This window comes from Lissotriton vulgaris, chromosome 4_1 (assembly GCF_964263255.1).
Source record: "Lissotriton vulgaris chromosome 4_1, aLisVul1.2, whole genome shotgun sequence".
NCBI classification, from domain to species: Eukaryota; Metazoa; Chordata; class Amphibia; order Caudata; family Salamandridae; genus Lissotriton; species Lissotriton vulgaris.
The window spans coordinates 1,576,889,316-1,577,033,494 of NC_141691.1; positions in this window are offsets into that span (position 1 = coordinate 1,576,889,316).

The window sequence follows — 144,179 nt, forward strand, 5'->3', positions numbered from 1 at the left end:
TACCATCATAGGACAGCTCGGTGGGTTTTCGATGTAGCTCTCTGTTAGGAAATCTTGCGCCGCTGCGAATATATTCCAATGACCCAGAACTCCTTGTATCGCTGCAAAGGCCATAAACCCTCCGTTGTAACAAAGCTGTTCATGATCAAGTAACGGATTCATGAGATGATTGTAATTCGGTTCAGGAGGTACCAAATTGCAGAGACATAAATCCAGGGCCCATGTGAAATCACAGCTCAGGCAATGAAATACAGGCTGCACACAGGTGAAATACGAATATCGAAATGATAATCGATATGAAGTATTCAAAGTTGAGAGTGGTAAGGTGCCGTAGTACAGAAGCATTCTCTGTCGAAATAGTTCTAAGTAGTCCGGCTCGTTTGCAAAGGCAGGAGGGACATCCATTTTGAATTTCCCAAGATGGTACAGGAAACGGCGCTGCACTGCCGGTTGTATAGCAACTCCACAGAATTAGGTCGCCGGCTATGCAGTGGAGAGGAGCAGAATGACTTGATACATTTTTTAGGAGTCTAGTCACTTATATATTGCTTAGTAGTTATCAAAAAAGTAGCTTTTCTTGAAGTGGAGGATGCGTTAAAAAATAAGGGAGTTATTTGACCAAGTTGTAAAGCAAGGTCAATTTTTTTTTACATCAATGCTGTTTTCTGTGAATGTTAGCTAAGTGAAAGATATGTGTGTGAGCAGATGCAACGTTCAGTTTTAAATGTGACAATGGAGGTCTTGTTCATGTCTTCCGATTCAAGGTCGGTATTCGCTGCCAAATACAAAGATCAAGAAACGCATGCGTGGGGTAGATAGTCTGCATTCTTAAAGGAAAGGAAATGAAGGGTTATTTTTACCGCGTTAGCATTGTCGTTTAAAAAGTTACAGTGATTTTCATTATATGTTAAGAAAGTGTCACTGATGAAGACTGAAAATAAATCCTTATAAATAATAGGGACTGGTGTATTTTAGAAAAGGTGTGTAACATTACATGAATTGTAAAAAAAAAAATAATGTAACTGAAAGTGTATGGTTTGAAAATGAAAAGTAGAGGTTTATAGTTCACGTTTTGAAAGCGGTTCTAGAGGGTCAGATGCATGATAGATTTATAAAAAATAGAACATATTTTTCAATAGTATTATGGAAAAAATATGTGCCTTTATGTACTATTTAGATTATCTGCCTGTTGCCTATTCTTAGATTTTGAGTAATCCTGTGTCTTATAAGTTTTCCAGGGGCGGTTTGAGGTTCATGGTGGGTTTGGGCAGGGAGGGTAGGTTGGGGGTTTGTAATAGGGGGTCCGGGTGGGGTGGAGTGTGGAGTTTAGTGAAGAGTGAGGGGGGCGGGGGTTAGGGTGTTTGGTAATGAAGCAGAGTCAGAGGACGCCAAATTTCTTTTATGGGGTGCCACGGAAATATGTATTTATTCTCAGAGGTTTATTATATTAAGGATATATATTAACATGGTGGCTCTTGTGGTTTTGTGGTTCTGTGCATGTGTATAATGCTGGCCCTGTAGTTTTTATCTATGGACCCCATTACGACACAGGGGAGCCACGTTGCACAGTGTGAGATCAGAGACTTAGGAAATAAAACTTTATAATTGTAAGGGCTCTAATCGATACAAATCGCCTGTTCTCGGTGTAAAAAATATCACCGCTATTGGTGGTATTTTCTACGGTGTTAGTGCTCGAAGGAGAATAGTAACATATATGTGAAATAAAATTATGTAACAGGCTCAGCATTTCACATTATCGCGTGAAAACAAAAGTTGTTCTCACATAGCAATAAGTCTCTTATAATTAAGGGACGGAGTGTATATAGTGCTATTTACAACTCTGCTATGTGAACGATGTCGAATATTTCATAAGAGGAGTTTTAAAAGGTTTTCGATAAACTGGTTTTCCAGGGAAGTGGGTGGAGTGTTCCGTGTAAATTGCAGAATAGAAACTAGTAAGAACCAATTGGAAGTGTTGTTTTAAAGTCACATGACTTTACATGCGTGTCTCGACGCCTGTACGCGATAGGTGGGTGCGCGCACCCGGTCGCGCACTAAATGTAAGCGGTGAAAAAACATCCTATAATATGCTCTTGGAGCACGTTTTGGTAGAAAGAGTTAGTTCTGAAAAGAACTTTTTTTATTTTTTTTTTATTTTTTTGGGAAACAAGTGTTATGATGCTTTTGATTTCTTAAAGTTGCTACGACATTTTTCAGTATGTCATACTATCCAAATAAAGTGAAGAAATGTAACTTTTCTTGGAGCATTTATGACTCTCAATTTTGTGTTTAATTAGAGTAAAGCTTTGCTCTCCGTATACAAGAAGTTTTCCACAGTTCGTGCATTTCATGTGCACGTTCGCCAGATATGGTTTCAAGTCCATTTCAGCACTCAATGGAGATACAGGTCGTCCACCGGAAGATGTGCTGATTACTTCTGATGGTAATAGCGTGGCCTCCGTTTTTCTTGTCAAAGGTGGTCGCTCATTTCCTTCAGATTCGGAAGATGAATGCGGAACGGTAGCCATTGCAGGGAAGTCTTCGGGAAGATGTTCAACGTTGTTCTCTCTTGAGAGTAGAAAAGAAAGTGATGGAAGTGGGTGGAGTGCTGCGTGTAAATTCCAGAATAGAAACTACCAAGAACCAATTAGAAGTGTTGTTTTGAAGTCACATGACTTCACATGCAAGTGTCAGGTCCTGTACGCGATAGGAGGGTGCGCGCACCCGGTCTCGCACTAAAATAAAGCGGCAAAAAAACATGTCATAATATGCTCTTGGAGCACGTTTTGGTAGAAAGAGGTAGTTCTGAAAAGAACTTTTTTTTTTTTTTTTTTGGGAAACAAGTGTTATGATGCTTTTGATTTCTTAAAGTTGCTACGACATTTTTCAGTATGTCATACTATCCATATAAAGTGAAGAAATGTAACTTTTCTAGGAGCATTTATGACTCTCAATTTTGTGTTTAATTAGAGTAAAGCTTTGCTCTCCGTATACAAGAAGTTTTCCACAGTTCGTGCATTTCATGTGCACGTTCGCCAGATATGGTTTCAAGTCCATTTCAGCACTCGATGGAGATACAGGTCGTCCACCGGAAGATGTGCTGATTACTTCTGATGGTAATAGCGTGGCCTCCGTTTTTCTTGTCAAAGGTGGTCGCTCATTTCCTTCAGATTCGGAAGATGAATGCGGAACGGTAGCCATTGCAGCGAAGTCTTCGGGAAGATGTTCAACGTTGTTCTCTCTTGAGAGTAGAAAAGAAAGTGATGGAAGTGGGTGGAGTGCTGCGTGTAAATTGCAGAATAGAAACTACCAAGAACCAATTAGAAGTGTTGTTTTGAAGTCACATGACTTCACATGCAAGCGTCAGGTCCTGTACGCGATAGGAGGGTGCGCGCACCCGGTCTCGCACTAAAATAAAGCGGCGAAAAAACATCTCATAATATGCTCTTGGAGCACGTTTTGGTAGAAAGAGGTAGTTCTGAAAAGAACTTTTTTATTTTTTTTTATTTTTTTGGAAACAAGTGTTATGATGCTTTCGATTTTTTAAAGTTGCTACTACATTTTTCAGTATGTAATACTATGAAAATGAAGTAAAGAAATTTATCTTTTCTTGGGGCATTTATGACTTTCAATTTTGAGTTGAATAAGAACGAGGCTCTGCTCTCCGTACAAAAGAATTTCTCCACACTCGTTGCATTTCATGTGCACCTTCGCAAGATATGGTCTCAAGTCCATCTCAGCACTCGATGGAGATACAGGTCGTCCACCAGAAGATGTGCTGGCCACCTCTGATGGTAATAGCGTGGCCAGGGCTCTTGTCGATGCTTTTGCATAATGCTCAGGGTGCCTTTGTTTAACATGCCGCAGCATGGTGTGTATAGAAAAGGAATATTTTCTATTTGGATTTCCCCTTGAGAGCTCCGAATTGCATATCGTGCAGGTTACTTTTGGCGCATTCACTTTCTTTTGATCTTCAGGATAAGTAAAAAATTGCCAAATGAAAGATTCCTTTTTTCTTCTTAACGGTGGTCGCTCATTTCCTTCAGATTCGGAAGATGAATGCGAAAGGGCAGCTATTTCAGAAAAGTTTTCCGGAAGATGCTCGACGTTGTTGTCTCTTGAGAGTAGAAAAGATTGTGAGGAAAGTGGGTGGAGTGCTTCGTGTAAATTCCAGAACAGAAACTACTAAGAACCAATTGGAAGTCTTGTTTTCAAGTCACATGACTTTACATGCGCTTCTCAGGACGTGTAGGCGGTGACACTATCTAGTTACGAACGTGATTTCATACTTAGGAACTAGCATTCAAAAAAACTATGAAATTCACTGAAAAAACCATAGGTTTTACACACGTTATAGTTAGGAAATAGCATTTGAAAAACCTATGAAATTCACTGAAAAAACCATAGGTTTGACACCAGTTATAGTTAGCTGGAAATTTTACTGACATAAAACCAATGAAATTCCACGTTATAGTTAGTTGGACTAATTATAACTTGCGCGTGTAATGCACTGCTGATGACATTACATATTACATCACTCATGACATGGTCAGTGACATCACTAATGACACCATCCAGTGAATGTGTGTCTTTCTAAAAAATAAATATGTTTTATATATGTATATGTAAAGGTCGAGGGAAGAATAAATGTTTAAATTATTGTCTTAATGAATGTTTTTTTTAAAAAGAAATGATTGGATAACTGGCTTATTAAGTGTATCTTAGTGAATACATATATTAGCGAGTAAAGTTTAAATATTTAAATATATGTATCAGTGTTTCACTTTGTGAATAAGTGGCTGCATGGGTTGATGAGTACCTACATGTGTGTGTATATGGGTTATTAGATGTTTTTTAGTATCAGTATGAGTGTCTCTATGGTTTGGTGGGGGTGTTACTTATCATATAGATCCATCAATGACTGACTCACTGTTTCTATGTTTTTTGAAGACAGCATATGTGCAGGACTGTATGGGTGGATGAGTGTGTATATGTGTGTGTTAGTGAGTGAATGCCTGCCTCACTAGTGTCTTTATCAGTAACGAGATATGTTTTAATTTAGTATATGTGAGTATTGATATATATATAAGTCAGTATATGTGAGACTAAGAGATAGAAAGAGTTCCTGTTTAAATAAGTATGTGTTTCTATAAGTGATTGTTTAAGAGAGTAAGTATGTATAAGTTTCCTTAGAAGTAACGTGGTAGTGTGTGTATAGTTGTATATGCAAATAAATGGATGTTCAATAGTTTATTTGCATGTGTGAGTATGTGTGTGAGTAACTTTTGGATGATTGTCGGTGAATAACAGGATGTATAGGTGTATCACTACATATGATGAGTGAGTATATGTATGAGTGACTATATAGAACTGTTGGTGAATGAGAGAATGTGTATATAGATGGTAGAATTACTGAATTGGTTGTTGTAACTAGTATGGGTATCTCCATTTTTTTGAAAATGTTAATTTATATTTTCCAATATGTGTTTTAAGGGTTACATTACACTTAAAGGAGGTCTGTCATCAGTGATGTCATGAGTGATGTCACTGACCATGTCATGAGTGATGTAATATGTAATGTCATCAGCAGTGCATTGCACGCGCAAGTTATAGTGAGTCCAACTAACTATAACGTGGAATTTCATTGGTTTTATGTCAGTAAAATTTCCAGCTAACTATAACTGGTGTCAAACCTATGGTTTTTTCAGTGAATTTCATAGGTTTTTCAAATGCTATTTCCTAACTATAACGTGTGTAAAACCTATGGTTTTTTCAGTGAATATGTATATATATATATATATATATATATATATATATATATATATATATATATATATATATATATATATACATATATATATATATATATATATATATATATATATTTGGGTGGTAAAATCTCCCGCAAACCCATGCTCACATATAGAAGGGCTTGCTCAATGAGACAAGAATTGGTAAACAGCAGCCCTGAGATAATGGAGATTGGGAGTTGGCTTAAAGCCAATCCAGGCTTCACCAAATGCCTAAAATGTAAAGCTTGCAGGCATGGGAGAAATATGAAAGAAGTAAAGTTGCCCCTTATTGAAAAACCGTGGAAGCTTCGACTTTTCCTAAACTGTAAGAGTGACCATGTGGTCTATGTGTTGCAATGTACTTGCCCTCTAATATACGTGGGATGCACAGTCCACATGGCACATATTAGAATTTTGCATTATCTAAGGGCAGTAAAGAACAAAGGTCAAATATACCCTGTTCCAAGGCATATAAATGAGACCCATGGGGCAAAGTGGAAGACTTGATATTTTATCTAGTAGATTCGGTCCCGAGAAGAAGAAGAGGTGGGAACAGAAAAGTGAATTTAAGGAAACTAGAATCGAGTTATATCTTGATGTTTGACTGTAAAACCCCAAATGGGCATAACAGTGGAGAAGAGATTAATGTTTACTTGACTTAAAGAATTGTAAAAATAAAAGTGCCCAAATATGTAAATCCGCTTAAGATCTTAATCATTTCTCCAAGGAAGTTTTTCAGTGTAAGATAGACGACCAGGATGAAGTATGAACTCTAGGCAGGCCAGTTGACATATTTTTATACATAATAATATTATTTTAATATATTTATTAGTGCCGCAAATCATATATTCGGACCATCCTATTAAGTGAATGGATCCAAGGGGTGCAACCTATATTGAAGATGACAAGTCAGGTATTGACAGTACCTAAATGGAGAATGTTAAATGGATGTGTTGTCAAAAGACTGAAAATCAGCGAATAGATGAAAGGAATAAATCTGCTGACATAATAAGCACTTTCATTTTAGTATACATTGGAAAACATTTGCACAGTTTGCACAAGCAATATAGGGATATCTGTACAAGAAACTTTATCCCAAGAGGGAACTACTGTATACTCTATAGCACATGCACTTTAGACAGCAAAAAATGTTGTGCTCAATTTGCACATCACTGTGAAATCAGATCATACTGCTATGATACTTAGGTGCACTGGGACTTTATTCTTTCTGCATACATTTGCGCAGATACATTTGAGCGGAAGACTAATATCAGCAGGATTGGTAACAGCATTCCTGTTATGTCCCACCACTAAAGGTGTATATTGAGATTCTGTATGGGGTAAGAAAATTGTAACATGCTGATATCTTGGGAAGTTGTGATTTAGTGCACTTGCACTTTATTCTCAAATAGATTTGCACAAAGCACTTGCACTTTATAAACCAACCTATATTGTGATCTTATAATTGTAGGCGGATGGAGTCATTACAAAACAACATAAGTTGGGAGTATGTGTTGGTACAGCTATGCAATGCCTGATATTCCCATACAGAACAACTAAATGCAGGAATGAACACATCATGGTAAGTATTATTCCAATCAGTGAGACCCTGGTGGCAGCTGGGGATTACATAGTCCACACATAACCAAGTGCCTTTATGACACAGAAAGAGATCCATTCCCGACACATGTTAAGAATATTATGGTACAATAAAGCTATTTGAATTGTATGTAAAAAATAGTCAACAGCCATTCTGACGCAAGTAAAGGACGAAAAAGAAAAAATTGGAAAAAACAAAATGAAAAAATATTCATGTGTGTATGAACCATAAGAGCAGTCGCAAAATAAGGACATTGAAAATAATATATTGTATAAAAAAACTGGAAAAAAGAGAAAAAAAAGACTCACATACAGTCTATTGTTGGTTTCAATGAACATGTGATGTCAGAAGAAAAAAAGAGTTTAAATTGTGGTAATGAAATGGTGCTCGATGTGTGAGCAAGGCAGGGGATCCTGGCGAAACGTGTAGCATCTTTTCAAGCAAAATAAAACGTTTGGAACCCTACCTTCGATTTGCGGTGTCGTCTTTCTGGTGAAGCAGTGGTAACCGGAAGTGGTGAAGGATATCTTCTAAAATATTTTCCAGTAACTGACCTTCCTCACTGTAATCTTGGTCCACAATCTCCAAATCCTCTACTCCTGTGGATGTTTCCTGGCTGGCAGATGCAGGGCCAGACAACCTATAGGAGCGGGAAACATGAGGACTATGAAGGGTAGCAGGGAAAACAGAAAGGGAAGGCCACTTGGGGACGTAACAACAGTTGTGTGGGTGGGTTGGGCCAACACAGACAATAGGGCTGCACCCAAAGAAGTGATAAAGGAAGTGAGGCTATCAAAATGTTTCTGCTGTGCCTCTCATAGCATCTGGATCTCCTCCTTCAGCTCTGGGAAGCCCAGACAGACCACAGTCCTGGCACCTTCACTTTGCTCCATCACTTCCCTTCTTAATATGCATCCACAGGAGATACAGCAGACAGAAGTGTGTGGGATGAACATGAGAGGTGTGGGATGTTGGGGGCAGATGCCTCCCTAAGCTCTATTGGGCAGGCACTTGGAGGGGGATAGTGGCAGGGGGTGCAGCTGGAGGCCCCAGTGGACTTGGGGCCTCAAGAGGTAATGAGGGGTCAGTGACAGGTACAGATGGTGTAGGGACACCATTGCAATGTCCACTTCTTGTGGGCCGTGAGGAGACCCACTTTTATCTTCCAACTGGCTGGTGACATCCCTCTCATCACCTCCCGTTTAGTCTCCTCAGCCTCTAGCCTGGTGGGTGATGTTGCTGCTGGTGGCTCAGTCCAGGTGGGCACACTCCCCCTGCCTGCTTTATGGTCTCCCTTTGCCTCCTCGCTGGTGGTGTCTAGAGGAGGTGCCCACCAATGAGCCAAGGATCTACTGGTCTGCCCCAGGTACTGTCCAGGTATACCTTGGCCATCCTGGTCCACTGACAATGAAGACAAAAAATTATGTAGTTGGTGTACAATTTATGATAAGGGTTGAGACTACATGAAGCAAGTGCTGACTTTGTAATTTTTCAATCTCACTAACCAATTATATGTTGGTAGGATCCAAAAGTTTGTGCACTGTTACTGTAATGTCCAGAAATTACTTACACTTTGACATTGTTCTTAATTTTGGTCAGTATACTCTTTAGTATTTACTAACTCTCACCTTCAGCATTAGTGCAATGTGAGGTACCTGACATTTACAAAGTTACCTTCCAATGTAAACTTACAAGTGGACAAAACACACAGTTCCCATGGTATGCCTCCAAGGGGCAAAGAAATGTAACACAATGATTTGCACTAAGTTGTGTTAATCCTGATTTATCAAGCAACTCAAGGCCCAGCATTTTGGGTGTTTGTCACACATGTACCACATTGCATGGTACAAACGCAACACAAACTCTGATAAATAGGGCCCATGGTGCCTACTGAATTAATTCAATTTAAATATAGTCATCCTTTCAATACACAACATGTTCCTCATCACAAAAGTAACAATCAACTGGGTCTCTTCCTCATTAAAGTTATTGTTCCTCCTTATATTTAGCATGCCGGTGGCAATGCAACACATGGAGCAGGTAGGTGAAGTGTGGGTGTGAAAAGCACAGAGCCTTGGATGTGTTCTGCTTGCATGTGGTTTGTAGTGCAGGGGTTGCAGGCAGGTGGCAATAATAGTCTGCCGGTATTTGAAATTACACTTACTCTGCCCTGTGTGTGGAGATTCCACTCCGAGTGTGATGATTTCCGCCCTAGGTACGTAACGTCCTCCTCAAGTGTAGAACCTCCACTCCGAGTGCAGAACCTCTGCAGTCGTAAAGATACTGTTTGTAAGTCTTTTTGCAAATACTGAAAAATAGTAAAGTTAAACTTTTGGTCTAAACTTACCTTCGTTAATTTGAGGCTGAGATTCTTTCATGAAGCTGCAATTCTGCTAGTGATTACTGGCTGTCCCTTACAAGTCAAATGCAAAAACATTGATATTCTTACAGGATGCCTCGGTTTCACTTGTTCTTAATAGAGGTCCCACTCAAGTCAGATGCAACTCCTTAAAAAGACCTGCACCAAGCTGAGGGGGTGTGGCTTTAATATATACATTTAAATACACACATTTGCTATTTTAATCACTTGTGCTTGTTTTCCATTAGTTTAATTATTCCCCAACATTGATTCATAATAATGAGTCAAAAGAACAGATTTCAATGCATTTCATGTTTTCTATCACAGAAAGCGATTACAATTTACTAAATGACTTTGAAGGTACATTTTTTGATCTGATCTTTTTGACAGTGCTTCGACAGCAGCAACATTTGCTTTTCTGATGGTGTCAAGGACTGGGTCTAAAAAGCTTTATTTCACCTGAGTACAACTAATAAGTGATTACCATGGAGTGTGAAGTAGATGCAAAAGTCATTCACTGCCCCCTTAAAAAGCAAAAGTATAAAGAAAACCCTTCTGTGGGCTGCAGACTATTCAGCCTCCATACCACAGAGACACCAAGCACGCCCATTTAAGTTTGCAGCACTTCAGGTCCAAATAGCAATATGCAGGCACCACAGCAGAGCATCCACCTGACATATCTAGGGGCTGGCGCTAGCCAAGATAATTTAGTTTTACCTTAGATGATATTCTTAATATATTTAGCTATATGGTCTTCTTCATCCATTATTCTGTTCTTGCATCATTCACATTTTTTCAGCCCTCTCCAGCATACTGTATGTGGCAATGAGTCAATCACTTCAGCCACTGAATTACTTCACCATGAGTGACAGTATTCTGCTCTTTCCCAAGGAGCATATCTGCACTTTTTGAAACAAAAAAATGTATTTGTTTTTTTGAAATGTTTTTTATATGTATATATTGGTGAGGGCCCCACTTCTCCCCCAACAATAGTTTTACATGAAAAAAGGAAACAAGCATTGACAAAGTCAAAAGGCTAACAGGCAGCTCCAGCTCTAATTATTGGCTTCGCCATGGCTTGTTTTCTAGAGCACTGACTGACCCCGGAACTTGGAACACTTTGCATTACCAAAAGAGAACACTATTTTGCAATGGGAGAGGAGAAAATTGGAAATTTAGTGAGGGGGTGAGGGGAATGAGACTGAAATTAAAGAGCAGATAACGTCACAGTGCGGCTTAATGGGGAGAAAGTGGGTGGGATTGACGAAAAAATAACATTTTAAGCATGTTTCTCACTGGAAAAGTTCAGGAGACAGATAGCTACAACTTGGGATGCCTGCTAGGAATGCTCGTGATGAGGGTTTGGCTTTCTTGCTGGAAAGGCAGAGTTAACTGGTAGCCTATGTGTATAGACTTCAGCCAACATAAAACAGTGGGGGAGAGGTTTTCCAAAATGTCACATTTCTAAAGCCTTGTTTTTGCTCTCTCGCGTGATGTAATGCTATCTTTTCCTTCATGCTCTTTTACATTTTCATTAGTTACTAGGTTAGGTGTATTTTTAAATACAATCTTAAACGGACACATCTATGCAATTTAGAGTTACACTTAATATTGCCTAGTCTAGGGTATGACAATCATTATAAAAAAACAGTCATAATTATGGGAGGGATATCTTATCGCCTTGCATGGTTCTAGGATATACTAATATTGCATTTAGTTCTCATTCTGAAGAACACCTGTGCATTTTCTTAATTGACTGTGCAGGTTGGAAGAGAGATGCTGAGACATAACTCATTCTTACAGCCTATTGAACACAAAGAAACTACGCTTACTTTGTATCAGTATCAGAAACAAGTATTGGCATCGCCAATTCAAAAGATTTGGCCTTTAAATGAAAAAAAAAATATGAATTGTATGTATGTCTGGATGGGAGAGTAGATGAGAATGAGAATGATTCAATGGTTGGATTAATGGATATATGAATGAGTGCACTGATGAAAAGATGAATGAGTGGGTGATTGAATATCTTGATGGAAGAGTTCAATTATAAATGGATGGCTCAATGAAACGTTGCTCACATGAAAGTATAAAGGGATAAGGAATGATTAGGGTGGTCACACTATGGTGGTGAGGACGGACATGAAGAAAGGGCAGTGGATGGTATAGGGGAGTGAATGGGCAGTTAATTAACTGCATAGAGTGTAGTGTGTGCATGAATATGTGGTTGGATGGGTGAGTGAGTTCATGGATGTATGGCTAGATTAAGGGGTGTGTGCATGAATGAATGAAGGGTGCAAGGTTAGTGTTTGAGAAAGCTGTGTGGAAGAAGGATCAGTGTGTGGGAGCAAAGCAGTGAATAGGAGAGAGTGTATGGGTAAAAAAAGTGACTGTGTGGCACTCACTCTTATCCGTGGAATTGATGACAGTGAGTGCATGGCAAGGGCAATGTTTCCTCATACCCTCTAGACTTATCTCTGTGTGAGCACGTGGTATTAATTTAACACAAATGCAAAAGTTTGCAGTAACATAAAAATGGGTCATATGAAAGTCTATGAAAACATCAAATGCAAAATAATACATGTTCTATTGTAACTTGGTAAGTTGCCATTGCTAAGTACAACAACGTGTGTAACTCAGCCATTGCTGCTGGAACACAACTAAGGGAAGGGTGATGAAGTCACAGCCTCAGCAAAAGCGTGCGTTTAGATTTTTATCACCAAGATCTCTAATGCATGTTCACATTTTTACTTCACTCTGTCATTAATAATGCGTGCTCATATTTACTCAGTCACTCTCAACCCGGTTTGTATGGGACATTTCTGGTTACTGTAACAAGCTACTTACATATGTGCTTTTTCATCTACAAACAGCAGTCCATTTACTGTGACCAAAGGGGCGTGACTAGCTGACAATTTACATAGTAGCAGGAGAGGGACGGCGCTTAGTGGTAACAGAAGTTGTGCACTGACCTCTGCTAGCGCCTGGTTCAACTACTTTCCCATCACCTTCTCCAATGTCTGAGCACCTGTTGGTCATAAAGGGCTCATGCAGATTACAGGACTGGTATTAACTTCCAGATGCCTGCACACGTTGAGCCTCATTACGATGTTCGGCGTCCGCCTGACACCGTCTCGGTCCTGGAACCGACCGACCTCCAGTCGGCGGTCCCGGCTGGATAATTACAATGTGACCAAACACTGTTCAGTCGCATACTCCCATTTCTCAATGGGAGCTTGTGTTACTGCTGTAAACAGGCCGTAACACAAGCTCCCTTTGAGAAATGGGAAGTGTTGTTCATCCCTGCACACAGTGGCAGCCACCTCAAGGTGCCTGCCACAAGATGCAGAGATCAACAGGGACGCCACCATAGGGGCCTGGCCAGCCCCAAACCCGGCAGGGTCCTGCTGGGGTCCCCAAGCACTCTTTCCCACATAGTGTCCATGTCAGATAGGCCAGCATGGAAACCATGTCAGATACCATGCATCGTAATCCCAAGGGCCGAAAGGCCCACCCTTTGGGATTATGAGCCGACTCTGACTGGCCAACGGGCTACTTGAACCCGTCGTAAGCCAGCCGGGATGACCAGCAGGTTTACTTTCCAACCACCAGCATTGTAATGCAGCGATCAGAAAGTAGACTGAGCGGCCGATTATGATGTGGCCAAGAAGGCTGAGACCGTCGGTCGGAGCCTTTATGGCCCGCATCGTAATTGGCCCCTATGTATCTGGAAAAGGCATTAATCCTGGAAATCCACTGTGCAAGGGCTGGCAAAATAAGAACTGTAACTCGATCAGCTTGTGGCTGGGAAGAATTAGTAAAGTAAAGAAAACAAGGTCATTTTATGTGGTCCTGGTGGGCATGTCTTTGCTTTACATAAACACATGACCTAAAGTAGGAGATGATTTCAGCTAAATAAAATAGCAGTGTCCCCGGAGCACTAGGGGTGTCATTGTTGTGTTTTCCTCCTTAAGACAGACAAGCGTTGCATGACAGCTACAAAGTGGTAACAAATAATTTAACATTCCTATCCTAAAACAGACTTTGACACAGTTAAGCCTGTGGTCCTTAGGAGGCTGAGGTACCACCAAAGAGCTTCTTACGAAGAAGAAAGATGAGGCTCTAATGTCAAACAAGCATTAGCAAAGCCAATACGTCTGGCGTTGGCCACCAACCTCCTGGAAATTCTTGGATTTTTTTATTATGGTTTTTGTAGAATGTTACTGTTTGGGAATATGCTGTAACCTCATCGATATAAAAAAATATATTTGCTACAGGCAGGAAAGTCTTTTTGTCTCACAACAGCCACACATTACTATAGTACGATCTAGCACTGAAGGGACCTATTTTGTGTGCATGTGTTATTTATGAATGGGCAACATGTCATAACTTGTAGTGAAGTCAACCAATAAATAACTAGGCTGATACTTTGCCCAATAAAATATGCCGGACTGGGTGGAAAAAAAATTTGAATGGCACCAATCACTGAATAATGGATGAAGTCCAGCTGAAACAATTTACTATGTTATACACGTCATTTAAGTAAAATCAAAAGGTCTTGGCTAACACAGACACAAAAAAGTCAATCAGACTTGCATTGGCTGGACTCCGCTTGCATTATTATTATTAATATTATGTTTCTTATATAGCGCCTGAATCGACCCCCGAAGGGGTATCTCCGCGCTTGCCTTGGGAACCCGTCCTGGCTTTTCCCTGTGAGATAGCCCCTACAGGGCATCCCCAAGGTGAAAGCCAGGCATCCCGCCGCGGGGGGGGGGGGCGTTGTGGAGATTAAGCAAGCTTAATGCCCAGAGTTGCAGAGTGTGAACCCATGATTAGGTCAGGCACCTAAGCGAGAATTATCGAGTCCGTTGACATTTGAGCTCAACACCCTGCCGCATCGGGAATTGAACCCTGGTCCCGTGTCTGACCTCTGCTTCAGGGTCTGCCTGCTCTAACCAGTGAGCCACACTTCTGTGAGAGAGAGTGTGAGAGAGAAAAAAGTGAGAAAGAAATAAAGATAGAAGGAAAGAAAGAGAAAGAAAAGAGTGAGTAGAAAAAAGAATGTAAGAAAGGGAAAAAGAGTAAGAAAGAGAGAAAGCACAAAGAATGAAAGAAGGAAAATAAAGAGAGTAGGAAAGCAAAAGAAGGAAAGAAATAAATAAATAGAAAGATAGAAGAAAAAAAATTATGATAGAAAGATGGAAAGAAAGAAGAAGAGATAGAAAAAAGAAAAATATGACAACTTACTACAGAACATTTTCAATGGACACAAATAGCAGCTATTTCACAACGTGCAAAATCAGATTGTGTCCATTTGAAAAGCAGAACACTCCAAAATTTACAACAGGATTGGCAGGAAATGGGACGTGGTAAAGATGGAATTTGCAACAATTCTGGCCATCAAATCAGAATCACAAAGGCAACAAAAACAAAAACACTACACCGAAGGGAACTAGCCAGTGTGCAGATGTGCTCCTTTTGAGGGAGCAAAATGCTGTTACTCTAAGTGAAGCTAACCAGTGGTTTAAGTAGGCTGACTTACTCCCCCAATATATATGCCATTGTCGGCAAAAGCGAAATGTGAATGACACAACAACAAACCAATGGATAAAGAGAGGTGGCTAAACGCCACTATATGTAATTGTATTATACTTACTTAAGTAAAATCATATGGTCTTCACTTACACTAGACCTAATACCAAGCAGTTACTTCTGCCTATTTTGCACTCCTGTCTCATTCTACCAGACTCTAAGGAGACTAGTCACAAATGTAAATACACAGAGTATATTTACTCATGGCTTTGTTTACAACTATTTTGGTGCAAGTCTACATCCTTTGCTATTCACCATTTCAGTGGCTAGATTGACACCTAGGCATAGACTTACATGTATTCTCCCACTGGAATCAGGGAAGTCGCCTTCAATAAAATTTGCAAATGTGAATTTATTACTAGTAACTGTACGTATGCAGGTGGATATTGCCGCCACTGTGGCAAAGATCTTCCTCTGGAAGAGTACAGGGAATATTAGAAACGTTTATTATTCTTCATAAAATAATAAAACATATATTGACAAAACATTTACATATAAATTAATTTAAAAATTTATTATCAATCTTAATATAATAAAATATTTTTTTACTGCGCATTAAATTTAATGTGTATTAATTAATTCATTTGAATAGTTAATTTCATTTAGGAATTATTTATAAACAATAACTTCAAAAAGTCCCACCCTCACTGACATTTTTCTATTTAATTAACGTGTCGCAAATTTTGTTAAAAAAGTATGTGTTAAATTGCTTTTAGCAAGTTTTAATATTTTTATAACAGTTAAAACGTGTATTTATTTATTACGTTTATTATTACATTTGAAAATATTAACATAATAAAATAATTTTAGTTTATCTTTAACATCATGAAAATACATACCTATGTAATTTAAATGTTGAAATAATTGAATTAATGTAATAATAGTTCCAATGCCTCTGCCTCTATTGTTTTCAATGGGTATGGATTAAAGTACCTATGGTGCTTGTTTTACTCCAAAGCTGAGCTAAAGGACATTTCAGCCTATATTAACACCATTAGGGCTATAGTACCCTTGGATGTGGAGTCATGAATGATGATGGTCTTACCCTTATGTGGGTGTATTTGTATTAAATTGTCCCTGCCAAAAACTATCCTTGAATTTCCCTAAACTCTTCTCATTTAGTAGTAAGTATGCTGCATTTTCCAGCAACTCCCCTTATCTCATCCAGATTTACTACAAAAACATATACTACAGATGGGGAAACCTTTACAATCTTGTTAGAGATCTCCGAACAGAAAGAATTAGTGAGCCAGAGGTCTCCAGCCGAAGGTCTGTGAATTGCATTATGTAGCATTATTTTATGTGCCTCAAAATGCAGTTCAGAATAGGTCCCTAAGTTTTACATCTTGTGTTCTAAGTTTGTTTAATGGATCTTCCTAAAGAAATATGAAAATAATGAATATATGATGTTACAACGCATAGAATTATAACGCATACTTTTACACTGCGGATTTTACAACGCAACTACCTTTACAACGCAAGCCATTACAACGCATGTTCATAGAGATGCATAAAAAGTGCAGTTAAACCGCCAACTATTACAACGTATACCAATACAATGAATACCATTACATCGCATGTTAATAGAGATGCATAAAAAGTGCCATTACACTGCTAACTATTACAACGCATACCAGTACAACAAATACCATTACAACACATAATAATTAAAATATGATAGATGTGCACAAAAAGTATATGTGAAAACACTAAAAAAATAAAACAATAATACTTCCTAAATGGAAGGTTTCCAAAGATTAATTGCTGCATTTGAGGATTACATTTTAGCTAATGGGTTGGATATGAATGTTAAGAAAGCTAAAATTATGGAAATTGGTCCAGTGAAGTTTAAGGCTAGATCCTTGAGAGTGAGAGGTGGGCCATTCGAACCTTTGAAGACAAATCAATATTTGGGCATTTTATTTGATAATAAAATCTCGCTTAAAAGCCATTTTAATGTTTTAAGGCATCATCTTTAATCTATGCTTTTACATCTCTGCATAAATCATTGAGAGATCAATAGTACAAACACCTTCTTAAAGTCCTGAGAGCCAAGCTACACCAACCATTGCATTCCCTTGGAGTGTGTCCACGGCCTACGAAATCCGCTCGGAATCTGGGCGTGATGATTGACACCTCGCTTGTTATGGCTCAGCAGGTAAATAGAACGGTCTCCACCTGCTGGGGCGTTATTAAGACCTTGAGGAAAATTACACACTATCTTTCCCTGAAAGCCCGTAAACAGACCGTGGTGGCCTTAGTTACATCCCGGTTAGTCTACTGCAATGCGCTCTACTCGGGCATCAACATAGGCCTGGTACAACGTTTGCAATTTGTTCAAAACGCGGCAGCTAGGTTTATCCTTGATGTTCCCAACCGCTCGTCTGCTGCTTTAGCCAGGAAGAGTTTGCACTGGCTCCCGATTCAGGCCAGGATCTCTTTTAAGATCCTGTGCCTTGTCTACGGGGCACTATTTGGAGAAAACTCTGAAGGTATACGATCTCTGCTGGTTCCATACACTCCCAGCAGAAACCTACGCTCCTCCAGCAAGAATCTCCTGACTGTTCCTCGGGTCCGTAGAGTCAGGTGGGGAGGAAGGGCCTTCTCTGTTCTGGCCCATAAGTTGTGGAACACCCGCCCCCCGGAATTAAAAGCACAACCCTCTATCGGACCCTTCAGGAAGGCATTAAAAACCTGGCTTTTTGCAGAGGCGTATCTGTAAGCTGGCTCTCGGCTCCCATATCATGTTTTCATTTCTGTTAGGCGCCTTGATGCCCAAGGGCTAAGTCTGCGCAATATAAGACTGCCTTCATTCATTCATTCATTCATTCATTCATTCATTCATATGGCTCGGCTCGCCCACTACCAGGGGAAAAGATGCTAAATTATGGATTTATTAGTGATTAAGGCTTGTAAATGTGTTTCCCCTTTAAACACAAAGGGAAAAAATGACTAAATGGGCATAATGAAAAAAACATGGTAATATTACAACTGGTATGATGGGAACGATGGAGAAAAACAAAACACCCTGATACAGGAAGAATTCCCAATAAAGGAAATAGGAGGCGTGTCTTTTAAGGAAATACATTATTGTCCTAAGAACTCACACAACCTTACTCTCTAAAACTTAAAGGAACTCTCCTAGTTCTGGTACTGCGCCTTAAAGACTCTTCACAATTTCATCCATCCACTCCTCCACCAGTCTCATCAGCATTCACATCACTACCATACTCAGCTTTTACTTTAACTAGCTTGCTGCTATTCCAATTCCACCAATGATTTCCTTCCACTCTATAACACTATTTCCTTTGACTTCTAAAAGCCTGATGGGCGGACCAAACATGGATCCTCCCTTTTTCACTTGTGCGGATTTCCTTACACATACCCCCTCTTCTACTTAAACAAGAAATCTCTTAACATTATTCCTTACATCAAAATATCTTTTTTTGTTTTTACTTGTGTAACTTCTACACGTTTCCTAATGGACCCTTTTGACCATTTACCACATCTTACCCATCTGCTCATCCAACTTGGACAAAAGCTCGTAGTTGCTCGGCGACCTTGTAACAATTCAAAAGGTGACGCCCCAGTGGATGAATGCGGTATAGTTCAGTAAAAATAACAACATGGCTTTGACAGCATTGGCAACTACACAGTTGCTAGCAACAGCTCACTGTATACACTCCCCCAACATCCTGTTCATTCTCTTGACTAAACCATTTGTCTGGGGATGATACAGTGAGCTTTTTAAATGTTTGACCAGTTATTTAAAAAAAATTCTCCACTTCTCTGGAGACAAACTGAGTCCCACTGTCAGACACCAGAGTGGCTGAGAATCCTTCTCTTAAAAACACATCTTTGAGGAAGCCAACCACTCCACTAGAAGTGACCTCGCTAACAAATTTCTCCTCCGGCGACTTGGTGTGATAGTCCATTCTGACTAAAGCAAACCTGAAGGATTGTGCCAAAGCATTAAACAGTCCTACAATGTCAATGCCTAAATGTTCCCATGGTGCAGAAGGGTGCTCTATAGGGCACAAAGGAGGTGTGCGCAACCTCATGGACTTATGACACCTGGAACAGATCACACACTCTTTTACTACCTCATCAATTTCTCTGTCCAAAGAGGGCCATCAGAATGACAACCTCACCTGTTATTTTGTCATTGTTGCTCCTAAATGTCCTTTGTGTGCACAAATGGTAATGGCATTTCTTAAAGTAACAGGTGGTACCAATTTATTAGCCCTTAACAACAATCCATCCTCAACTGACAATTCCTCCGCCACCTTTACATATTTCTTACATTCGAAGCTGAGATTTCTCTCTCTCTGCCCCCCTGTTTCTATATAACTCATGACCGTCAGCTTAGAGGGGTCATTCTCCACAGCTTCCCGAAATTCTGGTTCAGAAATTGCACACAAATGTGGTAAGTCCACAGCTACTACAATATATTCTTCTTTATCCCCATCACGCCCTTCATTGCTTGTCTCAATGCAATGCATTCCGAGGAGCGTGACAGAAAGTCCGCAAAACCATTCTTCCTACCGGGATGCATTCTGGCTCAAAGTCAAACTGCAGCAACTTAGATGACAACTGTGCAATGCGTGGTGTAAAGAGGTTTGTGATCTGTTTGAATCCTGAACTTCCTCCCACAGATGATATTTCTGAACTTCATAACTGCCCACTAGCACACTAACAGTTCCTCTTCAATAACAGAATGCTGCTTTTCTGCTCCCATTATAAGTCTTGACACATACCCAATAGTCCTCATCTCACCATCAACTTCTTGACTCAAAACTGCTTCTAATCCAACATTGCTGGCATCTACAGTCAGAACACACTGCAATTCAGGATCATTGTGCCTCAATATCTTTGGTGAAATCAGTTGTTCATTCACCCATTCAAATGCTTCTGGGCATTCGGCATCCCACGCAAAGCTGCCACCTTTCATGAGCATTCTAGTCAAAGGTCTAAATTTTAAAGTAAAATTTTGTATAAACTGTAAATAAATTTCACACAGTCCCCAGAACGACTTTAAAGCAGCCTTATCTACAGGTGGTTTAGTCTGAGTAATACTTTTTTCTTAGCTCATTTTGGATGTAATGCCTTTGTTGGTAACTTGGTGACCTAAATACTCTACATAGTCAGAGAGGAAAACACACTTATCCCTGCACAACACCACACATTTGGACTGCAATCTACATAACCCTTTCTCCAGAATCGCATCATGTGTTTGTATATCTGGTGCATGAATTAGTACATCATCTTGGAACACAGATATTTAATCCCTTGTGTGCTACATATACCTTCCCCGCTATCCTACGACCTGTAAACTCCAAAATATCTTCAATGTACCCACACAAATTAATGTCCCTTCCTTCATACGACACTGCTTTATGGTCTGGTGGTATAAGGGGTCTGGTGGGCCACACACTTTCGTATAACTCTTGTGTGATCATCGCAATGCTCGCACTAGAGTCCACTAACAATTTCAACTCTTTGTCACCCACCTTGATTCCCACATATTGATCCACACACAATTCAGGGTTCCCTGTTATTATCTCATCAGACTGGACAACCAGTACCATTTCCTTGAGATCTCTAGTGATGCTTAGGTCTTCCTCTTCTTGAAACCACTATCCGTGATACATTTAACTGATGTCAGTCTGTTGACTTTGCTCGATTGACACACCTTCGCAAAATGTCCCTGTCTGTTGCATAACCTACAAGAAACATATTTTGCAGGACATGGTCAACCCCCTTTGCCATGTGCTTTATAACCACACCTAAAACAGACACCCTTTTGGGAAACAAAATGGTTAATTTTGTCAACATAGGCAGAACCTGATTTACCACTGTCTCTAATGTCCTTCCGTCTTTTCCTCCTCTCCCTTTTACTGCTGCTATAGGTTCATCATTTCTCACTTCCAGTTCCTTCGCGGAAACTAGTGGCATCTCAATGCTCTTAAGCACTACATTCTGCTTCCAACAAACTTGCATTGCAGTATCCAGACTGTATTCAGATGTCAATGGAAGCTGGTCTGAGATGGCCATCTTTGAGATCTCCACTGTGGAGTGGCTTTCATGCCCTCAGACTAACAGCACAGGCAGCAGTAAGCTGCAGTGGCTACAGTTACTGCCCTGTGAGGGCAAAGTGGCTGTACCTCTCATCCGGCATTTCACCTGAGGGCAAAGCTTTTGGTGGCTAGTTTTTAAAGTCTCAGGGCTGCTGCTTCTGTCACTTTATTGCAGCAGGAGGCATAAGCAAAGAACGTGCGGGGAGACACAAGTGAGGAAGAAGCGAGATCGGAAAAGGAGAAAGAAAAGAGAGGGAAAGAAGGAGAAAGAAAATGAATCAATGGAAACAGAGACAGTGGAGAAGATTTGAGGGGGTCTGGTTTGAAGCTTTTGCCAGTGATGCTTTGGGTTCCCAGTCTGCCCTGATTGCTGCGGATGATGCTACCCATACCGTGTCCTCTGTCAACCTGCTTCCCACTAGCAATATTCATGCTTCCTCTTTATTCGGGTACATGAGGCCTCCTTTGCCCTTCAGGGACTGGTAGTGTAGGACTCCCTGGTTCAGGAAGCACCGACTGGCATGAGTAATAGTGAGTGGCATGCATTTACAGCAGTGGAAACACGGTTGCAGAGCACCATCCGGTGCCCATACCTTCATTCTGACACTTCCACCTTTAATTACCCTTAAAAAATATATATTTGGAATTTCATCAGACACTGTGAATGTGCAATATCTGTCTACGCTCCTACAGCACCAATTTAATTATTTTATAAATTCCACAGTAAGCTTAAAACAATACGTGGATCATATCGTAAATTAACAATCTGTTGTTTACATGGGCTTGCATTACTATAGACAACAATCACCAAGTGAGTCACAAACTTAGTCCCAAGGTGAGTGTCATAATCACTCAGAAGTAACAATCCTCATTACTATGAATGAGGGAGCTGCAGAGCAGAGCTTCTGTAACCTTTGCACACAAAATGTCTGGCTTTTTCAGGACAGGTGAAACCAATCACTGTAATCAGAGACGTTCTAATTAAACCGTCATGTGTTATCAATCATCATTAATTATTCATTAATCACATCTAATGAGACGTTCTTATAGAACATTCCGTTTAAACAGTGTCCTTGTCATTTAGCACACAAGGCCTGCAATTTGCGTTCCATTTTACATTCATAAAACATTTGTATGTCCATGTATACGTCCATAGCTAAAGGTTCAGATTTGTCTTCAAGATGATTATTACATTTTATAGTACAAAAACAACTGAAGCAGATTGCTTTTACATCATTTGAAAAATTACCCCAAAACAATAATTTTGAATATCTTAAATTGCGTAAAGTCCAAACTATCAGTACCTCAGATGATTAAACCTCTCGAAGGGGTTTCAATCATAGAATATTATGTTTTTTTTATCTAAGAAGTTTAAAATATTTCTAAACAAATAAACAGGATACCTTTCACTCAATGTGTGTTAGTAGAAAAATAAACTTTATGAGACATATGACAAATACATCCACCATCTGCAAAATGAAATCTGTCAAGTATGTTCATCTGTTATCAATGCATATATAATTTCTACAAATCTTGGCATGACCTGTTACATGTAGACAATGTTAGGCATCGTTACTATATTGCGGATTTATCTGTGCAACACTACTTATTTATTATCGGGCTACCGAACTGTATATTTCTTCGTTTTCTTTTCTTGTTTTATGAGGTCACAAGTATAAGAAATTAGAGCATAAGAAAATAATGAAAACTGTAGGCGTAGAAAAATGTGCGAAAGTAGGGGAAGAGAAGATTCTGTGGCGCAAAGAGAAACGTAATTTGTGAAATATTAGGGAAAAGTAAAAGTTATAAATTGAAGTGACAACAGGGAAAGAAGTGGGTGGGGCAAATAATTTCAAAGGAGAAAATTGTGATTTTTAGGTTAGAGTGATAAGGAAATGTCCAGAAAGGGAGGAGACAATGGCAAAAAGAAATGCAAGGAATACTTTAAATAAACAGGGATCTCAAGCTGGGGATGCACCATGTGTCCGCAAGTGAAACCTCAGCAAGCTTCGCTGGCAGAAACCCTCGTGTCAGAAAGGGGGGATCTTAATATGGGTAGGGGATACAATTACCAGTTTAATAAACATATCCTGATTGTGTCTCAACGCAGTCCTTGAAGAACTCTGCTCAACCACTGGTAGCAAACGCCCAAGCAGCAATCAATGCCCCAGAGAAATATGTGTGTTTGCAACACTAACAATAAAAAAAATACAAAAAGTAGCACACGAAATTTCCCAAACAAAAATAGGAAGATAGAGTGAAAAGTATTTTTTTTTAAAGATACAAAAGTCATCATAATTGGATGAAGGAGCCCGGAAATATGAGTTGTTACAACTTTCGGAGAAAAGTATGTAGAAAAAGTAAAGTGCTTATCACAGAATCATATTGAAGTTGTTCAGTACCTAGGCATGGATTCAAGTTGACTGTGGTGGAGCAAAGGTTGGATTTATCAAGCTAGTCGCCCTTGTCAAAGTTATACCTTGGGATTTATTGTACTTTTTTGGTGGGCAAAATCTTCCGTCAAGACATAGTCTGGGGATTAAGCTGGAGAGGGTCCTTCGTAGCTGTATATGTCACCTTTGAACAAATGCAAAAGCCATTGGTTTGCAGCAAAAAGATCAGAGCAAGACACAAGTTGCATAGAATTTCTGTCTTTACTCAGTCCAAAAACAGGGCAAAGCTGTGAGCTGTAGCCAGGAAGGGATCTTCAGGACTAGATACATTTACCTCAAGATCCTGCGAACCCAGTTTCAGCACAGCAAATTGTTCACAGCGGGACAGGTATGATTTTCTTGCCCACCTATAGTGTGCCATCCCCGGAGAAGCCTCTGCACCTTGTCACAGTTCTCCTGAAGTGGAAAAAATGACTCAGTCCCACTTTCTCTAACCGCTCTTGGAGTTCCTCCTGGTCACTCTTGTGGCCCTCATGTCCTTAGGGCAGGCTTCTAAGCACTAGGAGTCTCTCAGTGTGCAGCTGTGCTTCCACAGTTTCTATTCCTGGAGTAGGCAAACCGGAGGCCAATCACTTGACCCTTGGAGAGATATTTTAGTGTACAAATGCCAGCTGGAGTCAGGAGTCCTTGAGTTTTATTTCTCCCAGCTTTCAGGCAAAGTCTTATTCTTGCAAGATGTTTTCTTCCCATGTCCTGGATCGTTCAGAGTAGGCACTTGGCACTTGCTGGTCTTATCTTGATTGGCCATTTGCCATTGATTGGAGAATTCACTATATACAATCGTAAACCATAATCACAGAAAATCCACATTCCCTTTTTTCAGCACTTCCTGTCTTGGTTTACTTCACGCATTTCCAGCATCACTTAACTCAGATGGCCGCTGCCAGGAGTTCTGGATCTTGCCCTAGCCACTCTCCTATGTCAGGGCTGGAATTAGTTTTTGCTCATGCTGGGATGGAGCAAGACATTCTAGGGTGGATCTGGGAATAAACAGCAGCTGCTTCTGTCAGCACCATTTGCTGTTTCCAAGTCAAAGGAAGAACATGAAAACTGCACTTTGTTGTGCCAATTAATGCTGTCTCCCTCCCAGATGGCTAGTCCATGTTAACTGACTAATTGCTGACAACAGACATATCTGACCAGACAAAACAAAAGATCATGGTCTTTCCTGAGGAGTGTTCTTTACAAGCCAGACAAGGATAAGTGCTGGGTCTCTGCAAGAGAGTGGAAAGACAAGTTCGTTCTAAACTAATTTTGTGTCGGGCATCACAAAGTTCACTTTCTTAAAATTACTTCTCTATTGAAAGTGTCACAAATGTATTTTCACCATTGAATTCGATTTCTGAATCTAACTGAAAGGTAACTTTAAATTATTATTTTACTTATTCCACATCTAGATATTAAATTCTCAGTTTATTGATAGTGCAGCCTGTTCAAAGAAAATGTAGTTGTACCTACGTAGTGAAATCACCCATTAAATGTCTTATCCCCTCAGGTCCTCCCTTGATTGTAATGCCTTGGGGAGCTGGTAGCAACCATACAAGGCCTACAAGAAGAAAGAAAAGTCTCTGTTGGTGGATCACCACATTATCCAGAAACTCAGTTTGTACTTTTGTGGCACTGCAGACTCGGCAAGTGCTTGTGAATGGAGCGTGAGGTTCTCTGGGGTCAATGGATGTGTGTTCTGATTAACTGAGCTAGGCCTAGGATAAGAACTAAAGTCTTGTGGGACTAGCCACCATTTTGGGAACTCCCTAGTATTTAGACCGTGCCTGTTTACAAGCATCTCCTATGAATTTCACTACTTAGCTGAGGGAATGCTTTGCCTCAGTCTTAATGCCCTGACTTCCTCCACTTCTTCGCCTCCGTGGCCAGCCACATCCTGAAATCCTAAAAAGAAAAAGAAAAGAATGACATTAATTCTAGCTTTCTGAAAGAGCAACTCCGTTGGGCCCACCCATGCGCGCATAAGACTTACTTTAAGAGACTCCGCACATTTTGCCGGAGCCAATTGACCATGGAAAAGTGATTTATACTGTAGAATGTGAAAGGAAGTCTATTGAGATATATTTGATCTTTTTCATTCAGAGATAGAAAGGAGGGAAACTGCTGAAAAGTGTTTAGAAAAGTTTGTGTCCGCCAAACTAACATAATGGCATTTAGGTTTCTGCAAGGTGTGAGATAATATTTTGTATAATACGTATTACAATGGTGGCACTGCCTCTAGCCTTTCACCTTAGAGAGATGTCGGTAAGTAAATAAATGTTGCAGAAGAAGAATCTTGCATGTAATTTGCTAAACGTGTTCAGTTTCATTGATGTCTCGCATTCACACAGGATGGCACCACTAAAGCATATTCACTTGCATGTATTCTCTAAAAAGGTGAAAGATATAAGCTATTTAAATATCCATATGAGAAATCAGTTCATGGTTGCATTGTGTAAACACCGACAAATATGTTCCTAGTAACCATTATTTTGTTTAAAGGCAAGCAACCCGATGAAGAATCTGGTTCAAGACCACAATGTCCAAGACAGGCGTCAGAGCAACAATATTCCAGTGTTTCTCTTTCTTTATCTCACTTTCGCTAGCTTCCCTGTGTGGCCCTCTGTTTAATCCAGAGGCATCCATCAAAAAGTTGGAGCTTGGGGGCTCAGTAATGCTCCTATGCAGTTTGGAATAATCACGTTAAAGTGTGTGCACATCCTCTCTGAAATCTGCCACTGTGATGGCATACTCTTATCAATATATAGCATGCTACATTCTTAGTTCTCGGCTAGACAGTGCATGTGATAGCTCAAACAGAAATGTTGTGTTTAATCTGTGGGCTTCAGCTAGCCCACAGGCTTCCCAATTGCTCGCTCCATCATCTGTCTCATATTCTTAGTCACCAGTTCTCCCTGGAATACATGATCATACATTTTCTTGTGTTTAACCTTCCCCCACAGAGCATGAACCAAGTACTTGTAAACATCCACTGCTCCCATCCTTATGACAATTTTTGGACCTTCTTTTTTCATTCTTTTTCAGGACTCTACTCAGTGCTCGTGCTTTTACCAGCTCCGTCTCCTCCCACTCACCCTCAAACCCCGTCCACAGATCACCCACTCCCCCATTGTTGCTTTTTTCTAATGTTGCTACTTATTGTTTCCTTCACCTTCTCCCTTCTGTAGCTGCTTTTTCCCTTGCACCTCCTGGTGCTTGCCCCGTACACAGATCACCCTCTACCCCGTCATTGCTTTCCCTTTGTTGCTTCTTCTTGTTTCCCCCCTGTCTCCGCTTGGTACCTCGTACCTTTCGGTTCTTCACCCCATCATCAAATTACCCCCTTCCCCAACACCGTCACTGCTTTAAACCCCCATTGTGGTCTGTTTCATTCTAGTGAGTGGTGGTGTTCTACCTTTTAATGTCCTGTTAGTGTATAGCTGACGTGCTGATTGAAGCATGTGTACTCAGCTGCTATTACTTGGCACACGTGTAGTCTCTGTTTATTTTCCGCGCATGTGGGTACTAGCTGTGTGGGTTTGTTTACACCATATATGGTCATTCAGCAATGGTGTTTATAGCTGGAAAATCAGTCCTTAGGTGAATTAGGTATGTGTTATCACAGGGCATGGCAAAGTTTCTCAAGTATCTGTGTCTTCTGCTGTAATTGCATGGTCACGTTTCTCCTCTGCGAAAAGATTGAACTGTCCATGTTTCACCTTGTTGCGTTTCATTTCATAGGGCGGGACTCTATTTCTTTAAATTACTCCCATCAGGACACTTTCTTACTTTTCCTGCATTCACCAGACAAGGTTTCAGTGCGCTATTGTTGCTTATCTTGAATTTTCTTTAAAGGAGCAAGGCTGAGTCTTAATGTCATCAAGGTCGGCCTGCCCCTCAGTGTCCATGGAAAAAGTAGTCCTTTTAATGTAGTTGCCAATGTGATGTATTTCCTTATGTTCGCTGATGTAAACCAGCCTTATACTGTGATTGTTTCTGTCTTTTATGCAGTTTTATATAGCACCAACACCACCTGAAAGTAGTGGAGCACTTTACATTATCACCAGTTACTTTTTTGTGCAGTTTCATAGTGCCACCACCACCTGAACGTATTGGAGCACTTTCCGTTAGCACCAGTTACTTTACACTAGGATGCATTCATTTTTGTAGGCACTCCGAGATTAAGTGATTTTCCTAAAATCAAGCATGTTAAGCCGACGTTGAAACTCAAACCCAGTTTCCCAGCACCATAGACGCCAGCTCTAGCCCTTACCCAAATTCTCTGCAGAAAAGACACCATTTCATCTCCCTAGCCACGGCCTCAGTTCCACATTTTGTGATTCCGGATAAATCTCTTAGGAGCATGCCTGATTTAGATCTTTGCAAACAGGTTACTCCATAACAACGGTGACAGGTATCATATCCACTGAAATATAAATCCCATCTAATCCTATGGGATTTATATTTCAGCGAACAGGATATCCGTCACCGTTGAGTCGGAGTAACCCATCATCACCTGTGCAAAATCTATTGTTTTAGGTCTTGCTACACAGAGCATGTGCTGCTTGGCTGGACAGCGCATGCACTGTCTCAAAAAGATGTGCTGTATTCTAGCTATTACAGGCTACCCATCTCCTACCATTGGTAAACTTGAGCGTCGCTCCTATTTTCTTTGATGCTGTTCGTAATGGCATATGGGCGACATGCCCTTTTCTTGTGTTTGGCCCACCCATAGCACATGAACCAAGTACATGTCTCCTTACACTGCTCTCGATATGCAAGCTATTTTGTTCTTTGATTTCAAGAACTCCATAGGATGGATGTATGCCGTTACAACGCATACTTTTACAACGCATACCTTTGCAACGCATTTTTTACACCGCAACATCCATTACAACGCATTCCATTACAACGCATGCCATTACAACGAAATCTTTGAAACAACCTTAACAACGCATTCCACTACAACGCATACTACATTTACAACGCATACCATTACAACACATACCATTACATTGCATATATGGTAAGTATTAGATAGTGTAGGGGTAAAAATTACTATTCTAACTCCGGGGGGTGCAACAGTAGGGTAAGTGTTGGATAGTGTAGGGGTTAAAATTACTATTCTAACTCCAGTGGGTGCAACAGTAAGGTAAGTATTGGATAGTGTAGGGGTACAAATTACTATTTTAACTCCAGGGGGTGCAACAGTAGGGTAAGTGTTGGATAGTGTAGGTATGCGTTGTAATGGTATGCGTTGTAATGACTGCATTGTAAAGGTATGCGTTGTAGTGACATGCGTTGTAATGGTTGCGTTGTAATGGCATGCGTTGTAATGGATGTTGCGGTGTAAAAGTTACGTTGTAAAGGTAGTGTGTTGTAAAAGTTGCGTTGTAAGTGTTGTATCCCCCATAGGATACTTGTGTGTTCAGGCTGCCTCTCTGGTGCACATACACACATACTACTAAAATGCATCCACATGTACATAAACTAATGCACTTCTTAAAAACTAGTTAAAACATGAATAGCACTTGTTTATGTATTTATTTTCTTGAACAATCTTGTGGTATAGAAGGGCTCACTCCATCCTCTGTCTTGACATAGCGCGAATGAAAGCAGATTGTATTGGAGAGCATTACGTGCTCACCAATTACATTCCACAATAACACATTCATTTTTTCCTGATCCTGCTTCAATTAGGGTCTTTTTTTATCCCTTCATTGTTTCTTTTTCTGCCCTCTCCTATCGCCGCTTCCTAATCTCCCCATCCCTTCTTGCTTCTGTGCTTATCCTGTCCCCCCACTATCTACCTCGATGCTGCTGTTTTTATTTTTTATTTTGTTTGCACAATCCGATGTTAATGTAGTGCTAGCTCCATACTTGGTCTTGCCATAGCACGAGCACTAGCCAATGGTATTGGAGCACTTTAAATGCTCACCAGTTACATTCCACAATGACAAATTTATTTTCGTCACTGATCCTCCTTCAATTGAGGTATTTTTTTAACCCTTTCACTGTTGCTTCCTCTTGCCCTCTCCCATCGTTGCATGCCCATCTCCCTATCCCCTCCTGCTTTCCTGCTTGGCCCATCCCCCACTACCTCCCTCGTCGTTGCTGCTTTTATTTTTATTTTTATTTCCACGTTCCAATGGCTTTGGAGTGCTTGTTCCATTCACCACCTTGCCATAGTGCTAAAAACAACAAATGGTATTGCAGCTCTTTAAGTGCTCACGAGTTACATTACACAATGACACATTCATTGTCGTTCTCAGGGGGAAGTGTAAGTGATTTGCCCCGAGTCAAAAACTGTTCAGCCAACCCTGAAGTTCGAACCTGGTTCCCTAGTTCCCCTGTGGCAGCTCTGCCATAGAGCCACACCTTTGTTTCACTTCAAAGCTCCTCAACGGTATCTCAATATCACTTCTTATTTGTTCAGCATGACCCCTTCAACACCGAAAAAGCATTAGCAAAGTCACTGGAACTCGGCAATGCCTGAGCTATTGACCTTCTCAATCTGAATGTCTTTTGGCCATGTTGTCTAGCAGCACATCTGACGGATATCATGCCCACTGTATTACATTCCATCCTATGGAATCGTAATACGTCGAACTGGATATCGGTCACAGTAGTGACGGAGTATTTCCTCCAACAACTTCTAAATTAGGCCCTTAATCTGTGTCATGTAGAGTGATTGAGAAGTCTCTCTTGGTTTTATTATTGCACATTCTGGTGTGCCCTACATATTGTGAAGGGAGTAGCTGTGAGCAAGAAATTGGGTCTGTAGTTGGCAGAGGTATCCATCATGTCCAAGTAGGGACCACAATCCTCACACACACACACACGCACACACACACACACACACACACACACACACAGACATACACAGCAACACAATGAAAACACCCCAAATATGCCACCTAGGTTTAGAGCATTAGAGAATAACTTAATGAATAAAACAAGACCACAACAAAAATAATCCAATAAATAGAACCAGAGTTATACATTTTTGAAGAACAAATCGCAAAGTAGTGCTTAGAGTCAAATAGCGCTTATGAGTTGGCTGAAGTTGTGCTGGACCTGGGGAAATCCAAAGTTCAGGATGACTGCAATGAAGGGCAGGTTGTCTACTGGACCCACGCAGGTCCCACTGAAAATATACCTTGAATGGAGCAAGCGTTGGCATTGAAAGCTCAGAGAATCAGTTCCAATGTATGCAGTCAAGTCGATTCGTCGTTGTCAAGTCTTTGCAGTTGGGTCCAGCATTGTCATTGAACCCCTTATGATGCAGGCACTGCATAGCTGCCAAACCTTGCAGTTGGGTCCACTTGGCAGGGCAGGACTCACACATAGCAGCCTACAAGTGCTATTGCAGAGTTGCAGGTAGTCTTCAATTGCTCTGAGACTTCAGAACAGCAGGCAAGCCAACAAGCCCTTGGAGGCACTCTCGGTTCAAGTGAGATGGGTCCTGCCCTTGTCCTCAGCAAGGCAGAGATCAGCAGGCAGCAGGACAGCTCAGCAATGCAAAGCAGAAAGCAGTTCCTCTGGAGCAGCAGTCAGACAGAGTGGCATCCTTGTAGCACAGCTGCCCTTACCCCTGGCACAGGTTCTTCACAGGTCCAGTAGTGTACTATCCTGGTAGGGTTAGATCCCCAGTACTTATAACCAAATGTATCTTTTAAGAGGGCGTGACTTCCAAGCAGACTTTTAAATCCAGTCCTGTCTTCCAGGTTTATCTGTTGGGGGTAAAAAAGAAGCTACTTACCTGTACACTCTGGTTCTCCATTTTTCCTATCTTTCATAAATCTACATGCTTGAATCTTCCCCGTCGTCATGGTGGTAGTCCCATGATAACAGTGATATAAGCAGTGCTAATACATTAGAAACAACATTGAGAACAATAGATATATTTAGCCAATTCACATTGATTTAATGTATCTCAACTTCAACCGATCAGAGCAGAGACTCTGAAGCACTCATCCCCTGCTGAGCCACCATACCTCAGATATTGAGCACATAAATGAAGGAACTGAGAGGTATAAAGGAGGTGAGCCTTAATGGGTAGGAGGGCGGGTCACATGAATTTATGAAAGCTATCAATACTGGACAACCATTGTGTACAATTAAGTAACTTGTTTTTTATCCAGCATTGTATCTTTCATAGATTCACATGTTTGAATCAGACTAATAAGCAGTACCAACATAATAATGGAGGTGGGTACTGCAAACCATCCCACTATAACAAAAAGAATACAGCAAGATTTAAACCCATTACAGTGTATTTAAAATAAAGAGCTGATCCAAAGTACTGCTTGACAAAGCCACAAGCTAAAAGACAGAAGGTTGTCATAAAGAATAATGCATATGAGCATAAACAAAATTAGTATACCATTGGAAAATAGTCACCGTATACCAGCTTGTCCAACTGCCACATCCGCCTTTCTCACAGAATCCAGGCAGTAGTGCTTCATGAAGGTGTGGGCATTAATCCATGTTGCTGCCCTGCAAATGTTTGGCAATGATACACCAGCTAATAGGACTGAAGAAGCTGCTGCCTTTCCCATAGAATGCGCCTATGCCATTGTAGACAATGGTCGTCCTACTTTCTCATGACAGAAGGTGATCGTTGAAGACACCCAAAGAGCAATACTTGCCTATGAGAGAGCTTTTCTTTTTCTTGGTGGAGCAAAAGAAATCAGGAGTTGATCAGATTTCCTGTAAGTCTTTGTTCTATTGAGATAGAACTTGAGACAACTTCTGACGTCAAGAGAATGCAAGGCTCTCTCTCTTGCCGAAGTTAGCTTACTAAAGAATATTGGCAATATGATGGGCTCATTGAGGTGCAAAGATGTTGCCACTTTTAGGATGAACTTCGGTTTAGTTTTTAAAATGACCCTTTCATCCTGAACCTGTAGGTATGGCTTGTGAATTGTCCAGACTTGAATTTCACGAATTGTCCTTGTGGAGGTGAGTGCCAAAAGAAAAGATACTTTCCAAGAAACACATTTCAAGTCAGCCTTATGAATTGGTTTGAAAGGAGCTCTCTTGACTGTTGAGCTGTCATATCACAGGAGTCTACTTCACTGGAGGGTAGACTCGAAACAGTCCCTTCATGAACTACTTAACCAGACTGTTGGACCATAATGAAAGTTCTCCTGTCCGCCTCCTAAACCTGGAAACGGCCACCCGATGGACCTTAATAGAAGAGTGAGGCAGTTCTGATTTCGCTAGATGCAGCACATAAGGGGACATCTCTCTGGATAAGAGAAGAGGGAATGCAGAAACTGAGAACTACACCAGGAGCAAAACCTCTTTCATTTTGCAGAATAACATGTACTCGTGGTGTCAGCACAAGCGTGCCAGAGAATCAATCTGCAATCCTCAGGCATATTCAGTGTCCCAAACTCATTGTCATGAGGAGTTAAAGCTGACAAGTTGGGAGAACGTATCTATGGATGGACAACCTGCCCGCCATTAATTGATAAAAGAACCTCCGATGGTTTGGGTGGAATATGTGTGCACTCTGATAGGTGAAGAAATTTGGTGAACCAGTAATGCCTTGGCCACACTGGAGCTATGAGTCGACAAGGTTCCTGCTTCATTTTGTGAATGACCTTGGGGATGAGAGGGAAAGCATAAGTGAACATACCCATTCATGCTAGGTTGTATGCATTTCCCCAGGACCCGGGTTGCGGGTATTTGCTGGTGTACAACCTGCTTTTCCTGTTGTGAGCAGTAGCACAGATCCAGGTTTGGCAAACCCCAACGTTGACACACCTTGTTTAATCCTGCTGATTGTATTTCCGCTCATGGCACAGTTTGTCAGTCCTACTGAGGGAATCTGTCCATTTGTTGACATGCTATTTCATAGTGATTTTGTTGGCGGAGTAACCATTCCCAAATTTGTTGAGCTTGAGATGTCAGAATCTGCAATCATGTTCCCCTGTTTGGTGAGATAAAAATCTGTATTTGTAAAGCGCAAACTACTCACCCTTACGGGCCTCAAGGCGCTGGGGGCCATCATGGAAATTAAGTGAGCTATTGCCGAGAGTCACATTGTGCTGAGCTGCCGCCGGAGCCACGGATTGAACTGTGAACCCTGTGCTCCTAAGTCAGCTGCCCTGGCCGCTGCACCACACCTAAAAATTGCTGTAGTGTTGTCTGTTCTCACCAAGACTTACGGAGCCTAGGAAGGAAAGCCTGGAGGCCTAGGAAAACTGCTTTCAGCTCTAGAAGGTTTCTGTGTGATAATGCTTCCTGAGTGGTACATTTTCCATGAACCTTCAAATGCAGCAGGTGAGCCCCCAGCTTCCAAATGAGGCTTCTGTTGTTATTACCATATGTGGCGTACAGGAACAAATGAGAGACCTTGAGAGATATTGTCTGTGCTCATTCACCAACTCATGGCCAGCTTCATCATTGATGTAACTGAAATGACGTCCTCGAAGATGCCCTAACACTGAACTCATTGTTCATCTAGTTGCTCTTGCAATGTCTGTATGTGTAGAATTGCAAAAAACAAAGTTGATGGACAGAATGCAGAACAATGTCTTACATTCACCCCAGTACAAAGATCTGAGCCTAAATCCATTGTTTTTTTGCACTCCACACCACCCTAGGTCAGACAATGGCTATATGCAAATCAGCCTTGACCCTGTGCCTCATGGGAACAGTCCAGCCCGAACTACCAAGCCATGTCTTTCCTAGACCGGAATCAAGCATCCAAGGACCGGTTTCTGGCTATCAGCCTTCTTCAGCCTGGATAGCTTGACTCCAGTGGTGTGGAGAGCCTGGGACTCACGTCTGAGCACCCCCAGCCCACCCGGGGTGAAAATTGCAAAAAACACAGTTGATGGACAGAATGCAGAACAATGTCTTACATTCACCCCAGTACAAGGATCTGAGCCTAAATCCATCGTTTTTTTGCACTCCACACCACCCTAGGTCTGACAATGGCTATATGCAAAATCAGCCTTGACCCTGTGCCTCATGGGAACAGTCTAGCCCGAACTACCAAGCCATGTCTTTCCTAGACCGGAATCAAGCATCCAAGGACCGGTTTCTGGCTATCAGCCTTCTTCAGCCTGGATAGCTTGACTCCAGTGGTGTGGAGAGTCTGGGACTCACGTCTGAGCACACCCAGCCCACCCGGGGTGAAAATTGCAAAAAACACAGTTGATGGACAGAATGCAGAACAATGTCTTACATTCACCCCAGTACAAAGATTTGGGCCTAACTCCATCGTTTTTTTGCACTCCACACCACCCTAGGTCAGACAATGGCTATATGCAAAGCAGCCTTGACCCTGTGCCATATGGGAACAGTCCAGCCCGAACTACCAAGCCATGTGAGTGTTTGATTGATTCAGATGCTCTGTTCATCACCACCCCCTTTTGTATGTGTAGAAGGCAATTTGAAATCAACGGTATGTAGGATGACATCATTCCCAACATTGACTTGTACTTTTAGACAGAAGTGAACCTGCTTTATGAGAGGGAAGAGGTGTAGCGCAGCGGCCAGGGTGACTGACGCCAGATGCTGGGGATCACGGTTTGATCCCCGGCGGCAGGGGTCTGCCCAGCACCATGTGGCTCTGGGCAATAGCTTACTTAATCTTCCCGATGGCCCCCAGCGCTGGGAAACCTATTACAGGTAGCTGTGTGCTTTACAAATACAGGATTATTATTGTCTTTAGATGAATCCTCTATGCTGTTGGAAAAGCCTTGGCAACCTTCATCAACAGAATTGTCCCCAGGTAAACAGCTGACCTGGATGGGATTAGATACAACTTTTCAGGCCTAGAGTTCCGATTAGGCTCTTACAGGCCCCAGTCGATTGTCTTGCAGAGTGAGAAGTGGAGCCTTTTAGTAGCCAGGTACAGAAAGACCTGGTGCCCTCTTTTCCTCAGAAAGGCAGCTACCATTTGGTGCAGACCCTCGAAGCCAAACATAGCCTGAAAGAAGCACTTCGAATTGGTAATGGCACCCTGCCACCTCGAACCACAGGAATTTTCAATGTTTCACATGGATGGGGATTTGCAAATATGCAACTAAAAGGTCCAGGGATGTCATGTGATCCCCTATATTTATGAGCTGCAGAATCTCCTGTAAGGACAGCATCCTGAAAGGTTGTTTCTTGATGAATTTGTTCAAGAGCTTCAAGTCCACAACTTGTCTCAATTTTCCTGACATCTTATTGATGAGGAAGAAGTTAGAGTAGAACCCTGTGCTGCGTTGACACCTTGGAACTTCTCTATTGCATCTTTGATGCGAAGTAAACACATTTTCTGCTTCTGCAGAGACAGATGGAAAAGTGATGTTTGCTTGGTGGAAATTGGGAGGCTTTTGAACAAACTCCAGGGTGTGATCATGTCGGATTTTGTCTAACACCCATTTGTCAGAAGATATGCTCTTCCATCAGTAGTAAAATTTGGATAGGGTATTGCAAAATTGTTGAAGTGGGACTGAGATGACTAGTGCCTGAGAGGTATATTGCTGTCTAGAAATGTCCTGTTACTTTCCTCCAGCCGGAGGACGGCTTTGTGCAAGATGCCTAGTGTAAGAGGTCACTGTAGTTGTTCTGTATGTTTGCTTGGAAGGATCTGTTGAGCAAAACCCTTGCAGGGATTTAGACTGGAACCTATTTTGCTGGTAAGGTACTCAAGAGATAAATTGTCCTCTTCCTCTGCCCTCTCGAAAAGTCTGCAAACTCTGCTGCTAGTGTAAGGTGCCAAAGGAGCAAGCAGTTTCTGTGTCCAATTTTATGGCGAGCAGGGCATCATCTGCATGCTTCCCAAATAGAATTTCTCCAGCAAATGACATGTCAAGGACCTTATACTGCATTTCTGGGTGAAACAATGTTGCCTTTATGATTCAAATCTCCTTATTGGCATTTCAGAACACCGTAAGACGAAACCACTGAAGTTGCGAGTCACAGTCAGACTCAGGCAGAATGAAGCCGGCTAGAGGGCCCTGCCCAGGGGGTAACTGAATGACGTTGGGGCGCCAAGCAATGACCTTAGTGTTCCACAATTACATCCTCCAAATCCCATGCTGCATGTCCAGTCATGGCAAACGCTTATTGCGATCCTCAAGGGAGAAATCCATTACAGCAGAAACAGTCAGGCAGCCCTGATGTCATAGCTGCGTTAGCGGGTATTTACGTATCGTGCTTGCTGGGCACTCTCTGGGTTGATTCCCAGAGTAGTGATTATAGTCTTGATGAAGGTGCAGCTGTGTAAAGCTGTGTAAAGGAGTTAACCCAAGACGGAGTAGTCAACTAATTGACCCAGGCCTGCATCTTGCGCCCTACATTGACTGCATCTGGACAGGTCTCTGCAGCAGTAGTAGTTTGTGGCTCGATGTGGACCCCCATTTCGGGTTGATCTCTAACAGGAAGCTCCTCGACGGCATGGGTTTAGGGTAGGGCGTTGAGAGCATGGAGTCAAGTTGTGGCAAGGAGCAGTTAGTAGGCCTCATGGACAGACTCCTCAAAGCACTGCAGCTGCCATTTAGCTACTTGTCATGTGAGGAGTACAGAGGCCTTAACAAGGTGTCTGGCACCTGGAAAAATAGGCCCCCATCTATGTCTAGGAGCAAGCTGCCATCGCCGTGCAGGGAAGTCAGGAGCGAGTTAACTGCATATCGGAGGGCCGGTAGGAGTCATCTTTGCAGAGCCCGTCTGCTCTTGGCTGCCGCCATGTTTCTGCATGCAGCTTGCCGTAGAGCGAATGGGGACTACATCAGGATGTTCGGTACTCAGGGATGTAAGCCTACATCCAGCCCGGGTTTGGGTAGATTGTGCCCCAAAGGAGCCAATAGTTGCAAGGGAGGTGGGCAGCGACACAGCTCGTCACTGTCATGGAAGCTGTCTTTTCCTGTCTGTGTCTCCACAGCCGCACTGCACTCAGTCGGAGCTAATCATGTAGCTATTGGGCCTCGGGGGTCAGTCTCCACCCTGCTGTTTCCAGTGCTCAGGACATGTACTGTGTGTCCCAGTGGTGCATTTACGACAGCGTGGTTTGGGGCCCAATGGATGGCAGGATAGAAAAGCACATTTTAAACGCCCACAATCTTGCCCATGCCCTCCATAATGTTACCTTTAGTCAAACATGGAAATGTAAGATAGCAACTCCTGCCATCTGGCGAAAGTCAGTAGAGGAAATATCCATGGCCACACAATGATCTCCTAAGTGCCTTCTCCCCTTCTAGTAGCATCTCTTTTGCTTCCTTATGCTTGTCCTCTGGAAGAAAGTCCTGAAATGCCAACATGTCGGACCACATCTGTCAAGTCTCCCCAAAATGGCCCACTACATGTGGGGTTGTGTCCTACACTGTGGCCGGGTAGGACAACATCTATGAATTTAAAGAAAATAACCCGGTCACTGTTTTGTTCTGCAACTTTTTTATTTTGAGCAGAATCTCACCCTGAGGTGTTTAATCCTTGGGTTTTTTATATACTTTTTTTTTAATGATACAGGAATTTTCAGTTTTTGAAAAATGTCCGAGGTTTACTCGTTGCCATACAAAAAGGCATTTATTTACAAGTACTGAAAACAATTATTGCAATACAATAACATTGAAGTACATTTATCAATTAAACAATACATTTATCAAAACATCATCATTATCAAATTTCACGGTTGTGCCCTACCAACTAATTCAACCAGGCCTACATATTAAAGTTTTACTCAAAGTTCGACCTGGTCACGCAAAGGCATTAAACTTGATATGTTCCATTGATTTCATGGAAATATTTTTGGGGGCCTTTTGCGGAAAAAGCATTCGTGATTAAGACGAATTTGTGGGAAGCCGACGCGTTTCCACGCCTGTATTTTATTTATCAGGCTCTTCTTCAGGGCTTTAGGATGGGTACCTGTATGAAGATAAGCGAGGGACATACTTTAGTGTGGGACCTTCACATATATTGTCACTGTTAGGAGTTTATGGGCAGTTATTGTTACCTTGCTACGGTGTTTATATGAGTCTAATCCATTTTGTTCAGACTCATCCTGATTGGAGTTTTGATTTTGTTCTGCAATACAAAACAATACCATTGTTTCTTTTTTCTGTCATGGGGGACTGTGCATGGCTAGTTCAAAGAGATGCCTGTAATGTGACTTACATTGTTATCGGGTTTCATTTAAGTCGGTACACGTCTTCTGGTCTGAAACTATTGCGGCGTGTGCTGGAGAGTCACCAATTTCTGCAACATTAAATTGAGGCAGTTTTTTAGCTAAGGGAATCTGTTTGTTGGTAAGAGTCGCCAATTGTTTACAAGGTTATCTTTCACTTACTTCGTTTTCACGACAAGGGCACGGAGCGCCAGGTTTTCATTTAATGGGGCGGCGCCTTTTTTCAATATTTTCCTGAGTTGCCGCTTGTGCTAAAAAGGGGAAAAGAACTCAAGTCAGGGGGCATATTTCCCACGTTTGGTGCTCAGTGTTTGCCGGCGCGGGCGACATTTACCTGCAGTGATCAAGTTGAGTTGCTTGCGTCTGCCAGATTCTCGCTCGAATGAGTGAGTGTTGCAGTCACGTGACGATTTAAAAATCAGACATGTGATCCGGCGGTTGTGGGACATGTAGTCCATTAAATCAGTCTTTAAGGGAATTTACTGTTCATTATAATGCTAGTGGTTTTGGGGCATATTTTATCAGTGGTCATGTTACATTTGACCTGTTTACCAATTCTAGCATTCTCCATATTCGTTCAAACCTGCACTCATGCAGTCGTACTTCATAATCAAATAGGCTGCTCTCCTTAGTAGTAGTGATTCTACATTACCTCCACGAGGCAGAGCTTTTATACCTGATAATACGGACCATTTAAAGTCTCTTTCTGTGTGTCCGAGGTCAATGAAATGTTGGACCATTGGTGCGTTCAATACTTTTTGTTTTATTCTTGAACGGTGTTGGGCCAATCTTTGTGCAATTTGTTGGGTTGTTTTTCCAATGTAAAGTTTGTCACACGGACAAAATATTACGTAAACGATGTTTTTACTTTTGTAGTTTGTGAACTCATTATGGGTCCATCTGATGGTATTATGTTCAAACGTGGTGCCTTCAATGGTGCTAGCGCACGATATACAGGTTCCACATTTGTCGTGGCCCTTCACAGGATTTAGTTTCCATATAGTGCGCAGGTCACTTTTAACTTGGGAGATGCCCAGGTCTGCCCTAATTATTTGTTGTCCAGACATATATAGTCAACTTAAAAATAGAAGCCCAAGATCTTTTTAGAAAAATCAGACTAAAGGCTTTTTTCCATAAGAATGAAAATACCAAGACACCTGAGCCATCAAATTTATCTAACAAGTCGTCCTTTACCCCCGCATCTCAAATGGTCCCAAAACAATTTTTGGCATTCGAACAGGCCGTTCTTTCCTCACTCACGCAGTTAGGTAAACAAAAGAACTATTATAAAAGAAATATCATGAAAGACCAACAGTTAGCCATGAAACAACTCAGTGAAGACACATCAATAGTTGTGAAGCCGGCCGATCAAGGGGGCGCCCTAGTGGTATGGCAAAAAGAGAAATATGTAGAAGAGGCTAATAGTCAAACCGGTAATACAGAATGGTACAGGAAGTTAACTGAAGATCCATCTAACATGTTACAAAATGAGATACAAATAAAACTAAAACAAGGACTGGACGAAGGCATATTAAGCCGTAAGGAATTTGATTACTTGAGCAAAAAAAATCCACGAGTTCCAGTAATTTATTTCCTACCAAAAGTGCGCAAGAACTTACAGAACCCACCCGGAAGACCGATAGTCTCCAGATGCGAGTCCATCCTTGAGCCACTTGCAAAGTATGTAGATGTGCTCCTAAAACCATTCATGAGTGAGGTCAAGTCGTACATGAAAGATACGGCTGACTTCATCAATAAAATCGAAACTTTACCCTCTGATGATCAAAATGAGTTGATGGTGACATTTGATGTCAACTCACTATATACACAAATCCCCCAAGAGGAAGGACTAGAAGCCATTGAATTTTTCCTAGACACAAGGCCCAGACCCCAATGAGTTCCAACTAAATTTATAATCGAGCTGGCCGGGCTAGCACTAAAACAAAAATTTTTCAGATTCATGGACACCTTCTACATGCAGGTGAAGGGCACCGCCATGGGGTGTCCTTATGCCCCGGAGATGGCGGGGCTCTTCATGGCCCTGTATGAGGAACGATTCATCTTCCAGAATAATCCTTATAGCCAACATATCGTAAGATGGTATCGCTATATTGATGACGTCTGGTGCCAGTGGAGAGGTACTGAGTCACAATTGACTCAGTTCCACGAATGGTTGAACAACAGGCACCCAGACATAAAATTCAGCATGGCCAATAGCAACACACGTTTAACATTCCTAGATGTAGAAGTCTTCCATCAGAACAAAGAGTTGGCAACCACTTTACACCGTAAAAAGACAGACAAAAACACTATCCTCCATTACCGGAGCTTCCACCCACAAAGCCTAAAGGAAAATCTACCATATAGCCAGCTGTTGCGAATCAGACGCAACTGCTCGAGAAAGGAGGATTACCTAATACATGCAGAGACTCTGTGTGACCAGCTAGTAAAAAGAGGGTACCCCAAAAAAATGTTGAAACATGCGACTAAGCGTGCGTGGTTCAAAAAGCTACTTGAACAATTGGTGTGTGTCTCTACTTATGGTCCACTCACCAACAAATTCAAATCGGTTGTCTTAAAAAATTGGCATTTACTGTCCAATCTGGACATTCCTTTTGCCAAACCAATGTTCGCACTGAATAAGAATAAGAACATAGGACAACAAATAATTAGGGCAGACCTGGGCATCTCCCAAGTTAAAAGTGACCTGTGAAGGGCCACCACAAATTTGGAACCTGTATATCGTGCGCTAGCACCATTGAAGGCACCACGTTTGAACATAATACCATCAGATGGACCCATAATGAGTTCACAAACTGCAAAAGTAAAAACATCATTTACGTAATAGTTTGTCCGTGTGACAAACTTTACATTGGAGAAACAACCCAACTAATTGCACAAAGATTGGCCCAACACAGTTCAAGAATAAAACAAAAAGTATTGAACGCCCCAATGGTCCAATATTTCATTGACCTCGGACACACAGAAAGACACTTTAAATGGTCCGTATTATCAGGTATAAAAGCTCCGCCTCGTGGAGGTAATGTAGAATCACTACTACTAAGGAGTGCAGCCTATTTGATTATGAAGTGCGGCTGCGTGAGTGCAGGTTTGAACGAATATGGAGAATGCTAGAATTGGTAAACAGGTCAAATGTAACATGACCACTGATAAAATATGCCCCAAAACCACTAGCATTATAATGAACAGTAAATTCCCTTAAAGACTGATGTAATGGACTACATGTCCCACAACCGCCGGATCACATGTCTGATTTTTAAATCGTCAAGTGACTGCAACACTCACTCATTCGAGCGAGAATCTGGCAGACGCAAGCAACTCAACTCGATCACTGCAGGTAAATGTCGCCCGCGCCGGCAAACACTGAGCACCAAACGTGGGAAATATGCCCCCTGACTTGAGTTCTTTTCACCTTTTTAGCACAAGTGGCAACTTATTCAAAAAAGGCGGCGCCCCATTAAATGAAAACCAGGCGCTCCGCGCCCTTGTCGTGAAAACGAAGTAAGTGAAAGATAACCTTGTAAACCATTGGCGACTCTTACCAACAAACAGATTCCCTTAGCTAAAAAACTGCCTCAATTTAATGTTGCAGAAATTAGTGACTCCCCAGCACACGCCGCAATAGTTGCAGACCAGAAGACGTGTACCGACTTAAATGAAACCCGATAACAATGTAAGTCACATTACAGGCATCTCTTGGAACTAGCCATGCGCAGTCCCCCATGACAGAAAAAAGAAACAATGTTATTGTTTTGTATTGCAGAACAAAATCAAAACTCCAATCAAGAGTCTGGACAAAACGGATTAGACTCGTGTAAACACCGTAGAAAGGTAACAATAACTGCCCATAAACTCATAACAGTGACAATATATGTGAAGGTCCCACACTAAAGTATGTCCTTCGCTTATCTTCATACAGGTACCCATCCTAAAGCCCTGAAGAAGAACCTGATAAATAAAATACAGGCTTGGAAACGCGTCGGCTTCTCACACATTCGTCTTAATCATGAATGCTTTTTCCGCAAAAGGCCCCCAAAAATATTTCCATGAAATCAATGGAATATATCAAGTTTAATGCCTTTGCGTGACCAGGTCGAACTTTGAGTAAAACTTTAATACGTAGGCCTGGTTGAATTAGTTGGTAGGGTACAACCGTGAAATTTGATAATAATGATGTTTTGTTAAATGTATTGTTTAATTGATAAATGTACTTCAATGTTTTTGTATTGCAATAATTGTTTTCAGTACTTGTAAATAGATGTCTTTTTGAATGGCATTGAGTAAACCTCGGACATTTTTCAAAAACTGAAAATTCCTGTATCATTAAAAAAAAAGTATATAAAGCACCCAAGGATTAAACACCTCAGGGTTAGATTCTGCTCAAAATAAAAAAGTTGCAGAACAAAACAGTGACCGGGTCATTTTCTTTAAATCCCTAAAATGGCCAGCACATTGGAAACCCTAAGCAATAGAGCAGCCATGGCTGAGAATTGTTTGCTGTTATTGGCCAACCTTCTACCCTCCTTGTCTGGAGGGGCAGAGAAAGGGGTAGAAGGGTCCAGGCGAAGGCTGGCCTATACGACAATTTAGCGAGTTGCCAGGGGCCGTATATTTTTTATCCAGTTTTGGAACCACAGCAGCCACTGAAGCCTGTGTCTTCATTAACTTCAACCCCGCCTGCCAGATATTTTCTACAATGAGGATAGATCGTACTGTGCACTGAGCCGAATCCTTGAAGTCATAAAGAAAGCATACGGTTTACTTGGCCGGGAGCGGTAAGTCAAAGCACTTGGATGCTCTTTCAAGGAGCTCATGAAAGCCACCAATATCAGCTGGAGGTGAATCTGCTAGTGGTGGGGCATGGAGACACATAGTTGTTCCATTCCAGATGACCTGTTGAGTCAAAATGCTGCTGGTCTTCCTCACTATCTGCAAAGGAATCCCGAATAGAAAAAGATGGTAACAGAAGCATTTACTTCTGCTGTGTTCCAGCAGGTCTTATTGACAGAGATACCACCTAAGAAGCATCCGTCGGCATCGGAGTTGGCTGCATTTGGACGTTGGACTCGGGAAACCTTTTATAGTCGTCAATAATCATCACAGCAAATCAGTGACTAATGATATAGGGACCACAATAGATACCCCCTGGCCATAATGATGTTCGTCCTTTGGCTCCCCGTAGAGTAGTGCTCCTGAGGGATGTCATATTCTTCATCTGACTCCTGGCATTTGTCCTGGAAAGAGAAAGTACCCCCTTGATAGACAGAAAGGCCTTGTTCTGTATCCTCATCCTCTGTTTCTTGACACTTGACTTTAAGGGCCCGATTTTCATCTTGCTATGAATACCCTCCGTACAACTTGGATCTGGAGGGCTTTCTGAGCGAATTGTGCTTTGAGGAGTCTGTCCGAGCGAGTACGATGGATCCGTATGCTTACGGACTCGGTTGGCTCAGACTCCCATTGAACTCAATGGGAGCCTGTGTACCAACGCGTTCATAGGCTCCCATAGCAAAAAGGGGTGGGTGGGGAAAACGCGTACACCCTGCGTTGGGCACCCCATGGTGTCTGCCACACTGTGCGTGCTTGGATCGGGGGGGCCCATGGGCTCCCCCTCTTCACAGATTCGGAGGCCCCCGGGTGAAGGGAGGCCTGCTGCTGCCCCCTGGAGTGCGATTCTGACAGCTGTTTTGTCTCGCTGAGACCGTGTTGATGCGGCTGTCCGAATCGTGCATTGTACTCGCTCGGTCAGAATTCGGCTCCACTGCGCGGCACGATTCGGCTACCAGTGGTCGTATGGACAGGATCAGGTTCGGAAACGACTCGGTAGTCGCATACGTGATCTTCGCATTGTACTTGGTCGTTCAGACCTGTGTACAATTCGGTCGGAAACAAAGGCTACAAATTGGATCCGGGAAAGCCAAATCCAGTTCGGAGGCCTTCCGAACGACATCAGAATCGGGGCCCTCAGTTGTGAAGGGCTATATGCAAAGCCAAAAAGACTGTCATCCCCTGACTCCTGCATCTCCAGCAGGTGTACTTAGGGTAATGGAGAAACCTGTGAAATGTCATGGTAAGCAGATGTTGCAATGCCCTTTTCTGATATAAAAACTGTGGCGCTGACTTAGATCTTGGTGGATGGGCTAATCCATCACAATGGTGGGAGGTGGACACAATAGATCCACCACCGCCTCCTTGGGGTTACAGAGAAGGTTAGAGGGTGGTCGAATAGCCCCCCTCCCAGAGCCAAAGATGTCCCTGGGGATCACCACCCTGAGGGCCTGCTCCTGATATGTCCCGAGGTGACCACCCCTGGGACATAGCTGTTTGCTATGGCTTGGCTGAGCTTTACCGCTCCTACCATGCCATAGCAAACTATGCTCGCTTTCAGCAGGTAAGAGCATGGAAAATTCTCTTGCTTGCTGAAAGAGAGCATAATTGCATAATTGCTTTGACAGAGAGGGAGCTGCATTACTGCATCTCCTTCTCTGTCAAAGCAATGCTGGTTCCCTCAGGAGGAGGGGAGCCTGCAGAGACCGCTGGGTCCTTGAGGCTCTCCCACGTCGCCAAAAGTTAAATGTGGGTGCCCTTGGTAGGACCAGGACACCCACATCAGAGACCGGGCCCTGGGGATGGGGTCCCAGGGGTCGAAATTGACTTGAGAGGGTGGCCGTTCAGACCCCCTCCCCTTGTTTTTTGTTTTTTTTTATTTAAAGAAGAAGGATGGGCACTGGGGATAGGGTCTTTGGGCCAAATTGGGCAGGGAAGAAGGAGGCCGGGACAGGGTGGATGGGGTCCCCGGGGCTGAAATCAGTCCAGGAGTGGGGCCACTCATCTTCCTCCCTTTAATAAAAAAAGTTAGAATAGGAAAAAAAAGCCCTAGCCCCCAGGGATGGGGTCTACAGGGCCGAAATCGACCCGGGGAGGGGGGCCTTGCGCCTCCCCTCCGCCATTCAGAAAAGGCCTGGTCTTCGGAGATGGGGTCCCCGGGGCCGAAAGCCACCCAGGGAAGGGGAGTCATGGAGCCCTCTTCGACAAATAATACAAAATAAATAAAAAAAGGGACTGTCAAATTGCCAGAGGCCCGTCCTTTTTACCATCATTCTGCAAGCATGCCTCCTGGTGTAAAGTCCCCTTGGCTCCAGAGGGTTTTTGAGCACCTACCAGCCTTTCTATTACCTAGTCCAGCAGAGCCTGAATGCTGAAAGGACTTCAGAGGCCACACCCCCTTTCTCCACTACTGTGCAAATGTGCCTCCTGGCGCACTTCTGTTTGGAGGATAAAGTTTCCTTGGCTCCAAAGAGTCCTTGGGGGCCAACAAGCCCTCTTGTTACCTCCAGTAAGTCCAACACAGTGCAATTGATGAGAGGACTTTGAAAGCCATGCCTCCTTTTTCCACCACCTGGTGCATTGCTGGTTGGGGATGAAGTCACCTTGGCTCCAGAGGGGCCCTGGTGGCTAAGAAGTGCTCTTGTTACCTACAGTAAGTCCAGCAGAGGGCGAATACTAAGAGGACTTCAGCGGCCACGCCTCCTTTCTCCACGACCGTGCATATCGCCTCCCGGGGCACCTCTGTTTGGGGGATGGCGTCCCCTTGGCACCAAAGAGTCCTTTGGGCAAAACCCCCCTGCTACCTCCAGTAAGTCCGACAGAGCGTGATTGCTGCGAGGACTTTGGAGGCCATGCCCTCTTTCTACACGACTGTGCAAATGTGCCTCCAGGCGCACTGCTGGTTGGGGTATAAAGTCCTCTTGACTCTATAGCATCCTTGCAGGCCAACAAGCCCTCCTATTACCTCCAGTAAGTCCCACACAGCGAAATTGCTAACAGGTGTTTGGAGGCCATGCCTCATTTCTCTACCACTCTTCAAACACACCTTCTGGTGTGCTGCTTGCTGGGGGATGAAGTACCCTTTCCTCCTGGAGGTCCTTGAGTATCAGAAACTCCTCTATAACCTCCAGCAAGTCCCAAACAGCGGGATTGCTGGGAGATGGTGGGATGCCACTCCCCTTTTCCCACCGCTCTGCAAACGTGCCTTCAGGTGGACTACTAGTTGGGAGATAAAGTCCCCTTGAATGCTGTGGGTCCTTGGGGACCAACAAGCCCACCTGTTACCTCCAGTAGGTCCCAAACAGCAGGATACTGAAAGGACTTCCGATGCCATGCCTCCTTTGTCCACCACTCTACAAAAATGCTTCCTGGCACATAGCTGGTTGAGGAATGAAGTACCCTTGGCTCCAGAGGCTCCTTGGGAGCCAAATATCTTCCCTGTTACTTCCAATAAGTCCCACACTGTGGGATTGCTGAGAGTCCCCCGTTCTCCACCAATATGCAAATGCACCTTGTGGCATACCACTAGTTGGAAGATGAAGTCCCCTTCAAGCTAAGACTCCTTGAGGCCACCAACCCCTTCTGTTACCTCCAGTAAGTCCTAGAGAGCTGGATTGCCGAGAGCTGGTCGGACGCCCGCCCCCTTTCTTCACCGCTCTGCAAACACGACTACTAGTTAAAGGTTACAGGGACATTATAGCTAGAAATTATCATTCAAAAAACCTTAGAAATTCAGTGAAAAAACAGACGTTATAGTTGGCTTCAAGTTTCACTCATACAAATCAGTGAAAATTAGCAGTTATAGTTAGCTGAACTAACTATAAATCATACCCCCGCAATGCATGCTTATGACCTCCCATATTACATCACTTATGACATGGTCAGTGTCATCACTAATGACATCACTGATGACACCTCAAATGATATCACTGATCTCATCACTGACACACCCATTTACACTTCCAAAGAACCTTTTACACACCCACTCCCTTTAGCACACAACCGTTCACAGACCCATACCAGTACTTCCACACCCACTTACTGATTCATAGATCTACACACACATCCCCTTACTGACCTGTTCTGCCATTCATACACCCAATCACTAATACAGCCATTGACCTATCCACTCATACACCCATGAAGCAGCTCAGACACTGAGTCAGTCACCCATAGAGCTACTCACACACCTAGTCACTCACCCATACAGTCAATCACACAGCCACTTATTCACCCATACAGATACACACACACACTACCTTACTCATACAGATGGTAACCGGTACTCAATCACCTATACAGTCACTGACACAAGCACACACTCACCTATTTAGCTACTCTCACATTCACTCACCCATAGACTCACTCAAATACCCCATCACTGACCTATACTGCCTTTCACATACCCAGTTACTCACCCATACACCACTGACACATTCATTCACTCACTCAACTACAGAGCCGTACTGTTAGACCTGGCATCTTTTTGCGTCTTTCCCCTGTCCCTTTGCTTTCTGACCTCCCAGTATTGACTCTATTTTTGCTAATTTAGTGTCTCTGTGGACTTTCTCACTCCTGTTCAGAGTTAAAATCCAAGTGCTCCTATTGTAAATTGTGTTATGGATTGGTGTTGCCATGATTGGCATATTTGATTTACTAGTAAGTTCCTAGTTAAGTGCAATACGGATGCTATGGCTGTAAATCAAAGGCTGCTAGTGAGCCTGCAGCACCACTTGCGCCACTCACACAAGCAGGCCTGTAAAGGGTTCTCAGACCTGACACTGCAGTGTCTGCCCGCAGTTTGTAATTGCCATGTCGACCTGATAAGTGCACCGACTTGACAGGCTCTAATCTTCCCTTTTCTTACATATACGTAAACCCTAAGGTAGGCCGAAGGTACCCCTATGGGCAGGGTGCAAGTGTATATTAAAGGTAGGACGCGTACTGGTCTGCTTTCACTATGGAAAGGCTATCTATCCCACAGAATAGAATCAGAGTTTGCGTATAACTTCTTATAAGCATGCCTTCCCTTTTTGATCAGCTAGAGAAATAGGGTTTAGTATGCCTGAACTCAGAATAGAAAAATGCACCTTTTAGTAAAGATGATTTTTGTGTTCTGTGTTTGACAGTACCACTTTTAGAAAGTTGGTATTTTCTTGCACGGCAAATCTCTGCACACTCAGGCATAACAGAAGTTGGCCTCGCGCGCCACCCACCTCCCGCCTCCCGCAGTATTAAATAACTTAATAACTACTGCGGGCGGGAAGCGGGCGGCTCATAACGGAACTATGTGGAGAGTGTGGAGATTGGCTGTATCTCCGTGCATCTCCGTGTAGGTCCTTTACGCAAATTACGCCCACCCCTACTGTATTGTTGCTGTGTTATGTTGGCCTGTAGTTGTTGCTTCTACCTTGGGCAGTGAAAGCACTAGACTGAACTTTCTAAACTTGTGCTGAGTGTCTCCAAGGGTTTGAAGTAGGCTTGGTTCTGAAGTCTCAGGGACGGCAAAGACTTCACCATACTCTGGGTACCGCCTCTGGAACCATGGTTTCAATTGTTACAGAGGGGGGAAAAACAGTTGACTCCATCACTGACTCGGTTGCTGGTGCCATGTTCTGAAGGCACCACAGAGGGCACGACGCATCTCGCACCATAACCCTGGTCTACAACTGACGCCGCCGCCACTGAGCCGCTGCTTGCACCTTTACCTGTGGGCACCACCTAGCTTCACTTTGACAAACTGGTCTCATCGACTCGGTTGCTGCCTACTGACTTCAACACCCATGACCGCACATTGACTTGGGGGCACCGCTCGCAAATCTCTCAATGCCCCACCCCATCCCTCAAAACAGTCTGGACCGACCAAAGCCAACTCCCAGCAACCTGCTCTGATACCTGCACTATGCTATGTCAGCACCGTAACGAGCACTGTCTTCACTCCGCATCGCAACCCTGGTCTCACTGATGCCGCTTAACAACCGCCACCGAGCTGCTGTCTGCACCACGCCTTGAGGGCACTGCATACTGCAACACTATACTTCACATCGCAACCACAACGGTTGCCACAACCGGCTCACACCAACATGTTGGCTGCAACGGAAAGTTACTGTGTACGGGTCTGCTTACCCCACAACTGACATGGTTGGACGGAATTATTGAATTCTGTTGTTTTCAGTACCGCAATAGCCCACAGAGCTACCGACCCCAAGGAACTGCATTTTAAAGTTATTCTTGCAAAGTGCATCTTTCCAAGTACTGTATGTTGGATTTTTATCATTCTGGTCTTGTTTGGAATATGTAAAGTATTGGATAGTTTGTGTCCGTTTGTAGTGTTTTCACTGTGTTACTGTTGGTTATGTGCAAATGCTTTACAGACTGCTTCTAAGATGAGCCTGACTGCTTGTGCCAAGCTACCAAGGGGCTGAGCATTTTTTTCAGTAGTGTATCCCCCTTATCGTGACTAGGAAGAAGGGTCCCTATTTGGACAAAGGTACAGACCATTGCCAACTAGAGACCTCCATTTCTAACACATACACACACCCACTCATTCATCCATATATCCCCTCACACATGCACTTACTAACTCATAAAGCCACTGACTCTCCCACTCACTCATCCATACAGGCAGTCACACACACCATCACCCACCAACACAGGCATTCAGACAACCATGTAGGGACTCAGACAACCAACTACTCACTCATACAGCCAGTCACATACCCACTCACACACCCATACAGCCACTTAGATACCAACTGGGAGACAGATACAGACGTCATACAACCAGTCACTCACGATACATTCACTAAGACACCAAATCACTCATGTATACAGTCAGTCATGCACCCACTGAACCATCCATACAAGCAATCATACACCCACTGATTCACCAATACACCTTGGTATATATATATATTTAACATTCATAACCCTGTTTAAAACCCTCACAGTCTCTGGATGATATAATCAGTGATGTCATTTGTGATGTCATTTAAGATGTCATCAGTGATGTCACTGACCATGTTATGGGTGATGCAATATGTAAGGTCATAAGTAGTGCATTATGGGGCTGCAAGGTATTGTTAGCTCAGCTAACTATAACTAGTAAATCTAATAGTTTTGTATGAGTGAAACCTGAGCGTAACTATAACTCATGACATGGTTAGTGACATCACTAATGACATTTCAAATGGCATCACTGTTAACATCTTAAAAAGTTTATCAGTGTTAAATATATATGCATCAAGTTGTATTGGTGAGCCAGTGGGTGTATGAGTGCCTATATTAGTGACTGAGTGTGGGTATGAGACCTGTATGGATTAGCAAGTGGATGTGTGTGTAGATCTATGTATCAGTGAGTGGCTGTGTAAGTACTGACATCGGTCTATATATGGGTTTGTGAATGGTTGTGTAGGAGTGGTAATGAGTGTATGAAATGTTCTATGGGTGCGTCAGTGATTCTGTAGATGATGTCATCAGTGATGTCATTTGAGATGTCCTCAGTGATGTCACTGACCATGTTATGAGTCATGTAGTATAGCTCAGCTAACTATAACTGCTGAATTTCACTGGTTTCACTGGTGCACTACTACTACTACTAGTCCCCTTAGCTATTGAGGGTCCTTAGGGGTCAACTACCCCTCCTGTTTACTCCAGTAAGTCTCATACAGTGGGTCTGCAGATAGGTTTTCAGTGGTGTAACAACCGGATTTTCGGACCAGATAGGATCAGCTCACCAAGACACCACCAACCCAGCCGAAACGCAACCACCTCCCTCCTCAGGACCCACTATCCAGGCACCTGGGTACCAACCTGAGGATGGGAAATTAGCAATATACAAGCTCATATCATCAGAAACACCTCTAAATCTATAGGGATTACTAGGAAATCTCACTGATTACTAAGGACGTCCATGCCCTACACCACACTCATACCTTATAGTCTTGCGGCAACTCAGACCCAGACTATGCTACCCTCCTACTCATAGTGAAGGGGGCAGTTCCAATAACTTACCATTACACACTGACACACTCAGTGCTCTCTCAAGCCACAATCTTGTGGGTATACGCACTGTGTCCTCCCAGTGCTCTCACTGTTTCATACATACACAAGCCACAATCCTGTGGGTATACACACTAACCACAATCAGTGCTCTCACTAACGCCACTTTCCCTAGAGGTGCCACTCACCACTCATTTACCAGGTCAAATGTCTGTATCCTTTGTGATTGTTTATCTGTGCCGTGTGCACTAGTCCATTTAAGTATATCAATATAAGAATTAGCATCACACCAACTCTAAAAATAAAACTTTTTGTCTTATTTTTAATTGATTTTGCTTTTCATCGCAGACATTTGTTGTGGATTCTTTTTTTAATCTGGGAAGTAGAGTTCATCCTCAAATTCAGGGAGCTCATCTGGAAAAATATAATTTGCCACAGGCGATGTTCAAGAAACATCCTTTGTCTTTAGTGGTTGTGTCTTCTAGAGCCTTATCATTTTTGTATACTCATCTTTTATTCATTTCAATTATTGTCCCTCCACACTTTGAGAGGAGAGATTGCTCCTTCTGACAGTTGAAATTACTCCAGCTACAATAAACAAACACTCCAAAGAAACACTGGCCACAGGATATGCCAGAAACTTTATTGCCAGCCTGTTGAAGCCTGGCCACTTTTCTCATGACAATATATCAATGGATCTTGATCCAGTTTGACACCTACTGGGTCATCCAAATAATTCTTGTTGACACTCGTTGTTTCTGTGTTGTCTGTTTACTTTATTTACTTTATTTAAGTCCTTCAATACCCATAAATCAACCCATTGCTGATGTTGGAAATGAAGATGTTGGTGCTGTAGGTTTAGTAGCAGGAAATGATGTTACCATTGGTAGATGCTGCTGCTGCACTTGTGAATGCAACATGTTTCTCAATTCTGGGCCAGCACTGTGCTCTCTGGAGGCTGAAGCCAGCACTTCAGTTTTCAAATTTGTACTTGTTTCTCTTCACGGTCAACTGCTTTTCTGATTACCAAGTTCTTATAAATTGAGACATTTACTGTATAAAAAGAAATGAAAGTGAACAGCGTTTTTGCACCATGGTTTCTGTACCATGGCACGAGTGTAGTCTTTGGGGGTCAACGCCTCTTTTTTGCAGCCTTTGACTTGTGTTCAGATGAAGGATTAAGCAATTGACCAAAGCAGCTGCTTCTTCATTAACATTGTCAAATTTGTGTTCCACCTACTCCAAATGTTTCTGCAGCATGTGCAGGGCATTGGCGGTGGCGATCCGCCCGAGATCCGTCCCCGCCCGCCACCCATTTCTCCCCACCATATTACTATGGTGGGGGATCATGGTGGACAGAAAGACCATCCGCCGCTATTCCGCCCGGTCGACAAGTCACTGGGCAGAAAAGAGTTTAATATAATGGCAGTGCCTGCTAGACACCGCCATCCATATTAGTATTGGGCGGACACATGCCTTTCCACGGCCATGTGGGAATTTCTTGCGGGGGCCCATTGCGGGCCCCCAGGGACTCCGGGATGGTGGGGGTGCACATGAGGGCAGTTCCATGCACAACACGGCAGGCACCACACGGTACCTGCCATGTTGTGCATGGAAGTGCACAACATGCCTTCCTGGCATTGTGGCGTGCGGTGCTTAGTGCACCGCCTGCCTCAATGTCAGGAATGCAGGATGCACCCACCTGTGTGGCGGGGGCATCCTAATGTATGCAACGGGACCCCCGCCCTTATGGCGGGCGGCATCATTTCATGATAGTCCGCCCGCCATCCTAATGACCCCCTAAGTGTCCAATAGAAAAGCAGCCCCAACTCATCAGTTAGCTCAACTTCCTGCTCTGTTCCTACCTCCGGAAGGTCAGGCATAGTAGACTGCAGATTGTCGTTGCTGTTGAGTATCCTATGAAGAATCAATTCACTGTGGAGATAATTTAATTTACGACTTACTACTCTTAGCCATAACTGTAGTCACTGCAGCACTGTGAGATATCGGGTTCAGTTGTGTTAGTGCCATTATTGATCCTGGGATGATCTTACTTCCAGCTTCCTGCTGCCCAGTGAAGATGCAGCATGTATGCTTTGTCACCAGAAAAATGAGGGGGGCTTGATACCACTGGTGGCACTGGCAACTGACTTATTCTACTCATGGTCCGTTTTTTTTGCAGGAACCTCTTTCTTTGTGGTAATCTTTTTCACTTCACACGTAGCAGAGAGGTCTCTGAACTCCTGTGTCAGCTAATTCACACACTTCTCCCTGTCTCAATCATACTTGACAATTACTTTTAATGCAATAGATGTAATCATCATAATAACAATAATGCAAATATGTTACATTAATAACAAGTAACTGGTGCTCCTTCAGTGCCCATTGTCCTCTATGGGAGAAAAGGGGGGGGGGCAGGCAAAACAAAAACGAATAGATTAATATAAAAATACTTGGTGTGCTTCTGGTTACCATTGGACCCCTATAGAAGACAGAGGATCTATAACAAAATACCTAAATGTACATACACATAACTGGTGTCCTGCCAAGGCTCTTGGGGCCCCTATAGGAGGCAGGGGGATAAGCAAAGAATGTAATGATTTCCATGGCCCATGGTGCTTCTATTGGAGTCAGTCAAAAGTAAATAAATGAATTAAAAATAGCATCAGTGTACTACAGACTGCCACAACCACAAATAAATATATATGAACAATATATTAGGGGCAAAACACAAACTGAGAAAACCATACATAGATTTCATCATATATCAATGATCCTGGAAAATAGCTTTTAAAAGAGTACTAAAAATATTAATAATCAGAAGCATAGAGAACAAAGATTAAATGTCCATATTTGGCACAAACACACACACTCAAAAAAATGCACACACCCATACACACACACACACTCACACTGACTCTACAAAATGGCTCACACTACATGGCTAGCAAAAAGCACACATGGTGAACAAAGACAACATGGCTGCCTATGTCACACACACATTGGGTACATGCTGGCTACTCAAATGGCTGTCACCACATGGCCAACAATAAAAGGCGGCATGAAAACAAAGAAAATATGGCTGCCCTTCCCTGACTGGAACCCCTTCCTCTCATTCTACCAAATAAGACTTGTGGGGAAAGAATTGCACATATATACCCCAAAATGTGAATGTACCTTTCCTTGGGCCTAACACACCACCAGAAAAGAAGAAACAATAAATTCAGCATCTAAATGGAAACAGTGAGAAAAGAATAAAACAAACTTTAAAAATACCCCAAACACAAAGAGCACATTCAACAATTACCCCTGCAAAATTATTTTAAAAGTTGAAGAAAATCCACTAATCAACCATTCTCACTCAAATACACACACAAAACGGTAGGCAAGCACATGGGAGAAACAAATGAATATATTTGACTGCATGGGCCTGAACTCCTGGAGCATTTCCGACCCTAGCCACCAACAGACACATACAGACAAAAAATAATACAAATTTGGCTAGGATGCAAGTTCGTCCACAAGCCACTAAAGTAATGAAAAATACATCTAATGCAGTGAGATTGTGAAAAATACATTAAAACTACTTTGAAGGCCTAAAGCAGACTAGATCCGAAAAGGTAACATACACCACAGTATGAAGATAAATTCGGCAAAATTCACAAAAACATACAGGAAAATGAGAAAAAGTTATTAATTGTAGGCCTCCGCTCTTTAAAAATATCCATTATCTGTTAATTTCACATGAGCCTGCCTACATCCTTCCTAAATTAAACTCCCAAGAGGCACAGGGTCAAGACTGATTTGCATATGGCTAGGTCTAAACTGGGGTGGCATGGTGAACAAAAGAATAATGGATTTAACCCAGATCTCCTGGCTGGGGTGAATGTATGATTTATTCAGCATTCCGTCCATCATTTGTTTGTGTAGCACTAAATTAAACTCCAGGCCATAAGAAAATAAACAAACAAAATGAAATTCAGGAAGGAAAATGATGGTGCCTGCCAAAGAAAGCATTTTGGAATGCACTACTTTACTTTATTTATTTATTTTATTTTTATTTTTTTTAAAGTACAGATTCCAACTTCAAGGTTATATGATGCAGCAGAGATTGCGGACAAAGGAAGGGTGAAGCCTTCCCACTAAAATTCCAAATCCTAAATGAGCAAGGGTTGGACAAAGCACAAGGATGAGACTTCAGGAAGTGGAAGTAGATATTGTGTGTGCAGCATCCTCGCTCTCTACAGAACTTTCTCTGTGTAAATTAAAATGTACAATTTTTTAAAAAGCATTTTGTGTTCATAATTTACCTGAACAGTCTGCTCAGGTATAAAAGTTAACGCAAAATGACTTTTTGAGTTATTTCATCACTAGCTGTATGAAAGTATTGCTGTTAGCTTTTGGGGCAATTCCATTGTTGCCCCTGTTATAGACTTTTTCCCAGGCCTGCCACCTTGTTTATGCCAGACAGTATAATGTGTAGTCTCGGGCATTTTGTGTAATTCTTGTAATGAGAAATTCACGCGAACGCACCAAATTATGCTGACTTAAAAATTATACTTGGCCTAAATGAATAGTTTCCGCATGCCTCTTTGAGTTTACAATTAATGCTTTAAAATGTCCCAGTGAGTTAATACAAAGGTGCAAAGTAACCTGGAGATCATAACATTGAATTTTGGCGATGCAGGTTTAAACCTTCCATTTTTTTTAGATTAAGTACCTTGAAATTGGTAATAGGATTTTGTTTTTACAGAAACGAAAAAAGCGTGGTGATAATGCTACATAAAAATACATTTTACAGAAACAACTTACATTTAAATAAAAAATGCACGGATTTGAATTGCGCTCATTTACAACTCAAACACTTATGACACAATGAGAATAGCGTCTTCTAAGCAAAACTATAACCCTGCGATCCTGGACAGAGCCCAGCCTGCTTCAGTAGCCAGATGTGAAGCGACAAATGTGCGGATGGCTGTAAAAACACACACGTGGTTCGACTTCCAAATTACAAACAAAATCATCGGCTGGTGTCACTCAGTGAAATCTACTTTCAATAACACCGCCCTGCTTTTTCGCTTTCTGTGACTTCCTTGGTCCTCAAGAATAACAAAAACCAAAACTTTTAAAAGTGGTAGTGCTGTGTCGCGTGTATATGACAACAAACTTCCATGTGTTGAAGTAGACCTGCTCCCCCTTTGAGAATCTAGCTATGAAATGTCTGCCAGATTCTCAGCCATCTGCCCTATTGGCTGGGATTTATCAGCCGCCTAAATGTGATGCTGTGGTCCATAGCCCATTTCACCGCTTTGTGAGGAGTTGTGCAAGTACTGATTCAAGGAGATTTTACCTTTAGCAATATAATGTGTGTGATAACGGCTCACTTATCTTTAAACCCTTGTATAAACAGCACACAGAGAGCACTTCTTCATATACACAGTTGGTGTACTGTCTAGATCTCTCTTTGGATTTGAGTGTTAATGTCACTCATACCCGCAGATGCAGCCTCCACCATTGGTAGACATTAGCAAATGTATCTTTCTCATGTCTCACCTGTATTTAAGTTAGTAAGCAACCTAAAAGGAATAGATGACATTACAACGAATATCATTACAATACATACTTTTACATCACAGTTATTACAAATACCATTACTACGCATATTTTTACCTCGCAAACCATTACAACGTAATTCCATTGGGTTATATTAAAGGTACCATTACAACGCAAAACAGTACGACTCATACCATTACAACGCATACCATCACACCGCAAATGTATACTACATTAAAAATGATTTTTTTAAAATGTATTTATTTATTTATTTTGAAAGTTTATATAGCGCAAACATGACCACCGAGGGTATCAGAGCACTTTACAAAATATGCATCATAAGGGTATATTACAGATTATGCAACATAGGGTATAAAACATACAAAACAGAAAAGACCAATCAACTGAATCAAACTAAAATTGTCAAACAATCTCGTGAGGGAAAAGTAGACACACCAATAGGCAAAATCACAGTCTAGAATTGTATGACCCAATCGTGACCCAAGTGGCTGAGCCAGAGACAACGGGTATGGACCCAGAATCTGTTGTCAGAGCGATGCTAAGGCAGAAATGTCTTCATCAGGAACCCTTTGACCTCTTTTTTGAAGAAGATGGCAGAAGGATCCACCCTGACTTCGGGGGGAAGGGAGTTCCAGATCCTTGGAGCCATCCCTGAGTGGACTCGGTTATAGGTCCTTTTTGTCCTGAATTTCTGAGGTTTAAGCAAAAGGGTGCTAGTGCTTCTGAAGATTCTAGAACCACAAGAGAGTTCCAGTTTCTGTGCAAGGTACAGTGGGGTCTTGAAGTGGATGGCTTTGTGAGCCATGCATGCAATTTTTAACTGGATCTGAGCTTCATAAGGAAGCCAATTCAGTTCCCGCAAGTCCGGAGAGATGTGGTGGTATTTCTTTGTACCAGTTAAAAGCCTAGCAGTGGAATTGAGGGTAGCCCTAAGAGGAGCCATCCTCACTCTAGGCAGGCCACAAAGGGTTCCACTACCATACTCAAGCTTTGAGATCACTAATGCTTGTACTGCAACCTTGAGGTCATGAGCAGGGAGGAAGGGTTTGAGTTTCCTAAGTAAACTGAGTTGAAAGTTCGCTCCTTTGGTGAGGGAACTGATGTGCTTTTGCATGTTCAGGCTTTTTTCTCAAATGATACCCAGAGATGATGCCGAGTCCACGAGGTGTGGCTACAATTAAGAGCCGTCAGCGGATTCAACCATTGTTCCATGACAAGGGATTGGGCAAGGGTAAATATTTTTTTTAATTTTGTTTAATAAACTATAACAGGATGCCAGGGAAACTGGTGTTTTTGAAGGTGGTGAGGAGGGGTAATTAATACAAACAAATACCCCAAAAAATCATAGATAAAGGAATACAAATTTAGTAGTTTCGCAAACTATATTATTTCAATTAAAAAAAAAATTAAAAGCATATATTCAAAACACATTTCAATATAAAAACTCAACAGTCTGTGTCATAAACAAAATGTACACACAGTGCACCCAAAGCACAGAAAACGGAAGTCCATCAACTATTTCCATAACAGACCCTGTCGCATCAGCTACACAAAATGGCTGGCATTCTGAAATGGAACGTTAAAACCAACATTTCACACAGCACAAATTAAAAATGCATTCTGTCAGGTTCTGATTCATGTGAAAAAATGTTCCTAAAACATATTTTTTTTCTAATTATCGATTAACACCTAAAAACATATAAAAGAAGCTGACCACCATTTTATATTCAGTGGTGCGCTGACTTCCATGGTGACCACACGCAGCAGAAGTTGGAGGAGCCTTCACTAGACTTTCAAATAGTACACTCCCATCTGCTGACAGAAGTAATTGTACGTTTAACACAAAACACCGTTAGAATTAAAACAAATATTACAAGTACTTAAATTATTTTTAATATTATTTAAAGCACTTCAAAATCAGCCTCAAGTCATCTAAAGATATTCCGGAATCTATATTTCCTTTTAAAAGGAAGTGAATATCAAACTACATATATTTATAACAAAGAAACCCATAAACAAATATGAAAATATGATTACTTTTTTATTGTTAAAATTACTACACAGATTGAACAAACACCAACAACAATTGCAAATTGAAGAAATGAATCATTTGGATAATCAACTGTAAGTTAACATTATAATATTTTTAAACAGAAAAAAAGCTTTGTACATTTTAAAAATAAATTGGCAAGTAATAGTCAGTAAAAAGAGTCCAAAATCCTAAAGCAAAATTGGCCAGGTGTTTGCCTCAGGGAATGTGCTGGACAGTGGTGGGGGGAAAATTACTATTCTAACTCCGCCAGGTGTTTGCCTCAGAAAAGGTGCTTGTTAGAACCTGGGATGTCAGGTCACCTAGGGTAGCCTGGCCTAGGGGTAAGACATGCAATTCTAGAGGCACAAGTGTGAAGGTTGCAGACCACCCAGCAGTAAATCCACGCAATAACACTTAAAAAGGACACTACACCAATTTGTTATGAAAATATGTACTGGTTTATAAAAATAATATCTTTGCTCTTTACTTTCAGAATTCACAACTAAATACACTGCAGAATGTCAGGTCATAAATCACAATACTTTTGAAGTTGTTAAATTAAATCAAATCAATACTCAGCATTACCAGTGTTTTACATTAAACTCATTACTCTGAAGATGTGGTCTTCTCTGACCCACCTAAACCTTAACTCTCTCCCCACCTTGGTTCTTCGAAGGATTAATTAGCCTCCCTCTTCTCTAACTCCTTGTAGTTGAATTATCAACAATTATAATCAATTATGCTAACATTAGAGACATTTAAACCAGAATATTAGTTCACATTTGAATGAACACTCCACCTTCAATGTTATAAATTTCACTGTAACTTTTCAGGACCAGAGGGCGCTCCCTAGTACCAGCCTGGTCCTAGTCCAGTCAATTGGCAGTCTCTGCTCTTATGAGAGACACTTCTCAGCCTCTAACTTCCCCTGTTTAATCCTCCTTACTTGTAATTTGGCCTCACCAGAGGCAGGGCAAAGGAGCTGAATGCTGAGGAGGCTTGCAGATCTCAAGGGCCCCTCAGCTTCCCCCTTCCTACCCGAGCCAGCTCCTCCGTGTGGCTTCTGAGCAGGGGAAGGGAGTTTTCCGCCGATTCCCCTGAGCCTCTGCCGGCTCCTCAATTCCCCCCTCCCGCTCGCGCCAGCTCCTTCGTGAGGCGCTCGAGCGGGGGAAGACGATGCCGCACACCTAAACCTCTGCTCGGCTCTCGGCACCTCCCCGTCTGGTCCCGCCTCCGCCTTCCTGTAAAGAAGCGGCGCGACCGGGCATGCGTGAGCGAGCAGCAGCTTCAACTGGAGTCTGCTCGGTTCTGCTTCCTCCGGCCCTGCCCTCAAACACCGGCTCACTTGCTCCTATGCCGAGTTAGCGCTGACAGGACACAGCGCAGGAAACGAACCTTCACTCCAGCGCCCGCTGCTACCACAGGTCACAGGCACACAGGCGGCCTGATCAAGCAACCAGTGCCCCACAAAGCGCCTCGAGGAGAGCACGCTCCCAGCCCTACTTCAGTCACTGGGAGTTCACTTGAGCAAGGGCAGCCCCAGGTACAGGGAAAAGGGGGGGATAAACTTGTGATACGTGGCGATAGGCTCCTCACCAGCTCACAATCCTTACAGCCACTGTAATGATATCCTGGGGATCACTTCCCTTAAGTTCCTTTACTGGGCAGAGGACTGCGCTCCGCAGCGCTGCAGTCTCCTTCTCCTGAAGACTTCCCCTGTATGATTTAGACAAGGGGCAAGTTAGGTGCCCAGGGTCTCCAGTAACCCTCAACAGCGGGGTCAGGACAATTAACCCAAAGGGGGGTAGTGTGGTGGATCAGTAAGGCAGCTTCCCAGTCCAGGAGGTCAACCCTATGTCTAGCCTCTTCCCACCTTTAGCTACAGCCTGTCCTCCAGCTGACTCTCTCAGGTAGACAAAATGGCTGCCCAGCATTCCGCCTTATATAGGCTGACCCTCAGTGGTCCAGAAGGGACCAGAAGGTTCTGGAACGCCCTATACTAGTCTATGGGCAAGTTCTGGGTTTGGCAGTTAGGGCAGTTGGTAGCCACCATTTTGTGGTTCCAACTTTTCCTGTCAGAACAGGCCTCTGGGCCTGAGGTGAAAAACTATGAGGGGAAAAAAAAGAGCACCTATCCCCTTGACCAACACCTAGAAAAAGTTAGTGGACAAAAAATTATTAAGGGTATGAGGGGCAAAAAGGGGACAAAATAAGTAATAAATTGGAGGGACTCCGCAAAAAGCCAGACAGGTCTAACACGCGTCCCCCCCAGATGAAAGTGGGAAGAACTACCCAACCCCTTGGGAGTCCTCATCACTAAGGCGGAAATACCTGGAGAGACCATCTGCATTGGCGTGGTCCACTCCAGGCCGATGTTCCGCCCGGAAGTTCATTCCCTGTAGGGAGATGGACCACCTCAACAGCTTGGGATTTTCCCCCTTCATTTGCATCAGCCAACGAAGGGGTCGGTGGTCAGTCTGAACCAGGAAGTGCGAGCCAAAGAGGTATGGCCGCAGCTTCTTCATAGCCCACACCACCGCAAAAGCTTCCCTCTCAATTGCACTCCACTTCTGTTCCCGGGGAAGCAGTCTCCTGGATAAGAAGACTACAGGCTGATCCAGGCCCTCTTCATTTAGTTGCGATAACACTGCCCCAATGCCATGTTCTGATGCATCTGTTTGGACAATGAACTCATTGGAGAAGTCTGGGGCCTTCAGGACCGGTGCTGCACACATCGCCTGCTTCAGTTTCTCAAAAGCTTGCTGACAAGCTCCCGTCCAAACTACCCGTCGAGGTTGTTTCCTTGAGGTGAGCTCTGTGAGGGGCGCAACAATAGTGCCATACCCCTTCACAAAGCGACGGTAGTAACCTGTGAGGCCCAGGAAGGCTCGGACCTCAGTCTTTGTCTTGGGGGGTTCCCAGGCCATGATTGCCTCAATCTTTGCCTGCAGGGGCTGCACAGTCCCCCTACCCACCAAGTGTCCAAGGTACACAACCGACCCCTGCCCAATCTGGCATTTGCTGGCCTTGATTGTCAATCCAGCTTGTTTCAGGGCCTGGAGAACTGCTTGCAAATGCTGCAAATGGTCCTCCCAACTGCTACTGAAGACAGCAATGTCATCCAAGTAAGCAGCAGAGAAACTCTCCATTCCAGAGAGGACCTGGTTCACCAGCCGCTGAAATGTGGCAGGGGCGTTCTTGAGCCCAAAGGGCATCACACAGAACTGGAAGTGTCCCTCAGGCGTGGAGAAGGCTGACCTTTCCCTTGCTCCATCTGTCAAGGAGATCTGCCAGTACCCCGAAGTGAGGTCAAAGGTACTCAGATATTGGGCAGCTCCTAGCCGGTCAATTAATTCATCCGCCCTAGGGATCGGATGAGCATCAGTCTTTGTGACTGAGTTCAGTCCTCGATAATCCACACAGAACCTCAGTTCGGGTGTGGTGCCTGGTGGTGCGGCTTTTGGCACGAGCACCACCGGACTGTACCAAGGGCTGTTAGAAGGTTCAATAACTCCCAGCTCTAGCATCTTGGCAACCTCTCCATGGATGCTAGCCTTCACCTTGTCGGACAGCCGGTAGGTCTTCGACTTCACTGGTGGGCTGTCCCCTGTGTCCACATCATGGGTACACAGGTGAGTCCTTCCCGGGACAAGGGAGAACAACGTAGAGTACTGCTCCAAGATCTGGCGGCAGTCCTCCCGTTGCTCAGGAGTTAGAGTGGGAGAGAGAATCACTCCCTCCACTGACCCATCCTTCTCTTGAGACGAGAATAGATCTGGGAGAGGCTCGCTTTCCGCTTCCTCTTCCCCGTCAGTCACCATCATCAACATGACTTCGGGCCTCTCATGGTGGGGTTTGAGACGGTTGGCATGCAGCACCCGTAGGGGCTGTCGAGGGGTCTTAAGGTCCACCAGGTATGTGGCCTTACCCTTCTTCTCCAACACTTCAAAGGGGCCTGTCCAGCGATCCTGGAGGGCACTAAGCTCTCCAGGCTCCATCACCCACACTTTCTGGCCAGGCTCCAATTCCACCTGGTGAGCATTGTGGTCATAACACTCTTTCATGACTGCCTGGCTGGCCTCCAAGCTGTCAGAAGCCTGCTTCCACAACTTCGCCATTTGGCTCCTGAAGGCCAGCATGTAGCTCACCACATCCTGGGGGGGTTTCCTGGGAGACTTCTCCCAACCTTCCTTCACCAGGCTGAGAGGACCGCGTACAGGGTGCCCATACAGAAGTTCAAAGGGGCTGAAGCCCACTCCCTTCTGTGGCACTTCCCTGTAGGAAAAGAGCAAACAGGGTAGGAGGACGTCCCATTTCCTCCGCAGGCTTTGGGGCAGACTTCTGATCATGCCCTTCAAGGTCTTATTAAACCTCTCAACCAGTCCATTTGACTGGGGGTGATAAGGAGTGGTGAACCGGTAGGTCACTCCACACTCCTTCCACATTGCTCGCATGTAAGCTGACATGAAGTTGGTCCCCCTGTCGGACACAACTTCCTTGGGGAATCCCACTCGGGTAAAGATCCCCATTAGGGCTCTAGCCACTACAGGTGCAGTGACTGTCCTCAGAGGAATTGCCTCTGGGTACCGTGTGGCATGATCCACCAGAACCAGGATAAACCTGTGATCAGCTGTTGTTGGTGGATCTAAAGGCCCTACAATGTCGATGCCCACCCTCTCAAAGGGTGTGCTAACGACGGGCAGTGGCTCCAGGGGAGCCTTTAGCTTCACCCCTATTTTCCCACTGGCCTGGCAGGTTACACATGTCCGACAGTAAGTGTTGGACGCCACTTTCATCTGAGGCCAGTAAAAGTGGAGGACAAGCCGTGCAAAAGTCTTGTCCTGGCCTAAGTGTCCTGCCAGGGGTATAGCAATTCCAAAAGAAAGCCTCGGTATTGTTGCGGGACTACCAAGGCCCTTGACGAACCAGGCAAGGGTACCTTGGGATCACTGTAGAGGAGTCCATCCTCCCAGTAAATATGGTAGTGTCCCGTAACATCACCTGCTGCTTGGGCTTCAGCCTGTCGCCTCAGTCCCTCAAGGGTGGGGCACTCCCTCTGCCCCTTACAGAATTCCTCTCTGGTAGGACCTCCCTCCACATGCCACTCAGCAGGGATGGGTAAATCCTCCAGAGAGTCTACTTCCCCCTCCACGGACTCCTGGTCCACCACCGCAGGTGGCCGATCCGTCTCATGGGGTGGGGAAGCCGGAGCAGGCTCTTCCTGTTTCTGGGTCTGTCCCTTTTTATCAGCGGGTTGGGCCATTGTTCCATGGATCCAACCCATGCAAACTCCTTCTCCGGGCAGTCGCAGACCATGTGCTCACACAGGCCCAGTCAGGTGTACCCAGCATCGCAGAATGCGTCCGGTATTCCACCTCTCTCCAAGTGTTGTGTTCCATGTCATTCCCCAACAGACAATCGACTGGCACGGCAGGGCTTACGGCAACTCGAAGTGAACCTGCAACCCCCTCCCACTCAAAGGGAACCTCAGCCACTGGATAGTGGCCCATTCTGCCGTCAGCCATCGCGGCGGGGTGGAGTACATTAGGAACCACCTGCTCTGGAGACACCAGTTGACTTCTCATCATAGTCATACTGGCTCCTGTATCTCTCAGAGCCTCCCCTCTCTGGCCATTGATGGTGACCCATTGCCCATACTTTGTAGTATTTGGGGGCACCTGGATCTTTGGAACCATCTCCCGCTCTCCCAGGGACACTAAGGTGACACCCGCCCACTCACCCCCCTTATCTAAGGGCAACTCCTCCCCGAGCGCTACACTAGCTACTCCTGGTGACTTTCCTCCAGTGGGAGGGGGTGGTCTCTTTGGGCATCTGACATCTCCCTTATAATGTCCAACACCACCACATTCAAAACAGTGGAGAACCCTTGGCTGCTGGCTTTGGCCAGGATTAGGGTTTCTGGGCGGGTTTGCCCTAGGGGTGAAACCTGCTCCCTTTCCTTGGAAATTATTTTTGGGGACCTTTGGAGAACTCCTTCTTTTTATCTCCCCCTCCTTCTTCTGGGGTGTGCCCTGTCCGGCTTTTTGAGAATCCCCTCCAGTCCCCTTTGAGGACACCCGGGTACTTGCCCAGGTATCCGCCTCCTCTGCAAGCTTCCGGGGATTGGTCAGCTTGCTGTCCACCAGGTGTTGGCGCAGCTCGGGAAAACATTTCTCGAGGAGGTGTTCTTTCAAAAATAGATTGTACAGCCCCTCATAATCCTTCACCTCGCTGCCCTTGACCCAACCCTCCAAAGCTTTCTTGGCGTAGTCTAAGAAATCTACCCAATTCTGGGTACTCAGTTTGTGACTTCCCCTGAATTTCTGTCTGTATCTTTCAGGGGTAAGTCCAAACTTCTTCACCAGTGCCACCTTCATTGTAGGGTAGGGGGTTTGCTCATCCTGCTCCAGAGCCAACAAGGTGTCTCTGCCAGCAGGTGGCATGTATTTATACAGCCCACCCCCCCAGTGAGTTTCTAAGATCCCGTGAGCCCTTAAAGAAACTTCGTATGCGGCTAACCATTTGGCAATGTCATCGCCTGTGGTGTAACTGGCAATGACATCTTTGGGTAGATAGGGTCTGGGTTCCCTGGTATTCACCTTAGTTTCGCTGCCACCATTTTCTGGATTGGGAGACCTTAGGGTTAAAGCTTGTAGGTCCATCTCTTTAATGGTTCGCTCATGGGCCAACCTCTTGTCCTCCCTTTCCATATCCATTCTAGCTAATTCCAACCTCATTCTCCTCTCCTCCCTCCTATCCTCTAGCTCGGCGTCAATTAAACCCCTCTCTGAGACGCTGCTGCCCACCCTCGAAGGTGTCCTGGGACCTGTCAGCAGATTCCCCCCTCCAGCTTGGTACAACATCGCAGTCTCAAGGACAGTGTCCCTGTCACTCCCTTCTGTGTCCGGTTCCTCCCCTGAATGAGCTTCCACCCATGCCCTTATGCATGTCAGCAACTCGCCTTTCCTGGCACCTTTTTTAAAGAATACCCCCTGTTGCTGACACCATTCCTTGAGTTGGGTCACAGTGTAGGATTCTAGCTCTTCCAAATTTAACTCCATCTTTTCCTATGGAATAAACAAGCACTCAGGGGAAAACCAAGAAGTGTGACCTGAGGTTAACCTCCACCCACCACCAGAAACAAATTTGGAAAAAACAAAATTCAAATTAGGAGGGCCGCAAGGAGAAAACTCCTGGTGTAGGTCAGTGTATTGCGTTGAATTACTATTGAGTAGCTGCAACCAAGTCAGAATCCCACCGCTAGGCACCAATCTGTTAGAACCTGGGATGTCAGGTCACCTAGGGTAGCCTGGCCTAGGGGTAAGACATGCAATTCTAGAGGCACAAGTGTGAAGGTTGCAGACCACCCAGCAGTAAATCCACGCAATAACACTTAAAAAGGACACTACACCAATTTGTTATGAAAATATGTACTGGTTTATAAAAATAATATCTTTGCTCTTTACTTTCAGAATTCACAACTAAATACACTGCAGAATGTCAGGTCATAAATCACAATACTGTTGAAGTTGTTAAATCAAATCAATACTCAGCATTACCAGTGTTTTACATTAAACTCATTACTCTGAAGATGTGGTCTTCTCTGACCCACCTAAACCTTAACTCTCTCCCCACCTTGGTTCTTAGAAGGATTAATTAGCCTCCCTCTGCTCTAACTCCTTGTAGTTGAATTATCAACAATTATTATCAATTATGCTAACATTAAAGACATTTAAACCAGAATATTAGTTCACATTTGAATGAACACTCCACCTTCAATGTTATAAATTTCACTGTAACTTTTCAGAGGGCGCTCCCTAGTACCAGCCTGGTCCTAGTCCAGTCAATTGGCAGTCTCTGCTCTTATGAGAGACACTTCTCAGCCTCTAACTTCCCCTGTTTAATCCTCCTTACTTGTAATTTGGCCTCACCAGAGGCAGGGCAAAGGAGCTGAATGCTGAGGAGGCTTGCCGATCTCCAGGGCCCCTCAGCTTCCCCCTTCCTACTCGAGCCAGCTCCTCCGTGTGGCTTCTGAGCAGGGGAAGGGAGTTTTCCGCCGATTCCTCTGAGCCTCTGCCCGGCTCCTCAATTCCCCCCTCCCGCTCACGCCAGCTCCTTCGTGAGGCGGTAGAGCGGGGGAAGACAATGCCACACACCTAAACCTCTGCTCGGCTCTCGGCGCCTCCCCGCCTGGTCCCTCCTCCGCCTTCCTGTCGAGAAGCGGCGCGACCGGGCATGCGCGAGCGAGCAGCGGCTTCAACTGGAGTCTGCTCGGTTCTGCTTCCTCCGGCCCCGCCCTCAAAAACCGGCTCACTCGCTCCTATGCCGAGTTAGCGCTGACAGGACACAGCGCAGGAAACGAACCTTCACTCCAGCGCCCGCTGCTACCACAGGTCACAGGCACACAGGCGGCCTGATCAAGCAACCAGTGCCCCACAAAGCGCCTCGAGGAGAGCACGCTCCCAGCCCTACTTCAGTCACTGGGAGTTCACTTGAGCAAGGGCAGCCCCAGGTACAGGGAAAAGGGGGGGATAAACTTGTGATACGAGGCGATAGGCTCCTCACCAGCTCACAATCCTTACAGCCACTGTAATGATATCCTGGGGATCACATCCCTTAAGTTCCTTTACTGGGCAGAGGACTGCGCTCCGCAGCACTGCAGTCTCCTTCTCCTGAAGACTTCCCCTGTATGATTTAGACAAGGGGCAAGTTAGGCGCCCAGGGTCTCCAGTAACCCTCAACAGCGGGGTCAGGACAAGTAACCCAAAGGGGGGTAGTGTGGTGGATCAGTAAGGCAGCTTCCCAGTCCAGGAGGTCAACCCTATGTCTAGCCTCTTCCCACCTTTAGCTACAGCCTGTCCTCCAGCTGACTCTCTCAGGTAGACAAAATGGCTGCCCAGCATTCCGCCTTATATAGGCTGACCCTCAGTGGTCCAGAAGGGACCAGAAGGTTCTGGAACGCCCTATACTAGTCTATGGGCAAGTTCTGGGTTTGGCAGTTAGGGCAGTTGGTAGCCACCATTTTGTGGTTCCAACTTTTCCTGTCAGAACAGGCCTCTGGGCCTGAGGTGAAAAACTATGAGGGGAAAAAAAAGAACACCTATCCCCTTGACCAACACCTAGAAAAAGTTAGTGGACCTAAAAAATTATTAAGGGTATGAGGGGCAAAAAGGGGACAAAATAAATAATAAATTGGAGGGACTACGCAAAAAGCCAGACAGGTCTAACAGTGCTGGTCAGTGGTGGGGGGGCAAAATGTACAACTTACTACTCATAACTGCAGTCACTGCAGCACTGTGAGATATCTTTTTCAGTTGTGTTAGTGCCATTATTGATCCTGGGGTGATCTTACTACCAGCATCCTGCTGCCCAGTGAAGTTGCAGCATGTATGCTGTGTCACCAGAAAAATGAGGGGGGCTTGATATCACTAGTGGCACTGACAACTGACTTCTCCTCACTGTACTTTTTTTTTGCAGGAACCTCCTTCTTTGGGGTCATCTTTTTCACTTCACACTTAGCAGAGAGGTCTCTGGTCTCCTGTGTCAGCTAATTAACGCACTTCTCTCTGTTCAAGTTCAAGTTCAAGTTCCAAAATGTATATAGTGTACAACTCACCCAGAGGGTCCCAAGGCGCTTGAGGGAGGGGGGTGCTTTACTTATCGAATATCCAAGTTTTTAGTTGCTTTCTGAAAGAAAGGTGGTTCTGAGTAAGGCGGAGGTGGGTGGGGAGGGAATTCCTGGTTTTGGCCGCTAAGTAGGAGAAGGATCTTCCCCCCATGGTGGATCTATGGATTCGCGGAATTGCAGTGAGGGCTTGATTGGATGATCGTAGTTGGCGGTAGGGGGTGTAGAAGGACATTCGCGTGTTGAGGCATTCTGGTCCTAGGTCGTAGAGGGCTTTGTGTGCATGGGTGAGGAGACGGAACGTTATTCTCTTGTTGACGGGGAGCCAATGGAGGTCTTTCAGGTGGCCGGAAATGTGAGCTTGCAGAGGGATGTCCAATATGAGTCTAGCTGAGTCGTTTTGGATGCGTTGGAGTTTTTTCTGTAGTTTGGCTGTGGTTCCGGCGTAAAGGGTGTTTCTGTAATCCAGTCGGCTGGTGACCAGTGCGTGAGTGACCGTCTTTCTTGTTTCGGTGGGGATCCAGCGAAAGATTTTTTTGAGCATGCGTAGGATGTTGAAGCAAGATGATGAGACGGCGTTGGCTTGTCTGGTCATTGAGAGGGAGGAGTCCAGGATGAAGCCCAGGTTACATGCGTGGTTCGTAGGTATGGGTGCGGTTCCTAGGGCCGGAGGCCACCATGAGTCGTCCCAGGCAGAGGGGGATGACCCTAAGATGAGGACTTCCGTTTTGACCGAGTTTAGTTTTAAACAGCTGTTCTTCATCCACTTGGCTACTTCTTTCATTCCTTCGTGTAAGTTGGTTTTGGCGGTGTTTGGGTCTTTGGTGAGGGAGAGGATCAGCTGGGTGTCGTCTGCGTAGGAGATGAAGTTGAGATTGTGTTGGCGCGCAATGGATGCGAGGGGGCTCATGTATACGTTGAAGAGGGTTGGGCTGAGTGATGATCCTTGTGGTACGCCGCAGATGACTTCGGTGGCTACTGATCTAAAAGGGGGGAGGCGGACTCTTTGGGTTCTTCCGGCGAGGAACGAGATGATCCAGTCCAATGCTTTACCTTGTATTCCGACGTTGCTGAGACATTGTATGAGGGTGCTATGACAGACTGTGTCGAAGGCTGCGGAAAGGTCAAGTAGGATGAGGGCAGCTGTTTCTCCATTGTCCAGTAGGGTTCGAATGTCGTCTGTTGCTGTGATGAGGGCGGTTTCGGTGCTGTGTTTGGCTCGGAAGCTGGACTGTGAGGGGTCGAGGGATTTGTTGGATTCAAGGAAGGTGGAGAGCTGACTATTGACGGCTTTCTCAATGACTTTGGCAGGGAATGGGAGGAGCGAGATGGGGCAGTAGTTCTTAAGTTCAGTGGGGTCTGCTGTGAGTTTTTTCAGAAGGGCGCTGAGTTCGGAATGTTTCCAGCTTTCCAGGAAGGTAGCGGAGTTGAAGGAACAGTTGATGACATCGCGGAGATGGGGTGCGATGATGGAGTCTGCTTTTTTGAAAATGTGGTGGGGACATGGGTCGGTTGGAGATCCTGAGTGGATGGAGTTCATCAGGCGGATGGTGTCTTCGGTGGTGATTGGGTTCCAGGCGCAAAGGTTGTTAGAGTGCGGTTTTGGTTCAGAGGTGGGTGGAGTGTACTGGTCTTCGGACTGGTTTTCAAAGCTGTTGTGTATTTCGGCGATTTTGTTGTGGAAGAATGAGGATATAGTCATACTTGACAATTCCTGTTAATGCAATATGTGTAATCATCATCATAACAATAATACAACAGTATGTTAAATTATTAAAAAGTAACTGGTGCTTCTCCAGTGCCCATGGTCCTCTATGGGAGAAAGAGGGGGGGGGGCAGGCAAACATAAATCTAATATATTAATATAAAAATACTTGGTGTCCCTCTGGGAACCTTTGGACCCCTATAGAAGACAGGGGATCTGTAAAAAAAATACCTAAATTTACACAAACATACCTGGTGTCCTGCCAAGGCCCTTGGGACCCCTATAGGATGCATGGGGATAAGCAAAGAATTGAATACATTCCATGGCCCATGGTGCTTCTATTGGAGTCAGTCAAAAGCAAATAAATTAATTACAAACAGCATCAGTGTACTACAGACTGCCACAACCACAAATAAATATATATGAACAATATATAAGGGAGAAAAAACAAACTGAGAAAACCTTACATGGATATCATCAGATATCAATGGTCCTAGAAAATAGCTTTTAAAAGAATGCTAAAATTATGAATAATCAGAAGCATAGAGAAAAAAAAGATTAAATGTCCACATTTGGCACAAACACACACACTCACACACACACACACACACATACACACACACACACACACACACACACACTGCCTCTACAAAATGGCCCACACTACATGGCTAGCAAAAAGCACACATGGTGAACAAAGACAACATGGCTGGCTATGTCACACACACACTGGGTACACACTGGCTACTCAAAATGGCTGTCACCACATGCCCAACAATAAAAGGTGGCATGAAAACAAAGAAAATATGGCTGCCCTTCCCTGACTGGAACCCCTTCCTCTCATTCTACAACTAGGACTTGCAGGCAAATAATTGCACATATATACCCCAAAATGTGATTGTACCTATCCTTGGGCCTAACACACCACCAGAAAAGAAAAAACAATAAATTCAGCATCTAAATGGAAACAGTGAGAAAAGAATAAAGCAAAGAGCACATTCAACAATTACCACTGCAAAATGATTTCAAATTGCTATTCTAACTCTGCCAAGTGATTGCCCTTAGGGAAGGTACTGGACAGTGGTGAGGGGTAACATTACTATTCTAACTCCACCAGGTGATTGACTCAGGGAGAGTGCTCGACAGTGGTGTGGGGCAAAATTACTATTCTATCTCCATCGAGTGATTGACTCAGTGAAAGTGCTGGAAAGTAGTGAGGTGCAAAATTACTTTTATAACTCCAACAGGTGATTGACTCAGGGAAAGTGCTGGTCAGTATTGTGGGGGGGGGTGACTACTATTCTAACTCTGCCAAGTGATTGCCTCAGGAAAGGTGCTGGAAAGTGGTGTGGGGCTAAATTGCTATCCTAACTCCACCAGGTTATTGACTCAGAGAAAGTGCTGGTCAGTGGTGGGGGGCAAAATTACAATTCTAACTCTGCCAAATGATTGCCTTCCGGAAGGTGCTGGACACTGGTGGGGGGCAAAATTGCTATTCTAACTACACCAGGTGATTGCCTCAGGGAAAGTGCTGGACAGTGGTGGGAGGGCAAAATTGCTATTCTAACTCTGCCAAGTGATTGCCGCAGGGAAGGTGCTGGACAGCCGTGGGAGGCTAAATTGCTATTTTAACTATGCCAGGTGTTTGCCGCAGGGAAGATGCTGGTCAGCGGTGGGAGGGCAAAATTAACAATTCTAACTCTGGCAAGTGATTGCCACGGGGAAGGTGCTGGACAGCCGTGGGAGGCTCAATTGCTATTTTAACTATGCTAGGTGTTTGCCTCAGGGAAGGTGCTGGCCAGTGGTGGTTGGGCAACATTTCCATTCTAACTATGCCAAGTGATTGCTTCAGGGAAGGTGCTGGACAGTGGTGAGGGGCAAAATTATTATTTTAACACCAGCAGGTAATGACTCAGTGAAAGTGCTGGACAGTGGTGTGGGGCAAAATTACTATTCTATCTCCACCAAGAGATTGCCACAGGGAAAGTGCTGGAAAGTGGTGAGGGGCCAAATTACTATTATAACTCCAACAGGTGATTGACTCTGGAAAAGTGCTGGTCAGTGGTGGAGGTCAAAATTACTATTTCTACTCTGCCAAGTGATTGCCTCAGGGAAGGTGCTGGAAAGTGGTGGGGGGATAAATTGCTATCCTAACTCCACAAGGTGATTGACTCAGAGAAAGTGCTGGTCAGTGTTGGGGGGCAAAATTACTATTCTAACTCTGCCAAGTGATTGCCTTACGGACGTCGCTGGACAGTGGTGGGGGCAAAATTGCTATTCTAACTCCACCATGTGAGTGGCTCAGGTAGAGTGCTGGACTGTGGTGGGGGCAAAATTGCTATTCTAACTCCACCATGTTATTGCCACAGGGAAGGTGCTGAACAGTGGTGGGAGGCTAAATTGCTATTCTAACTCCGCCAAGTGATTGCCACAGGGAAGGTGCTGGACAGTGGTGGATGGCTAAATTACTATTCTAAAACTACCAGGTGATTGACTCAAGAAGGTGCTGGACAGTGGTGGGGGACAAAAATACTATTCTAATATGTATAGGTGCTTGGCTATTGGAAGGTTTTGGAAAGTGATGGGGTACAAAATGCAAGTTCATTGACCTTTGATTCATCTTATAACATAATTATTCCAAAGTTAAACATGTAATCAATAAACTTTTTTCACAGGCTTAATTATCCTGCAAAAACAACCATCCAAAAATAACCAGGAGCTGAACTTCCTCCAAATCTCTCCAGCACTAACTGAAAAACCAAAAGGCATTTTACAGGTAAACTATTTAGAAACACTCACAAAATAGCCAAAACTAACTAGCCAAATTCGCATAAGTATCCAAAAAAAGAGTTAAACAGACAAATCACTTTAAAATCCAAATAAAAAATTGCAAAAGCAGTCTAAACAAAGATCATTTTCAAAAAGGTCCGTAATCTAATCTTTATCTTTCAGAGAAACCAAACATGAACCAGAAAAGAGAATTCCAAATTCAACCAAACCACCAGCAAAAAGTCCAACCAAATCTAAAGGACGAGCAAGTAAACAAGAAAAACCTTTAAAAGGTGAGTAGAATTACAAAAAGACAATAAAAGCCTAATATTCTGTTTGCAGGACTCAACTACAAAATAAATGCACAAAATCTTAGCATGCATAATTAAAGATAAACATTATAATAAACAGTATGTTATTTGAAAAGTCAATAGGCAATCAAAAACTATTAACCTACATTATTAATTCCACAGGTTGCAATCAATAAAAAAAGGTAAAAATCCTAACTTTAAAAAAAATGAATTTTCAGACAAAAAGCAAGATGATAATTGGAAGACAAGCAACCTACATGAAATCCAGTAGAGGCAATAAGTTATTAAAGTACAGTAGCTACGTTTATTGTAAGGAGAGATTAACTGAGCCCAGGTGTCCTTAGAGGTGTGTGTAATATTACTCATCCCATTGCAAAGGAGGAACGGTTACTCTTGGTGACACAGTTGTGGGAGGGAAAACTTACTATTTTAACTCCACCAAGTGTTTGCCTCAGGGTAGGTGCTGGTCAGTGGTGGGGGGGGCAACATTTCCATTCTAACTATGCCACGTGATTGCCTCAGGGAAGGTGCTGGACAGTGGTGAGGGTCAAAATTACTATTCTAACACCACCAGGTGAATGACTCAGGGAAAGTGCTGGACAGTGGTGTGAGGCAAAATTACTATTTTGTCTCAACCAACAGATTGCCTCAGGGAAAGTGCTAGAAAGTGGTGAGGGGCAGAATTACTATTATAACTCCAACAGGTGATTGACTCAGGGAAAGGGCTGGTCAGTGGTGGAGGGCAAAATTACTATTCCAACTCTGCCAAGTGATTGCCTTACGGACGGTGTTGGACAGTGGTGGGGCAAAATTGCTATTCTAACTCCACCATGTGATTGGCTCACGGAAAGTGCTGGACAGTGGTGGGGGCAAAATTGCTATTCTAACTCCGCCAAGTGATTGCCACAGGGAAGGCGCTGTACAGTGGTGGGAGGCTAAATTGCTATCCTAACTCCGCCAGGTGTTTGCCGGCCGCAGGGAAGATGCTGGTCAGTGGTTGGAAGGCAAAATTACTATTCTAACTCCACCAAGTGTTTGCCTCAGGAAAGGTGCCGGTCAGTTGTGGGGGGCAAAATTACCATTCTAACTCTGTCAAGTGATTCCCTCAGGGAAGGTGCTGGACAGTGGTTGGGGCTAAATTACTATTCTAAAACTACAAGGTGATTGACTCAGGGAAGGTTCTGGACAGTGGTGGGGGGCAAACATATTATTCTATTTCTAACATGTAAAGGTGCTTGGCTATTGGAAGGTGTTGGAAAGTGATGAGGTACAAAATGCATGTCAATTGACCTTTGATTCATCTTACAACATAATCATTTTAAAGTTAAACATGTAATCAATAAACTTTTTTCACAGGTTTAATTATCCTGCAAAAACAACCATCCAAAGAAAACCAGTAGCTCAACTTCCTCTAAATCTCTCCAGAACTTCACAGGTAAATTATTTAGTAACACTCACATAACAGCCAAAACGAACTAGTCCAATTCGTATAAGTATCCAAAAAAAGAGTTAAACAAAACAATCACTTTAAAGCCAAATAAAAAATTGCAAAAGCAGACTAAGCAAACATAATTTTCAAAAAAGTCAGTAATCTCATCTTTATCTTTCAGACAAACCAAACATGAACCAGAAAAGAGAATTCCAAATGTAACCCAACCACCAGCAAAAAGTCTAACCACATCTAAAGGACGAGCAAGTAAACAATAAAAACCTTTAAAAGGTGAGTAGAATTACAAAAAGACAATAAAAGCCTAAAGTTCTGTTGGCAGGACTCAACTACAAAATAAATGAATAAAATCTTAGCATGCATAATTAAAGACAAATAATTGAATAAACAGTATGTTATTTGAAAAGTCAATAGGCAATCAAAAACTATTAACCTACATTTTTAATTCCACAGGTTGCAATCAATAAAAAATCCTAACTTACAAAAAAAAGAATTTTTAGACAAAGTTCAAGATGGCAACTGGAAGACAAGCAACAAACATGAAATCCAGTAGATGTAATAGGTTATTGAAGTACAGTGGCTACGTTTATTGTAAGGAGAGATTAACTGAGCCTAAGTGTCCTTGGAGGTGTGTGCAATATTACGCATCCCATTGGGCAGGTAGAGTGGTTACGCTTGGTGACACAGTTGAAAGGCCCACAGAGCATAACCACTCTGCCTCTGCAACAGAGATTGAGGTTAGAGAAAACATGAATCAAATGAAAGACCTTGCATTCACCTCCAATGAACCCTGTGGCTCAGGTTTGAGGAAGGTATACCCAAACATTCCTACGCATATAGCAAGTTGTACGCCCACAATCCCAAACTTAGGCATAATTATTCAGCGCAAAAAACAGGCAAGTAACTTCCTACGTGTGACACTGCAAACATACTATGCTGTTAACATTTCTCCTGAATTAACTGCCACTGCATGATAACAAAAACCCTCAAAAAAGAAAACTAATATTTAGCACATCCCATAACCTCGCGAAATTAAAGACTAGTTATATTTGGATGATAGATGGCAATTTTAAATCAACACCCCATACATTCACCCAAATATACACTATTCAAGCCTACATTAATAGCACAGTAGTACCTTTATTGAACAGGTTACTCCCTGATAAGCAAAACTCAACATACACTGAATTTCGATCAGTGGTAAGAGCTAAAACCTTGACAAAAGTCCTAGAAAAGTGTTAATGGACTTTGAATTAACCATGATAAAACCATTCCCAAAATGTTTCCAGATACCCAAATTCAAGAATGTTTTTTTCACCTTTCACCGGCATATTGGAGAACATTTTCAAAAACATTCTTAGTTAAGGATTACATATCAGATAGTAAACTGTAATTCGAGTTAAAAAAAACTAACAGCCCTATGCTTTGTTCCTCCTGACTGTGTAGATGAATACTACACATCTATTACTAAATCTGAATATTTTGCTCCAAATATGGAGAAACTGGCACCACTTCTAAATTACTTTGAGGACACATGGATTGGCCATCTAAGCAGGCCGGGTCACAGGTGAAAGCCACAATTTCATGTGTAGTGGTGGAACTGCTACAGGACGTGCTAAGCGGCAGGAGCAAAACAAATATTGCCATAGAGGGATGGCACAACTAAATCAACAAATCTAGTAGAAAACCTCACCCAAACCTGTATCATTTTTTGGGAAATTTTGAAGAAGGAGCAAAGTTTCCAAAAATTGAGACTATCCCAATCATTGACTGGTAGTCTGAACTCACGAATTTCAAAAAGAACAAAAGGAATGTCCGAGCGACTATTGGGTCAAATTCAACAATTTTAGTTCATGGTGGCTTCAGACTACTTACACAATATTGCACACATCCTTCATTTCTAATCTACACTAACCCCTATTCAACCTTACTTGCCTGTTTTTAAATTCAATTTTACAAATTTAATTGGCATTTAGCTAAAACACATTTTAAATATAAAATAAAAGTTGGGTTTAATACCTTAAATTGTCTTTTTTCTTCGGCTTTTAGACTTTGGTAAAATCCAGATTTCACCAAGAGTCACGTGCAGTCCATAAAGCCAGAGAAAATCATCCATAAACCATGTTGAAATCCAAAACCCGAGTCAAACTTTCAAAAAAGTCCACAGTCTGGCATAGTCATATTCTACAGTGAAATTAGTGCTACAAACAGGCATGTGTCCACCTAAAAAAAGTGCATACCCCCCAAAAAATCCTGAAAAAATGTCGAAGCAATCCTCTATCCACAGTAATTGACCATATAGCAAAATTCCATTCAGCAAATCTTTTAAAATGTCTAAAAAATTGATTCTGACATCCATGCCATCTGTGTTCTTGAATCGAACACTAGACGAAAAAAGGCGACTACGTGATACTTTTTTTAGAAAGACCAGACGCTTTAAAAATATTTTTAAAATATTGCTTTCTTTCCACTTTTGTAATTTTAAATAAATCAAGCCTTCTTAAAAATATATATCTTAAACCTAAAGTTTCAAGAAAGCAATCAACCTGACGTGGGCCTAATACAACTACTTCCTGCGTAGGAATGAAAATGTGGCTTAAATCATTCAAAACATGCATAAAACTACTATCCTAGTTTTACTACCTCCTTCCTCTCTCCTTACAATAAACTGAGCTAAGTACAAACTATATTTAAAATTTTTAATTTGCCTTTAACTGAGCACAGCTCTTCCTTCCATCCATTCTTGATCTCTATGCTCCATCCATTGTAGAAAGTTACATTCAACCGGCAATGTCATCTGTATTAGTAAAAATGAAAAAAAGGACATTTTCTCCCATTCATTTCAATAGGAAACCGTGGGAACACCTAAAAAAATATGTTAGTGTACAGGACAGTTGAAATGTTGACTTTTAACAAATGATAAAAAATGAAATTCAATTTTACATTATTTTTTAAACAATTTAATTGACTGTTTTATATTTTTACAAATGAAATAAACTTAAAAAAAATGCATTTTGAGTTGTCTTTATTTTTTAATCTTCATGTTTTACATTTTTAATTTACTTAAATAATTCTCTACAATTACTCTGACTTAAGCATGCAACATACAATTAATTATTTTATTAACTATGTTAATGCTTTTAATTCTTAAAATGTTGAATACAAAATTATTATTAATTAATACCCATGTATTAAAATTAATACATGGATATTATTACACTTTATTAAAGGGTTATAACCTGCACACCGCAATTATAGAACTTCTATCTTATGTGACCAATAGTCTTCTTGATGGCGCCACCCTGTTACCCTGACCAGTGCCTGTCAGGTAAGTAAATCAAGATAATATGGGAACAAAGATGAAAAGCGCACCCTGTACTCATGTGACAATTCTTTGTTCCCATGTTACCTCTATTAATACACTCCCCCATCCATAACCCCTGATTCCCTAGCATCCCTGTAGTGTATTAGATTATTGACTTACTCGCACAGCATTTACTGCGCTCAGTTCTGTGATTGATTGTTTCTTTGCTGACGCGCACAGCACTTACTGCGCACTGCATCATAGTCTGTCCCTGATGCACACAGCATTTGCTGCGCACAGCATCGTAGTCTACGCTGATGTGCACAGCATTCACTGCACACAGCATTATAGTCTTTCGCTGATGCACAGCATTCACTGCGCACAGCATCGTAGGCAACGCTGATGTGCACAGCATTCACTGTGCACTGCATCGTAGTCTACACAGCATTGTAATTTTGGATTAAAAATCTTCTGCACACAGCATCGTAGTCTACACAGCATTGTAATTTTGGATTAAAAATCTTCAAGTATGTTCTATCATTATTTGTGCTGATGCCCACAGCATAGTGATCGGTCATTTCTTCGTTGATGCGCACAGCATTCGCTGCGTACAGCATTGTGATCAGCCTTTTTTTTCCGCTGATGAGCACCGCATTCTCTGAGTATAGTGCAAGAGTAACATTTATGCTGGTTTATCTTTTATATTGTGGCACAAATGCTCATATAGAGTGATAAGCTTATATTTTCCTAAAAAATGAAATGAAGTTTGTGGTTATATTGAGAAAATCCAATATGCAAAATGTTATTGCTGCACCATTCTTTCTTACTAACGCAGGAAATCCACCCATCCAGTGGAAAAAGTGGAAGGTAGTGTTTGAAAGGTACGCTAGAGTATGTGGTCCTTCACTTAGCACAGAAAGAAAGTCCTCTCTTCTTCTATCATTGTTTAGGGTCAGAGGGCCAAGATTTTTTTGATCATCTACCAGATTTATCATCTGAAGAAGCTAATGGGCTCAATGACTATGAAATATGCATACAAAATTAGAGAAGCATTATCTACCAAAAATAAGTACCATCTTTGAAAGGTATAAGTTTGCTAAAAAGATGCAGGGTGATGACCAAACGGTGAAAAGTTATGCAACTATCTTGAATCTTCATGCAAATTTGATAGCTTAACTGATGAACGGATATGTGACCAGTTCATGTTTGGATGCAATATGGAAAAGGTCAGGGAAAAATTATGGTTACGTGATGAACCTACCTTGGATGAAGTTCTCAGTGTAGCAGAACAGATCGAACATTCATTGAAATGCGTTGCTGTTTTAAAGAAAGATTATTTGAAAGAATGCAAGGTACAAGGAATTAAAAATAAAAGTTAATTAAACGTTGCAACCAAGGATAAGAGGTATAAAGGTGGCACATCGAACAAGGAAAGAACAAATGAGAAATGGATTGATTGTAAGTGTTTCAGGTGTGGAAAAATAGGACATTTAGTGAATAATAGGAAATGTCAGGGCCTTGGGTCTAACATGTCCAAAATGTAAAAGGAAAGGTCATTTTGCCTCAATGTGCAACAGTAAGCCGGTATCTAAGGTTAAAGAGGTTGTAATTATGGATGTTGAAGATGATGAATCTAGCACTGAAGTGTATGAGTGCGGACAAATTGTAGTGCAAGTAGTAAGTGGAGAAAAGAAAAAGAATTGTCCTAGGTATTACATTTTAGTTAAAGGAGATAGCACTAAAGTTTTATTTGATTCTGGTGCCAAAATGACAAGTGTTTCTTGTGGGTTTTACATAGACAATTTGAAAGGTAAAGTCAAGCTCTTGAAGCCTGATATAAGGCCTTTGGCTTATGGAAGAGAACCCATCAAACTTCATGGTTATTGTATAGGCCTGATTGAGTATAGAAATAGACTTATCTCAGGAAAAATCTATGTATCAAAGACAGGTGATAGTATCATCAGTTGGATCCATCAAGGTGATCTTGGAATTTTCCTTGATCCCAATGCCGATCCTCCTATTCAACTTAGAAGTGATGTAAGTTCTATTCTGGAAAAAGAGGATAGTGTTTTGGTTTCTGATGTTAAAAAAAGATATCCTGATGTTTCCAAAAAAGACTTGGGAAGGGTTGTCTCAAGGGTTATAAACATAATATTATATAAAAATACATTTCCATTCCAGTATGTTGCAAGGTGAGGAATGTTCCTCCTTCAGTAAGGGAGGATATGCAAAAAGAAATTGACAAATTAAAAGATTGGGGCATCATAGAAAAGGTTGAAGGTACTGAATGGCTGACCCCTGTGATAGAAGCATGCAAACCCAATGGAGATTTGAGGCTCTGTATTGACTTGAGACAATTAAACAAATGTGTAGTGCTTGACAAGTATCCTTTGCCGAATATAAATGAGTTACTGTCTTTGTTGGGTGGGACAAAAGCATTCAGTACGATCAATCTTACCTCAGCATGCCACCAAATAGAATTAGAAAAATCATGTAGGGATTTAACTTCATTCATTGTACCTTTTGGTACTCATGGATTTATGTACATTCCCTTTGGCTTAGTGTCAGCCGCTTCAGTTTTTCAAAGGGTGATGGAAAATATTCTTCATGGTCTAACAGGAGTCTATGTGTACCAAGATGATATACTAATTCTTAGGGATGATGTGTGTCAGAATGATGCTCGCTTAAAACTAGCCTTAGAAAAACTGTCTGATCACAACCTTACAATAAAAGCTGAAAACTGCAAATTTAGGACTAAGTCCATAGATTACTTGGGGCACAACATTACTAGTGAGGGTGTAAAACCTAAAGCTGATCAAGAGATGAGTTCACCTTCTAATAGGAGTGAGATTATGAAATTTTTAGGAGTAGTGGAATATTATTCTAAATTTGTAAAGAATTTTGCAAATTGTGCGGCTAACATGAGGTACTTGTTAAAGAAAGGTGTTGATTATAAATGGACTGAATGCTGTGAGAAGGAATTCATCAATATTAAAGAAAAACTTAAAGCTGCACCGTCATTTGGATGTTTTACCCTAAAATCAAACTGATACTCATCACTGATGCCAGTGAAAAGAGTTTGGGAGCAGTCTTGCAACAGCAGGGTCCAACAGGTATGCAAACCATTATGTTTTATTACACCGTCGTAAACATCCCGAAACTAGATATTCAGTGGTAGAGAGAGAATCTCTTGCAGTATTTTTGGCCATTAAAAAAGTTTTAAAAGTTTCTTTGGGGTGTTTATTTTGAGGTGAGGACTCATCATAAGCCTTTGGTTGGGATATTTATCAAGAAGGGTCTTGATTCCATATCCAGCAGGATAACCAATTGGGTGATAGGGCCACAGGAATATAATCTCATGATAAAATACATAACAGGTGTAGAACATAACAGGTGTTGAAAATAATGTGCTTTCTAATGTGCTTTCTCGTCTTACACCCATAGGTTTATCTGACAAAGAAGTTGGGAAGATACTGAGGAATGGGTTTGTGTTATTGATCAAGGCATTATTTGTGAGAAGATATGGTGTGAGGAAATGGCATTGGATACTATCTTAAATGAAGTTTTGGAGTTTTGGACCTTGTTAAAAAGGGTTGGAACAGTAATAAGGAAGGATCTGATGCCACCAAAATATTTTGTGCAGTGCGTAATGAGTTGTCTGTGGACAATGGTCTATTATTTTAGTGCGATGAGATTGGTTCCTCCCAGTAATCTAAGAAAGGAACGCATAGATCTAGTTCATTCTTCACATGCTGGACTTACTTAATGTAAGGAGAGATTAAGAATGTCATATTGGTGGCCAGGCATGGATAGAGAAGTTGAACGCATAATACGAGATTGTATCCCGTGCACATTAAGTGATAAATCTAAGTGCACATGTGTTCAGCCAATGGTCTTAAGAAGGCGTCCTTCTAATCCATGGCAAGATATCGCTTTAGACGTTCTTGGCCAATACATATTAATGGTTCTCAAACTTTTGTGATGTTGTAATTGATATGTTTGCACGGTTGCCTAAAACTTTATTTTTGCCAATTATTGATACCAGTCATGTAATTAAATGTTTAAACAAATAATTTTCCAAAGAAGGAATTCCTGAATCCATATTAACAGATAATGAGTTTCAGCTAGTTTCTGAGGAGATGAAAATTTTTCTAACATCTAAAGGTATAGTACATAAAACGTTTTCTCTCTATCATCCCGAGGCCAAAGGGATGGTAGAGAGATTTAACAGAGTGATTAAAGAGACTATTGCTTTAGCTAAATCAATGTCTCTAAATTGGAAAGATGAAGGCTTAAAGAAAATTGAGGAATACAGATTGTCTCCCGATTTCACCACCTGTTTTTCCGAGGCAGAGTTCTCAATAGAAACGTAGAACGTACTTGGGCTAAGAAATACGAGTTAGGTAAAGGTAAAGAGAAAGGTGACAATGAGATGATTCAAAGAAAAGATGAACGAAAGGCAAAAAAAGGAAGAGTTATTTTGATTCAAAGAAAGCTTTAAGAACAACTAAAGTAGTGGTAGGTGATTTGGTAATGGTTAAACGTACAGATTTGATGGGAAGTTCTGTTTCCAAGTTTATGAAACCTTTAAAAGTCATCAAGGTGTTTAGAAATGCAATCAAAACACAAGATCATCAAATTTGAAATTTGAATAGAATGGTTGTGATAAAAGGAAAGATAAGTAATAGTTCTGGTGAAAGTGCAGGTTTTATTTGTCGGGGAGAATCTGAAGAAATAAAAAATTGTTGTTCATCTAGAATTTGCAAAAAAAATCTTATCTTTCTGAATCTGTATAAACTGTTGTATCTTTATATTATGTTTGTGTAAAGGAGGGAGGTGTGTAGTGTATTAGAGTATTGACTCTCTCTTACTTATCTTACTAAAATTGTTAGATGTCATGTTAAGAATGTTACTGGTGTCATCAATGCGATGTCACGGGTTCCAGTTGGGGGATTTGGAAGTAAACTAACTAAGTTGCTGCTGATGTCTGCCTCTGAATGGATGAGATCCCTATATAATAAACTTAAGATGAAACAGCCTTCCTGTGTCCAGTCCTCATGTTTCAGGAATGCTTTAATCCTATTCCAGGGGACGGGTGTCTATGCCTTCTATATATATTTTTTAGTAGAAATTACTTTAAATAAATAAAAATATCTGTACAAATTAATACTCGAGTATTAAAATGAATACCCGGGTAGTAATACACTACCCCACCCAAAACCCTTGTTTCCCTTGAATCATGTCCCAGGGCTTGGTTGTTAAACCCACTTCAAAAATAATAAAAATATTGTTTAATTAAATACATCTTTTTATATAATTAACATTTTTAATTACTCAAGTATTAATAACAATTAATATACAAGTGATAAAATGAATACCTGCCTATTAATAAACTCCCCCACCCATAACCCCGATTCCCATGCATTGCGTCCCAAGGGATAAGTGTCAATCACTTCATTATTTTATATTAAAATAATGTAAAACAAGTGCAAATGAATTCTCTAAAAATCTAATTTCTGTAAAAATTCACATTTCAGTATTAAAATGAATACCTGGGTATTAATACAATACCCCACACAAAACCCCTGTTTCCCTAGCATCTAGTCAAAGGGGATGGGTGTCATTCCCAACTATATATATATATTTATATATATATACATATATATTTTTTTTTTAAAGATGAAATAAGCTAAAAAATGTCTACTATTAGTAAAAATAAATACTTAAGTATTACTTTTAATACACGAGTATTAAAATACTACTCCACCCAAAACCTCGGTTTCCCTTGCATCCTGTCCCAGGGGATGGATGTCTTTATTTTAAAAAGAAGAAATAAGCTAAAAAGTTTCTAATATTAGTAAAAATACATACTTAAGTATTACATTTAACACATGAGTATTAAAACACTTCTCCACCCAAAACCTCGGTTTCCCTTGCATCCTGTCCCAGGGGATAGATGTCAATCCCTCTTAAAAATAAATTAAAGTATTTAAAATAAAAAAATTAAAAAGTGAAATATATTTTTTTAAACACACATTTTCATAAAAATTCACACCTAAGTATTAAAATAAATAACTGGGTATTAAAACTCAAACCCAGACTTGAAATTTCAAATGTAAAAAGATAGAAAACGTACCTTAAAAATTCGTTGTAATGGCATGCGATGTACAGGCAGATGCATTGTAATGGCATGCGTTGTAATGGCAATTGTGATGTAAAGGATGCGTTGTAAAGGCATTATGATGTAATGCCTGATTTGTAAAGGATGTGCATACCACTTGTCTTTAACAGAAAAAATGACATATTGTCCTGCTGAGATTCCCACATGGAAGCAGTAGCGTGCACCACTGAGCATTTCTCGTACACAAAGTCATGTCACTCTTTCTGAACCATAACAGCTATTGTGTAAGGTTGGAGAGAGCTCAAAACCTGTGCTAACACTGTCCATAAGATGTCGTAATTCTCACCTTGATTTAGTGTAATATTTTTATTGTTACAAGAAGCAATAGCATTTCTACAAATATGCTGTACCCAGCAGCAATTAGCTGGGTAATAACTAATTAGCAGTAAGAGTGGATATATGTAGCTATGGTGTTGGAGTTCGATTACACATGACAGTATATACATGTGATTACTATAGTCAGTATGTGTTGTGTGTCAAATGAATAGGGTGTAGAATGAACTGTCTATTAGATCCATATTGAAAGAGTTTTCATTAGAGATGGATCAGATCGAATGTCAGGTAACCAGCACATGGTATGAGTGAAATCTAATTGCTACATGTTATAATTTGGGTCTGATTAACAGATTATGGTTAGTTGATCATAAACTCCGAGTTGGTTCATATCTTTTCAGGAATGCAAAGTTCATTTGAGAAGGAGCCATTTACAGCTTCAAAAGCCAAGCATAAAGAAAGCTCTAATCCTTGCTGACAGTCGACCCACTGGGTGTCAGTGTGAGGTCTGAGTGTCGCTTGCAAGATTATAAAGGGTCTGTAATTTCTGTGCCTCTCTGGATCTAGGCACAGATCAATCAGGTGGCCAGTGGGGGATCGCTTATGTAATTGTACCAGCCGTGCTGATTCAGAGCGCACTAGCCACATAGTGCAGACCGCAATGAATACAGACACACGGAGCGTGATGTTAAACTGTCTTGTGTGTCCCGGCTCTGACGCCAGGCTTTATTAACTGGTCTCTGGACTACGCGGGCCAAACCATCTAGCACACATATGCGGGGAAGCATACGGCTCACCCCGACGTAAGCAATACAGCATGGACACACCCCCCACCACACACAATCGCAAGTAGTGATACAACATTCCTCCCCAAAAATAAAAGTTCAAACAACACATCAGCAACTGTCACATGGCTCAGACGAGCATATGAATTTGACTCATATCACTTCATACTCAAAGATGGCTCTTCAGCAATGATAGTCCTTGAGTCTGCTGGACTGGTCCCCAATCTGTGTTGAGTGTGACTCTCTCTCCCTTGACTGGGCTCTTCAGGAACCACAGGAACCCCTGATGACTCTTGGATAACTTCAAAAGGTCTGGGGGGCCTTTCTACCCTCGACCGCCAGTAGCTACAAGCCACCATCTGACCATTCTTCTCACGCATGGTCTTGAGAGCAATCATTTTCAGAATTGCTTCTCTGGCACGGGTCTCCATGGCATTTCTTGAATGCTGACACATTCCACATGATCACTTCCAAATTTCTTCTCACAGTGACTTGCGTGCCACAAATCTTGACAATACGCCATGGATTTTTTTTAAAAGGTAATCTGAATTTGCTGCCAGGATGGCTGTCGTGTACCAGTACGAGATCCCCTTCTTGGAGTTGAGAGTGTTCCGCTCTGTACGGGGTACTGGATTGACCATTAGAACTCTTTCTTCTCACTCCCACAGCCTTTTCATTAACTTCAGTGGGAACCCATCGAGGATGATGGGGGAAAGAGTTACTCACCACTCGTCTCATTGATAAGTTTCCCGAGCACAGCCAGTATTTGAATGAGGGGTCTGCCGATAATCCCCCAGGAAGGAATGAATGGATTGCTCCACAGATTCATAATTCGTGACAACTATGCAGATTACTTTGTTCAACGTTCTCATAAATCATTCAGCCTCTCCATTGGCTTGACAACTTCCAAGTTATTTTCCTGTGCACAATTCCCAGAGACATGAGGTATGATGCAAATTCTTGGCCTTGAAAGGGTGGACCATTGTCTGTCTTGAGTTCCTTGATTAGACCATGGGTGACCATCACTTTCTCCAACTTTAAAATCACCTCTCCTGCATTCACAGGGGATAAAACCTCTGACTCCAGGTACTTGGAGTAGTCGCCTATTACCACCATGGAGTGTCTCCCGTCCAGTAGATTTCCAAAATCCATACTGGCACTCAACCATTGGCCTTCCGGTTGGTTTTCTGTCAGCACGAGAGCCAGGGGAATCGGATCGCCAGTTGCTTGGCACCATGGACATGATCTTACCACCTCCTCTACCTTATCATCCATGAGGGGGAACCAGACTTTGGTGCTGAGCCGCCCTTTCATTTTCACGATTCCTTGGTGTCCGGCATGAGCTAGACTGACCACATGATCTTCCAAGGTTGACGGGATCACCAGCCAGGGACCTCGGAGCAAACACCCATTCGGGTCAGCACTGAGTTCATGTCTTACTTGGTAAAGGCTCTCTATCACCTTCTTGGCGATTGGGGTAAAATGTTCTCCTTGGCTTCAGAGGGAATGCCATTAGTTGGTTTTCTTTTTTTCTATTTTTTATTGAGCAGAGCAGAGGGCAGAACAACACATTTATATCAAGAACAATACTGTTACATGGGTTTTTTGACTATTTTTAGTGAAAATCAAGTAAAATCCAACAATTCATCCTATTTTATCACATTCAGAAATAGTCATCACTTTACACATTTTTATGGAAAGCAGTAAACATAAAAAATATATATATAACTCCTAAAGTGCCAAGTGCATTCTATATCCTAGCGAAATTTCACTATCACAGTTCTCCAATACTGAAAGTGCCAAGTGCATTCTATTTTCTAACCCAATTCTATCATCACAGTTCTCAGTTAAGTGTAATTCAAATCATTGTAATCTGGCTCATACTACTAGTATAGAATCCCTGCCCAATAAAATGTTAACCTCTCTTGCCTCGACAGCTTGTATTCGTAAAGTGTCTTGTGCTAAAGTGCTTAAGTATAAAAACCTCTCACAGTCCCAACACTTGCAATACATCTGTCCAGAGCTACTTGCCCAAGGGCCAGACCCAACAAGGATGTTTAACTTATCTGGTCTGAACTAGTAATATTCATAAAGTGACTTGTGCTAAGATGCTTAAATACGCAATGTACCATAGTACTGTAAAATGTGAAAAAATAAAAAAGTGCAAAATACGCATTGACAAAGATTACCAGAGTTTTTTTATTCCCTATCCTAAAATTCAGGCTTGGCATGTTGTTATTATTAAAATACTGCATGGAGGTCAAGGACTCACTGCTATTAAAATACTTCCAATTTTTAATAAATGTTCTTGTGCATCCCACTCTTTTGGCATAAGCCTCTTCAAAATTTTTAGCCCGTCTCATTTTGTTCACCCATTTCAAATAGGATGGTACCTCCTCAGACTTCCTGTTTTGAAGTATTAGGGGCGGGCCACCAAAGTACAAATTGCCATATAAAATTCTTCTGTCCTGGACAAATCGCTTCTCTTTGTTGAAATACCAAAGAGAGCGATCTCGGCTTCAGGTTCAATTACCTTATTAATATCCTGGCTTATCGAGACAAACATTTTAGTTCAAAAGTTGATCAATTTATAGGACATATATAAAAAGTATGAAGCCAATCTCCCCCCTCCTGTAACTGGCATCTAAAACATCTATTTTCTACCACCGGAAAACATTTATTCAAAGCTTTTGGAGTCAGATAGGCCAACCAACGTGATAAAAAGGACATTCTCTTGAAATTGGCCGCGCTGTGTGATCCGTTCCCATTCCTCTCTTGAAAACGAGCAGTTGGTTTCCAGCGATATTTTAACAGGGATTTCGTCAACTAGGGGGGGATCCTTCCCCCTTTCTCAGAAACTTGTACCAATTAGCTATTCCTGTTAATTTTGTTTTATACAAAACGGTAGCCAGAGAAGCTGTACCTGATGTTATATTATATTTAATTATGAAGTTAGTAATCTGATAAAATTCAAGAAATCCTGATTTTAATTTATTGTCAGATCTAACCAAAGTCTCCTGCCATGTGATAGGTTTCTGTGCTGTAAGAAAAGGAGCTAGATCTCCAAAGCCTGAGTCTTTCCACTTTTGGAGCTTATTTAAATTAATTTGAAGCCCCATACTCTTGCACTCCTCTAATTTCAAGTAATATAACCCATCACCCCCTTCCTGCTTGAATAAAGATTGCAATCTAAAAACAAGATCCCAAATAGTCTTATACCTGGTCTTTTTTTGGTAATTTTGCTGTTTTAAAAAAGACCGGAACTTGAGAGCCTCCCTCCTGAATAATTTTTTCGAAGAAAAACATGTCAAACAATACACTGGACTTCAATAAACGTGATGTGAGGTCCATTAGCGCTGCCATATAATAAATATGTATATTTGGTAAAGCTAGGCCCCCTTGTGTAATTCCCAACTGAAGTATACTCAATTTCACCCTAGAAGCTTTTTTATTCCACACAAAACCCCTGATCATGGATTCGATCCCACTAAAGTAATGGGAATTAACCCTTAAAAGTACATTTAAAAAATTAAAAATGAATAAAGGAAGAATTAACATTTTTACCAAGGCCACGCGGCCAATTAAGGTCAATGGCAATAAAGTCCATTTCTCCAACAAAACCTTCATTTTACTTAACGTTGTCTCATAATTCAAACTAAATAATTGATCAAATTTATTGGAGACAAAAATTCCCAGGTATCTGATTGGTTCTTTTTTTAAGGCTTGAGGTATTACATTTACAGGTAAAAAATCACAATCCGCATTCATTACCAACACCTTGGTTTTATTCTGATTGATCTTTTAGCCACCAATCAATTCAAACCTACTAAATTCACCTAGTGCTTGGTCCAAATTTAATCTATCAGGATATAAATATAAAATAATGTCATCGGCGAACAGTTTGATTTTAGCCATTCCTGGTATGGGTGGCTTAATATCGAGATTCCCACGTATTCTTGTTCCTAGTAGTTCTATAAAAAAGGTAAACAGGATAGGGGACATCGGGCACCCTTCCCTGGTACCTCTATTAATGTTCACTGTCCCTATCGAATTAGCGTTAACTACCACCCTTGCTTTTGCATTGTGGTAAATGTTTTTCAACATATTAATTATACTTTCAGAAAAAACTAATTTTAACAAACCAATAAATAAAGCATCCCAATTCACCAGGTCAAAAGCTTTTTCGGCGTCAACCGTTGAAATTAAAGTTGGGATTTTATTATTAGATGCATAGTCTAGCACCTGTATTAAAAACCCAGTGTTTGAGGCCATAGATTTCCCCCTAACAAAAAGCCTGACTGGTCTGAATGAATTAGTGCCTGGGCAATGGGGGAAAAACGCTGGGCCCATATTTACATTATAATTTTAAAATCACCGTTAAGAAGACTGATTGTTCTGTATGAATTGACATCTTTCTCATCCTTTCCCTTCTTGACAAAACTAACTATGATGGATTCCTTAAAGCTCGAGGGAACCTGTTCTCCCAATTTAACAGCATTGAATAGTTCAGCCAGAAAGGGAGTCAATTCTTTTGCAAAGATTTTATAAAATTCAATTGGGAGCCCATCGACCACACACCCTTTTGCACCAGCTATTAATTTTAATGTTTCCAGAATTTCTAACTCTAAAATTTCGCTTTCAAGTTTGTCCCACAGATGGGTAGGTACCGCAGGAAGATGGACTTCCTCAAAATATCTATGTATAAGTTCTGTCCCTACCTCATATGTCATTGAATAAAGCTGAGAGTCTAAAAACACTCAGGCTATATCTTCCTTATCTCTGACTATGTTCTGTGTTTTTGGATTGATAATCTCGATAATTATAGCTTTATCCTGTTTGGTTTTGGTTTGCCCCGCTAACATTTTCCCCACCATTTGACTCTACTCATATACTTTTTTCTGGTACGTTTTTCAGTTATTAATTTCCTTGATTACAAAAAACTCTTTTACGGCAGTTTTAGATCTTTCCAATTGCAGCCCAACATCAGCCCCCCTGGGGTAAAATACCTCTAAAAATTAAAGCATTTGACATGTCCAGCTGAAGTTTATTAATCTTATCGCGCCTTTCTCTCATCTGCGCGGCAGAGCGTGTTATAATACGACCTCTAATGGCTGTTTGAAACCTACCCAAACTGAAAAGATTTCTGCAGAACCCTCATTCAGATTGAAAAACTCCTGTATCCACTCTTTAGTTGAAGCTACCCAGATAGAGTCTTGGAGGAGCAGCCAATCCATCTGCCACCTGGATCGGGCATTCACTCCACTTCGATATCAAACTCGAGTGTAACCACGGAATGGTCGGAGAAGGGAATGATCCCTATATAGGTATCTAAAATCTTTAGGGACTGTGAACTGAGGGAAAAATCAATCCGTGAGGCTGTATGAAATTGGTTAGAGTAGCATGTGAATTCGGCTGCAGAAGGATTACAGTGCCGCCATTGATCTACTAATAAATCTTCCTGCTTTAGGGCTTCTAGGATTTTCTTAGTTTGGGGTTTCAACTCTTTTTTATTTTTATTTGAAGTGTCTTACCTCAGGACTTGAATAAAATTGATATCCCCATCTATCGCTATTTTCCCCGGGGTCCCTCTAAGTAGTTCGGTAATCCTGAGCAGTGGGGCAGTATCGTCAACTATAGGACCACAATAGTTTATAAAGTGGAAAAAATCCCATTCAACTTAACCTCATCCCAGATCCATCGCCCAAGCGGGTCTCAAGGAAGATTGCGGCTAAAATAAATTGCCACCCCTCTTTAAGCTAGACCAGCGGAGGCAAAAAACACATGCGAAAAATATCTGGGGGAGATACATTTTGGGAAAATTCGTCTTCATATGGATTTCCTGAAAAAATAAAACCTGTGGGGAACAGGAAACTAACCACCTTATTAATGCTCAATATATTGGGACTAATTTAATATCCCATTGACATTGATAGATAGAATACAACACCTATTAATCATTATTCTTCCTTTTCTTTTCAACGCTAACCATCAACCTATACCACCAAGTCTTGATTTTTTTAATTGAAGCACCCCTGCTGCTGCTCATTTTCCAAATAAACCCTTTAACCCCCTAAACCCTACACCCCGCTCCCCCAAGAGGTGATACCCATGCATCTCCACACACTCCACCCCTCCCCAGCTACTTTTACGGGTGCCATGTGACTGCACCCGTGGTACATTTTTTTTATCTTATAGTTAGTCTGGCTAAAAAGCTTGCTCAATTCATTCAAACATTTCAACAAAAAGTCAGTTATCTACCACCTTACTGAGACCCTGACATTTCCTTAAGGAGTTCCTGTGCCTCATCTATGTTGGTAAACATATGGAACTTCCCCTTATCAAGGACATGTAATTTGGACTGTTGGGCAATAGATGCCTGCGCTCCTTGTGCTTTAAACAAAAAAAGTAATTTTACAAATTCTTTCCGCCTCCGGGCTGCAACAGCCAACATATCTGGAAGGAACCTACAATTCAACGTTTCATTTACAGGGAATTGTTTTTGCTGTATAGCCCTAGTAAGGATCTTCTCTTTAATCTGATAGTCTGAAAAGTTAACTAAGATTGTGCGTGGACCACTTGAGCTTGGTAACGGATGAAACGTAATCCTATGGGCCCTCGTAATAGTCAAATCACAACTAAATTCCGGAAGAACTTTTTCTTTGATGAAGGATTCCACCCATTGCGGCACCTGAGCTCCCTCCACCCTCTCGAGTACCCCCACAATGTGCAGGTTTGATCACCGAGAGTGGTTCTCCAACTCCTCAAGTTTTTTTCCAGCAAAAAGTTTATCCTTGTTAGCATCACGCACTTTAATAAGCAGCACTGACATCTAATCCTCAAGCTGAGAGATCCTCGACTCTGCTTCCTGTACTCTACTCGGAAGACAAGTTGCTGCCTCCTTTATTTTATTTAATCTGGAATGGAGAGAAGCAATTTCATTCTCTTGGGATCTCTTCATGTCTCTGATCTCGTCAAGGATAAGATTGAGCAGTGTTTTAATTTCCATCTGTTTAGTAGTCCCAATAGCTCTTGGATCCTTAGTGAGAGCACTCAAAAATTCTAAATCATGCTCATGAACGGAACATGTTTTGCATTGAGTACTACGGGCCGAAGGGGGCAATGCCAGAGATCCACACATCCGGCTAGTCATAGATGATCACGTCCCCTGTGGTCATTGGCGGCACCTTTGTTCATCTGGCCGCTTTGAGTCTATGGGCTAAATATGCGAACGCAGCGGTGGCGGACGAGGAGCTGAGATTGAGAGGGGAAGGCAAAGCAGCTTTCCTTCATGTCGGCGAGGCTTGGTATTCCCGGTTTTGACGGTTGGAGGTTTCGAATTTTGGATGAGGACACCGTGGCAGCGGCCAGGTCAGAGAGTAAACGCCTAGGGAGACAGCAGGTGGGAAGGTCCTGCCTTCCAAGTTCCAAGTTGTGAGGAGACTAGCGCAAATCAGTGGTATAACGAAAAAAGTTAACGGGAGGTCAAGCAGGCTTCAGGTCCAGTGAGAGGGTCGGTTGGTATTTAGAGGAGATACTGCCGGCAGCCTAAAAGTAAAAACCCGGCTGGCTATGGCTCAAAATAAAAATCCCCCAGGACACGCATGGAAGCCAGAGCTCCCCCTGTAAGGCAGTGTGGGAATGTCTGAAAGGGTCTATGAATTGGTGTGTGAGTGTCTGAGTGGGTCCATAAGTGCGTGTATCAGTATCTGAGAAGGTCTGTCAGTAGGTCCATGAATGTCTGAGTGGGTTGGTGAGTGGGTGTGACAGTGAGTGAGTGTGAGTGAGTATGAGTGACTGAGTATATAAGTGTCTGAGTTGGTCTGTGAGTGGGTGTCTCAATGTCAGACTGGGTCTGTCAGTAACTGCATGGGTTTCTGAATAAATATGTGAGTGGGTGCATGGGTCTTTGAGTGTATCTGTGATTAGGTATATGAATCTCCGAGTGGGTCTGTGAATGGATACGTGAGTGTCTGAGTAGGTCTGTGAATAGGTGCATCAGTGTCTGATTGGCTCTGTGAGTAGATATGTGAGTCTCTAAGTAGATCTGTAAGTGGGTACATGAGTGTCTGAGAAGGTCTGTGAGTGGGTACATCAGTGTCTGTGTAGGTCTGTGAGTGAGTGCATGGCTCTGAGTTGCTATGTGAGTACATGCATGAGTATCTGAGTGGGAGTATGAGTGGATATAAGAGTGTCTGAGTAAGTCTGTGAGTGTGCATGTGTCAGTGTCTGAGAGAGTCTGTGAGTGGGTATATGAGTGTTTGAATGGCTCTGTTAATGGGTGCATGTGTGTCTGAGTGAATCTGTGAGTGGGTGCATGAGTCTCTAAGTATGTCTATAAGTGGGTACATATGTGAATGAGTAGGTATGCGAGTTGGTATATGAGTGTCTGAGTAGGTCTTTGAGTGGGTGCATGGCTCTGAGTTGCTGTGTAAATAGGTGTATGAGTAACTGAGTGAGTAGGTGTGTAAATGTCTGAGTGGGTATAAGAGTGTTTGAGTAGTCCTGTGCATAGGTTTTTAAGTAAATATGTGAGTAAGTGCATGGGTCTCTGAGTGGATCTATGAGTGGATACATGAGTCTCTTAGTGGGTCTTTGAATGGGTGTGTGAGTGTCTGAATAGGTATGTGAACAGGTTTATCAGTGTCTGAGTGGCTCTCTGAGTGAGTATATGACTCTCTGAGTAGGTGTGTGAGTACATGCAACAGTATCTGAGTGGGAGTATGAATAGATATAGGAGTTTCATAGTGGGTCTGTGAGTGTGAGTGTTAGTATCTGAGAGAGTCTGTGAATGGGTTTGTGAGTATCTGAGTATCTGAGTGGCCCTGTCAGTGTGTGCATGAGTGTCTGAGTGAATCTGTGAGTGTGTGTGTGAGTCTCTAAGGGGTCTGAACGTGGGTATGTGTGTGTCTGAATGGGTGTGTGTATGGGTGTATGAATGTCTGAGTTGCTCTGTGAATGAATACAAAAGTATCTGAGTAGGCCTGTGTATACATGTGTCAGTGTCTGAGTGTATCTTTGACTGGGTGCATGAATCCCTGAGTAGGTCTATAAGGCAGTGTGTGAGTGTCTGAGTGGGTCTGTATCTCAGTAGGTCTGTGAGTAGGTGCAAGAGTATCAGAGTGGGTCTAATAGGGGATACATGAATGGATCTGTGAGTGGGTATATCAGTATCTGAGTGGTTGTGTGAGTGGGTACAATACTATCTGTGTGGGTGTGTGAGTGAGTACGTAAGTGCCTGAGTGGTTCTGTGAGCAGGTCCATGTTGCAACGTGCCAGTATTATGTTTTATGGCTGGACGGCCTTATCATGTAATACTAACACAATACTCAAAAGTGGACCTCGGATTTACCTTTAGCAGCCTTAGCTCGGTCCTGGTAGTGTAGCTAGAGCAGTAGGTATACTCAGAGGAACATGTGTTAAGCATTCCCCAGTACCGACATTGACAACCAGTAAGTGACACAACTCGAAAGAAACCTTGACACCGATGTATAAAAATAGAATATATTTTTATATAAATATTGACACCAAAATGAACTTAATACTTTGCAGGTAACTGGCGTTATTGAATTCCATAACATTAGAAAATAAATGCACTTAAAGCTGCCAAACAGTCACCATTAAAATCAATGGAGGAAAAACAAACTTAGCGATGCGATAATTGGAGGGTGAGCTCAATGGAACTCTCTTGTAACTAATGGTATGCGGGAGCCTAGACCAAGACTCAACAGTCCCTCTTTTGTTACCTTGCCCAGGGAATCTGGGTGCACAGTTTATTTGACTGTCCTTGGTGCTGATCCACAGTTGCTGTCAAAATGCAGCACCTAGCAAAACCACACTTCTCAATGCAGACATACCCTACCCTCGGTGAGTAAAGGTCTCTGGAGACCCTGGACTTGGATCCAACAACTGAATTTGTTTTCCCTTTTTTAGCAGCTCCGAGTGCAGTGGTAGCTGGAAGCTGTCTATCACAGTGCAGGTTGAACCACAGATGCTTTACCACATGCTATATAACACCTTCAGGATGCAGAAACACAGCAGCGGGGTCGCTGTTGACATCATTCGCTATTGCTTTAAGGTGCTCTTGAGCTGGAGATGTCGATGGAGAGGTCAATCATCCGACTAGTGATGACTAAACCTTGGTTGCGGCAAATGTATTCTTCTGATACTTCGGTGGCTGGCTGGAAGTCGTCAGGAGTGGGCTAGAGGCTCAAAACTTGACTTGAGGTTAGTTACCACTCCTGGCTTGTAGAAAACCACTTCTGTTTGAGCTCACTCTTGGGAGGCTGAGCGGCTTGCAGTTCTTGTGGCGCAGCACAATGATTCTTCTGAAGGTTGCAGTTGACTGGTGCCACCAGTCACGGGAAGTCCACTTCAGATTTCTAGTATCCACTAAAGTCCGTCTTTCTGGGAGCCACGGGCTTTTACCACAGGCACATGTCAACAATTAGGTTCAGTATATTTCCTCTTCCGGGCACCTAAGTGTCCTATCTTTTCGCTGCAGCAGAGTACCAAGTCCTAAATTCTGTGATAACCTCTTCTTCATGCTTCTTGTTGTATTCCCATGTAGAACTGAGGTTCTGGGATTCTGCTGCAAGGTAAGTCTCTTAAATCCTAGCTTTGGGGGCGTTAAGGGCATGAGGGGCAGTGGCCAATGGGTTACTGATCCCTGCGGTTGTGCGTCACATTTTTCTACCCAGAGTTCTATAATCTAGTGCCTTCAAACAATGCAGAACTCTTCCTCGACTGTAGAGACCGCCTAACCCACCCTAAAGGTGTGGTGAGCCTTTAGAGGTGTACTCCTCCTGAATAACTAATCTTTCAGCCTGTCAGACTGAACAGGGCAGGAAGGCTTTGACCTCGAGTAGGGGAAAAGTACTCTTGCATATCAAGGATAGCTGAAAACACTAGCTTTCCTGGGATGGAGGAGATGTTAACCCTTTTCTGCCCAGGCCTTTGTCAACATCCTGAGGACGTGCTACCACATCCCACAAGGAGGGCAGACTCATGTCTTGGTGGCAAATGGCTTGGGGGAGCTCACCAAGGCACTGGAGCACAGTATCCTGAGAGTACCCATCAGGTTGGCACCCCTGTGCATACCAGCTCACCCTCGACATGAGAACTGTGTTGGGGTGAACAAGTATCGTGTTTGGCACCAAACATGACACAATTTGGCAGTTTCATGATGGAGCTCGCTATCTCTTGGTGTACAGCCCATGTTACTTTATGGACCACCAGTCACTTACAGTAAGACATTGCTTTACAGGAATACTGTAGGGATATATATGTATAAACATATATATCCACAACTTTAACATAATGTACTGGGTTATGGGGATAACCTTAAGCATGGCTTACTTACATTATGGCAGTGCTATGGCTCTGCAGTACATGATGTGTGCAAAGTCACTCTCGAGCAGACAGGTGGTTCATGCAGGGCTGCAGTGGCAGTCCTGTAGACATACTTTTACTTGGGTCACACAGGGTGGCACAATATAGTGCTGCAGCCTGGGGATGCCTTTACCACTATTTTATTTTATTATTATATTTTTATTGAGAGTTTATAAACAATGGATAAACATTACATAGCATTTTTCTTTTTTCTCTTTTTCAGCAGCAAAGTTGATGAAGTGCAAAGTGCAATATATATATAAAACCAGTGAGCAAACTGACAATAACTTCATTTAAATATAGAGTCATATTCAAATTCGGACCGTTTAAAAATACTCATAAATTGCAATGTGCATAGTGCAATATATTGACAACCAAACAGACTAGGAAATAAGGTGAAATCAATGTCCAGCATAAAAAGTCTAACATTCGAATACACTCCAGTACTTAGCATATTTCCTAAGGCCCCCTGACCTCAATGCATATTTTCTTTCCCTTTCTGAATCCTGGATACTTTTACCTTCCATGCGTGTAGGGTTGGTACTTTCTCTGATTTCCAACACTGCAAAATAAGCGATTTCGCTACCAATGATGCTATGAACAAGGACTCGTCATAGGGAGTGGGGCTCGGGGAGCAACCAAGGACTGCAGTTAATTCATCAAATGTGATATTGACTTTGATCATATTACTGAGGTATTTTCCTATCTCCTACCAAAACTCCTGTATTTTGGTTCACTCCCAGACTATGAGTTTTCAGGTACCCTTTTCTTCACAACGGAAACACTTATCCTTGACTTGGGGATATATACTATGAAGAAACGAGGGAGTTCTATTCATTAACCAATTGCTATAGAATTGCATTCGGTTAAAGTTGGCGCCTCGGAAGATGGATTTGTTTAATTTATTAACTTTATCCCACGTTGATTTATTAATTCCAATGTCTTCCCTCTTTTTCCACCTGTCTCTGACCTTATTATACAATACAATTGAGTTATCATCCTTGAATTTTTTTATCCAGACGCTAATTTTCCTTTGCGTCACACTATTCAATGCTTCCGTTATATCACTTTTGTGAAATAGGTTACACATATCTAGCTCTCTGAACTCAGCGAGAAGAGCGATAAAGGACCACTTCAATATTGTATTCGAGTGGTGGATCCGACCAGTGATTTCCTCCCAAGATTTCCATCTATTCCCTAAAAGGAAATCCTCAATTTTCTCAAAGCCGTTCTCCTTCCAAAGTCTCACAATATTTTTATCCAGGCAACCCCTCTCCCCTATATTCAAATTACTTAAAATACTCGAACTGCTTATTCTAACAATATCATAGTATTTCAGGAGCTGGGCTTTCTGCTTAGATAGCCACTGTAAAGACTTGTAGCGTACCTTCTTTGGGTATTTCGTGATTCTTACTGGATCATTAATTTTGGATTCCAACAACATCTTCCTCATAAAAAAATTGTCTGCTTCATGATCATCTAAAACAAAACAACTAAAACTGTGATGTGCAAAAGTAGCGTAATAATATTCTCTAATGTTTGGGAGGGACAACCCTCCTTGTGCGGACGGGAGGTACAAAGTGCTAAGTGCTAATCTCGGAATTTAATTTGCCCATAAAAAAGAGGAGAACATAGCATCCACTTTTTAAATAAAAGAGACCTGAATTGCGCAAGGGGCTGCACTAAAAAAGAAATTAAAAAGTGGTAAGATAGACATACGGATTAAGGCAACGCGTCCCATTATAGATAATGGTAGTTGGTTATAGCGATCTAATTGTGAACCAACCCTTTTTAACAGGGGTGTGTAATTTAACGGATATAGGTCTTCCAAGTTTTCAGAGATAAGTATTCCCAAATATCTCTTAGGGTGGGTATTATAAATCTGCCTAAATTCCGATAATATAGTGCCTACCATGCAGTTAGCTAATATGATTTCCGTTTTATTAACATTTATCCTATAACCTCCTAACTTTTGGAAATCAGAAAAGATTTTTTAAATTTCTACTTGACTTGTGGGCTTTGAATTTAAAGAAAGGACAATGTCATCGGCGTATAGTTTTATATTTGTCATTCCGGCTACAGGTACTGTGTTGGTCATTTTCCCCCTGATTGCAATCGCCAAAGCTTAAATAAATAAGGCGAATAAAATTGGCGATAGGGGGCAACCTTGACGCGTGCCTCTGTTAATTTGACATGTCCCAACATTTGTGTTATTAATAATAATCTGTGCCCTGGAGTTCTTATAAAGTTGTTTCAGGAGGGAAATAAAATCAAACGGAAAATCAAAGCTTTGCAAAATCGCAAAAAGACAGTCCCATGACACCAGGTCGAAAGCCTTTTTGGCATCTAAAAGCCAAATCTGTGCTTCCACCTTATTAATCTTAATATAGGTCAATGCCTCCAATAAAAATTTTGTGTTGTATGGAGGTGCCTTCCTGATATAAAACCGCACTGATCTGAGCCTATAAGAGAACCTACTATTCTATTAAGCCGGTTCGCAAGAAGTTTCATAAAGATTTTATAGTCTGTATTTAAGAGACTTATAGGCCTGTATGAATTTGTGTTCTCCTTATCCTTTCCTTTTTTTTAAATACTAACGGCCACTGCAGTGCGGAAAGAGTCCGGAGGAGGCCCTCTTTGTAATAAGTAATGCGCTAGTAGCAAAAACTCTTTACGAAAAATACCATCAAATTTTTTATAAAAGTTCCACAGGAAGCCCATCCTCACCAGTAGCCTTGCCACTGGGAAGGGAGCAGATTACCTCATCTAGTTCTGCCTTTGTTAACTTCTCAACCAAATTTTTTTTATCCTTGTTGCCTATTTTGGGAATTTGGAGTGTCCCTAAGAATTCCCGAATAGTTTCTATTGCAACCCCTTCGCTGGTTTGGTAAACTCCCTCATAATGTTTTAAAAACATCTCACCTATGGAAGCTGTAGTCTTCACGTGCACTTTGGTAACGGGGTCAAAGAGTTGCTCTATTCTGTTGCGGACTTGTTTTTCTTTAGCTTGCCACGCCAAAAGTTTGCCTGTGTATTCACTCTCTTGTCGAGCCCTGGCCCCTGCTCCACCCATCCCCCCCGCATTATATACGACGCCTCCACCCTCTTAGCCCTAAATCCCAGCCGCCTCCCTAACTGCGCCCAAGCCGCCCCCGGACACACCCATGGACCCTTCACATGCAACTCCTGCAAGTACGACAGCACCAAGACCAACTCCACATCCACGAACACCAAACAGAGATCTGACACCAACAACCTAAAATGCATCCTACTCAACACCCGCTCAGTCCACAGACACGCCATCGAACTTTGGAATCTACTAGACACCATCTCTCCGGACGTTGCCTTCCTAACAGAAACATGGATGAACGCCTCCTCAGCCCCAGACATCACCATTGCCATCCCGGAAGGCTACAAGATCATTCGTAAGGACCGCACCAAGCAAACAGGAGGAGGCATCGCCATTGTCCATAAGAATTCCATCCGAATCTCAACCAGCTCAGTCGTCAACCTCGCTAGCGCCGAACACCTCCACTTCCAGATCCACACCGACCCCAAGACAACACTCAGAGGCACCCTCCTCTACAGGCCACCAGGACCCTGTGCACATTTCAGTGATGACATCACTGACTTCATCACACCACACGCCCTCCCCTCCGAGGACTACATTCTACTGAGGGACCTCAACTTTCACCTGGAAAAAAGCAACGACAGCAATGCCACCACCCTTCTGGACAATCTCGCCAACCTTGGACTCAAACGACTTGTCAACACCCCCACTCACTACGCAGGTCACACACTCGACCCCATCTTCACCTCAAGCAAACATATCTCCTTCAGTCACACCACAGCTCTCCATTGGACAGACCACAGCTGTGTTCACTTTATCTATAAAAAGACCACATCCCACAACCATCCTCAACCTACTCTGCGGAGAAACTGGAACAAAATCACCATCGACCAGATCTCCTCATCGCTTCTTCAAAACCCCCCTACCCTCTCTTCGAACCCCAACCAAGCAGCCATTAACCTCACCCAATGGATAACCAACAGCGCCGACAACCTAGCACCTTTGAAAAAACGTCAAATTAAGCGAGACTACAAAAACGCTTCCTGGTTCAACGATGATCTTAAGAAATCCAAGAAACTCTGTCGCTCCCTCGAGAAGGCCTGGAAAAGAGACCCAAACACCACCACCAAGGACGCCTTCAAAAACGCCACCCGCACACACCACCAACTGATCCGGACCGCCAAGAAAGCAGCACTTAAAGAACGACTAGACAACAACGCCCACAACAGCAAGGAATTATTCAACATCGTCAAAGAGTTTACCAACCCCTCTGCCAACTCCAACGACATCACTCTCTCTCAAACCCTTTGCGAATCCCTAGCTTTGTTCTTCCACAACAAAATCGCAGACATCCACAACAGCTTCGACAACCAACCCGGAGACCAACCCTCCCAACCTTCTCCCATACCCTCACCCCCCTTAAACATCCTCAATGACTGGAACCCTATCTCCACTGAGGACACCATCCGCCTGATGAATTCCATTCACTCGGGATCCCCCACAGACCCACGCCCTCACCATATCTTCAACAAAGCAGACTCCATCATAGCACCACACCTCCGAGACGTCATCAACTGCTCCCTCAACTCCGCCACCTTCCCAGAAAGCTGGAAACACGCCGAACTCAGCGCCCTTCTGAAAAAACCCTCAGCTGACCCCACCGAACTCAAAAACTACTGCCCCATATCGCTCCTACCATTCCCGGCCAAAGTCATTGAGAAAGCTGTCAACAACCAGCTTGCCGCCTTCCTCGAAACAAACAAATCCCTCGACTCCTCACAGTCCGGCTTCCGAGCCAAACACAGCACTGAAACCGTGCTCATCGCAGCTACAGACGACATTCGAACTCTACTGGACAATGGAGACACAGTCGCCCTCATCCTCCTTGACCTCTCCGCAGCCTTCGACACAGTCTGTCATAACACCCTCCTACAAGCCTCAGAAACATAGGAATACAAGGTAAAGCACTGGAATGGATCACCTCGTTCCTTACCGGAAGAACTCAGAGAGTCCGCTTTCCACCATTCAAGTCAGAGGCCACTGAAGTCATCTGTGGCATGCCACAAGGATACTCACTCAGCCCCACCCTCTTCAACGTATACATGAGCCCCCTCGCAACCATCGCACGCCAACACAACCTCAACATCATCTCCTACGCTGATGACACTCAACTGATCCTCTCACTCACCAAAGACCCGAACACCGCCAAAACCAACCTACATGAAGGGATGAAAGAAGTAGCCGAATGGATGAAGCACAGCCGTCTGAAACTGAACTCTGACAAAACAGAAGTCCTCATCTTAGGTACCTCCCCCTCTGCCTGGGATGACTCTTGGTGGCCAGAGGCCCTTGGAAAAGCACCCATCCCGACGGACCACGCACGGAACCTGGGCGTCATCCTGGATTCCACACTCTCGATGAACAGACAAGTCAACGCAGTTTCATCATCTTGCTTCAAAATTCTTCGCATGCTCACAAAAACATTTAGCTGGATCCCCACCGAAACTAGAAAAACGGTCACCCACGCGCTGGTCACAAGCCGCCTGGACTACGGCAACACCCTATATGCCGGTACCACCGCAAAACTTCAGAAAAAACTCCAACGCATCCAGAACGCATCAGCCAGACTCATACTAGACATCCCGCGTAAAGACCACATCTCTAGTCACCTGAAAAACCTCCACTGGCTCCCCATCAATAAGAGAATAACATTCCGCCTCCTAACCCACGCACACAAAGCTCTCTACGAACTCGGACCCGAATGCCTCAACACACGACTTTCCTTCTACACCCCCTCCCGTCATCTACGCTCCTCCGACCAAGCCCTTGCTGCTGTACCTCGCATCAACAAAACCACCATGGGAGGAAGATCCTTCTCCTACCTGGCAGCTAAAACCTGGAACTCACTTCCCACTCACCTTCGCCTCACTCAAAACCACCTAGCATTCAGAAAGCAACTTAAAACTTGGATATTCGACAAGTAATTCCCCACCCTTCCTCAAGCGCCTTGAGACCCTCTGGGTATGTAGCGCGCTATATAAATTATTTGACTTGACTTGACTTGACTTTTCTTCTACTAACTTTTGCCCCGAGACTGGAGATCTCACTCTATAATGCTCTTGGTTCGCCTGCACAAGATTTGTCTGTAAATTAATTTTCTCCTCTTTTTGCCCTCTGTTTCGGTATTTCTTTGGAGGTAATTATTCCCCTCAAAGTGGCCTTGAATGCGTCCCAAGTCACATTGATTGGATCTGACCCTCTATTCTGCATAAAAAACTCCTCAATCTCCTCCTCGATGTCTGTACACCATTGTGCCTCTGAAAGGTTCAATTTATTAAAATACCATCTTCTAGGTGTCTCTGTTTCTTGATTTCCTATAGTTAACTCCATATAAAGTACTGCATGGTCGGAAAATGCATTCGGTAGGTGATCATATTTATGAACTTCTAACCCATATGAAGTTAGAAAGAAGTCCAACCTAGATGCGGAATTGTATTTTGCGGAATGGCAAAAATATTCACGTTTAGATATATTGTGGGTTCGCCAATAATCAATGACATCAAGGTCTGATTTACAACTTTGTAGGGCAATGGCAACTTGAGGTTTATTCTGGCGCCGGTCTTTTTTAGATGAATCAATTAAAGGATTCTGTAAAAAAATTAAAATCCCCTCCCCATATTATTTGCCCAGGTATACCCGTCATTGCTTGTTTAAGTTGCAAGATTGGAAGCGGGTCATCTATCACCGGTGCATATATTGTAGCTAATATTATATTTACTTGATTTACTTTACCATATATGAATGCCCATCTACCGCTATGGTCTGTAAGTGACCCTTTCGGAAAGAAGCCTACATGCCTTCCTACTAGGATGCTTTCTACCCTCTGGGCCAACCCAGCTACTGTTGAGATTCTATAACCCGCCCAGCCCTTTAAAATTTTATTGGATTCAGCCAAGACTCTGTGATGGGTTTCCTGTAAAAAAATAACATCCGGGCAGAGGGTTTTTAGCCAGCATTCAATAGCGTTGTTTTTGCAAACGTTATTAAAACCATTTGTGTTAAAAGACAAAAACTTCAGCTTATTTCTCATTAATATTCATATATAGAGTAAACAACTAATAATGCACAAGGTACACAAAACGCAGGAATAATAGAAAAGAAAGAGACCCGGGAAATTCGTGCAAAATACATGCCTGTAGTTTAACGGCCGTAAGCATTCAAGCAATCTTTTGTGCAAAACACGCAAACCACCACTCCAAAAAGCAGGCAGACAGATATGCAAAATCAGCATTTAAAAAAGTAAGAACCATGACCTCCTGAACATGGACAATGTGCAAAGTCAGCAACTAAAGTGCAAATGGCATAGAACTTAAACCTTGCAACAGTTTCAAATATCAGACAAAGACAAGCTGCCATAGATTTAAGCATTCTTCCGATCAGCACTTATAGTGTAGCCCCCGAACTCGAATCGTAACGTGTCTTTCAGTGCAAAAAAGTGCATTAACATAAAACAAGCTAATGCTACTAATTTACTACTAATTTCTGCCATGCAGTAACTGTACCCCTAGCTGACCATATAACCTGTTAGAATATGAACTCTCTTTTTGTCCCCCCTGCAACACCCCCTTCACCTCCCCCCCAAGCCCCCTTAGAGGGGATGGCAACCCCCGTGTCCCACTTCCGCCTCCCTCTGTTCCCTTTTCTTCTTCCTTGTGGATGCCATTTTATTGCATCCTTGTGCGCTTCCTTAACACCTTGCGTCCGCCCCATTCATTCTAAAAAAAAAAAAAGTTTGATTATCCAACGCCTGGCTATGCAGAGAGGCCCTCCATAAATGCTTGGGCTTCTTGTAATTCTGTAAAAATAAAGAATCTCCCTTTGGCTAACACCTTCAGTTTGGACTGCTGGATGATCATGGCTTGAGCGCCCTTAGCCTTAAAGGAGTCGATCATCTTGACAAAGACCCTCCGTCTGTGAGCGGTTGCCGCTGACATGTCAGAGAAGATCCAAAAGTTTTTTGCTTCATCGGCATTAAATGTTCTTCTTGAGAAGGCCGTATTAAGGATTTTCTCTTTCACCCTATAATCCGAAAAATTAAGTAATATTGTACGAGGGTATTTAAGATTATTGGGTTTGTGAGCAGGGACTCTGTGTGCTCTTGTAATCGTTAAGTCACCTTGCAGCTCCGGTATAGCTTTGTTTAACAGGGACTCTGACCATTTCACCACCACTGTATCTTGAAGGCCTTTGGAAATGCCCACTAGGCGTAGATTGGACCGTCTGTTCTAATTTTCTAAGTCCTGCATCTTTTCCGCCATTTGAGATTTCTCTTTGTTTGCTGCATGGAGGTCTTTCTGAATCATAATTAATGTATCTTCTAGGGTCGAGACCCGAACTTCTGCCTCCGAGGCCCTTGTGGGAAGATTTCCGAAGTGCTTCTCCATTTTTGTAAGCCTCTTATGCAGTTGTGATATCTTGTGAGCTTGGGAGATTTTGAGATCCCTTATTTCACGGAGTATAGTTGTAAGCATCTCCTCTACAGAGTTTACTTTTAATATGTTAGGGATTGTGCATACATTGCTTCTTGGGTCCCGTGTAGACTTAATCCTGGACCTAAACCTGCCAGGTCGATAGGAGGTGATGTCGTTGGCGAAGAGACAGCATTCACGAGCAGTAATTTTTCTACAGAGTGAGCCGCCTTAGCAGTCATACCAGGACTGTGATGAGGATGAGACTGTGGTAGGGAGAAGGGGTGGAGCTGGAGTGCAGGCTTAGTCAAGGAAGTGGAGGAGGTTGAAGGAGGTCGGAACTATAATGATTGTGATAAGATAGTAGGGGGGAGTGAACTGGCAATTGGCACTGCCACTGCCTCTGCCTCTGTCGTTTCCTCTAACCGTGCCTCTGCCACTGGCATTGTTGGTTTTATCACACCCCCTCTTTCTCTGGGATCTTCTCGCTCCATTGCACCCCTCGCCTCTCTTTGATTGACCTCTTCCTTTATTGGTGTAATAGTGAATCGCCCCTGCTGGAGCACTGGTTTGGAAAAAAGGGGATACTGCTTAGGGCTCGATTGGCTCTCGATCCCCCTAGTTGTACTCTTAGCAGTATTATCCATTTTGTCCACCTCGACCGCCCTATCTTCCCCATGCCCCTCGCCTGTGTCACCAACAACCAATAGACTTAATTCTGCCGAAAGTTCAGATAGTGTCTCCACGTTTTCATCCTCTTCTCCCAAATCCTCCTCCTCCTCTTCAAGAAACTTAGTTGAGGTGTTATGTTTATTTTGTCTGTACTTTTCCTCTGCTTCCATCGCTTTAAGCTTTAGGGCGTTTTTTAGTTGCGCCTTTCTTCTGCCTTTCCCTCCCCCCCCTTTAGACACAGGTGTGGGTATAGCCACCGTTGGTGATTTTAAGAGCTCTCTCACTGAATCCGTTTTAGCCTGTTTACCCCTAGCTCTCGCCGCCATGTCCGTAGCCAGATTAATGTCAGCACGTAGAGATGAAAAAGGCAGCGAGAGGTGGGCAATAGGGCAGGAGGGAAAGGGAGCAAGGTAAGGAGGCTGTGTGCAGGCTTCGTAGCCATACTCAGTCAGGGAAGAGCTCAAAAGTGAAACAAGTTTTCTGTCCCCTCCGTCTAGGCCTTCGCTGTTGGACCGCACTGCTTGCTGGAGCTGGCAGTCCCGCTAATACTATAGTTAATGTTATAGCTGCCCCCAGTTAAGAGCCGCTATGGGATCCACTTCAAGGTCACGAGTCTCTTAACTCAGCCTCATCTCTGCTGAAAATATCCTCTGCGCAATGCCCTCTATGCATAATGCCACAATATAGACAGTCCGGTAATTCCAGCGAAGCAACCAAGTTATTAACTCACAGGGCCTAGGTAGACATAGGCTCTAAACTCTAGCTTTGGAGATCTTCAGCTGCCACAGGTATGCGGTTGAAAAAAAGAAAAAAAACATTTTGTGGTCAAAATCAACCCGCCCGGGCACTCACCTCAGCCCTGCTGGTACCGGTCTCGGCGGTCTCAATAGTCCTAGTTAGGCAGTTCGATCAGGCTCTCATCAAGCTCTCATGCTCAGGCTTCACAGAGCATTCGGAGCTAGAGCTGGGGTTAGAAACTTTTGTTTGTGAGTGGGTGTGTGAGTATCTCACTGAATTTATGAGTAGGTGTATTAGTCTCTTAATGGGTCTGTAAGTGAGTTCATGAGTGTCTGAGTGGGTCTGTGAGTGGGTGTGTGAGTGTCTGAGTAGGTCTGTGAGTGGGTGCAAGAGTCTCTGAAATGGTCTGTGAGAGGGTCTGTGAGTGACTGATTGGGTCTCTGAGTAGATGAGGGATTCCCTAAGTAGGTGTGTGAGTGGTTATGTGAGTCTATGTGGGTGTGCTAGTGGGTGCATGAATGTCTTAGTAGCTCTCTGAGTGGGTGCAAGATTATTGAGTGGGTGTGTCAGTTATGGTGGGAAGGCCCAAGGTCCCGACGGGGTACCCATAGATGTTTATAAGACTGCCCCAGAGATATGGGGCCCTTTTGGCAAGGATTTTTAATGCAGCTGTTAGCTCCAAGATACCTTCGACCTGGACAGAATCAATAATCATCCCTATTTACAAAAAGGGAGACCGGGCTGAAGCTAAAAACTATCGACGAATATCCCTATTGGATTCATCTGTCAAAGTTATGAGTCGGGTTCTATTAATTAGATTAGAGGAATGGGCAGAGATGAATGCGATTTTAACCAATAGTCAGTATGGGTTCAGAAAGGGATGTGGCACAATCGAGCAGTGCTTAAATTTAGAACTTTTGGTCGGGAAATATACCCAGGCCAAAAAAGGGTCACTGTATTTATGTTTTGCTGACCTAAGCAGTGCCTTCGATATGGTAGACCACGCCCTATTGTGGGCTAAATTGATAGATATGGGAGCCCCGGATTGTATAGTATATTTCTTGGCACGCCTGTATGAAAAGCTTAGCACTAGTGTTCGGTATGGCCCGAAAGGGGAATGTACAAGTAAGTTCAGGGTAGGGAGGGGTATCAGGCAGGGGTGTGTTTTAGCACCCCTGCTTTTTACCCTCTTCATTAATGAGGTGGATTCCGCCCTGCAGACAGTTACGGCAGATGTCCCTAGAGTTAACAACCTTAACATCCCGGTGTTACTCTATGCGGACGATGCTGTGCTGCTGTCCAGGACCCCCTGGGTCTCCAATGACTGATTGATAGGTTTGTTGAGTTTATCAAAAACAGGAAACTGGTGATCAATAGGTCTAAAACCTATGTGATGGAGTATGGTCCAGGTCGAGCCAAACCGAAAGTTAACTCTAAATATTTTATAGATGGCGAACAGGTTTTAAAAGTAGATAATTTTTGTTATCTGGGGATCAACTTTTCTGAAAATGGTTGCTGGGATATCGAACACAAAGCAGTTAGAACTAAGATGATTAGAAGTGCCAATGGGGTTTTCGTATTTGCCAAGAAGCTGGGAAATAGACGCATAGCTGATATGCTTAAGATTTTTCAATCTAAAAGTCTATCGGCGGCCCTTTATGGGGCTGGAGTCTGGGGTGTGACATCTGCTGGGTGCCTACAGGTAGAGGAGAATAACTTCTTGAAAAGGCTCCTGTGCTTGCCCAAATCGACCTCCAACATCTTGGTTCACAGGGAAATGGGTATCCATTTTCTGAATGATTTAATTATGTTTAGACCCCTATTACTGTGGCGCTCCGTTTGGCTAAACGAAGGCACCTCATTGAATAGAGTTATTATTGAGGATTGCCTCTCCTTGGACCAGCACCTGAAGATCCCTTGGATTAAAGATAATATTGTTAATTTTCAAAACGTTTTTGGATATAATGTGACTATTGATCGGTATTGTGCTTCTGATAATTCCAAATCATTTTTGAAAAATAAGTTTTTTAATTTCTGTATAGAGAGGCGTGTTTTGGAAGAATCAAAACTATCTACTTGTAAACTGTATAATAACTTGAATGAGTTTACTGGACTTCATCCTTATTTAACTCAGGTGACTAGAGCTTCGCACCAGTTTGTACTCACTAGAATGAGGATGGGAATAGTACATCATCTGGTTGCATGCCCTAGTGTTAAAACACGCCCTATTGGCCCTTGTGCTTGTGATTGTAAGTCAGAACAGAGCACCATGCACTTTTTTTTACTTGCCAACTGTACAGTGGATTACGGAAAATCTATCTAAAACCCATCCTGAAAAGATTTGGAGTAAGAACAATTTCTGAGTCTATGAAACTGCTTTTTAATATGCATCATCCGGACATTTGCTTTTTCACAGCTACCTTCCTACTTAAGGCCATTGGTGCTAGGAAAAGCATGTGTTTTTAAATTCTGTTTTTTAAATTATTTATTCCATCCCGCACTGGATAATTAAGTTATTATGTGTTCTTTTTTCTCCTTTTATTAATGAAATGTTTGTCTACGTAACTGTATGTGCTTTTATGGACATGTTTTTTATGTTCGAATAAAGCTTTATGACTTGACTTGACTTGACTTGGGTCTGTAAGTGGGTTCATGAGTGTCTGAGTGGGTCTGTGAGTGGGTGTGTGAGTGTCTGAGTAGGTCTGTGAGTGGGTGCAAGAGTCTCTGAAATGGTCTGTGAGTGGGTCTGTGAGTGACTGATTGGGTCTCTGAGTAGATGAGTGATTCCCTAAGTAGGTGTGTGAGTGGTTATGTGAGTCTATGTGGGTGTGCTAGTGGGTGCATGAATGTCTTAGTAGCTCTCTGAGTGGGTGCAAGATTATTGAGTGGGTGTGTCAGTTTCTGAAGGGGACCCTGAGTGGGTGCATGAGTGTCTGAATGTGTCTGTTAGTGGGTGAATGAGTTTCTGAGTAAACATGTGAATGGGTGTGTGAGTCTCTGAATAGATCTGGGAGTGGGTCCATGAGTTTCAGAGTAGGTATTTGAGTAGGTACATGAGTGTCTGAGTGTGTCTGTCGGTGGGTATTTGAATGTCTGAGTGGTATTGTCAGGAGATGCAAGAGTCTCTGACTGGGCATCTGAATGGATGCATAAGATACTGACTGGGTCAGTGAGTGGGTGAGTGACTCTCTGAGTAAGTGTGTGAGTGGGTGCATGAGTGTCTCCCTGAATGTATGAGTTGGTGTCTTAATGGGTCTGTGAGTAGGTTCATGTGTGTCTGCCTGGGTCTGGGAGTGGGTGTGTGAGTGCCTGAGTGTGTCTGTGGGTATGTGCAAGAGTCTCTGAGTGGGTCAGTGAGGGGGTGTGTGAGATACTGATTGAGTCTGTGAGTGGATGAGTGACTCCCTGAGTCAGTGTGTGAGTGTGTGTGTGCCTTTGTGGGTGTGAATGGGTGCATGGGTCTGTGAGTGGGTCTGTGAGAGGATGCATAAGTCTCTGAAAAGGTCTGTGAGGAGGTGCATGAGTATTCGAATAGGTCTGTGAGTGGGTGCATGTGTCTAAGTGGGTCTGTGAATAGGTGTGTGAGTCTCTGTGAGTGGGTGAATGAGTGTCTGTGTTGGTCTGCCGGTGGGTGAATGAGTATCTGAGTTTTTAAAATTTATTTTTTATTAAACTTTATTCGGGTTTACATCAAGTAAACCATACAAGTCACAATAAAAAGTACACAATCCATCAAATACATACATCAAAAGGTATAAAATTAATATTTTCAAAACGTAAGGAAAGTGCTACAAGTGCAATAGTTAAAGTTCAAGTTCAAAAATATTTATTTCGGTACATTTAGTTACATAAAAGATGCAACCATAAAAGATGCATCAAAAGCACAACATATGCATTAAAATTTCATACATTTAGACATGATTAGGTAAATTGATTAGAAATAACAATCTAGGTAAAAACAGATGACAAATGTTACGGACGACAGTTTTGTGGGCGATTATCATTACATTTAAAATTCTATAAATAAATAAAAAATTAAAAAGGCATATATACGAAATAAGAAGTACATAAAATTTACCAATGAAACCACGACAATCCAGCATTAGGTATTGATTTGAGTGGGTTTGTAAGTATTCTATCAATTAGTTAAAACCATGTGGCATGGAGTAAATTGTGATTTTTTAAAACAGGTAATTTGTACTAAAGTTTTAGAACCAATTTAACTCTTATGAAATGTATGGCTAACAAACATCTGCTGATGTCAAAGACAATAACCTGGCTGGTATCAGTTTTTAAGATCGGGCGATAGGACACATGGGCCTCTGGTGGTCGCCCAGGCTTAAAAAAAACACCACCTCTGTATGATCACTGCTCAATTATTGATGAATTTTTGCAATATTGAAATGTTTTAAGGCTTTTATAGATTTTATGAGGGGTGATGTACAAGTACCAGTTTGGGAGGGTGAATAGGCTCCACCGGAAGGTATGCCAGGTTATTATATGGTGAAAAATTGAGGGCTTCATACAGGTTTGAGGCTTCATCAATGGTACAAGATCATTGAAAATGAATGACCATTTAGATTTCCCAAATATGGTACTTTTGAATGAAAGATTATTGAACATTTCAGGGAAAAAAGTCTATGAAACAAAGCCACCTCCTAGACCTACACAGTATAAAGCAATAAATGCTTGGGAGCGAGAAGCTCATGCCAAAAAGAAACAAAGGTACCAGAATAAATCCAAGAGAGCAGTGTGAAGTTATGTAGATGCTCAATGGGAGGAAGGTATAGAAAATGTATAGTTGAGGTAGCTAGAATGTATCCAACAATAGCAACAGAATGTATTTACGACTATAAACTTTACGTCCGCACTCGGGCTGGAGATTCCGGCCCGGAGGCAGAGCTTCCGGCTAGGAGGTGGAGCTTCCAGCCCAGAGGCGGAGCTTCCGGCCCGGCGGTGGAGATTTCGGCCAAGGCTAAATCTCCGCCACCGGCCGGAATTCTCACCTTCGGGCTGGAAGCTCCGCCTCCGAGCCGGAATCTCCGACCCAAGTGCGGCGTAAAGTTAGTAGTTGTAAAACCATTCTGTGAATACCAAAAGTAGTAAGTTTAGGAATTTGTCTTAAGTTAATTCTGTGAATCGGGCCCACAGTATTTAACACACAGCAGACTTACACAATATGAAGAGCAAATTCTTGCTGCAGACAATGTCATACTCAAGAGGTGCCAAACACTCAATCCAGAAACATTGAAACTGTTACATGAAATTAAATTGAATGATATGAGGTTGAACATGACTTCCTGGATGTTACAAATTTATGCACCAAACCAAGACCAGGCATTAAAGTGACGTAAATAATTAATTTACTCTCTTAATTTCTATGCAGGTAAGTCCTTAATCAATAATAACTCAATCAGAAGGAAAGAAAACAGAGTCCGTGGTGTTAGAGTTTCTAAGGGTTTTATTCCTTATAAAGGAATCAGGATATCATGTTCTGACCACCACAGGGGTGTCAGAAGGGATAGAGCGCTGAAGTTTATTATCAATACATAGCTTATATACTTGATTTATACATAGGAATCAATGTAAGAGGCGTAACAGCTGAGAGAAGACAAGATAACAGTATACACGTGGTACTAGTACATCATCAAGAGGCGTAAACTAGGCGTGAACTAGAGGTGTGTGCTAGAAACGTCACTGATAGGTGACGCAAGTGGGTGGCACCAAGGGGTGGTGCTAACAGAATGTTGCAATGTCAGCAGAAAATCAGAAGCTTGGATGCGCGCGCAGCTGCATGACGTGTATTGACGGGGTGCAGGGGACTTGACATTTACACTGACGGAAAGAGACAGAAGTCTGGCATGTCAGATCAACTTGTACTTCTATCATATCTGATATCTGATGTTTAGGAACTATACTATCTGGGCGGAAAGGTCTCTAGGGCAGAAGCTACTCTATGCTAACTGTGGATGCGTGTATGAGCGCCTAAGTGTCTACATGTGAAGCGTGGGGCACGGGGCCTTCCATGGAAGCATGGCAACGGAGGCTATGAATTACTTGCATTAAGACAGGTCGGCCCTTTTGGCTCTACAGCTGGAGAGGATGTTTACAGGATCTAGTAGGCAGGAATGTATTCTCGGGGAGCGGAACAGATAACTCGAAGGTTATAGTCAGTCTTGGCAGAAAGCAGGCTTGAGCTGAGCGCGAGGGGCCGCGCTGAAAGTAGGACAGAGTTCACGAGTACAGAGGTAGCCTGGGCAGAGTCAGGAGCCACAAAAGAGGTTCAGATGGCAGGAATTCAGGGCCCACTCTTGCTAGAGCAGGAGAAATACGAAAAGTGTACTACAAAAAGACGGTGGCATAGCATACTTAGGAACGGACTATATAATCCATTCATGGTGGATCTGAAAGAGGACAAGTTAACGTTGGACGCAAATGTATTTGCGTCTTCATAGCTGGCACAGGAGGGAAGTTACATGCACTTTAAGCTGGTACATGGAGTCGGTGGGGTACGCGCTAGGGAACACATCATGACCAAAATTTAATTTTCCTCATTCCCTCCTTGTTCCCTACGGACCCTTCATGAAATATCGATCCTCATGAATCGATCAGTCTGTTCTTGTAACATCATTTGTTCTTCTTTCTTTCTGTTACGTTTTGAATAAAAACTGGAATGTTCAATACAAGAGGTGGCACACAGTCCACAAATCGCTGGCCCACACTGCAGGCACAGGCAGCAACTGAATACTAGGACTAGGCCAATGCCTAGGAAGGATAGGATCTTCCATCCCCAAGCTGTTAACGTTGTCCAGAACCAACCGGACCAAGTCCAGGTGCCTGGAGTCTGATGTATCTGATTTGCAATCTTATGGAGACGGGTGATAGCTTGATATACAGATGGTTCATTTTGTGGGATGAAAACACAGCAGCTTGACCCGATGACCTTACAGGCTCCACCTCTATCTGCCAAGATGACGTCAATTACAAGACGATTCTGAAGAACAACAACCCGCATAGCGGACTGCTCTTCTGTTAAGTTACCTAAGGCGGAGGTAGTTTCATTTACTACTGCTTCAAGTGTTCTAGTTAATCTGCATATTAATTTACTATTCTGGACAGGGCCTAAAAAGAAAAAGAATCCTTTATTAAAATCAGTGTACTGTTCCCATGCCGTTTCTGTGTAGTCGACAAGGGGGGCATCTCTTCTGGGTCTGTTCTTTACTAGATTGCTATTTCTATGGTAATCAGAAGGAGCTAGAAAAACAGGTGGTAGGAGGAATGCAATGTAACAGGTACCATCCCAATCTGGAGGTAGACGAATGTATGCGGTATGACCACACACAAAGTAAGAATGACTGGTAGCTTTGAAAGATGATTTTCCATCATCACTGAATTCGACCACAGTAGTGCATTTACTATGACCTAAGTGTACTGAACCTTTCTTCTTGATACATAATTCACCAGTGACTGGTAGTACTGACATAATGGGTAGAACTGGTGTGGCTTCAGATTCGACAGTAAGAATCATAAGGCTAATTGTATAATTACCTAATCCATATACTTCATTTTCTAGCTCAGTTCCTATTCTAGTGGGGAGTCCCTCCTTATCCGGGTAACAGACATCGAGCAGGACCAAGTTCAGGTTTCCCCAAACCCAACCCCCATCGAAAACAGCGATGTCGGGATCTAAAGAATTAATTATCTTAAACCATGCTCCGCAGGAGCCATTGTGAGAGAACGGGTACGGAAAGAGAGGCAGGGCTCCCTTATAATTCTGGTAGGGAGGGAGTCGGCCACATATCCAGCAATTTGTAGCATTGTTAGTTTGATGAGAATGATGTAACATACTAATGAATGTATTGTTGCGCAGCGCGAGTCTGTAGGAAAGCTCATGAGGAGGTAACTCACTAAAAGTGTGTTCAGCAGAGACATTGTAAGCAGATTGTTCACGCTTGAAAATAGGATAATAAATAGGTAACAAGATGCTAGCAACAATGACTAAAATACTGAGAATAAACATGATTATAAGTGTCACTATGCAATGACTACGAAGTGATTTGCAATATGTTCTTTTCTTTTCTTCTCTCTCTCTAACTCGATCTAGGGGATACATGTCAGAAACTATTTAACCGATTCACCTAGGGGAGGACTTAAACAATTAAACTGTCTGACTTGCTAGATCGTAATTTCATACGGTATTGTTCTTGAGGAGTCTTTTCTCTTTTAACTTCGGTAAAGTCTTTGTTATCACAGTCTCTGGTGGGGGTGGGTGTATCTTGTTCCGGTTTTAGTCCTGGGAATGTTTTGATATGGCTTAAGTGGACCCACCCCTTTCTGCCTTCCAATTTGACTGCGGTCTTTGTTGTAAGAAGAACGGTCTTCAGAGACTTCCAGCGGGGCTCCAATGGACTTTTCCTGTCGAAGTTTCGGACGAGGACAACGTCCCCGGGGCGGACGTCATGCGGCTTCACATCAGTGTTGTCAGGGAAGGCTGCGGCAACCTGTGAACGACATGATTGGAGTGCAGACATCAAGGAGGCAAGGTAATCTGTCAACATATTAGAATCAACATCGGTTATCTTTTTAGGAATGGGCGTCCCCCACATATTCGGTGGTCTGCCAAAGACCACTTCGTACGGAGATAGCCCTGATCTCGAATGGGCGACCATTCTCATATAGAATAGTGCCACTGGCAGGGCGACTATCCAGTCGACCCCTTTTTCCTGACATATTTTGGCAAGGCGGATCTTTAATGTCTGATTATGCCTTTCTACAAGGCCTGCTGCTTCTGGATGTCGGACACAATGGAACTTCCACTGGTATCCCAATAACAAGGAAACTTCTTTCATTAGGGCAGACGAGAATGGCTGACCGTTATCTGAGTACACGACATGGGGCAAGCCGTACCGTGGGAAAAATTCACGAACCAACTGTTTGGCAGTGGTCGGAGCAGTGTAATCTGGGACTGGGTATGCTTCGGTCCAGCGGGACAGAGCACAGACAACTACGAGAACATATTTGAATCCTCGACAACGGTCCATCTGGATATAATCCATCTGGAGGACTTCAAAAGGGTGATCGGGAGGATGGAATCCACCTTGCTCTACAGGGACGCTTTTACCTGGATTGAACTGACAACAGATCATGCAAGTACGCACTTTCTGTTTTGCTGCTGCTCGTAAGTGTTTATTGTTCCAGAGATTTTGCAAACTGTCTAGCATGGCTTTCTCTCCTAGGTGGGCAGGACTATGTGCTGTATTTATCATGACTTGAACCATAGAGTCAGGGAGAAACCATGTAGATTTTCCCTTCGTCATCCAACCTTGATCTGTCTGGATCCCTCCTAGTTCAATCCATTTCTTTATTTCTTCTGGAGTAGCGTGTGTCTGAATGTCAATAACATCTAGTGTGGGATCCCTGACTGTCATGCAGTTTGTCGGATCTGTTGTCTTTGTCGTATCAGTTGTCTGAGTGTGAGTCAGTGCTGTATGTTTTGCTGTCTGATCTGCCAGGTCGTTACCCTGGGAAACAGAATCTGTGACTTTAGTATGTGCTTTACACTTCATGACGGATATGCCTGAAGGCAGATGTATTGCTTCTAACAGTGCTTGAATGAGTGGACCATGTTGTATCTTTGTACCATGAGAGGTCAGGAAACCTCGTTCCTGCCAGAGCATGCCGAAGTCGTGTACGACTCCGAACGCATAACGGGAATCAGTGTATATGTTAACATTTCTGTTCTTGGCTAGTATACAGGCTCGGGTCAGAGCGATGAGCTCTGCCGCTTGAGCAGACAGTGTATCAATACGATGTGTTTCTTTAACTTCGGTTTCAGTGGTCACGGCATATGCGGCCACTAACTCTCCTGTACTTGTTCTTATGCATGAACCATCCACATAAAGTGTCAGGTCTGGATTTGTCAATGGAACATCTGTTAAATCTCGTCTGGGCTTTGTTACTGCATTAATGATCTCTATACAATCATGTGGAGCTGGATCTGTCATAACTGTAGGTAACAATGCCGCTGGGTTCAAGATACTGCAGCGTCTGATTTCTATGTGTGGCTGGAATAATGTCAATTCGTAACCCGTAAGTCGTGCTATAGTCAAGTGTTGAGTCTGGGTTCTGTTTAACAGAACCTCTACAGAATGTGGAACTTGTACTGTTAACTGATGACCTAAAACAATTGAGTCGCTTTGTCTGATTGCTAATGCTGTTGCTGCTACTGACTTTAAACATGCAGGGAGTGCCTGGGCTACTGAATCCAATGTACTTGAAAAATAAGCACAAGGCTTATGTGAACCTGCTTGATCTTGAGTGAGGACAGACAACGCTGTGCCGTCACGTTCTGTAACAAAAAGTGTAAACGGTTTGCTGTAACATGGTGTCGCTAAAACTGGTGCTTGGCATAAAGCTTTCTTTAATTCCTCAAAGGCTTGTGTGTGTTCCTGAGTCCAAGGGAGGACAGTCGAAGTCGCTGCTTCCTGTGTCGTTAATTGAATGAGTGGTTTGGCTAGAAATGCATATTGAGGAATCCATTGTCTGCAGTACGAGGTGAGGCCTATGAAGGCCCGCACTTCCTTTTGTGTCTGGGGTTGTGGCATGTTTACAATTAATTGAATGCGATCGGGAGTGAGCTGTCTCCCCACTTTGGACAGCAAGTGACCCAAGTACACAACTTGCTGAACACAGAATTGTAGCTTTGAAGGGGACACCTTGTGTCCCTTGTCGGCCAGGAAATGCAAAACTGTCAGTGAGGCTTGTTCACATTCGGGCTCACTTCGTGCGGTGATCAGTAGATCATCGACGTACTGCAGTAAGGCAGTATTAACTGGCATTTGGATACAATCTAGTTGTCTTTTCAGTGCTTGACTATAGATGCTGGGGCTTTCTGTAAATCCTTGAGGTGCGCGGGAAAATTTGAAACTTCGTCCATTTAAACTGAATCCGAAGAGATATTGGCTCTCCGGGTCAATAGGTACACTGAAGAAAGCGTTCTTGAGATCGATTACAGTAAAGAACGTTGCTTCTGAATCAATAGCCGTCAATAGGGAGGAGATATCAGGGACCACAGGGTACTGTGGTACAATACATTTGTTCAGTTCTCGAAGGTCAATCACCAGCCGATATACTGGCGGTGCATTGCGGTCTGTACGTTTAAGAATTGGAATGATGGGTGAATTACAGATATTGGAGTCGGTCTCTACGACCACTCCTTGGGCAATAAGCTCTTCAATGATTTTCAGTAAAGCCACTACAGCATCGGGTGGTAACTTGTATTGTCTGATTCTGGGTAGAACAACTCCTGTCTTGAGTGTAACACGATATGGGGTGATATGCATACAACCTACATCAGCTGGGCCTTTTGCCCATAAGTGATCTGGTACATTTTTCAATCTGACATCAAAGTCACGTAAAACGTAATGACCCTTGAAATCCCGTAGAAAGAGTCTGACTCCTTCCGGGGAACAGCATATGATAGCTCCTAGAGCCTTCAGTGTTTTAATTCCTAACAGATTTTCTGGACATGATTTCGTAAGTAACAAATCTGTAACTCGAGATAATGGACCCACAGCTAGTGGTACTGGTTCTGACACTTCATTTACAATAGGCTGTCCTGAAAAACCAAGGGAAACATTCTGTGAGCCTGAGAGGGGTGCCCCTGGAACTTCATTATGACTTATAGTAGTGCGACTTGCCCCTGTGTCAATTAAAAACTTTCTGTCTTTTCCTAATACGTGACTATGTACATAAGGACCTTCTTGATCTACAGGAATTTCAATAAGAGGCAAATCACCTTCCCTCTCTAGGCTGTTTCATGTATATCGCTGATAATCTGGATATGCCGACTGGGCATACTGGTACATCTGTTGTGAGACTTGCCGGGTTGCAGCGGCGGGCTGTGTCTGAGCATGCTGTGGCTGTGGTAATGCTACTGTCTGTACTGTATGGGACTGATCATGCATAGGCTGTGTATTCTGCATTGGCTGTTCGTTCTGTGAGGTCTGTTGATGACCCTGTTCATGTCTAGGCGGACGCGGTCTTTCTTTAGTTTTACCTGTCTCGATGTTATGTTTCAGGACTGGACATTCATGTACGTAGTGACCTGGCTGCTTGCAATAATTACATGTCCCTTTAACGGGAGCGGCAGAATGATTGGTCTGGGCCCCACCTTTTCTATGACCCTCGGCTGGAATTGTCTGAGCTACTAACATTTTCATTTTCGTGTCTTTCATACGTTTCTGTTCCTGATCTTGTTCTTCCCTAATTCTGTTCTGGTGATATTGTAACATTTGTAACATCTGTGATGGCGTATTTGCCTGCCAAGTACTTTCAACCTTGTACACTCTATTTTTAACTAGTGGTAGGGCGTTCTCTACTAATTTTGTTACAAAAAGGTGTGGATATGACTCGCTACTAGTTTTTAGACCACTATTTATGATGAAACATTTCTCGAATCGTGAATAAAAGTCACTAGTATCTTCATCTTGTTTCTGTTTACAGGACGAGATTGCGTCCCAATCTTCCTTTCTAGTTGTCAATAATCTTGGCAAAACCTGTACTATTAAACCTGGTAATGCTTTAGTCAGATCCCCAAGGCCTAACCCTGGGACTCGTTTGCTTTCTTCGTCTTCTATTTCCGCCCATGCTATCTTTGACTCTCCCACCTCCCAATCCTTTTCCTTTAATTTCTCGTAAATGCCCGTGGGCAACAGTACTTTCAACATTTTCGTAATATCATCATACGTGTAATCTCCTATCAGTAACATGTCTTTGAGCTCTCTGTGAAAACCTGCAGGGTCTTTATCATGGCACGGAACTAATTTCTTCATTTCTAACAGTTCTAACTTAGTCAGGGGTGTGTGAACATACACACGCTTCAAGCGTTGGTCCGTACCCATGACTGGGTGTACTTCTCGTAAGGGATTCTGACTCTCAATGCCACCACCGCATTGCATGTGGTACGTTTTTCTTTCTGGAGGCGGGGCGGGAACATATTCAGAGCTTAGGAAGTTGTAATACTTACGTCGTTGCTCTAGAATTATCTGTATTAATTTGGTACTAAAACCTCTCCATCTATCCATGAGTAGTGCTTCTAATGTCTCGTGTAAGGGACCTGGATCAGAATGATGATTTCTGAACTTGATGAGGAGGTGCTGAATCATATATACACCTGCTATTTTCTGTTCTTCCGGGGAAAGGTTCAAGAATGTCTGCACTAACGTGTCATCATTATACATGTCTGGATTTTCGGCCCATAATACGGCTGACCGGGCTAGTTCCTGTTCGTCCATAGAGTTCAGTACATGGTACCCCATTCGGTCTCGAAGCCTTTTATCAGTTTCCTGGAACTGATGTTCAGAAGAATTCGGATTTGTTAACTCAGAGAGAAAGACTCTCTTGCTTTCTGGACGGACACCCTTCCTAAGGTAGGCTCCCCTACCTACATACGCTATAGTATCTGTAGATTTTCCTGATGCTTTTCCTGATGCTTCTTGTTCCTCTTCCTCCTCGGAGGAAGTTTTATCATTCTCTTCCTGGTGTGCTGTCAATACTGCCTTTCTTATTTTCTGGGACATACTGGCTATGCAAGTCCCTTTATCATGCTTTGCGTCTGCTATATTATGACCCCACTTGTTTAATGCGTCTAATTCACTTTGATCTGTCCCAGGCCTGTCTCGTTCTCTTATCACACAATTTATGAAAAATCGTAATATCTGTGCTTGAATGTCAACTTTCTGTTTATGCATGGCAGCTTTAACACTTTCGGGGTCTTTCCCTGTCAGTACGAACTTATATAGTCTGTCGAGAATTTCCTGCATTCCTACATAGCATAGCAAGTTATCGGTTGCAGATCTTAATCGGAGTGATGCTAATACCATTAAATCGTCTTTTCCGGGTACCGGATCATATCTACAAACTGACATCCTATCTTTGAAGGCGTCAAGCCGGGATGAGTAGGGAGACTGGAAAGGATTCTGCGTGTCCCTTAAATGCAATCTGTGTGTCGGTGGCGGGGTCTGTAGACCCGCTGTCGCACCTCCTGAGGCGGATGCTTGGGCATTATCTCTTCGCGGAGTCTGAATTTGGACTTGAATTTGTCTTTTAGTAAGATCAGGTAGGACTGGTTTCGGTAGGTCTGTTTTGAGTGGGGGAAGTGGCGGAGCTGGCGGAACAGGGGAGGTCTGTCGTGGTACCGGCGGGACGTTATCTGGGGGCGCCGTGCCACCCCCATCCCTGTCAGTAGGCAGGGCACGAACAGGCAGATTGGTATAAGCTGGTACTACATCCTCTAGATATGAATTTAGGAATATGTCTTTAGTAGTTTTATGCATTACTTTAGTTGGAACTAATGGTGTCGGTAAGTTTTTCGGTATTTCTGATTCAGTTTCAGATGTGCCATCTGCTGCAAGATACATACCATTTACAAGATTATTTCGGGCACGGTCTATTTGTTCTGTTTTTACTCGGATCCCTTCAGTAACTAATTCGTTTTCTTGTTCTTTATCTGATTCTTTAAGTCTGTCTTCTCTACGGAGTGCTTTGTCAGCACGCTTACGTGATTCCTTACGCCAAAACTCTATGGCGTCCTTCTGAGATTGTCTGGCTTTCTTTTTCCATAATGCTTCTTCTACCCTCATGATGCACTCGGCATCCCACGTTCCTGTGACAGGCCATCTGTGTCTTTCGTCTAGGTGTTTGGTATAATCGGCCCATAAATCTAGATATAGTATGGCATCTATGCCGTGTTTTTGATACATAAAATTGCCTGGAGTGTCCCTAGGGGGGATAGGAATTTCTTCCTCCAGTAACCCTTTCCTAGTTCCTATCTGTTTCAACTTGTTAAAGAACGGCATCTTGCTTACTTATTACTGAACGCTAGATCTTTATTCCTTAATACTCTTGATAGCTAGATTATACGAAAAAAAAACACAATAATACACGTTTGAACAGCCACATTCATACCACAACATTAATCACATAACACATTGTAGACATAGATGACTACCCCCCTGTACTAGATGTACTGCTCAACAGTACGGATACACTGCTGTAACAGTGCAGAAATTCGGAATACTTGATATACTGCTAAACAGTACAGATACACTGCCTAAAAACAGTGCAGACCGGACTTGCGTACCCAAACCCGTCTAGATACGACCCAGCAATGGTACTCACCGGGAAGCACGGAAACAGAAGGCCTCGGAAAATTCGACTGGACTCGACTCGGAACTTCGGAAAACTTCGGAAAACTGGTGGGCCTCTTCACACCTCGGACCTTGCTTCTTTCGGCTGGGCTCTGGTCGGGATCCTCCGCACTCCTCACCGCCTCGTCTGGGCACTGATCGCAGTCTTCGTCACCTCCGTGGGTCAGAGGGGGATGCAGGAAATCCTGCCAGTACACGTGTAGTCCGTCTAACTGATGGCAGGGGACACAGTATGCAACGCACCAACCGGCGCGTGAGGTGGGGGAGGGGTCCCTATTCGGGCGCCAAAATGACGTAAATAATTAATTTACTCTCTTAATTTCTATGCAGGTAAGTCCTTAATCAATAATAACTCAATCAGAAGGAAAGAAAACAGAGTCCGTGGTGTTAGAGTTTCTAAGGGTTTTATTCCTTATAAAGGAATCAGGATATCATGTTCTGACCACCACAGGGGTGTCAGAAGGGATAGAGCGCTGAAGTTTATTATCAATACATAGCTTATATACTTGATTTATACATAGGAATCAATGTAAGAGGCGTAACAGCTGAGAGAAGACAAGATAACAGTATACACGTGGTACTAGTACATCATCAAGAGGCGTAAACTAGGCGTGAACTAGAGGTGTGTGCTAGAAACGTCACTGATAGGTGACGCAAGTGGGTGGCACCAAGGGGTGGTGCTAACAGAATGTTGCAATGTCAGCAGAAAATCAGAAGCTTGGATGCGCGCGCAGCTGCATGACGTGTATTGACGGGGTGCAGGGGACTTGACATTTACACTGACGGAAAGAGACAGAAGTCTGGCATGTCAGATCAACTTGTACTTCTATCATATCTGATATCTGATGTTTAGGAACTATACTATCTGGGCGGAAAGGTCTCTAGGGCAGAAGCTACTCTATGCTAACTGTGGATGCGTGTATGAGCGCCTAAGTGTCTACATGTGAAGCGTGGGGCACGGGGCCTTCCATGGAAGCATGGCAACGGAGGCTATGAATTACTTGCATTAAGACAGGTCGGCCCTTTTGGCTCTACAGCTGGAGAGGATGTTTACAGGATCTAGTAGGCAGGAATGTATTCTCGGGGAGCGGAACAGATAACTCGAAGGTTATAGTCAGTCTTGGCAGAAAGCAGGCTTGAGCTGAGCGCGAGGGGCCGCGCTGAAAGTAGGACAGAGTTCACGAGTACAGAGGTAGCCTGGGCAGAGTCAGGAGCCACAAAAGAGGTTCAGATGGCAGGAATTCAGGGCCCACTCTTGCTAGAGCAGGAGAAATACGAAAAGTGTACTACAAAAAGACGGTGGCATAGCATACTTAGGAACGGACTATATAATCCATTCATGGTGGATCTGAAAGAGGACAAGTTAACGTTGGACGCAAATGTATTTGCGTCTTCATAGCTGGCACAGGAGGGAAGTTACATGCACTTTAAGCTGGTACATGGAGTCGGTGGGGTACGCGCTAGGGAACACATCATGACCAAAATTTAATTTTCCTCAAAAGAGGAACCTCTCGATAAGCCTGCCTATGTAATTTTTGTGGATGGCTCATGTTTACGAGACAATGAGGGAACTTTGAGAGCAGGTAACGCTGTTTGTCCAATTCAGGAAGTGGCAGAAGCCTCCTATGTTCGAGGTGTTACCCCTGCACAAGTGGCAGAATCGATCGCCCTAACAGGAGCATGCAATCTTTCAGCTCAATTGAGAGTGACTATAGTTACAGTTATGGATAGTCTGTATGGGTTTGGTGTGATCCAGGATTTTGTGACGCAATTGTGGTCACAGAGGGAATTAATTATGATGTCATCTGGTTCTCCCATAAGTAATGAAGAATATGTGCTGAAACTATTAGAAGCTTTGCATCTGCCACAAGAGATTGCTGTAGTTAAATGTGCAGCCCACAGTAGTGGCAATGATTATGACACCATTGTAAATAGATATGCTGATGAAATTGCACGATATTGAGCAATTGTGGCATGGAGATTTAAAGGAGAATATACAAATGAATATTTATTTATTTATTTATTTTTGCCATTTATTAAGCGCGAACAAATACCCGCAGGCGTCTCGGCGCTAGACTGTTCACATAACTTTCCCAAGCTGTTAATTGCTCCCAGAATGGTTAATGATCAGTGTTACTGGTTAAAGAGCCAGGTCTTCAGTCTTTTGCGAAAGTGCAGAAGTGAGGGGCTTCTGACTCTCTCACTCTCACTGGCAGACTTTCCCACTCTCACTGACTGACTCTCCCACTCTCTCACTCACTCACTCACTCACTCACTCACTCACTCACTCACTCACTCACTCACTCACTCTCACTGACAGACTGACACACTCTCACTGACAGACTCTCACTGACTCACTCTCACTGACAGATTCTCACTGACTGACTCTCCCACTATCTCACTAACTGACTCTCCCACTCACATGTTTAGCTACGCAAAGTGGGCGAGAAACTACGCCCACCTGCGCACTTCGCGTAGCCCCACTACGTGCCGCATGCCCCCCTCCCCTACATAGCTAAATTAAATTAAATGGGCAAAGAATAATACATAAAATACACTTACCTTGTCCACGGCGTCCCGGGGCTCTCTCTGCTCGTTCGCGGCGCCGTCTTCTAACCAATGCGCATGCACGGGCGGCCGCGCATGCACATTTCTCGCGAGAAATGCGCATGCCTTGCCGCTCGCGCATGCGCATTGGTTAGAAGACGGAGCCGCGAACGAGCAGAGGGAGCCCCGGGACGCCGCGGACAAGGTAAGTGTATTTTAAGTATTTATCTTTGCCCATTTAATTTAATTTAGCTTTGTTCGGGATTTCGGGAGGGAGGCGGGTGGTGGGCAACTTCGCTACGCCCAAGGAGTGGGCGTAGTGTTGCCTACTTCGCCTACTTTGCAAAGGGCGAAGTAGGCAACATTACGCCCACTTCGTGGGCGAAGAAAAGTTGCCCGCCCAGGCTTAGAAATTACCTCCTCGATCCAAATAGGTTGGTCAAGTGCCTTTGACTCCTTCGGTGGCTGTGGGGTATGCTGCTGCATTTTCAGCCCTAAGTGGGATGGGCATGCCCGGATGTGGGTCCCTTGCTTGCTGTGCCACTGGATTCAAAGTAACCTGGCTGATGAGGGCTGATACACCAAACCCGGACCCAGGATGATTGTTTCCGGTCCAGGGAGGACCCGGCTTGGCAGTTCAGGCTGGACTGTTGCCATGAGGAGCAGAGTCACAACTAATTTGCATATGGCTGGGTCCAAACAAGGATGATGTGATGAGTACAAGATAATGGTTTTAAGCCAGATCGCTTGACTGGGGGTTGATGTTTGATTTATTCAGCAGTCCATCCATCATTTGTTGCCACAGTACCTTAAAACATACCAAGGCATAAAATGCATGAACGTCAGCGAAAAGGAGGGCTTGGACTCTTTCCCTCCTAATTTTATAGAATCGTTATGGCACTCCTCAATACAAGATGGAATGTCGTTGATGAACAAGGAAAACAATGTGGGGGCCAACACACATCCTTGGTGGACCCCCCTCTTTATTGGCATTTGTCTTGTGAGCTCCCCGCCTGGGCCCCACCTAAACTTTGCATAATTATTTTCATGCAGCTTTATTATCTGCCCTAGAAGGTTGGCAGGTAGCCCTAGATGATTAAGTGTCTGCCATAACAATTTGCGAGGAATTAAATCAAACGCAGCCCGAAGGTCTACGAAGGCTACATACAAATGACCCTTTCTCAAAGTGACATACTTCCAGCACAGGCAACGAAACCTTAGGACCTGATTGATAGTGCTTATTTTGGCTCTAAACCCTGCTTGAAACTTTGTAAGCACCATTTTTTCCTCCATCCAAATGTTTATACGATTTAAAATATGCCTTGCATAGATCTTTTGTAAGATGTCTATTAAACTAATAGGGTGATAGTTTGCTGGATCGTTCCTGTCGCCCTTTTTAAAAATTTTAATAATTTCCGCTCCCCTCCATATCTCCGGGAGATCTGCACCCGCGGCTACAGCGTAACATAGCCAATTAATATAGGGGCCCCAAATATGAATCTTGTGTTTGTATAAGTCCCCTGGAATTTTATCTAAACCAGGTGCCTTCCCATTTTTAACCGAATTAATAGCTAATTCGGTTTCCTTTAGTTCGAAATCTAGTTTATCCTTGTTTAAAATCAGCAATGTATCGACCTCAGTAAAAGCCTGATCCTCCACAGGAGCTTCATATAGCTTAGTAAAATGATCGATCCAGGTAGTCTCCTCAAGAAAGACTTCCCTGGATCCTTTTTCCTTTTTCTTTCCTCTAGCCACAATTTTCCAGAACGGCATTCGGTCATTATTTTTAGCTGCAGTTAGCATGCTAGACCTGATCTCCTCATCCCAAGATGTTTTCGCCCTCTCTTGAGTTATTCTATATTTGGTTCCAGCTGCTTTAACTGCCACCATATTGTTGTTTTTTATTGCGTAGACTATGTCACCTTAGCGCTACGACATTCCTTGTTATACCATGATTTCCCTATCATCTGGGAGTTACTAACTCCACCAGTCTTTTTTTTTTATTTTTTATTAGTGGCATGAGTTCTTTTAAAAACCCTGTATGTAAGTCTAGGAATGATTTTTACATATTTTCCAAAGTAACGTAAGGGCTAAAAATTTTAACAAAAATATTATAAATATTTGGCAACAAATCATCATACTCCAACATGTGCGCCCATTTAACTGTGCGACGATTATTACTGACTATAATGTCTTTGGACTACATGGGTTGTTGTCTCAATCACGCTATACATTAGGCTGCCGTGAAGGAGAAGCTCAAGTGGACGATGGTCACTTTCTGTTCTACGTCTAATCTCTATGTCTACAGCAAATAGCCAAATGTCCAATGATAAAATAAGATAATCAATTTTACTCTTACACTTGCTTCTAAAGAAGGTTGGGGCCTTTGGGCTATCCGATGGTAAATGTCCATTGCACGCCCTCAACCCATGACTAGACATTACCCTCATAATTTGGAGGGCTAGGGCAGTACCTGGGACTGTCCCAATACTATTCATAGCGGGTATCCCATTAGCCCTGTCTTCGTCCTCCTATATATTCCCGAACCCTGTAATAAGTTTATAGTTGCAATTAAGATCGCCACCTAATATTATGCTCATTTCAGGGTCTAACACATTTAGTCCAATTTTTCTATTACAGGTGAGTCTCTATATAATAGACAAGGTCTATTATAAATATTATGTAAGTGTAGAACCCTTTTATCTTTAGTGACAATTTTTATTCCAAGGACATCTTGTGAGTCAATACATAGTTGAGTGACACTGATGTTAAGGGTCACTTTCCCCCAAATTATAAGACCACCAGAGGGCCTTCCTCTCACGGATGGGACTGCGGCAGTTTAAAAGGTTTTATATCCTACCCTATGTGTGGTCTTGATCGCCCAGGTCTCCTGGAGAATACAAATGTCACTCATGCTAATATAATTGTTCCACTCAGGGTCGCTAACTTTTCTACCCAACCCCGCTATATTCCAAGATATCAATTTTAAATCAACATTTTGGCCATGACCTATTGCACTAGATGGCGCATCTCTCAACATACTTTCGGTACCATTCACACCCCTTACCAGCGAGTTGTCACGTATTGGTCTTACTTTAAAAGAAGAAGATACAAATTCGCAGGCATGTTGTTCTATTCCTACTATCTGTTCTCCACAGTAGGTGACATTCCCCACTAAATTACTCTCTACGGGGATCTCATGAATTTCTAAAACTTTTCTATTTGTTATTGTGGTCAATCGACCGCCTCCAAGGAAGCTAGTTCTTGGAAGCTATTCAAAGCTTCAGGAAGTATAAAATTACCAAAATTGTGGATTGGTCCTTTTACAACCGGTTTATAGAAATATCCTAACGGTAGGGCATGAATACTGGTGGTTTGGGTTGGCATCTCCTTGTGTGCTCTTAGTAGCTTTTGGACAATGTGAGGGTGTCTAAAATTTACAACAATGCAGTCGCCTTGTATATCTTTTGGTGAGTCACCCACCCACCCTACCCTTCTCACCATCAGGATTTTGCTCATCTTGTAAGGGTTAAACTTTTTGTATTTAGAGTGCCAATCAACGACTATATTCCTCAGATTGTCCCAGGTTTCCTTCTGATCTCTCCTTAGGACTGGCACACCTGTAAGTACTAATATGTAGGGACATGCGGCTGGAGGTAATCTCAGGATGTCAGGATTTGGTATCAGATCTGTCCCCCTTGGGCTATAGTTAACTGCCCTCGGGCTATTGTTCCCCGCATGGCCTATTCTGTTATCGAACCGAGGGGGAGTCTTGCTCTGGGGCATACTGACCATTGACCCCTCTTGTCTTGTCCCTGTCCTATCCTGACATAATTTATTGGAGCAAGACTTAGTTGTTTGGGGCTTTGTACATTATCTCTGGCTTTCTCAATTTCCTTGTTTTCTGCCCTCAACTCTAGTAATAAGCAAGCCCCCTTCTCAATTATTTTGTTACCCGATTCGGTAGCAGTGGACAATTTAGCTATTGCAAGATTCAACTGATCAATTTTACTGTCTAAGACCATCGTTTATGAGTTCAGACTTTCATCTATCTGAGTCTGAATCACATCTAAAGCATTTTTGAAGATGTCCACCACAGTGCGATCTTCTCCTTCTGTCTTCCTGTTTGAGCAATAATCAAAGTCTGTTTGAACCCCAATTGTTCTACATGAAACCTCCTCGTAGTCTTGTGTATTGGTATTCCCTTTGTTAGTTTTTGCCGATGTACCAGATATCCCAGACTTCCCTTTCTTGTCCCCAGTTTTATATAAAATTAATATTTTCAAAACGTAAGGAAAGTGCTACAAGTGCAATAGTTAAATATCATGATCTCGCATAATAGACACATAATAACATACTTAAAACCTTTGGTGCCACTACCCCCACAATTGGCTAATATTCTAGGCAGGCCCCAGTTCTCATCAATGATTCTAGGTACCCTACAATGAAAATAATACACTCCGGTTTCAGCATCTGTAGGTACAAAAGGACTGGGCGCACCTGACTAAAATTGAGCCTCCTTAAAAGGGGGATTAAAAAGTGTCTCCGGGGGACATCATCGTGTTTACAGAGAAACATAAAGTGAAGCAGATCCTGTGAAGACAGGTTGTTGCAGCCACAGGGTGCTAACACCTGACCTCTTCTGGACCTCTTAGGCACCACAATTAAAAGATGAAAAAAATCCAGTCGGAACCTAGTCAACAAAAAGCGCTCGTAAGTAGTCAGGGTCCCCAGAAGTTAAGGTTCTGTTAGAGGCTCAGTTATTAAGGTCAGATATTTGCGGACACTGGGTTTACACAGTTCCTGATCATCCCTTTCCATCTTTCTTCTGGAGATGAATATGTCTTTAAAAGATTCAACATCTTTTTTGTAATAGTTAAAGGTTTTAAAAAGAGGTCAGGGCGACCCAGCTCTGAAAAGCGACCTTTACTGTACCGTAGCCAAGGAATTCATGACATTTGGTCCAAGGACATACAGTCCATAATAATTTGCTGGGTTAATTTTAGTTCTGTATTAAGCCAGCACTTAAGCCAGAAAACTAAAGGTCATAAAGTGAGGATATCACATAGAAAGGGGATCCCCAGTTCTTCGTGGGCTATCAGATTTGAAGACCAGTAGGCATTCCCAGCAGGCGTTTTAAAAAGTTATTTTCTACCACCTGCAATGGGTCTGCCGCGGTGTACCCCCACACTTTGCTGCCATAACTTACGGATGAAACCCCCTTCGCCTGATAAGTTTTCAGCATCGCTGCGATTGGGTCCTTGCCCATCTTAGCAGCAAAGCTGAAAATTGCAGCAACCGTTCTGGTGAACTCCCCCTTCTTCCTTTGGATAAGAGGCCCACACTTCAAACGCTCATCCAGTACTACCCCTAAATATAAGAAGACAGGCGTTTTGGAGCCCACTGAAAAACAAAACTTTTTCTTTTGTCTTGGCCCCACCTGCATAATATAAGATTTTGCAATATTAATCTTTAAATCGCGGGACCCCATAAATTTTAGGAATGCATCTAATAAACATTGCAAACCTCTGGCAGTTCGGGCTATCAGGACAGCGTCATCCGCTTATAGGAGGACTGGGAGACCCCGACCACCCACATGCGAAAAGTCAGCCCCTGTCGAAACCAGGGCTTCCTCCAGGTCACTGATATACAGATTAAACAAGAAGCGCGACTGGATGCAACCCTGTCTCACCCCTCTCTCAATATCAAATTCCCTGGAGACCCGGAGATCCTGTGAGTATCTGATATTTGCTTTGGTTTCTCTAGCCAGATCCATCAGAAAGTCCACGATAGGGGACTCCACCCCCATGGCCATCATGGACTGCCACAGTTTGACCCGATTAACGCAGTCAAACACAGACGATAAGTCCATGAAGGCCATGTAGATCGTCCCCGGGCGGGCCATTGTGCACTTGCCAAGGATCTGATACAGATTTAGACATTGTGCCACCATTGACTTTCCTGTCCTGAACCCATATTGGATGTCGGAGATAATGTTGCCTTCCTCTGCCCATGAATATATTCTTTGCAGTAAAGCCCCTTCCATCATCTTAACCACAGAATTAATGAGGGAAATGGGCCGATAACAATGTGTGCTATTACGATCCCCCTTTTTAAATACTGGGACAATGGTAGAGATTGCCCAAGCAGCAGGGCAACCGACGCTGGCCACTGCATTCAATACAGCTGTCAGGATCGGGGCCCAAAATAAGGGGTCCAATTTAAAAAGGTCTGTCTTGGGGCTTATTGCTCGATAGACCTGCAATACCTGCCTCTATCTCTGCCCTCTCAAAAACCATGGGGACAGTGGTTAGTGAATGGGGTGATTGATCAAAAACCATGGGGACAGTGGATGGTGAATAGGGTGATTGATCAGGGTTGGCCTTCTGGTCCTTGAACATAAGTTGGAAATGAGACACCCATTCCTCTTTCGTTATATTAAAGCCAAGAAAATTACTTGGATCTTCAGAGAACAGTGTCCTATTAACAATGCCCCAGAACCGTGAGCCATTCCTCAGAGAGCTTGCCTCCACTAACTCCCTCCAGGTCTCTTCCTTGATCACACTTTTACGTTTAGCCAGGACCAGTTTATATCCTTTCCGGCAATACTGGATATAGGTAGGGTTCCTCTGAACGGTTTTAAGAGCCTCCCTTAACTTACGAGCAGCCTGAGAGCAGGAGGAATCAAACCATCTCGATTAGAGTGGAGGATCCTGCAAGCTGGAGCCCTCAGCAGTTCCCCGGCTTTGCCTGTGATAGAGCAAAAGGCGCTGATAACATTCTGTGGCAAGCTTTCCTGGTGAACACAGTGGACAAGTTCAACAGCACATGTGTCTCTTACCTCCTTGTAGAAGGCATCCGGATCAATCTGGGATCATTTTAACCGGCACCCGCCATCTCTAGGTTTCATTTTGCCCTTATCTGCCACCCTGGACTAACTACAAAGAAGCAAGCCACTAAAATATACACAAAGAGGATTGTGGTCGCTGTAACCTATGTCTTTAATGGTAAACCTCTGAAAGAGGGACTGAGAAGTTGAGGAGACTAAAATGTGGTCCATAAAAGACCCTGTGCCTCTCCCTTCAAAAGTGGGAATCATGATTTTGCTGTTTGGGGCAGAGAAGGACATCAATGAGCGCAAATCAAATTAATTTGCTAAGTTGTTTAATTCGTCCCCCTGTAAAGAATGTTCATAATGAAACCCCTCTATTTTTTGGCATCCCATATCACCCATGTTGGTTAACTTAGGATCGCCACATGGGTGAATATTAAAATCTCCCAGTACCATCAAAGGGTGTGAGCTTAGGTCACACAACTTCCTTATATAATGACCCAGTTGAAAGATGCTACCCTCCTTTTTTCCATTGGGTGGGTTACAAAAATTAATCAGGGTCCTTCTATGATTCCTCTTCTTAAAAGTAATGGCTAGAATGTCAGGTCCGGCGGGAGGACAAGTTTGTACCCGGCAGTCGATGGCCAGGGAAATATAGGTGACTAAACCTCCTTTAGCTCTACCACTGGTTGATGGAGCTGCAGGGACGAAATAACCTTTGAAACCCTCAAAAAGCAGATTATAATCGACTAGCCAGGTCTCTTGCAGGCTAATTACAGAGAATTGCCTAATAAACTGGTGCCACAGGGGATCGCTAAACTTATCTGCCAGGCCTGCTATGTTCCAAGATATGACATTGCTCGGTTTGTGATAGAAGCAGGGGAATCAAAGGAGAGGGTTCCAACTCGGTTATCACACTCTGATTAGCCTTCTGTTGACGCCTCAGTTCCACTGCAGACTCCTCCAGGATATTCAGTCAATCGCATTCCTCCATCCCCGATAGCGTAGAAAACCTATTGGCTAATGCTATAGGGGGGAGGTACAACAAAGTTTGAATTGGGGCCACATGAGTTATATGTCCTGTGAGGTGGTTGTAAATACCCATAATTTACGCCTACATTGGTTTTATATGACCATCTTTCTTGAGGTCGTTCCCTTTCTATATTCCCCCTATTGGCCCTGTGGCAGTCCGCTCTATAAAAGAAACCCTGGGGTAGTGCATTTAATAATGAACCATGAGTTAGTTGGCCTACTTGAGCAGCACTGATAAAATGCTTTCTGCCACAGCTGCCCTGTTAAAATTAATTATAACACAATACACACCCCCCACCTTAGGGGAGCTGCCAATCCATGCCACTCGTCGTACTATGATGATGCTGCGGTCTAATATAGGACCTGCAGCGATGTTGTTTGTTAGCCAATGAAGTACCTTGTTTTTGAAGTTATTATAGTCTTCAAACATACCAGGACGAAGCGGAGGGACGTTACCCAAAACAACCACATATGGTGTAGATTCTGGAGGAAGATGGATAGTTGGAAGGTTCTGACATACTTCCTCAGGTGGCACGACATTACCCTCCGGCTGTCCTACTGTGCTTTGGAGGACCTGCTTATACAAGGGGGCTACCTGAGGTCCATTGGGTGTTGGAACACCCCGCGGGCCATTTGTCTCCCTGTTTGCTGACTGCACTAATTGACATTGTGCAGGTGGTATGTCTGCATGTGTTTTAATTGAATTTCTAGAAGTGCTTGTACTCGAGTTGGCTTCTTGATCTTGTGCACAAGCAACCCTACGAATTTTGCAACAGTCCAAATGACCGCCCCGTGAGGCTATTCTCAATTGATATCAACCTCTCCAGAATAGGGTTCAGTCCAGTAAAGTGGCCATTAGATCATTTAAAACCTTGGTAGCCTTTGTATCTAGGTTTAAGGCGGCCGGTTTGGACACCAGAGGTTTAATTGAAGGTTTGGTAGCTGGGGTCAGCTTGGTTCTTTTAGCTTTACTCCCAATAGGCTGGAGTTTACGTTTAATGCTCCCCTGGATGGTGAGTTCAATGGGCTGAGTAAGCGGGGTAGCTGATGTAAGGCTTGATGTTTTAGGGCTATCATTCCCTTGAGATAAGACAATACTTCCTCTTCCATCAATGATGATAGCTGGGGAGAGGGGTATATGGGATGACCCTGGGAACACTGAGCGGGGGTGTCATTACTAAGCAATGAGCCTTCAATTACCTCAAGAACAGTAGGCGACACCTGGCAGTTGTCAGAACAAGCTGATGGCAATTCAACCTGAGGCACACTGAGCCTATGTGAAGACAGACACCAACAGTTAATAGGTGATCTAGAGAGACGCCTGCTCACAAGTTCTATCTCTTTATCGATGACAGCCACTGCTCTCAGCAGGAAAGAGTCCAGTGTAGTACCTGTAGAGGCAGTAGAAGAGGAGCTTGCCACAGAGAGTGTCTGAGCTAATCTACGAGTGGATGTGTGCATCTCTGAGTCAATCTATGAGCAGGTGTGTGAGTTTCTAAGTGAGTCTGTAAGTGGGTGCATGAGTATCTGAGTAGTTCTGTCTGTGGGTGCATCGGTGTCTGAGTAGGTCTGTCAGTGGGTATATGTCTCTCTGAGTAGGTGTGTGAGTGGATCTGTGAGCATGCGTTTTAGTATTTGAGTGGGTCTGTTAGTTGGCGTGTGAGTGTCTGAGTCTGTCTGTGAGTAGGTGCATGAGTGTCTGAATGGGTATTAGAGTGTGTTCAGAAGTGTCTTAGTGGGTCTTTGAGTGAGTACATCAGTGTCTAAGTGGGTATGTGACGGTGTACATGAGTGTCTGAGTGAGTCTCTGAGTAGGAGTGTGACTCAATGAGTGGATCTGTAAGTAGATGTGTAAGTCTCTGAATGGGATTGTGAGTGGGTTTGTGAGGGTCTGAATGGGTCTCCGAGTAGGTGTGTGAGTATCTGAGTGGGTGCATGAGTATGTGAGTGGATATGTGATTGGGTGCATGAGTGCCTATGTGGGTCTGTGAGTGAGTGCATGATTCGCTGAGTAGGTCTGTGAGTTGGTACATGAGTGCCTGAGTGGGCTTGTCAGTGGGTGAAAAAGTCTCTGAGTGGGTGCCTGAGTGGGTCTGTCAGTGGGAGCATGAATGTCTGAGTGAGTCTGTGAGTGGGTGCATGAGTCTCTGTGTGGATCATTGGCTGGGGCGTAAGTGACTGAGTAGGTCTGTGAGTGGGTGTGCTTGTCTCTGAGTGGGTCTACGAGTTGGTACATAACTGTCTTAGTGGGTGTTTTAGAGGTTAAGTGAGTCTCTTAGTGGGTGTGTGAGTGGGTGTCTGAGGAGCTTTGTGAGTGGTTGCAAGAGTACCTGAGTAGGTATATAAGTGGGAGTGTCAATGTCTGAGTGGGACTGTGAATGTATGCATGAGTGTCTGAGTGGATGTGTAAAGAGGTGCATGGGTGTCTAAGTGGGTCTGTGAATGGATGCAAGAGTGTCTGAGTGGGTCTGTCAGTGGATATCAGAGTGTCTGTCTAGGTTTCTGAGTGGGTGCATGAGTGTTTGAGTGAGTATATTTTTTTAATTACTGCAGAATTCATGAATCTGCCACAAAGGTACACGTGTGCCTCGCTGAGCATCACAACAGATTAGCCAATCTCTGCACTTTCAACAAACAGTTTATGTAATTTTGTTGCCCATAAAGGAGCCCTCAGAGACCCCTATATTACACCCATGGGATCAGGATACCTCTACCCTGACCCCTTCTATTAGTTAAAAGTGTTATATTTAGTCCCCAGGACCATGTCGTGTTACATAAAATGGTGTCTGCAACATTCTACACAGATTGTGAGCACCCATTTACTACAGTGCTGTTGGCAAATGGAGTAGTGAGGTTCCTCAATGGATTTGCGAAGGATTCACGCCTCTAGATATACAAATTTGCTGTTTCTTTAAGATCTCCAAAATTCCTGAACATATTTACATCAAATAACCAAAAGAGCTCCTTCTGGACCAAGAGCTACCTTTCTGCCAAATGTAGGGTAAGTCCATTCAGTGGTTCAGGCTGTTGTCATGTCTAAAATCCCTATGGTACATTGCATGGGAAAAGCACATTTTGGGACCCCCCTTTTTCATGGCCCCGCTTGACGAATCACCCCAAAACTTTCAACACAGCAGCTAAACTGAGAGTTGTACTAATTTTGAAAACTTTATTAAGATTTGTCAGCATTTCCTGTGTGCCTTCCTTCACACAATAACAGTATGCCCCCCTCTGCTTAAATCCAAGTTGATGAAGCCCTTCTTCACTTGTAGAGAGCTTATGTGCCCATCCCAGAGGTGTGGCAAGGGAAATGAGCAACCCGTCTTCTGTGGTCACTTTAAACCAGTTCTGGGGGCAGCTTACTTACCACTGGGATCGGGCCCTGTCTGACTGGGGGACCAAGAAAAGAGGTCTTTCAAGGTGTCATCTGATATCTGCCTGTGATAGGAGATGCACCTATCACAGGCATCAATTATGTTCCTTGGCATTCCTACGTAGACATCCCGCCAGAGGAAAAAAAAGCATCTCCATGAACCCAGGTCTTTGTCTTTGCTCCGGGAGCAGTTTTCAAACTTCATTCAGAGATTCAGCCCTCAGAGGGCTGAAGACAGAGACTAATGCACATTAGCCTGCAGAGACTTTAGATGGGAAAAAGGTAACTTCCTAAAACTTTCTTAAAACTCCTTTTCCTTAATATTTGTTAAAAACCCAACTAGTGTTTTAATAAATATTACAAACAATCCAATAATGACATTTCCAGGTGTTTCCCAGGTGAAGGTATCATTATTAAATGCAACATTGGATCCTAGCCTTGGTACAGTGAAAATAGCTTTTAGGTGAAAGATTCTGTAAGAACATGTTTAAGATGACATTTCTACATGTTCTATTTTTAAATCCCATGCAGCACCCTGCCTTATGGTCTAAAATACCTACTTAGGGGTGGCTTATCAATGTTTAAAAGGAAGGTCTAGACTTGTCAAAGGGGGTCATTTTGACAGGTCGAATTGCAGTTTAAAACTGCTTCAGTCAGGTTCTAATGGTAGGACTAAAGCCAGGCAAGTGCACAGAGGTCTACAGCCAACTAAAACAGATATAGCCTAAATCTGGGATACAAAGACAGGACAATGGCACAGCAAACTTTACTGCAAGTCTCTACCCAGACTCCAACTGACAGTAAAACAGTAATAAGACAATCAAACATTTTGAAATACAGTGTAATCAGATCACCAAGTATGGCATAGGAAAACAAGAGGGTGAAACCACCCAGACGCCACCCAATAATCAAGCCCACCCCAGGGGACGTATATAGTGAGAGTAAGTGAATATCCGTCTGGGGCCCACAGGACCTCAGTCTGATAACATTAGTGACAGTGCCAGAACATGGCCACAACTGTTTAGCCCAGCAAGTCTTTAGCCACCTGTGGTGTTATCGAGGTAAAGAGTACCATGCTGCCATCCGTGTCCGAGTCCGATGCACATACTTCCGATGATCTGGAAATGGAACAGCAGGCCATGATGTATAGTGCAGTCACTGATCCAATTGCCACCCACTGGCACTCTCGAGTCTGCTGGGGGGACAGCGAGACCATCGTACAGTCTTTGGCAGCCATGCCAAGGCGCCTTTGTTCAGACTGACATTGGGGTTTTGAAGCCAATGATTGTTCTTGATCTTATATTTACAAGTCCAAAAATGTGTGGTTCTTTCAGTCTCTACCTTCCTCAGGGGTACTGACGAAGTGACAGCATTGTTTGTGGAGGACTTTCAGTTTAGCCGAGAAAATTAAAGCGTAAGTGAGACCAATTGTGCATAGATGGTGTTTCACTTCGATGAACAAGAAGCGCTAGTGTGGAACTGCAAGGGTGTACTCAGAGAACAGTGAGACTCTCACTCCCTCCACAGTGAGCAGTGCTTTTCCCTTGCTGCACAAAGCAACTGATCCCTATAGTTAAGGATCTTTGCTACAATAGGTCTCAGAGGTGACTGGTTGTAGACCTCTTCGTTGGTACATGGTGTACCATTTCCACTGTGAAAAGATTGGATAGTCATGTCGGGGACACCTCCATATCAAGCCAGGTCTCTAGAAATTGTGTAGGGTGGGGGCCTTTTCTACCCTCAGGCATCCACACATGAGAACATTGTTTCTGCATGCCCTCCCTTCTACGTCTTCAACACGATTCTGGAGCTGATACTTCAGTAGCTTGGTCCCCTGGTTCGACTGTCGACAACGTCTTTTCAGTGGTATGCACTCTATCTGCCAACTGACAATGCTTGTCCCTAAGAAGGCTAATGTCCATGGTAATATCCCATAGTTGCTGTTCCATAGCAGCTCTAGAGTCATGGATATCCTGTAGGATAACGTCAAGTTTGTCCACTGGGTGTGCCCTCATTGTGGGGGATATACAATTCACTGGCATCAGAGTAAATAAGCAGTCATATAGAGGGCAGTGGAAGCAGATGCAATTGTCCTGACCTGAGGGTCTGAGACTGGAGCGACCCATCATGGTTGTCTGACATTGTGTCCCACAACAATGGAGCTGCAATGCCTTTTAATTGTGTCTCAGTTAGACCAGAGGTAACAAAAGTCATGTGTGCACTGTAGGTTGTGGTTACCTACGGGAGTGATAGGTAACGAAAGGGCCTGTGCTAGCTCTCAACTATAAACTGAGTATGGGTGAATTTTGCAGATTCATGGTCCGCGAATTCACGCGAAATGGCAAAAAAATCAGCGAGTTTGTGGATTTTCCTGCGAACTCGCAGATTTTTTTGCCATTTTTCACAAATGTCACCACGTGTGTCTGTAACTTTGCCACCGCGCCAAAAGACGCCGAAGTCCCTCGAGTGAGCTGTCCATCATAGTGACGAAAGGGCGGGAAGACGTTGCAAACCACAGGGTGTGTGTGGCGAGGCTTCTATGCGAGTTCACTTGCCTCTTGTTTATAAAGGGTCAGAGACCGATCAGAGCACCAGATGAGGAGAAAGCATCCTCCTGTTCACAGGAAGTACACGGGGATTGCGCTCGAGAAACTCGTGGATGCAAAGACTTCCATCAAGGATTACATGTAATTGTAGGCGGTAGATATGGCGAGGAAGCACACCTGCCTAGCCTAGACCGTGCTGGTTGGGCACCGAGGTCCCTCGAGTGAGCTGTCCATCATAGTGAGGAAAGGGCGGGAAAACGTTGCATACATTAGTGTGTGTGTGGCGGGGCTTCTATGCGAGTTCACATGCCTCTTGTTTATAAAAGGTCAGAGAGACCTATCAGAGCACCAGATGAGGAGAAAGCAGCCTCCTGTTCACAGGAAGTACACGGGGATTGCACTCGAGAAACTCGTGGATGCAAAGACTTCCATCAAGGATTACATGTAATTGTAGGCGGTAGATATGGGGAGGAAGCACACCTGCCCAGCCTAGACCGTGCTGGTTGGGCCCCAAGGTCCCTCGAGTGAGCTGTCCATCATAGTGAGGAAAGGGCGGGAAAACGTTGCATACACTAGTGTGTGTGTGGCCGGGCTTCTATGCGAGTTCACATGCCTCTTGTTTATAAAGGGTCAGAGAGACCGATCAGAGCACCAGATGAGGCGAAAGCAGCCTCCTGTTCACAGGAAGTACACGGGGATTGCGCTCGAGAGACTCGTGGATGCAAAGACCTCCAGCAAGGATTACATGTAATTGTAGGCGGTAGATATGGGGAGGAAGCATACCTGCCCAGCCTAGACCGTGCTGGTTGGACGCCGAGGTCCCTCGAGTGAGCTTTCCATCATAGTGAGGAAAGGGCGGGAAAACGTTGCATACACTAGTGTGTGTGTGGCAGGGCTTCTATACGAGGTCACATGCCTCTTGTTTATAATGGGTCAGAGAGACCGATCAGAGCACCAGATGAGGAGAAAGCAGCCTGCCATACACAGGAAGTACATGGGGATTGCGTTTGAGAAACTCGTGGATGCAAAGACCTCCATCAAGGATTACATGTAATTGTAGGCAGTAGATATGGGGAGGAAGCACACCTGCCTAGCATAGACCGTGCTCACTAGTTGTTTGGGCTGATTATTTGAGGTTCAACTCGGGCATGTGCAAAGAAATCCGCCCGTGAGCGAATTTGCTAATTTTTCAGCAATTTTGCGAGATTTGCGGAATGGATTTTTCTCCCATACTTTTAAGAGGATGTAGGGGTTGAGGAAAGGTGCCAGGACCTGTAAGTCTCAAACAAATTTTCCAGGGGTCTGATGTTGCTACACCAGGAAGGCTGCCTGAGTGGCACCACAGGCTCCTGCTGCACGCAGCCGCTGCAGGCAAGAGAAGTGGGGCGGTGGGGATGGCTGGAGGGATTTCAAGAGACATTCTTGAGAGAAATGTAAATAAATAATTAATTTCCCCTTATGGTCGTCTCTCGAAATTCCCCCCAGCCGGCCCCACCACTCTTGTCTACAGCGCGGCCGCGGTTGGCTGCATGTGCCGGGCCATTCCTTGAGGTAAGCCAGGATCCCTCATCAGACACTCCCATGCCGCAACACTGTGTACCGCCCGGTACTACTGGTCCTCACCAAACCACAGGGCAAGCAACCAATACATAAGGCAGTCCGGGGCGCACACCTACACGGCCACAGGTGATATCAGGGCAAGGAGGACTAGTGCAATGAAGGCCCCAGCAAACCGAAGGTAGATGGCATTTCAGGCAGGCACATTACAATGCAGCAGCAGGGCAATGCAGCAGCAGTGGCCAATACAGTGAGTGCGGGAGCTGGCACGCAGGAGCACAGGCATAAAGGCCACACCTGGCCCCAGGTTATTGTCATTCAGTCATACTACATTGTCAAGTTCTTCAGGTAAGCTAATCCAGATTCGATAGCCTTAGGCCCTGATTATGAGTTTGGCGGTCCAATGGACCACTAAACCCATGGTGGTGGTGCTGTAATCACCTCACCAGCGGTCCAATCATCAATCATATTACAAGTTTCCTCACTGCCACAGTTTTCATGGTTGTGAGCTAGTAAGGAAACTAAGGGGACTCTACAGGGCTCTCTGGTGCCTCAGGGCCAGGGGATGCATGCAGGGGGGCATGTAGTGTTCCTCCTATCTGCATGCACTCCCATTTCATACACAGCATGGACTTCACAGTCCATGCCATGCAGGAGCATGCTTTGGCATTCCCATTGCGGTTCCTTTCTAATGCTCACCACCTGAGACCGCTAAAAGACCATCCGCTAGACCAGGAGGAAACTCCTAATCTGTCCGGCGTTCGGCGGTCAACCTTGGCAGTTTGGTAGTGAGCCTGTTGCGCTTACTATATTTCTCTATATTTTCATGCCCTGGACCCACTATTCTACTAGCATAATGAGCAAGACAAGTTTGTTTCTCAAGTTTTTGTACTTTTACAAAAAATATATTTCTCTCCGTCCCCAGCAACCCTTCCTTGTGGGTTGGACACAGAATCACCTTCCACTAATTTGGAATTTATCTTCATAAAAGCATTTTCTACACACACACATCCAACTAATTTCCCTGTGCTTCAACCTGAACTCTTGGAAGGCTATTCACAAATGTAAACTTTCATGTAAGTAAATATACACATATAAGTTTAGTCTTACACGTTTGAGTAACAAACTTTTGGCCATTCACCATTTCCAAGTGTAAATTACTCGAAAATGTAGAAGCCCCCACTTCCAAAACCAGGGGGTGGTAAATCAGCCTAATTTAAAGTGTAAGGTTACTACTTCTAGCTTTTTACACGAGGTAGAAGCCTCCACCAACAAGTGTTTGACCTTTCTATGGTAAAAGATAGGGGAGAGTTTACAAATGTATTAAACTTAAAGATAAATTAGTAAAAATACTTAAATGTTAACTGTTAATGTACATTATTTAACATATTTATTTAAAATGCAGAAAAAAATAAAAAACCTACAGCTTTAACGTAATTTTAATTAAATATTTAATTATTTTAATATAGTAAACTAAATTGAAAATATTTTCCTAGGATTTCACTTTAAATAATCTCATCTAAAATATAACATCATGTTTATTTATTATGCAGTAAAATGTATAATTAAAAAAAGGTACGTTAAAGTCGTAATTTAAAATTTTTTAGAAATATTCGTTAAATATTGAAATGAGTGTTTTTATAATTTAAAAAATTTCAAATATGTTAATATAATTTAACACTAGCTACTGTGGATTTTTATTTTAAGTCCCTATCTCCATTATTTTCTGTGGCAGGGTGGTGCAGTGGATGACCATGTGTGATGCTGCACTTACGCCAAGTCTGAGTTGGAGCTGGAGCCTAATTTGGCGCTTCACCATGTTTACATCACTTTGTAAACCTGGGGCAGCATCGAATTCCAAAGGTGCTGCGTGGGATAACCTATCGTAACACCCATGGAACACCTCCCGATTACAGAATAAGGTGATGCAGCGATTTTGCGCTGTGCCTCCTTATTCATGATTTATGACGCCACTCAAAGTCATGCAGAGTTCCAGTCCTGCCTCATACATAGAGACCAGTGGTGATTTGCTCTATACAAAAACACTGTAACATAACATAACATAACATGTAGCACTTACATGGTGCAAAAGTGATGCAGGGCTCTCATAAATAAGCACCTTGATTTGCAAATCAGGGCTAAAATGAGGAATGACATGGGCATCAGTTAATTGCACCCATTTTGCACCCAAGACCTCGTGGTCACACAAACTTTGCTAACCTAACTCTTCAGGGGGACAATTTTATATGGTCTACTATTGGAATGGTTTTGATTTAACAAGTATGTGAATTGTACCCAGGTTTTGGAGTATGCTAGTATGCTTCATTGGCATTTAATGTTAATATTAAACTGTTTTATTGAAAATTAAAGCTGCAAAATTCACTCACAAAGAAGTGATGAATTAAAAATCTGCCACCAAAGATATATTTATGTTTTTACTTCTCAGCACCGTCATTGGCGGCGGCTCTCAATGCAGCTTTGGACACATTTATATAAGATTTCGCAACCCGTGTTAAAATGTAAAACTGCATTTCCCGGCCAAAAATAATAAAAACAACGTTTCTTTACCAAGCTGCAAGAGCCTAAATGGAATATAGCACCGTCCTAGGCAGAAATCAAGATATATTACATTGTGATTAAAAAATTGCGAAGCACGTATATTTGACAGGCTGGATCACTGAGGCAAAGAATGAAAGTGCTACATTATTTAAGATATACTGGGAATTAACAGCTATACCAGGCGTGTCAAAAACAGTCCAACCTTCACAGTTATTGTGTGACTCCATAATGTCTTTTTCTTTTTTCATTCGAATAATCAGTCAGATTCAATCCCTGCTTAGACAGGTAGAAATAAGAGTTTATTATGGTGCTCTCAGTGCCATTTTACAAGGGCATTTTGACAATGTTACACTACTGACAAACGAGGAGAATATAAAAGCCTCGTCGCCTTCGGATGATCTCTTCCCCAGGCCAATATGCTTACCAAGATTAGTGTGTTTTGGGGTCAATTATTTTCCAAGCGCAATAAAGCAAGGAGTGGGAACCTTGCCATATCCCCCACTACACTTCTCCAACCTATTCACATACCATCCTACTGACAGCTTTAGTAGTTATTTCTGACTCGTAATAAAAAAAAAATACATTTATAAAAACATACATTGAGTAGACCAAGGCAGAGCTGCTACTTTGACACCACTGGACGCTACAACCCTCATCCTCGGCGTAAGGGAATGGAAGTGAAAAGCAAGTATGCACAAACGTTCCAAGAAAGCTCAAAATATATGGATCAAAGAAAGTACCTATAAAGATTCGATAACCCTGTAATCAGGTCAGGGAATCCAACCCTTTGACCCCTACCATCTACCAAATAGCAGTACTCAGGAAGAAACAATCATCGGCCTTGCTAACAATTACTTCATGGAAATTCCAGACGTAACCCTGCCTCCATTACCCTCATTTCAGGGTCTGGATCTGAGCAGTCCAGCTACACCAATGCACGCAATACACTTTTACTATCTGAGAAGCTGTCCTCCTCCTCCTCCATCTGGTGTCATGGAAAACCCCGGGTATCGAAAATGGATCACACTGATTGCAGTACTCAGACCCACAGACATACAGAGTTCTAGTTCTACAGATTGCAGTGCTTAAGAAAGTCGTGGTGCCGTGTACCAGGGTGGGGTAGGTTTGAGCACCCTTCATACATCTTTAACACATCACCAGACACTCCCTGCCCCTCTCTCCCTGCCCCTCTATTTCACTCGTGCATGTTCTTTGTCATCTTTACTTCCTCCCTTTGTCACTTTGCTATTTTTCTCTTCGTCCTCCTTCACCCCGTTTGTGTATTTCTCTCTTTTATTCTAGGTCAAAGCGTGATGGGCAAATATAAGTACTAGTGCCCCAAAAT